General features: G+C 37.9%; 1 protein-coding gene across 3 annotated transcripts; it reads left to right on the top strand.

The window, feature by feature from the left end:
- Window positions 1-38,875: 38,875 nt before the first annotated feature.
- On the top strand, window positions 38,876-94,820 carry BMP5 (bone morphogenetic protein 5). Of its 3 annotated transcripts, XM_057414079.1 has the most exons (8): window positions 38,876-39,092; window positions 39,697-40,064; window positions 64,871-65,063; window positions 69,713-69,861; window positions 81,152-81,349; window positions 88,604-88,680; window positions 90,629-90,739; window positions 94,291-94,820. In XM_057414079.1, the coding sequence occupies exons 2-8, from the start codon at window positions 39,815-39,817 to the stop codon at window positions 94,438-94,440; spliced, it is 1,128 nt and encodes a 375-aa protein (XP_057270062.1). In that variant the 5' UTR covers window positions 38,876-39,092; window positions 39,697-39,814; the 3' UTR covers window positions 94,441-94,820. The 3 variants fall into 3 exon arrangements, with proteins under 3 accessions (XP_057270062.1, XP_057270061.1, XP_057270063.1); XM_057414078.1 differs by having other exon boundaries at window positions 38,876-40,064; XM_057414080.1 differs by lacking the exons at window positions 88,604-88,680; window positions 90,629-90,739 and having other exon boundaries at window positions 38,876-40,064; window positions 94,291-94,528.
- Window positions 94,821-103,873: the final 9,053 nt, after the last annotated feature.

Here is a 103,873-nt window from a genome sequence, read left to right as displayed (position 1 = left end):
AGGGTGCAATTAAAATGTAATTGTTGAAGGTGCTGCCTGATCTGCTGATTTATATGAATACAGAGATTACTTAAGTAAAATTAATATTTGAACAGATAAGCTCAGTGGGAGAAAACATAGTTTACAAAATCACCTCTGCTAATATTCTGGAATAGGTAGCTGGTACTTCAGTTTTTATCCAGCACGTGACTCAGGAATGTCAGTATTAAATTAATGGTGCTTATGATGAGATTACCTATTCTGATAATGTTACTTACTTAAACTTTATTCTGGCATTTGTTCTTTGTAGTTCAGAATTTCACTATCTTAAATGAATTATTTATTCCAAAAGAAAGAATTCTCTGCTTCCAAGACCATGCAGTGACTTCTGAATATGCACTAGATGCCTATGAAGACAACTGAATTGACCTATTCGTATTAATGAAAAGAACGAAAACGTTTTCCTTTATTTAGAGACATGTCTTATTTAAGAAACAGAATAATGTAAACCACATTTGTTTTTTGACTTAAATATTTTAATCTTACATTTCATAACATAAGCCCCTGGAAAATAATTAAGCTGCTATCCTTCAAACACTTATCAAAACAAAGCCTTCAACTTGCAGAATATGCAAGTAGTCACAGCCTTATTGCTTTTTACAAAGTCAGCAGAGTATAGCTGTTGCTGTTTCCTAATCAGAGAGCTGTTTGGGGAGAAGAGTTGTGGGAAACTGACAGGAAGCTCATCTGGAATCATAGGCAATCTGCTCTAGCATTACCTAGTCAGTTCAGTTGATATGTTTCATCCCCAGACATATTAAAGCAGTTGGAAAGACTCCAGTAGACTCCAGTGGGCTTACATCAGGCAATTATATGATTGCTGGAGAACTGGAAATTGATGGGCTTTTACTTTAAGTAGAAATTCTTTTGAAATCAATGTAAAATGATACGAGAGTATCTTAGCAGATATTCATCTTAGTGACATATTTGTGGTTTCCCCTAAGTACTGCTATTGCTGAATATTAAGGACTCGAGTCTTAATCAGACACTTCCTTCTGAGTTGGAGTGGTATGTAAGCTTTGTAGTGTAGAAGTGCAAGAAAATTGGCACTGGCATGAAACTGCAGCTGTCTGTCTTGTGCACATATAGTGACACACTCACTGAACCCTCCAGGCACTGGAATGGTTATATTCTTAATACGGTTTCAGTATTACATTTCCACTAAGAAAGCTTTCTTTGTATTGACAAATAGATTGTCTGACAGACAATTGTAGATGTAAATCTTATTATTTTGTTACAAAAAAAAAGTTTACTATCTCAAGTCTTGGCATTCTCTATTCCCTGAATGTCAGGTTAGCATCCAGAGTCCTTACCTCCTTTGTGTCTGAAGACATGAATTAGTGCCGACTTCAGTATGGCCAGTGGGGAATAGCTCACAGATTCAGAAATAAATGTACTGAAGTCAAAGTCAATCCAGAAAGTGATCCCATAGGCTTGGTAGTTTCCTGCCCAAATATTGTAGTCTTTCTATACTGATTCTTTGTTTTCAGGTTTAGAGTTTCCCCAACAGGCAATAACTTCTAACAAGGCAGATTTTTATTTCTATTGTTTATAGACTCTCCAGCTGTCTCGTGAATGGCATGAAGATGTTTTGCTAGATAAAAGGTGAAGTTGTGAACCAGCATTGACTTTTTCAAATGGTTTTGTCTGTAGTGGTCTGCCATGTATACTGTACAACACACAAAGAGTTAATACAATTTCACATCATATGTGCTGACTACAAGGAATCAGTGTTGACATTCATGCATGCTTATTTCTATAAGGATGTAATTCAGTTATTGCCTTTGTCTCCTATTAGTTTCCCTTCCTTTTTGCCAAGAAGCATGTTTTTTTACATGAATCACTTTTTTTTTTCCCCTCAACACTTATTATTTTGTTTAGCTAACTTTTGAGGCCCTCTTAATAATCTGGAAGGCAATCTTGGCAAGAAACAAAACAGATCTTGAATTGGTTGTCTGAGTCCACTTTTACACTCCTTTAAAAAGACGAAGGAAACATTTCAAAAGAGTTCAAAGAGAAGGAATAGAACATTTGGTGCAGATGTGACTTTATGGCATGTGACTGCAAATGAATGGTAATGCAAAATGTATATTTTGACTTTCAAATATAAACAGCTTCTTTCTTACTGTTTTAAAGAGTGTGTTTTCTCCTTTTTTTTCATGGTATATATTGATTGCACTTCAGCAGCTGGATTGACTCTGGGTTTTGGATTATTTAGGGTTTTTACGTGATCTTCAATCTGCATTGAGTGTTGAGTATTCATTATATGCTTCATTACTATTTTAATAGGTCATGCAGTATTTAAAAATTATAATTGCACATAGCTCGGTGAAGAGCCTCAATGCAGCTGGATCTCCTACATGTCTGTGTCTTGGGTAGATATTTAACAAAAGCTGAGCTGATGCTGCAGCTTTGAGGCATTTAAAAAATCTGTCTTCTGTTGATCTGCCTGTTTCTACCAACTCAGTGAGATCTTTGTCAAATTTGCTTAACTTTGGACACCTCCCAGTCAAAAGTCTCTGAGTAGGACTGATAGTACACTATATTAGATGGATTTTTTTTCCCTTCACAAATATCCAGACAAAAGAATAACACCAGTACTGAGCCTTATCTGGCTGTTATATGTCCCTTCCTCTCTCTTCAGCTTTTGGCAATCAATGGCTTAGGGATTTCCTGAGATAGAGGCAGCATCTGGACCATCGTATTTTAATAGCCACTGGTGGACCCTTTCTCTACGAATTTGTCTAATCTCTTCTTTAACTCCATTTATGCTTTTGGCCATAACAACATCCTGTGGCAATGAGTTCCAAAATGTAATTACGTGTTGTGTGAAAAAGTACTTCCTTTTATTGGTTCTTAAATACTTGTTATGGGCAAAACACGTTCTCTGCTGAGTGATAACACTAATTTCTTTACTGCCCTGGGAAGTGATCACACCCTGGACAATAGGTGTTCCCAGCAGTAGGCCTGTATGGTTATATGCGAACGCCAGTGAGAAGAGTGACAGGAGACAAGAGAAGTGTGTAGTGGCCCCTAGTTTATTTGACTTGTTCTGTCATGAGACTGTATGTTAGAACATTATACTCTTAAATAGGAACTGCACTGCTGGGTCATTTATTGATGATGTTCAACAAAGTGGACAAGTGTTTATTGTAGGCTCTTCCTCTTCCCTTACTTTGCAAATGAACTGCAAGTTTCCATTGCTCTGTGTTTAACAATGTATAGTTAATGTATTATGCACTAAACACTTGCATTTGCAGCATAGAAATGTTGTCTGACCCACGTGATGTACTTAATGTGACAGATTTCAGGATCACTTTTTCTGGCCTAAAGCTCAGAACTAACAGCTGTGTCACAGGGTGTCATTAGCAAACCATGCCCCTGAGCATCAGGATCAATACTTTTGTTACTTAGAATGTTTTATTTGGTAATAAAAGTTTTCCCAGGTAAGCTGACTTCAGTGGAATTGCTGATTGCTGAGAACTTCGGCTTTTTACTTATGCAGCACAATAAGGATATAGGGAACTGTAACCCCACATTAATAAAGAAATCAGTGCCTGATAGGTGGGAAAAATTTCGATGAGCTAGATCCTCTTATTCGTGTCAGGAATGTCCCAAAAGATTTGGACAAATACAGGTTTTTGATTCCCCCACCCCCTACCACCACAAGTTGATTTGAATTATATGAAGTCGTTTGTTGTTTGAACTTATATCTGCAGAGCAATCCTACACATTTTTTAGAGAAAGATTCAAGAACTAGTGTTATTGTAGCAGTAGACAAAGGTCATTCTTTTCACCTGGGTTTTGAAGACTAGAATGAAATTGGCTGCATTATAATGTGATACCCTCTTTCAATTTTCATTAAATTGAACACTTATTTAACAATCAATGTAAAAAAAAAGTGCCTAAAGAAACACCTTATTTTATTTGTAAAGAAAAATGAGATATTGTTTTACATGGTGGTGACAAAGACTGTTATAATATCGCTCAACAGTGAAAGTATCTTGACCTGAAGCCATGAAAATGCAATATAATCTATATTACTAGAATATCCTTTGAAAGGTGACATATGGCTCATTCTGTCAACTGCAGGCATATCCCTAAGTTAGAGTGCTGTCTCCCATACCTAGGAAACCGTAAGAGAAAAAAAAGTATTCAAAGAGAAGCTTAAATTTGACTCCTGTGCCAAAGAGAGACACAACTATAGGAGATTATCCATTGCTCCTATTCAGAATTGCCCTTTGGGGGTGCCTGTTTCTCTCTATTCGCTGTATACAGATGTTAGCAAAACAAAGCCATTTGCTTGAATTTTGGTGATGTGAATTTCCTCCCTGCAGGTCTCAGTTCAGGGAAGCATTATGAACTATTTTGCAGGTGCTAAGGGAGCTCAGAATAGTATAGAAATGACAAGAGGGGAAATTACAGCATTCACATGGACTGTGAGATTCAGTTAATAAGAAATTGCACTTCCTTCTAGAAGTTTTTCAAGCATTTGAATGTAAAGCCATGATTTACTGCGGACTTAGGAGGTGAGAGTGCAATAACTAGTCAGTACCATTTAACTTAAATTTCAGATATAAAATAATTTCCAGTTAATTTTTTTCTTCTTTTGCTTCAAAGAATACTAGCAAAGAAGACTACTCTTCTATAAAATCAGTTGTTTATAGAATAAACAGCTGTTTACAGCCTGGCATTCAGATCTTCTCAAAAACACAGTGGTCAGAGGAATCAGGATAGATGAACTACAATAAACAGTGTAGTACAGTATAGTCCTTAAATCATTTCCTAAAATCTACTGGGAAAGCAACAGGTTTTTTTAGTGTTAAATACATCACATCATCTCTCTTGAACATCTGCTTTCTGAAATAAAGAAAACCTTGTCCCTTAGTTAGGAAATGTTACATTGTTTTATTTAAATGGAAATTGCTGAATACCATATTCCAGAACTGCCATTGTGTGCTTGGATCTGTCTATTTACCTCATGATAAACAGTTTCACTACAGTATTAAAATAATGTATTTCAGTAGTACACAGTTTTCTCTTTCTACCAAATGCACCTGATCATCATAAGGTGAAGTAAATTACAGATGACGGTAATTTCTTTGTTACAGACTAATTACCATGTGCTATAAAATGAAAATATAGGCAGGTTATGAAGGTGCAGGTTCTACGTCTTCTACAGAGTCTCCATTTGGGAGGACCTGATACAAAAGGCCCACATCCTCAACAGTGAGTTATAATCTTTCATAAGCAATTTCAGACCCTTGAAAAGATGGACTTGCAATGGGAGGATTGGGTGACTGCATGAAATTTCTGAAAATAGGGTCACCTTATGATACTCCGCTTTAGTTATTCTGAATGGATGTTACCTGAGCCATGACCCACTTTAATAATGGCAGCACACAAGTTTCTTTGTCAGATTACTTTTCTTTTTCTGGCAAAGTCTGCTCACTGAGAAGAGTTACCCGGAGGAGGCCTGAGGGTAAAAAAATGAAATTCAAAAAGGAGAAATGCTATAACAAATATAAACCTGTCACTCTTAGCTTTCTGAATTTCATTCAGAAATTGCTTCAGTTATTCCCCAGTACTTTTCAAACAGATGATCAAACTATTAAAAATCCTCATGCAATTAAGATGTAACACTGCTTGTGCAGGCACAGCTGAGCTTGCTTAGACTAATTGGCTTGGGTCAATGGCCTTAGCCACAGTGAATGCAGTATTAATCAACTTCCAACAGTTTTAAACAGGTTCCCAGCTAGATTTTGCCATCTAAATTAAGTTCTCTTGTCATTATAGTTGGACTGTAATGAGTACCTGAGTGGATTAGATTAAGATTCAGGAATATCCTTCCTACAGCTGCACAGGTAGCTGTAATGAAAATACACTGTGTGTTATACAGTACTTTCATCTTAATAGACCTGTAGCATTGGTTATGCTTGTTAGGGCTTTATGAAGCAAGTTACGGGGTCAGAAATGTTTCAGAATAGGAGGAAAATACTGGTTTGGACTCTGGCCCTTTTATGTAAGTAGTCAGATTTTATTTGGGACTGCTACAAGTATATAAGGACAAAGTAGTAAGAGCTGGGTTAAAAATAGGCTCAGCTTTTATTTCTTTGACCTAGACTCTTTGTATGTCCTTCACAATCAGTGGAATTGCATTGAATTTGCACACAATGCTTACTGTGTACCTTGTTTTTTCAAATTTCTGTTAATAGATGTGTATTTCCCTATTTGAAAAATAACCTAGAAGATAAATACATCTTACAATGCATATTGTTCAGTTAAAATCAAATATATGAACAATTTAATTTGTTATTCTCTGAAAACAGAAGTTAAACTCCCTTTGAGGCTTGGTAGGTTTCTGAATGCACATCTAAAGACAAAAATATATCCAAAATCCCTTAAGATTATTGTAGCACAGAGGGAATGGTATGTATAACTGACACTTTAAAAATATTTAACTTTTAAATAAAAATCAAGAAATCCCAGTATTTGGGAGAGTAGAGAGGGTGAATAATATTGAGGATTTATTGAAAAATATTTGTAAGTGCCCAGGACAGGTTTAAAACTTCTAGCCATATGGTCAACATATGAATAAATTAGTTGAAAACAATATGTAGTTTCCACTATCAAGGCACATAAAATTTATTCTTTAAATGCATTTTTGGGCCAATAATTGTAAGACATAATTCCTCATACCAATGGAACCCAAAGTTATTTGTTTATTGACTGAAGTAAGCAGGAAGAATTAGCCTTTGTGTTAGCAAAACTGAGGTGGCATCCCATACAACTCACTTTGGGCCCAATTTTTAAATAAATGTGAGTGATATTCTGAGGGAGAAACAGGAAATAAAACCCAAAACATGTTTGTTAATATATGCTAAAAATGGAGGAAAATGTGCATGTTTTTGAAATCATAAGGTTTTATTTGGGTATGGATTTTTTTTGTTTGATTTCTTTTTTTTATAAAAGGATTATCTTTGTGTGTACCTGTGGCTCCTGCATGTGTGCCATGACTTGAGAGAGGTACATCATGAGCTTAACAATAGTTCCTGATATATGGCTCGTGGAATGCACTAGTTCTGAAAGGAAGATGAGTTTAAAGAGGCAATCACTCCTAACTTAGTCTCAGGATTATTACATTTGGAGAGTGCCTGACGTATTCTGAACGTTACATTGTCATTCTTAGCAGATTTATTTTACAATTATTTGCTGTAGTTTCACATGACCTGGAACTAGAATACACACAGAGAGAAAGAGCTGCTGAGATCCTACCCATGCAGTCTGTTGCAGCATCTCTAGAATGACTTTCACTCTGCCAAAAGGATCTGGAGGAGCAAGGGGGTCTGGTTGGTTATCACCTAAGGGCATGTCAGGAGCAAGATAACTTGTAAACTGTGTGGGCAACATGGAGAAAACCCCATAACAAAATGGGGAGTTAACCAAAACAGGTGGTGTACACATCTCTGTATGTATCGCTGTGGGGAAGCGCTCATCTGCTGAATCAAAACCAGTGGTTACTCATATAGTTTGTCTTTTATATGGCTAGACACTTTCAAACTAACTGTAAATAGCTGAGCACTTCAGTTGCTGGTGAGATTTTAATTTTCTAGACTTTTGCAGGAGGGAGTTGTTCACCATCTGATCTTTCAAGTGAGTGAAAGGTTCACAGTTCTTTGCCTGATTTATTTTTTCCCTTATAGCCATTACTATTTACTTTCAAATTATACATATTTCTCAGGAATTTTGGAAAAGAGGTAAGTATACACTCTTAGATTGTCCTGGCTTCTGCTGGGATAACGTTAATTTTCTTTCCAGTAGCTGATGCAGTGCTGTGTTTTGGCTTTAGTCTGAGAACAATGCTGATAACACACAGATGTTTTAGTTGTTGCTGAGTAGCACTTACCCTGATCAAGGACTTCGAGTCTCATGCTCTGCAGTGAGGAGGAGCACAAGAAACCAGGAGGAAGCAGAGACAGGACACCTGACCCAAACTATCCAAAGGGGTATTCCATACCACAGCACATCATGCCCGGTATATGAAGTGGGGGCAGTTACCTGGAAGGGACCAATCGGTGCTCAGGTCCAGCTGGGTATCAGTTGGTGGGTGGTGAGTAATTGTATTGTGTATCACTTGTTGTTGGTTTATTGGTTTACTTGTTTTATTCCTCTCTCTCTCGTTAAGGTTTTTACCATTGTTATTATATTTTACCTTATTTCAATTATTAAACTGCTCCTATCTCAACCCATGGGTTTTACCTTTTCTGTATTATTTTTTTTGACTCCTCCTCATCCCACCTGGGGCAGGGAGGCAGTGAGCAAGCAGCTGTGTGGTACTCAGGTGCTGACTGGGTTTAAACTGCAATACGTATAGAAGAGATGCTGATTACTAGTAAAGCAGTTTCAGAAGCAAATCACGTCACCTAAAATCCTTTGAGAGCCTCAGATGGCCTTTCCTGTCTTGTCCATAGTTAAGGTAAATGAGTGTAGCCTACAATTGTCCGTTACATTCCCAAGTGTATGAAGAATTTTTGGACATAGTGCCCTGCAAAGGCTTTCTTGTAGAAAAGATTTATTTTTATGTGAAGCTGAAATAACCAGAAAGCAATGCATCCCTGAAGAAGCAGAAGTAGCAATAAACCCCATGCTTGTTGTGTATAAGTTAGAAAGAAAATGAGACCTGCAGCTCCTCAATGAAAGAGTGGAATGTGCTGTGACTCAGGATAACACCAGGGAGACAAGACACTGAGCAATGATACCCTAAGGAAAAAGCAGGGATTCTGATTTCTCCTGGAATGAGACCCTGATATGTGTCAGGTTACAAATCTGTAGCAAGTGGGTCTATGGTCTAGCTGGGTGGAACTGATGAAAGGTGAAAAACAGGAATCCACACACTCAACAGAGCTGTTGTGATAAGCTGAATTAATACTGGCTTCCAGGAGGGTGACTAAGATGGGACCTTTAGAAGAGGCAGTCGGAAAGTTTCCCAGACACCACTGTAGAAAGCTCGTATCTGATCAAGGCCTTGGAAAAAAGCTTGGATTCATGCTGAATGTCTGATGACACATAAGTCCCTGCTACTGAGGGACAAAGATCATATGAACTGTAAGGGAATGTTTGTGCCTGGAGATGGTGAAATTTCAGTTGCTGGAACACATTTGTTTGGATTTCTCTCCATGGGGAATGGCATAGTTCTCATTAATATGTTTGAAGACTCATTTCAGTTTTCTTCCCCATTGAAGGAACAAAATTAAAAACAATTCACTGCATAGAGATGGAGAAAGGAATTTCTGTGAGAAACAGTTCTAGTCATTATGCTAGTATGTTAAATACTTGTATGAATTTAGGTTAAAGCCACTACTTCTAGGGTTATGGAACACAGTTACCATGCAAGTTTGTGCCAGTGTGGCTTAGCTGTTAGATATGTCACTGCTAAGAAGAAAAATCTAAGAAACACATGCAAGTTTTATTTTTCTTATTTTACATAGAAGGAGATTTTTAGGCTTTTACCTTCCTTTCATAAATTTTTAGAGATAACAGGGTTTAATACAAGGTTGAATGTTGTTAGATGAACCCCTGTAGACTTGCTGGCTTGCATCTGAACACTAATGCTGTTTTTGTTCTGAGCATCCTTTTTCATTGGACTGTTCTAAAAATTCTCAAAAAAAGTCCCTGCAATACAATGGCTCATATATATCCAAAATCTCACCCTAAGCAATTGGAGTATATAATACTAAAAATTGCCCTTTAGAAAAAGGAAGTTGAATTCTACCCTGTTGGAAAAAAAAAGGTCTCTGCTGAGAGTTTCAGGTGGAGAGTCTAATCTGTTCAACAATGCAGTTGGATCAATGTCTTCTTGGTTGATCTCTTTTCCCAGTGACAGGTTAGTACTGGAAAAAGGCAGCAATGATCTAATGATCTCCATGAAAAAGTTTATTCAGCCATTTTTAAGAATACATTGCCATCTGGTGTACAAAATTTTGATTTTATTTTTGTCTTTACTATTTAAAATCTAACGTCCTTAAGCAGAAAATCTTCCATCATTTGAAACTAACTTCTGGAATCAACTTAGTGATCTAAACAAACTAAAACCTATTGTACCTTTCAGTGCAGGTGTGTTGCAAAGGTTTTCTGAACATTTGTGAGTTCATGCAATGGAAATAATTTCTGTGTAAATAATTTTTTAAGTTATCCTAATGAAGTTTTTAAAAGATGCCATTTTTAACAGATACTTTCTAGTTTGGGTAAATTTTAAGTGAGCTAGTAGTGTGGCTTTCTGACAATGACAGTATACTTGTTGCTTTCTGGCTCTACAGTGTCTAGTATGATAGGGTCCAACGCTCGTTGATCATGAAGGACTGCCATGCTAATAAACATATTTAATACTAATCTTTCTTATCTTGGATTTCTGAGGACCTCTTTTTCTCTTCTCAGGGAATCTGAGGAACAAACACAGGGGGTTACTAGGTCAGGCTCTAGTCCTTCTAACAAAGAACTTTGATTTGTTTAATTCATCTGTCAGGATTTGTTTGGCTTTACATAATTACTTCCAGGCTTATCTGTGATAACTTAATGGCTTACTTTTGTTGTGACCTTTTTGGTAAAGTTGTATATATAAAAAAGTGCACTGATTGCCTAAGAGGATGTGGGCAGCATTATAAAGGACATTTGTTTGATTAAATGGTAATTAAAAAGGGAATATAATTAAAAGTACAGTTATGAACAGCTCTTGTTCAGTATGACTCTTGTGAAGCTTAAAGGTCAGTCTATGCCATTGCTTATAGTGGTTTATTACGTATGTATGCTAGAGTAAGCACTGCGCAAATAAAAACCCCTACAAAATGACTTTGCAGTCCTTTTACAAAAAATACTGTCTAAAGTAAACTTCTAATGAATTGCATTTAAAAACTCTTCGAGTTTTCATCCTGAAGTAGCTTGTTGCAGTCAGGTTAAAACTTGCAGAAGAAAACTGACCCTTACAAAGACAGTAATTTTCAACACAGGGAAATGTTTTGGCACATGCTGCAGAAAGCTAGAGGTGCTTTGATTTTTCTGCTTTCTGTTTTGGGATAATTAATACTTCAAGGCAAGCTGGTGTCTGCTGTGTTTAAAGATGTAGTTGCACAGGTGTGGGAAGACACTGAATGTTTGCACCTCCTAATGAAAAGAGTCCCTAGATCCCCACTTTATCTTATCCCTAATATACTATGCTTTGCATATGAGTCCTGGTGAGTAAGAAAAATAAGGAAAATACCATGCTGCAAATTACAGAGTTGTTAATTATAAATCTACATAGGAAAGAGCTAAAGCTGTCTGACTAGGTGAAAGAATCAAGAAAAAATGTCAGGTTTAAAATCAAATGTAAACCTTCATTTCTTCTTCTTCATCAGGATGATTTGCAATATTATCTCTAATTCAGTGATCACATTATAATTTTTAAATAAGACAGCAATCTGTGTTTTTCCAATATACCCACGTAATCAGAGAGAGTTAATCAAGGGATAAACTGATGCATTTTGTTTTCTCACTGAACTGCCTTTTCATCTGGGATAGAGGCTAAGACTGGAAGCCATGAAGTCTTGATTTCTGTTTGCACACGTCCATCTTGTTGCATACATTGAAAAAAATTCCAGATCTTGGAATAAACTGGGCTTTTTTTTTTGTTATTTTGTTATTATTTTGTTCCTACATAGAGTTTTTTTTTTTCTGGGAGAAATATATTTCTAATCTACTTGCTTTGTTATGTTATCTGTGAATAGCAGCTATTTGTGCTTCCCTGAAAAAGATTTTTGGCAAGATATTTCAGTTCATTTGTGTTTGGATTTTCAACCAAATAAAAGGCTTAATGAGTTCAATAATATTAAAAGGAATAGTAATTTTTCTGCAGGCTAAATGCTAAACATAGATTCCCTTTTGTGTTTTGCTAGTAGAGTTAGCTGCTGCGATTTCATCTTGGTCTGTGTTTTTAAAGAACTGTAACATTACAGTGCTGTTCCTAATCTGACGTGCTTGTGCCAGGTCTAGATCTCTCCTCTATATTTCTTCTGCTGGAGTTAAAAACCTAATTCGGGCCAGCTGCTTAGGTAGCTAATGTGTAGGGTTTCTTTCAGCCAGTGAAAAATAGCAAATAGTAGTAAACACTCACTGTGGATGGGGAAGATGGGCAGTTGAGTCTCTGCTCTAAATCAAGCATGAGCTGTACCAGCTGTAGCAGGTATTCACACGCCAGAAGAATCTCCCAAATATTTCTGTGCTGACCTTTGGCTGTAAGTATGCTCTGAACAAGTCTGTAGGTTTGAGCTCCTCTAAAAAATTGAGTGTTTTCTATAATGTTACATCTGTAAATGACAGTAACTGTAAATTGCCTGAGAAGCTCCATAGTGGAAAGTGTACCTTCCTGTGTGACTCAAGAGGACTGCAGCTTTGAGACCTAAGCTAATGCAACTTTGGCTGTCCCCTCCTTTCTCTTCTGCTCTCTTTCTGTTGTAAGAAATATATGATGTAAAGCTCAAATGTGAATATAGAACAGTTTGTTTCATCTCTTTTTTTTTTTTTCCATTTGGCATGCAGGGCAGTTGGCTAATCCTCATCTGAATGTTAACTGTAGTATTGATGCTAACCAAAGCCAAATTCAGTGAATCTGCTTGCCTTGCAGCCCTATTTGGCCACCTGAAACAGGATTGCTCCTGGAAGGAACAGCAGTAGCTTATACAGTGATGTAAAGAAAAAAGTTAGGAAATGGGAGTTTCAGGTGTTTTTCTTGTCTGTGTTTCAGGATTAGAGAGATTTCACAGCATGACCGCAGAGGAGAAGGCTGAATACTGCTTTTGTACCCAAAGCAGAGATACTTTATCACCCAGCAAGAATTAGTTCAGTGAGTGTATATGATTTTGTTGTTGTTTTCAAATTTGTTTGCTAGATTTAGTGCAAATGTTTAGACCATTGTGTCACTTGAGAAAAGGTGGGATTGAGCCAGAGGAACAGTAAATAAATATTTCCCTTGTGCTTTCAGTTACTAAGGACCCTTTGGAAGGAAAACAAATACTGCAACAAAGACACGCGTGGTTAACCTTAGAATCGTAGAATAGTTAGGGTTGGAAAGGACCTTATGATCGCCTAGTTCCAACCACCTGCCATGGGCAGGGACATCTCACACTAAACCATGCCACCCAAGGCTTCGTACAACCTGGCCTTGAACAGTGACAGGGATGGAGCATTCACAGCTTCCTTGGGCAAACCATTCCAGTGCCTCACCACCCTCACAGTAAAGAACTTCCTCCTTATATCCGATCTAAACTTCCCCTGTTTAAGTTTTAGCCCATTACCACTTGTCCTGTCACTACAGTCCCTAATGAAGAGTCCCTCCCCAGCATCCCTGTAGGCCCCCTTCAGATACTGGGAGGCTGCTATGAGGTCTCCACGCAGCCTTCTCTTCTCCAGGCTGAACAGCCCCAACTTCCTCAGCCTGTCTTCATACAGGAGGCGCTCCAGCCCCCTCATCATCCTCATGGCCCTCCTCTGGACTTGTTCCAACAGCTCCATGTCCTTTTTATGTTGAGGACACCAGAACTGCACACAATACTCTAAGTGAGGTCCCCCAAGAGCAGAGTAGAAGGGCAGGATCACCTCCTTTGACCTGCTGGTCACGCTCCTTTTGATGCAGCCCAGGGTATGGTTGGCTTTCTGGGCTGCAAGTACTCACTGAAGCCAACACACACTGAAGTTCATTTTCTCATCAACCAACACCCCTAAGTCCTTCTCCGCAGGGCTGCTCTGAATCTCTTCTCTGCCCAACCTGTAGCTGTGCCTGGGATTGCTCCGACCCAGGTGTAGGACCTTGCCCTTGTCATGGTTAAACTCCATAAGGTTGGCATCAGCCCACCTCACAAGCGTGTCGAGGTCCCTCTGGATGGCATTCCTTCCCTCCAATGTATCAACCGAACCACACAGCTTGGTGTCATTGGCAAACTTGCTGAGGGTGCACTCAATCCCACTGTCCATGTCGGTGACGAAGATGTTAAACAAGACCGGTCCCAACACCGATCCCTGAGGGACACCACTCATTACTGGTCTCCAGCTGGACATTGAGCCATTGACCACAACTCTTTGTGTGTGGCCATCCAGCCAGTTCTTTATCCACTGAGTGGTCCATCCATCAAATTGATGTCTCTCCAATTTAGAGACAAGGATGTCGTGAGGGACAGTGTCAAATGCTTTGCACAAGTCCAGGTAGATGACATCAAATGCATTAACATACTCTAGCATTAATTTTTTTTTATTGTAATAAATAACCTTCCAATGTCCGATGTATGATTTCTTCTAATTTCAGTATTCTAAAAAATAACTAATTAAAACCTAGGTTACTACTAATCAGCTCCTCTAGACCCCAAGATGTACTGGGAGTAGGTGTCCAGGTGCTGGCAGTGGTGGCTGCAGTGGTGGCTTCTGTGAGGAGAGGCTGATGCTATCCTAGATACTGTCTTGTGGTTCTAGTCAGATCAACCTACTGCAGGGCATATCTGAACCCTGCAGCCAAGGTGGTCATTTCTCTGGGGAATGTACTTAGGAAAGGGAAAAAACTTGCGTGTGATGGACACACAGGGGAAGAGAGAGAAGGGAGAGAGTTGGAGGAAACCAATAAAGGAAGAACAGAGGGAACAGGTCAGAGAAGCAGGATTTGCTCCATGGCAGAGCAGGCACACCCCCAGAGAGACTGCAGCCCATGGAGATCACAGGCTAGAGCATGGGTAAAGTGAGAGAAAGAAGGAGTGGCAGAGAGGAACCACTATGTATTGACCCCCTTCCCCTGTGCCTCACCAAAGGAACTGAGTGTGACCTGTGGCAAGAACAAGGAGGGAGGAGAAGTAACTGGAGGGAAAGGAGTAGAGACCAGATGTGAGGAGGAGAGGTGCCTGAAGTGAAGTTGAGCCTGGGAAAGGAGGAGGAGGTTTATTTCCTCCAAGTGCTTTGATGTTTGTCTTTTTTGTTTCCTAACACCTGGATCAGTAATTAAATGTTTATTTTAATTGTCAATAAATTAAGTTCCCCACATTCAGTTTTTTTTTGCTGATGACAGTATTCGGTAAGATCTCCCTGTCTTCATCTCAACCCACTCCTCTTCATGCTGTTTTCTCCCTGATCCCACTGGCAGGTTGAGGGTGTGTGAATGAATGAATGAGTGTCTGTGTGGGTGCTGGGGACAATCCACCACACAAACTCTTTCCTAATGGCTATTATTATGAGACTTTAAGGGTCTCTTGCACCTTGATCCTGAAGATGAAACCTCATGGCCAGAATTTGACCCAGTTCTTTTGTCAGTGAGATATTTCAGAGGAATAATGCCTACCTAGACAATGGCACATAGTGAAGATAAAATGTGCAATTTGGATAGGCCTGCACTGTGATTTTTTGTATTCAGATGTGGATCAGAATGACATCTTCCCTGCTGAATTCAGGGCTCCTGAATCAACAGTTGGCCTTTCTCTGTGCACAGTCTTTGTGGATTTTTACTGTAATTTTCCTGCTTGACTGTGGGAATGTGGAGGTATGTTGCAGGAGCTCTCTTGGATCCCTGTCACTTTCCTTCAGCAAAAGTCCCAGTACAACTTTCCCAGATACACTTCAAGGTGAGGATTGTGACTGTGTCTGTAAATACAGTACTATATTGCATTTTAGGACTGACAGTTCTGATTTGCTTATATTAGGTATTAAATTCCTTTGAAACCCCTAAGGGGAAAACTAATGATCAGCTATGGTCCTCTTATGATGTCTTCTGGTTTTATTTGCACTAAATATTGTAAAATTATCTTCTCATTATATACCGAAGTAAATACCCTTTAAGTGGGGCATGCTGAATGTAGTAGTCTACAAGTAACTGGGAGGATTTCCTGACATCACTGTATTATTATTTAGAAGAGGTTTTAGCCAGTATATAGGTGCACCATCTTTTAGTCCTTTGCCTTTTGACAGAAAACCGTCTCAGGTTTTCCTTGAAACTGAAACTACTGCTTCAGATTCCTCGTTCAGATTGCCTGATATAGCACTTCTGTCTTTGGTATGTACCTGATACACTTTGAGTATTTCAGCAGTAGTTCCAGAGATTAATGGTATTAAAAAAAACTGATGTTTAAATAGTTTATCCATAGAATCCAATATTAATGAAAACAATTTCTGGAGACATATATATATATTAACAAAGAATTTTAGAAGTGAACCTGCTTTGTTGCTAATTTCATAACAGCCACAATTGTTTTTCCAATCAGTGCAAGTATTTTTTACCTTCTGCTTCCCAGAGCAGCATGGAAGAGCCTTGCCTAAAGACAGTCTATGAGACATTTTGCCCACTAGATGGCAGAAGATACTTTGGACCAGAATATTCAGCAATTTATACTAAAATTACAATTACAGGATTTAAATCCTGGGGTTTGCCCACAGCTGCAGAGATTTTATTTATTAGAAGTATCTCTAGTCATGCATTATCCAGATTCCTCTGAGTACATAGGCCCGCTCCCTCTGCAGATAAATGTTAAAATTTAATTGCAAAGTTTTGATTACAAAATTCTCTTGTACTTATGTAGCATTGAAATCAGAAATGGGTTATAGAAATTTCTTTATGACATAAATACATAGAAAATTTACTTATCCAAAACAGCTGAAAGGGTGCAATGAAACTGATGCAAGTATTATCTTGATAATGTTTCCATTATGTGTATCATGTTTTGGGAGTGTACGCATAATATACTGTATGTATTTTAACTGCTTTATATTATGTAGCGTATTGAGTTGCTATACATCAAGCTTTTTACCCAGTAACAATTTTCACTAGCATTTTCACAGATGTTCAATTTAAGGTGGTTTTAGTACTTTAGCACTAGGACAAAGCAGTCATCCTGGTTTTGCCAGTCTTCCTAAAGCATTTGCAGTTGCAGCAGCTGGAATCTTCACTGAATAATGCAGCAAATATGCACTGCACATCTACACAGAAGTCCATTTCTCTCTAGTAGTCATATATGTATGTAAATATGTATTTATGCTTTGACTTATTTTTCCATAAGTGCTTCTCTGACCATCAGGCAAACATTGCAGTTGCTAATGCCATTGTTCATTGTGAATGTTTTCCATACAAGTTCGGCTTCAATAACATCTGCAGGCTGGAAATACTGAGAAAAAAACAGCTACCTGGGTTTTTTTTCAGTGGAAAGGGTGTCAAAGACCTTAACTCCAGCAAAATTTACCCTATTGTTTTATAACCACAGAACAGATGAACTGCTGAATATCAGTGAAAGTTTCCAAATAGAAAAACACTTGGACCTCAGTTTGCTTTAATTAGTTGATACTTAGTTAATTTGTCCTTGTGAATAAAAGCATTTCCTAGATATTATGTAAATTGTATATTATTGAGATTAATAGAATCACACATACATTTGATATTGCTAATTCAAACACCCATTTTTCAGCCTCTTACAATTTTCTGAACTGTAACACTTCTTCAGGGTAGTATTTTATATCCTGGCTGTGCCTCAGGCTGAACTTTAGGGAAAATTTTTGGCTAAGAAGCTTCAGCCATTTCCAAGAAAGCTTAGGGAAAATGAGTTATTTATTCCATGTTTAAAAAAATAATCTGGGATCTTTTCTTTGAATGACTCTTACTGTCTGGTGCTCTGAAGTTAGGATTTGAAGTTACACTGAGGAGAAATGGTAAGAGAAGGTGGTTTAGAGACAGAATATGACCTTTGTTACTCATGAGAAAATCTGTTACAGGCCTTTGGAAAATCGCTCCTTCTAAACACGTTGCATAATCTCCCTTGGTTTTCATGGTGAACGTCTGCAGTGCAGGTCTGTCAGAGAGGGCACTCATCATGCGTGAGAACGCTGCCCTTCATCACCACTTGTGAGTGTGTCAGGTTGGTCCATGTAATATGTCACAGGCAACCAGTCCACAGGACTGAGCCAGAGATGGGAAAGAAGCAGGGTGGATTCATCACTCCCCATTTCAGATATCTGGATCTGGGTCAGCCTCTGCATACTGCTCCCTGTATCTGCTTTCTTAGGCACAATCCACATGATCTCTTTCAAACGCTGCTGCCACTGGGTGGGATAGCCTATCTCAATACATATATTTCTAACCTGGATGAACCTGATCTGACGATTCCAGTGAGAGAATCAGGTATGCATTTCTGGAGAAGGAAACTGGGGCTGGCTGAGCATAAAGAGGGTGCTTATTTTCAGCATCAATTGGTTTCAGGTACTTTGTTTCGTATGACAAAGGAGATTTTTTAACAGTACCCAAAAGCATCTCTATACTTTTGGCATCAGTCCCAGCCCCCAGAATAGCTCCTGCAGTTTTGTGACAATCGTGTCCCCAGTTCCTGAAAAAGGCAGTTTGCTTAGAGAGTACTGGTCGTTCAATGAGAATTTGGTGTTCTTTAAGAACTCAAGCTACCACAAATGTTTGAGAATGGAAGAAATCTCTTTTATTCTGTTAAGGGTTAAGCATTCATTTGGATGAAAAAAAAAAACCTTACCAAAAGACAGGACAGTGATATGTTGCTGGAATTTAACTAAGCTGTTTTCCTCTCCAGCTTGTTGTGATACTTAAGAAGGAGAATGTGTTCTTGCAAGAATTGTCTCATGCAGAGTGAAGCCTGAGAAAACTATTCTAGCACTACCCCAAAACTTCTAAATTCTTACCTTGCTTAAGGAGGAACAAAACACAAATGTTTTTTTCAAAGGACACCTTTCCGTCTACTCTGTAGTTTGAAGAAGTCCATTGTATTACTCTAAACTACCAAAACAGTTTGCTGATACAGATTATTTCGGAACTTCTTAGAAGTCACCCTTTGTTTTGGATCTTTCTTTTACTTTTTATGCTCTCATTTCTTTATCCTTTTATAAGGCAGAAAATATAAACATTGTCAAACAGTTTCCCCCTTGTTTTAACTGATGTATTTTCTCTTGTGTAGAAGCAATATGCTGTCTGTTCTTAAGCGAGCTCAACCTTGCCTTCTCAGCTAGCATTTTCAGGTCTATTGTTTCACAAACCATGCATCTCAAGATATTATATCAATATCTTAATAGCACTGTAGAAATTGACTTGTCATCAGCATTTCATAGAGACAAATTAGGCTAAATAAACCTATTTTATTCCAAAGCTGGAAGAAGATTCTCTGGACAGTATTATACTGCTTTTCTCTAGACTGCTTTAGAGAAGTATTTCACAGGGGTCTGCCACACAGAATGATCTAGAAATAGCCTGTATGAGAAGCTGTTTTAAGACATATAAAGAGTTTTCTTGAAATTATTGCCTACATGATTTTTTTTCTATCGCTAAACATAAAGCAGAAGGGAAGTATTAAACAAAGGGACATCCTTCTGTGAAACGGATTCCTTTGATGTCATTTCCAACTGATCTGAAACCTGCTGGAGTTTTGGGCAGGTTAGGGCAGCTGGTAATGCTGCTTTGTGGTTGTGGTTCTAAGCAGGTTTTAAGGCTTTCACTGATACCATATAAATATTCCAAGAAGACTTACACTTGAAACCAGTTAGAAAATCAGCTGTGTCATTTGGGGGTATATTTGGGTCTATATTCCCTTTGTTGTTGCGGTAAAAGATAACACAGCACTCCTTTAAATATACGTTTCCTGTCTCCCATAAAAATCTTGGCTCTTAGATTGCTTTTATTTTAGCAGAAGAGATTAGTTCCAAATGACATTAAGAATCAAAGAAGCTCAACAAATTAAGGTGCCTTGAAAAATCTGTCAAATTCAATATAATGGATTGTTTGGTCTTGATAGTGAAGCAAAACAAATAAAAACAACATACTGTGTCTGCTAAAATTTCAGTACAGTGCTGGAATGGAGGTCAGAGCTTCCTCGATATGAAAAGGAATCCTGTTACGGGGATAAGTAATCAACCACCTGGGAGAATATAAAACTAAAATGAGAGGTGTCCACGGAGACGCAGCAGTGCTGCCAAGTTAAAGATTTAAATCCAAATAAAATATTACAGTAGTCTCAGGTGATAGCATCCATAGAAGTTTGGACCTCATTAGGGGAATTGAAAAGCTTAGAGCTGTTTCCAGTAATAACACTCAATTTAGTTGGTTAAATTAAAGCCAAACTAATCTCCTTTCCATGAAGTGTTTGAGCAAGTTGTAGAAAACTTCCCCCATCAGTTTTCTTGTAGGAGAGAGTAGTCTCATATAAATAGCAGTGGAAGACTAAACTCAAAGTCTTTGCACCAACCTGGCAATTCCCATTTACACTTTGGTGTGGTCATATCTCTGCACCTATTAAACAAATCTAGACCTCACTGTTTCATCCTTCATCAGATCTTATAAAATGAAACTTCTGGAGAGTGTTTGGGTTCATGAGTGTCAGCTTTACTCTCATAAAGAAAGTGGTGAGTTCATGATTTCAACACAAGCTGATGGAATTTGGTTTGAAAGAACTGAAGTAGAGTTTTCCTTTTCATGTGGCGTCCTCACTGTTTTTACATGTAGTCCTCAACCACTTATAAAGACTCTTAGGAAACATTTAACTAGCCAGAGTTAAAACGAAGAGATGACTTTAAAGGAACTGTTGAAGTAAGGAACAAAACATGTTCCATACATTAAAAATCATTATTAAACTGAAAATGAACCAAACTAAGCAAAAGCTATACTTATAAGTCAAGGAGCACCAAATACAGAAAATGACTTTGCAGTGTACGTGAATATCCTTCAGCAAAGATTTCTATGAACAATGATCGCAACATGTCAGTCAAATTCCAAAATTCAAGAATTTTGAAGTTTATTGGTGACTAAATTTAATCTGTGTCCATCTCAGTCTTGGTCTAGCTGGCCTTAAAAAGTACTATTTCCTCTCACGTTTTGTAGTTTTCCACGACACCTCTGAAACAAATGTCATTGGTACAGCAGATATGTTTTTCCAATTTTCCTTGGCATTTTTGAATATATATGTAGCCAGATTGTATAAATTGCCTATGTTTAGATTTACCAAGAATTTTACTCTGACTAAGAGAGCTACAGCAAATGTTTGATATTATAATAAATTCAAAGTTGTGGACACCATGAAGGCAAAAATACCTTCTTTTGTATACAGTTTTGGTAGATGTGTAGAAATAAATCTTGACAAATATGACATGCCTGTTGGTCTTTTTTGTTACTTACTGTATTCTACAACTTATCCTGGATCCAATAAAGTACTCTAAGAGGAATTGGCTTCAGTGAATTTCAGCATGTGTTTAAAGGTTAGCATATGCTGGAAGGCTTTGCTGAGCTAGACATCTTGCTTGTGTTTTGTGATTTATCATGCTTTTATTACACTAAGTTTCCCATGCTTGTCACCTTTGCTTTCACAGTTTAGATAATTCCTTACTTTAAAAATTCTCTTTCCTCTTGGTAAGTAGTAAAATTTCACTTTCAAAGCAAAAACGTTCCATGGAAGCTGTGTACATCAGGGTCAAGAAAAAAGGATGAGAAAAACAATCAGAACTATTGAGTCAACAGGACCAAAATAAAAAAAATACTTTCTTATCTTCTGAGGTAAGGGGACATTTTACAAGAAACTGTCTTCATCCTTCAGTAGGCTGCCACCATCATGTCAAAAACTCTCCAGTGTGGTCTATTTGAAGGTTATTTGATGATTTTGGAAATGTGCTAAATGTGCTCAGGGATGAGGATAGAGTCCCAAGGACATGCAGAAATGAAGACATTGCGCCATGAGAGATCCAGACCCTCACAGAACTCTTCTTGGGCAAGTTATGGCTGCTTTTCATAGGAGAAATAGAAGATTTCACAAACAGACGCTTCAGATTGATCTGTCTCTGCTGCTCTGCATGTCTACAGGATTCACAGGTTAGCTGGACTATGCTGTTAAGGGGGGCAATGCTGTTGAATTTAGGTTGCAAAACTTCAGCTTGACATGTCACTCTTGCAGGTGCGGTCGTGTAGTCACTGAAGACACTACAATGGCTTCTTAAAAAAAATGCCAAACCCCAAAAAACATTTTCTGTTTCAGCCATAGATGGTCAATTGAACTGTGGGATTGTGCTGTATGGGTGCAGCCTGAGGTGTGAAAGGAGCAGAAAGCTTATTCCTGTGCCATGGCTGTTTCCTTGCTGACCTGCACAGCCAGAACATGACCAAGACACTGCTAGTAGCATCAGAAGTCCCAAGAAATTTACATGCATCCAAAATATACGATTATAAATGCCTAGTAACTTGAAAAATTGTAGTGAATAAACAGCCTCATTCGAAAATAACATCAACAACAAAAAAATAAATCTAGAAAGTACAAAGGTTAAGCTGATGTTCCATGTCATATATGCCCTACTTTTTGCAGTAGTTAAGGCCATTTATGCTCTTCAAAGTATATTGTATTAAAGTAATCTATGTTACATAACAAAGCCTTGAAGATACAATACTTACCTCACAATATGTTGTTGATTTAGTGAGGTGTTTAGTCAGTACTCTCTTCCTTCCCACAACTTTTTCCTTCTCCTTTTTAAAGTCTCTTTTTGCCCTTTACGAAGTGTACTGGTCTACACAAATCAGTTTCTTCTTTTCTAAAAAGCAGTTGCTCCAAAGTCTTCTTCAACATTATTCTAGATAATACATATTACAATTAAGCTGTACTTATTTAAAAACTACCCTAGCAAGACCACTTCTTGTTGAGACAAAATCCAGTGGAAGCTATGCTGTTGAAAGGAGTGCATGCTTGGACCCCAAATAATCACAAAATTATAATGTGATTTCATTTTATTCAGTGCTCCTGAAATTGCTAGTTGAAGAAATTAGATTATAGGAATGAATCATACACTTACTGAATTCAGCACATTTGTGAAGCTAAGTTCTCATTTATGTTTTATTGCTATTGTACAGAAAGTCTTGAGAGTTTGTTTGGTTTCTTTTTTTTTTTTCTTAATAACTGTGTATAGCTCTCTCAAACTGTGACAGTCTCTTTGGAATATAACCCTGTTTATTTTATTGTGCTCTGTTTAGTTATTTAAAAAAAAAAGTTACAGACACATAATTGTAGCCATCTGTTGTGTTTTAAGTCCAATCTAGCCCAAAAGTCAAAAAAGTCATGGCAACAACTTATAAAAACAATGGCAATAATATGAACTCACTATGGTTACTGGTGAACCTTTATTTCTCCCCTCAAATGAAGTAAGTTTCCTCAGAGAATTATTTTAATGTTTGATTTATTTCTTTATTAAATTTGCCCACAGTATGACCAGTTTCTCTATCAAGATTGTCATATAGCTGTCTCCTTGATAGTAAATCTCTGGTTCTCCAAAAAGTTGAGTTCTGTTATTATACAAAACCAAGCTCTAAGGGAAACCCCAGTGCTTGCAATATATTACTCTAGCATAAACCAGCAAGCAGGATTAAGATTGTTTAAGAAAATTTATTAGTGGAACTGAATAATATTTATCATGTAATATATTTAACCTATACTCTGACAGATTTAAAATTCCTTATTTATAGATTTTAGATACTCAATGTATGTTTAATAATTCACTGAGATATTTAGTAAATAGTTTCCTCAATTAGTTTCATCAAAATGTCAGTGACTTTTATGAGAGATTGTTAATTTTCAGTATTATTCTGCCTTCTAGACATATCCAGTTTGTAAGTGTACCAGTTATTTTAACTAAGAGTGATGTATTGATACTTGTACTGTGAGCAATAAATGGCACATGTGTGTTGAAAATGACCTCTAGTTGTATTGGATAAAGTCAGACAGATAGATGATTTTTGTTACTGCAGATTGTTGGCATGGTATTTTTCTGTAGCTCCCTTTTATTTCTATTTATGGAAGAATTACATGGTAGAAATCCATGCACAATTGTCTTAAATGTAATCATACACACACCTACCTCCTGTTAAAAAAGCTGAAGAGTATTTGAGGGGCAGTGCTGATTTTTGCAAGAGAATTACAAAGCACAGAATTCTTGTGGCTTGTAATTTCTTGAGAAAGGTGAGGGTGCCCAAGGTATGAAATGTATCCTGGCTTGACCCGTTTTTCTCCTTTGAATATGAAGAGCTTAGCCTTGTGATGACCAGGATTTGGAGCCTTATGCAGTGCTTGCCATTAGGCAGGATGGATATGACCCCATGACCCCTTCAGAGAGGTGGTTGCCCAGTGAGAGGAATCACCCTTCCCCCAGGTGATCAAGCAGTGGGCATTGCTGTCTGTCCTACAAAGTTCCCAAAATAGTCACCAACAGGGAACTGGGCTGTTTCTGTCAAACCAAATTGGGAGCTGTAACAGCGAAGTTAAGGCAAAAAATAACAGAGATCAGTTTCCAGTTCTTTAGGCCACCTCCATGGGAAATAAGAGGAGATATAAGTAAAGGATGACATCTGTAGATTGTTTTGTTTAGCTAGTAAAAATCTAAATAAAATGGCAGGTAATTGTCATTGCTGTAACTGGGAGGTGAAATAAGAAAAATAAATGATGGTGTCTGTGCAAGCTTCATTCACAAGTACAAATGTCATGTAATAGTCAACTGCTACTTTTTCACTTCTCATTTGTTTTGTTAATTAGGATTGTGTGTGGACGTCTTTGCTTTTACTCTTGGTTCTTTTGATAAATACCTCTAGTGAGCATGGGAGTGAACACTCTCATTAGTCTCTGCCTCATACGATGATTAAAAGTGATGGGGACTTGCTTTTACAGGTTATTGCTACCTTTCTTTCAAGGGTGTAAAAAAAAGTCAGTTTGTAACCCAAAGATGACATATTTACAGAGTATTAGAAACTACAAAGTTTTGGACCAAAATATCAACTGTGATTATTTTTTTTAATTTTATTTTTTTCTGAGAAATTTACACTGAACAATTATTTACACAGACTTTCTGTGTATCTTCTTGAGTTACAATGAAAAACTTTCTATACAATATCATCTTCTTGTTAAGGTGTCCTTGGAGTCACCCTCCTTTTTTGCTTTCCTACTTTTGCATTTAACAGACTTCTGATTCTCTCCCATTTGATGTAATTTTCCAAGTAGTTATCATTATTTATTGTTTGTGTATGCATTTGTGCAACAGGAACTGTCTGTAGCCACTGCCTTTTAACTCTTAATGTCTGAAGCTATCTGGTTTGATACATTACTTTTATTACCTTTTATCAAACAACACAGTAACTAAAATCAACTTATTTTTTATCATCCATTCAAAGCACTCATTTCTTTGCTGCTTTATCATTCATATCTTTCTCAGCTTTCTTATATTGCTTCATTAGAAGCAGGCCAGTGGGTAAAAGCAGAGCAAGCCAGTGGTTCATAAGGCAATAGGTGCACGTGGCTGCAAAAAAGCAGCTTTGCCAGACTGGAGTTTGATCAGTACTGTTATTGGTAACCTCACTTGGTCATCAGGCCCAGACAGCTGTGACTGTGTTATGCAACCATGGGAGCTTCTGATTTTTTGGATGCTCTGTCATCTGCAGAAATATTTCTAAGAAAAGGAAAGACCTCAGGACATTCTCAGCTCAGGAGGCTGGAATACCCATGACACCAAATTAAAAACAAGTGGGATGGTTTAAGAATGACTCAAAAACAAGGTTATTTTTCTTTAAATTAGTACTCCTGAAGATCAGAGACTTAAGTTTCTAATCAGAGATCTCATCTGTTAAGCAGGTGGTTGTACCAGCCATTTGAAAAATATTTGCAGGATCAAAATATCACAGTTGTGTGTTGCAGCGCTTGGAATGTCAGTTCACTCTAAACCTCTTTCTCATTTCATCTTTTTCAGTCTCTGGTTAATATTAATCTGGGCTAATGGTGCAAATATTCTGGGTGTGATGCAGCAAGGCATAAAAGGATGTTCATAATTTGAAGTATTTGAGTCATCCTTTTAGCTGATAAGCACATGATTAAGTGCTTTGCTGGAATGGGTCCAGAGTACATTTTACTGCTAGCTAGAATGAGTTTGCTCACGCACTGTAACACACACCTTCAAATCTGACTCCATCCCTACATGGGATGGAGTTGGTACATGATGGACTGTTATTGTTATTGCATTAAACAGCCTGATAGAGTTTAAATCATCCTCCAGTGCCTCACAAAATAAATTAAAAAGTATAACAATCATGATCCTCAAATGAATAAAGGAACCAGGCCCATTTCCACAGTTTCCATGAAGGAAAAATCTCCCACTGACTTAATTAGGTGCACTGCCTGACTAAAGCCTGCATGATTTGGCCAACATTTCCTATCATTCCAGTGTTATGACAGAAGTTACCAGAACAATTCCAGCTGAGAAGCAGTCATGCTTCACACTTTGTTTGGAGAAAAAATGGAGGATGGCCACAGAACCTGCACATGAATTGACAATATCTAATAATAATACATAATCCTGTTGCTCAGCTCCTGTTGAGCTCACTGATCTAATGACCCTTCTGTTTATACAGTGACATGAGACAAAACAGGTTTCCTGTTAGGAAAAAAATGAAGGTTTTGCTCTTAGCTCTTGTACATTTTGTATAGGAAGTATAAAAGTTACAAATCCTGTAAAAATAGTGGTTTATTTCCAATAAAAGCCTGTAATCTTTATTCGACTTTTTTTTATATATATTATTGATAACTGGTGGCAAAGATTTAATTTCATTGGTTTCCTACTTGTGTATCATTGTGAGACTGATACCTAATTCTGGTTTCTAGAAATTACTCCCCATAGTTTTCTTGTTATCTCTCTTTTCTTACTCAATAGCCTAAATCTTGACCATAACTCAGATTCACATTACAAATGCTTCAAAGAAAAGCTGCTGGTTTTCAAGGACTTCTATGTCTGCAGCTGTCCTCCTTTTGACTATAGAAGGCAGAAATATCCCCATTAATTTGCTTTTGCTGTCACACCTTTTTCATAAATTTTATTTCTGTAATACATCTTCCTTTTCACATATTTTGCTGTTTTTAAAAGGCCTATTAATTTTCCTTCTATAGCACAAAATAACAAAGTACTGCAGTCAAATACATACTCCTAGGAGATGGACTCTACTGGTTTCTGCTTTCACCTTTGTAAGCATCCTTTTCTGGGAATTAGAAAATGGCCCAAAAAACCCATGTGGAATTGATAAACATGATGTCAAGGCAATCAGTCTAGTCAGTTTGGATAAAGGAGTCAGATAATGGGCTGGTGTTTTCTTTCTTTTTCATTGTCACACAGTCTGTTTGTTGGTCCCTCTCATTTCCTGTGGGATGAAATATTGCTTGAGCTGTATTTAGAGGATCAGATAAAGAGTTGTTTTAACAATAGCCAAGTGAAGAAAAAAATATGCAACAGAACCTAGAGTAGCGCTTACTGCAATAATTCTTCATTATAGGTCCTCAAAGCTACTGGCTTTTCTAAATCCCCATAGTCTCATCCCACCCTGCTTCCTTGCTCTCACCTCCGCAACCCTGCTCAGGTGGCACTGGGAGCCTCTCCCAGGACAATCCATCCAAAGATGTATAGATGGGAGTCACATAGCATAGCACCAGCTAATTGAAATGTGCTTGAAATCTCACCTTAAAAGCTTCCTTCTTTCTCATGATTGCAAGCAGAGTATAAGTCCATGGCCAGAAAATGATCCACCACTGTATCAGTTGGATTTCATCACTGTTCCCAGGGACCTCACTGGACCTTGGCTAGATGTGGGCATACTGTACTCAGACTCCAGTCTTTCCGGTCACCCTACAGATTATTGCTTATTCACCAGTTTTTCTGCCTGGGCATATTTTCCATCTTTTTTTTTCCATCACACAGTTGAAATCAATGCCACCTAATAAATAGTTGGTGAAGAGTGATATTCGAGACATTTGAAACCTCAAATATAGGTATCTGAGAAAGGCCTGTGACATAATTTCTGTGCATTTTCTATTGGTTTTCTTGATGTGTATTTCTCCCTTAAATTTCTTTTCACTTTGCATTTGTTCTCCAAGGACACAAAATATAAACAAATAATGTATTTCCATTTTGTTCAGCTGTTTGGCCATAATAATAACTCTTTGTTAATGTAATACCAGTAGCTGTTTCAGGACCCAAAAGAAAATTATGAGACAATGCCATAATTTTTTTGTTGTTGTTATGAGCTTTTTTTCCCAAACCATGTAATGGTATTTTATCTCCTATGCTCTTTTCCCTGTACTCCACTTGGAAGATCCAAAGGCATCACGGACTTGCTATAAGGTCCTCTGGGCAGGAGGAACTGGGGAGAGATCTGCTGGTAAGGCTGACTCCTTTATCTCTTTTCGTAGCCTGTGAGCGTGCTGGAGAAAAGAAAGGAAGTGACATAATTAACTGGTAATCTCTCTGGTTGGTAGATAGTCCTGGGGGAAAATGACTGAATAGTGTTTGTTAGAACAGCATCGTTCTGGGGCCAAACAGAGAGAAAGAAAGGGGCTGTGAAGAATGTTTTTAGTCAAATCTTTGCTATACCCAGTGCTAGTCAGACATAGAAAAAATAAAAATTAAAAAAATAATTGTAAAGCATATTTATTCCTGGAGTCCTGCAACTTTTTTTTTTGTTTTTCAGTTAAAAATGTTAACCATTTATATCAGTCTCGTTTGTATATGTGTCTGTGTGGTACTACTATTACAGCACATAAAATTACACATGTGCTGGTGTGGCCTACTTAATTTTGTGCATATCAATGTCCTTCTTTTTTGAATACCTCCTCAGTTTTCGTGTCAAAATTAGGCACCGAGAGCTTGTGGGCTGTACAGGCGATGCCATTTGTCACTGCTGGCTATGGGAGGACACACACTCCAGCAATATGAAGAAGAGCTGAAAAGAAACCAAGGAACAAAGGTAAATCCCGAAACCCGAAGGAGGATGCTTGCAGTAGCAGTAACTGCTGCTGCGGAGGAAAGGGCGAGGGCAAGGCGGTGCCGGGAGGTGGCAGCATCCCATGCGGCATCGCCCGCCTCTCGTCCGGTTCCCAGACCCGCCTGTGCTTCTAGGGCTGCTGCCTGCCCTGTTTGTCATTCCGACGGCATCTAACAAAAAGAGCTTGTATGCAAAATGTAAACACGGCTCGGTGTTCAGGAACTGAGATGTTCTGTAGCTGCTCAGCAGAGATGCCACGCGTTTCGAGCTGCGGGGATGCCCTTGGCAGGGCAGCATGGAGAAGGTCCAAGTGTTTCTGTGTCACTGTGTGAGAATCTCAAGTTCTTGCCAAGGGCATTAGGAGAGCATAGCCAAAGAACATGCTTTCTTATGGAAGGCCTGCATGGTACAGATTAAGGCAGATAACAGAGATGCTATGGTATCTTCCCACCCCTGGAAGTGCTCAAGGCCAGGTTAGACAGGGCTTTAAGCAACCTGGCCTAGTGGAATGTATCCTTGCCCATGGCAAGGAGGTTGGAACTAGGTGATCTTTAAGGCCCCTTCCAACCCAAACCATACTATGATTTTGTCATTCTATTACACTTCTGAAAGCCCTAAACTGTAAACCTTTTCTGGTCACTGATGAGAGGAGCAAAAATCTCCATTAAAAACTATAGAACGACTGAAGTCACCAAAAGACAGTTAATAATGACCTATAAAATGCATGCAATCTTCCAGTCAATAATATAACATGTATTTAAAATATTTAACAAAGAAAGACTACTAGAGGCAAGAGTCTCTTTTACAAGAGTGTCCTGGCAAAAGGGGCAGCATAACAGTCAATTATTACAAACAAAATCCAGGTTTCTTAATTAAAATACAAAATACTGGCTCTGCAGTGTAGCCTGCAATAAGTTATGTCTTGAGAGAACTGTAATTACACTGGCGCCTGCTAGTGCCGCCATAGTTAAGTCTGTCACCATTTCCATTATAAACTCCATTTTTAAGCAATTTATAATGTATCCATAAAAAATAATTTTAGACTGAAACTTGGCAAAGAAATTATTAGACAGAAAAGATTTGTTCTTTTTTTTTTTTTTTGGTACAAATAATCTGTTTGGTCATCTTTATATTTTTTAGGAAAGCACTAAACAAGCCAGAAGTTTTATGGTTTTGAAGCTTTCTGGCCATCCTTTAGTATAAACATAGTTCCTTTTTTCATCTGCATAAAAAGGATCCTTCACTGATTGGAAGCAGAGGATTTTAGTTCTTAGAAGGTCCACAAATACAGGAAAACAAACTTCACAATTCTTTACAGAAATAGTGAAGACTGATTAACTTTGAATTACAAGGAAGAAATAAGAACAAATTGAAATTAATTAACCCTGGGCCTCAGAATAGATCATTGCAAAATGTTTCTGCCATGAGACTGACCTCTCCTTTCCAGCCCCCTTCTCATGCCAGAGGAAGATGTGGTCGGAGCTGGAAGCAACAGCATCTCGAAGATGAGGCCGAAGCTTTCCCAGCAGCTCATTGTGTCTGCTTCTAGTGATGCTCACAGGAGCATGCAGAAAAAGTCTGCCAGAAAGTCATACAAAATTCTTATTAATTTGTCCCAGTGCACATTTTATTGCCAAAGTGTGATGAAGAGGAGAAAATTAGCACAGAAAATATTGGGCATCTCCTCTGAGAAATCACTGTGTGAAGATACACCTGTGTGCTTAGGCTGTGTGGAAGGAAGCCATACCTACTGACAACTACTGATATAACAACTGAGTAAACTAAAGAGGTTCCCCATATGTCATCCTAATCTAAGCTATGAATGAATAAAATCCAGTTTCTTTTTATCATTCAATGCTGAGTTTCTAGAGAGGAAGTGCTACTCATCAAAAAATTAACTGAAAAAGCACTTAACAACAAATAGTAACACTTATGAAAATATAATTGTGAATCCACTTCCCAGAGGAAATGACTGTTCTGCATTTGTAGCTGTTTTATAATTTTCATGGCTTAACTAGAATTCCTTCAGGAAATAACATTTGCTCCAGATTAAATGTCTGAATGCTAAGGAAGGAGCACTAAAGGCAGTAAAGCTAAAGAAGCAGAAATGAAGGACTGCTTATGTGTCTGTATCATGTTTAGATTACAGTGCAGTTTCAGATGCAAAGGTTGCAATATAAATCATGATTCTCTTGCCTAAGTCTCGTTCATGAGGGACATAGATTACTCAAATTAACATGATGCAGATCATGTTTTCAGACCTCTGGCTACAGAAAGTAAAGTTTAGCAGCTGATCTTTCAACTCTAATGTATAGATATTAGTGCAAAGTAGGTATATATCTTCTCCAGTATTTCAGTTTATCACAACCACTGTAATAAAGCTCTGAGGAAAACAAGTGGGTTTTCTAGGCCAGCAGCACAAACGGGTGTTCTGCTTTATTACTTTGCTTTGCCAGCTTAAAAAATTCTGGCTTAAACAGACTGTTGTAGTAAATTTTTGCAATGATTAGCCATTGTTGATTAAATAAATTCCATCAACTGTGGCCAATAGTAATCATTTTGCCAGGTAAAAGTGCTACTTGCTAGGAGGGAGTATGGTCTAATGAGAGAAATTCACGAAACAAATATTTCATTTTAAAGACTTTTCTGGACCTGTGTTATGGCCATTGCCACCACACTGCTACTGCACGTTGGCTAATGAAATAGACCCAACCTGGAGAATTTAAATAGTTTCTGCCTTGTGTTCAGACACTTGCCTGTCTCAGGGCAGCTTGGTTGCTACCATCTCTAGGGTTCTTACAATGATAATTTAGTATAAACACACAGGATACAAATAATGTCCTTTTTGACTGAGCTAGTATGGAAAAAGTGCCAGCAGAACACAATTTGTTAATATTACTGGACAATTCACAAAATCTCTGATATTGTACTGATGATTCTTACCTGACTCTGACAATGTCTGTTTTCATGAAAATGCCATTGTTATGAAAACCTTACAACATTTTGTAGCTGGGCTGTTGCCAGTCCCTTAGCTGGGTCTGGCCTGCCTCTCTGATGGATCCCCACACCTGAAAAAGCCTGTGTATGGAGGGGTCAGCAGAACTGCTACCTAGGACTTCCAGAGGGCAGACTTTAGTCTGTTTAGGGACCTGGCTGACAGAATCACTTAGGAGACAGTCTTGAAGGACAAAGGAGTCCAGGAAGGTTGGACATTCTTCAAGAAGGAAATCTTCAAAGAGCAGCAGCAGGCCATTCCCATGAGCTGAAAGATGACCCACCAGGAAAGAAGATTGGCCTGGCTGAATGAAAGTTTTGGCTGGCTGGAACTGAGGAAAAAAACCAAGAGAGTTTATGACCTTTGGAAAAAGGGGCAGGCAACTCAGGAGGAGTACAAGGAGGTTGTGAGGTTATGCAGGGAGAAAATTAGAAACGTCAAAGCCCAACTAGAACTTAATCTGCCAGACAAGACAATAAAAATGTTTTCTATAAATATGTTAGCAAAAAAAGGAGGGCTAAGGAGACTCTCCACCCTTTATTGGATGTGTGGGGAAACATAGTGACAAAGGATAATGAAAAGGCTGAGGTACTTAATGCCTTCTTGCCTCAGTTTTTAATAGTAAGACCGGTTGTTTTCTGTGTACCACCAGCCTGAACTGGAAGACAAGGATAGAGAGCAGAATGAAGCCCCCAAAATCCAAGGGGAGCAACCTGCTACACCACTTAGACACACTCAAAACTTTGGCTGGATGGGATCTATCCAAGAGTACTGAGGGAGCTGGCAGAAGTGCTCACTGAGCCAATTTCCATCATTTATCAGCAGTCCTGGTTAACTGGGGAGGGACTAGTTGACTGGAGTTTAACATATGTGATGCCCATCTACAGGAAGGGCCAGAAGGAGAATCTGGGGAACTACAGGCCTGTCAGCCTGACCTTGGTGCTCGGGAAACTCTCTCACTACAAGAAAGACATTGAGGTGCTGAAGCCTGTCCAAAGAAGGGCAACAAAGCTGGTGAAGGGTCTGGAGCTCAAGTCTGATGAGGAATGGCTGAGGGAATGGGGGTTGTTTAGCCTGGGGAAAAGGAGGCTAAGGGGGACCTTATCAGTCTCTACAGCTACCTGAAAGGAGGTTGTAGTGAGCTGGGAGTCAGTCTCTTTTCACAGGTAATAAGTGATAAGACAAGAGGAAATGGCCTCAAGTGGTGCCATGTTCAGATTAGATATTAAGAAAAATTTCTTTATGGAAAGGGTTTTCCAGCATTGGAACAGGCTGCACAGGGATGTGGTTGAATGACCATCTCTGGAAGTATTTAAAAGGTGTATTGATATGGTACTTAGATATGTGATTTAGTGGTGGCCTTGACAGCGTTAGGTTAACGGTTGGGTATCAATGATCTTCAAGGTCTTTTCCAGCCTAAACCGTTGTATGATTATACGTAAAAAGATCAGTCAGCACATATCAAACATTTTAGTGTGTGAGTAGTCTAGCAGTGGTCCCATGATGCACATCTTTTTCTTTCGCAATCCTCCTCCAACAGCAACAGATGACTGGTCTCTCAAGGACTTCATGATTAGTAAGTGCTCACTTAATTGAAAGTACTAGTGCAGCAGCAACTCTTCTACTGCTTGAAGAGGCCACCTAATCTCTCACAAAAGGGGAAACTGTTAAATAAGTGAAGTCATTTTAAAGAAGAAATTAACATCTGTCTACAGATACTTGGGGAGGGAAAGAAGAAATGTGAAAATAGAGACAGTAGGGGAAGAATGCTTTGAAGTTAAAAAAGCTGAAAATACATGTGGGCAGCATATCCAAGTGGTAACTTAAATGTAGAGAGACATAATGGGAAGTATAGGAAAGAGAAGGAGAGTAAATTTAAAACAAAGCACAAGAAAAAGACATAACCCCCTCTCAACTCATTTAAGAGATTGAGAGGCTGCTGCATCATCCAACTGCCAGTAGAGGAGCTAAAGTCATGGTTGTAGAGCTTGGTAACAAAATGCTCCAGGGAAGAAATAACTCTAGTATTTAGACAGGTAGAATACTTCATGATAGGAACAACAATGCAGTGTGGGTACCTAGAGAGCAGCCATTTAGGAATGGATTTCTATACATATCTGTAGTTGGAAACAAAAAGACCACCAGGAAGAGGCAGAAGAGGTTCCCTGAAAAGGTGGTGGGGCCAGCCTGGAAACACCACAAAATATTTATGGCTGTGCTGCAGCCAGAGAACAAGAAGACCAGCAGGTACCAGTCTGCAGCTGGGGCACAATAAAACCCTTCTACGAGCTGAGCCAAGAATAATTTTCTTAAAAAGTGCTATGCTTTGCTACTTCCAAATGTCGCTCTTGTCCAAGTGTTTTGTGTTTGCCTCAGTGCAGTTCCTTTTTTGCCCTAAAAAAAAAACAAAACACAAACTAATTAGAGGCTTATTGTAAACCAAAGGGGATTTCTGGGAGCTATTTGGGTTTGAAAATTATGCAAATGGCAGCACTCTGATGTTGGATCATAGTATTAATTATATATTTTGTGGTTCACATATTCTGAGGAGTGTTGTGTGTGAAACAAGTTTCTCTTTGTTTTTCCAGTCTTTGAACATAGTAAGTTTAAAAAAAAAAGTCTTCAGGCAGATTATGAAATAATTTTTCTCCATTTTCTTAATGTTGAAGAAAAGTATTTTTCAGTGCTCAGATTATTCTGTCCTGATAGCTTTACAACATTATACATGTACTATGAATGCAACAAACTTCACAGATGATTATACTTAAAGCTGGAAGTCTTTCTGTAAACGAAGTATTCTATTAAATGCCATCTATATAATGCTTGATGACTTACCTCCTAAGCTGATTTTTGATTTTGCCTGAGCTTTTGAAATCCTGAATGAAAAACTTTTGCTACAAGAAACTGTTTGATAACTGAATAAATAACACTATAATCTAAATATTGAACAATTCCACATAGCAAGACTTATTTTGAAATGCATTTTTCTGCCTACAGCATAAAATGGACGTACTTTATTTAATGCTTACGGATCCCAAGGAATATGTGTAAAGTGTACAGACTTTGGATAAAACCCCTGTGATTATCCTAAAATTCCCCGATGGTTGAGAAACACAGTTTTCTTTGTGGTTCAGGACAGCTATCTTTTCATCCTGATATGAAATTAAATAAATTAATAATATTGAACATATTTTCTGTTCCAAAAATGGTAGTGTTTCTGCATCTGACATGATTCCTGTCTGTCATTAGCAAATGCTGTGAGATTATTCAGAATAAAAAGGGTTCATATCATTATGCAACATTTACAAATATCATACTCCACTTATGTCTCAACTGCCAATTTCTGCAGCTTAATTTACCAATATTCATAGTGTCCATTACAAATGGAATATCCTTTGTATTAGGAGACATATCTTTCATTAATACAAAAACTACATGCGTCATTCTTTTTTTCTGTTTGCAGGATAAGAATAGAAGTGTCATACAAAATCCAACTTGATAAAAAAAACTGAGTGGGAGATGTCGATTGGATGTTTGGAACTTATGAATATATGCATACTTACATCCAAAGGCTTGAATGTAGGCCTCATGGAGACCATATCATTGTAAATTCAATTTAGATACAGGTAGTATAACAGGTACGGCCAACTGTGGTGACTGTAGAATGTTTCAGTCCTGGGAAGAGTCCAGATAACTTGTTTTCTTTTTGCTGGCGAATCAGTAGTTTAAACCTGTAATGATTTTCTTGCTTTTATGAAACCTTTCCCCCGTAACTTTTGCAACAATAGTCTTGCAAAGAAATAACAAGGATATACTTAAACAACTAAGCATTAAGCATTAATGTTGGCTTACCTATTTATGCACAATATTGGTCTGAATGCTGAATTAACTGGTCATTAATTCAGAGGGTAAAAGCCAGCAGAATAATTCAGCATGCATGCATAGGTTTTAGATTTAGACTGCAAATGTCCTGGAGAGGGTCTGCATTTTGGTCTATTTTATCAGTTACAGAGAACCATTGCAGTGCAAAAAGACTCTCAGTTAATATGATCTTGAGAGCACAGATTCTGCATTCGGTAGCAATCCACCGATTTTATATGGCTTTGAGTAGTGGGCATTGCCCATAAAAACAATTACACCCTCAATGATTGCAGTGACCTGCTGGGTAGTAATATTTTTTTTTCACTGTTGCAGTGTTAGAATTCATTGGAATATGAGATCTGTATTAATGGGTTTCGTTACATTCTTTATGATATTTGTTCTAACATTGCTTAGGTTAGTACAAATGTAATGAGCTCTGAATTAATTCATTATGTAAATATGTGCCACATTTTTTAACAAATTCATGGAACTGCTTCCTACCTTCACACCGCCAGGGGTGCCTGCACAGTGCTCTCTGCTGTTCTGCCTCTGAGACCTTGCTCTCCCGGTGCTCCACTGGTTACATGTGCTTCTGTCAGACATCTATCCCTAATGGGAGTTTACTTTTGGAGTAATTTTAGATTTCCTTTTATTTTTAAAGGACTGGATAAGGGTGGGTCAGGTGATTTCTTGTCTTGCTTGTCTTTCAGCATCTAGGGAAGAAAGAAGGGCTATCTGTGTGTAGGTTTTATATTTCAAAATTTCAGTTTTAGATATAGGGTAAAACTGGAATCTATGGGCACCTTGGTCAAACCTTGTTTTGAACTTTGATCAGTACTTTATACTGACCTCAACTGTTATTTATATTTGAGTGCATCTAAAAATGGTGTGAACATGACATTTCTCTTAAGTTTCAATATTATGCAACCAGCTCAGAATAATTTCTTGTTGTAAAACTTGAAACTCAGATCTCAGGTGACATTGAAACTGAACCCTAACCTAAACTACATCCAGATATCTGTGTATCTGTGTCAATCTATTTTTATATATTATCAAATAAAATATCTTGACTTTGAAATCTTATGTGGTTTGGGCTTTTTTTTTCAGAATTTGTACATATTGGAAATATGAAATGGGACCTATCAGCTATTACAGATCTCTTTCATTACTTTAGCAAAGGCTTTCATTTTTAGAGCTGTCGTGGAACACAGGTTTATTACAAAAGGACATTGTGCTTATTTTAACAAAAAATATTTTTATTTTTATTTTTGTGTTCTGGCCAAGGATGCTTGGTGCCTCAGTGTAGGGTAGGTTAACGTACAATAAATCCTTTGTATTTAGGTTACATGTTTGGCTGTGGCTCTATCTGAAAATAACAGGAGCTGTTTTTGTCAAACATATGATTCTAGTTCTGTCTAGAAAAATGTTTATTACATAAAAGCATCCTCAAACTTGAGGGCTTTTTTGTTTTTTAAATGGGAAAGGATTAACTAAATGTGGAACTCCAGACACTCTAGTGGGATAATACAGGAAGTTTCTATTGCTGGACATACTGGTGGGCTGAGGACTTAAATCCACCGAGCAATCAATCCAATGGCTTTTATGAATGCTTAGGGAAAAAAAGGAAATATATTGCTGGAAAAGAGAAATAAACCTTGTTGCAGGATACGAGATGGCCAAATTCAAAAGAAGATATATGTATGGTAAAGTCTAATGTATCATTGCAACTGTCTGAGCAGAACAAGTGAAAGCAAAACAAAACCAGGAAATAATATTTTTCTTATAACAAATGAATTTTGAGGGAAAATCTAAATGAGGAGAGAAAACATATTCTTATTCTGACTGTTCTTCTGCTAAAAATAGGAATTTTACTCAATACCTTCATAATTAATTTTAGTGTTAATTCAGTAGGTCTAGTATGAGATAAATCCTTCCTTGGGAGAAGCATTGTCCATTACGTGTGCTGATTTATGAGAGAGAATCAGCTACATTTTAATGATAGCTGGACTAGACTGTAAATATAGACTAGGACTCACAATATATGAGAAGAGCTTGTTTGTTCTTAATATCCTAGATAAATTATTCCTGGCTTTGTAGGTTGTGACTATGCTTGCTGTCACACTCCCAAGTTTACTCAAGAACTGCATGATTCTCTGAGTAGGTGCTAGTCATGCAGAGGAAAACCTGAGGGGATGAGTTTTATATACCTGGTTTATTCCTCAACATCATATTGACACAAAAAAAACCCAACCCTTTTTTGTCCTTTTATTCTCCCTTTCATCAAAAGAAAATGCCCTCTTAACCAAAGGCAACTCATAGCAGTGTGTAAAATGACTAGCAATAATCTGAGCAATATGAAATTTAACACTGTGATTTTTTTTTTTTTTAGTGAAAGAAAACACCAGTTGCTGGCTGTCAGAAATTCTAAACTGAACCTTAACTTCATGGGCAACAGCTTTAAAATCTATTTAATACTTCTTATTTCTTTAGTTAAGCAGCTTCTTTCTCCAGTTAATAATAGGCTGTGGGATTAAATCGTAGCTTTTGATATTCACTGGGAAACGTAGTATAGAGATTTATAAGTCAAAATGTACTTTGAATAAATTATCATTGCAAATTACAGTTTATGAAAGTTGCGACTGTAACCATAATTACACCATTGGCTATGCACAACTTGAAATCTCACTTGCTGAATAAATTTGTTTTCATTCGGACTGCATTCCCGACATTTTTAGAAATGAGACAAAATTTCCTGCAGAGTTTATTAAAAAGGTCAGCTTCAATTGCTAAACTTACCTAAAATATAAACATTTCTTGAGTTAGTGAGATGCTGTTTTAGTCTGTTATGAGTTTCCTATTCAAGTTTACTAAACCATGGACTCATAAGGGAACTCAAAAGGGCTTCCACATTATGCCATGCCTTCAGCTATCTACACATCCTAAAATTGTTAAAGTTAAAATTAATTCTGCAAGCTGTTAGGACAAAAAACAGACGATAGCCAAAATTAGGTATATTACTGTAAATTGAGGGGGGAGAGGTTTTTAAACCTCTGTCTGGCAAGAGAAGGGTTAAAGACTTTTTTGCTATACCCGTTTCAAATTACAATGAGAAGCCTCTTCTTTCCCAGCAGGGTTGTGCTTACATTAGTCTTTAGATCTCTCTTGAAGAGAGCTGTTATATTTGTGCCTGCTAGAGTTGGAAATAACAGTTCAGAAGCTGAAAAGGGTTGAATGGATTTACAGAAGGTTATTTTTTGCGAGTAAATTCATGGCAACACATTCATTTGATTGGTACATGCTTTAGAATTACTTTACACTCAAGCGATTCAAAAGATGTTAAAGTTATCACCAGGCTGCTGGACAAATATGTGTTACATCACCAAGGTACAGATCAAGACAAATCTGTGACTCAGGATTTTATCTTGGGAAGAGCGCAAGGTGTACGAAGAACTCAGAATAACAAGGGAAGATAACTCTGGGAACTACAATGTGTCAGAAGAACAGCTCTTGCTAACACAGCTCCCCATCAAAGACCTGGTTATCTAAGGTTTATATAGGAATGCCTAGGTCAGCTGACAAAATACTGGTCTTCTGCTCCATAAATGCAGAAAAAACGATAACAACAGTGGAAAATTGGAAGTCTGAATTTCAGCTTTCTTAGAAATAACTGCAACCTGACACATTCCATAATATTTAAACAGGGTGGGGGGAGAGAAATCACCAAAGATGTTACGTTTAGAGATGACATTGACATGAAGAATAGGTAAATTTTGTTTTTCAGCCACTGGAAAAGCAGACCTCATAGGAACTCAGAACAAGTAGGAGAAAAGATTTTTTATTTATTTTTTTTTTTTTCCTTTTCCTTTTCAAAGATGAACACAACTGTGCTCAAAGCTTTCGTGGGCTTGCTCTGGAATTGCTGGGTTCTGGTGGGTCACGCACAGGGAGGTTTAGGAGACAACCATGTCCATTCAAGCTTTATTTACAGGAGGCTGCGGAACCATGAAAGAAGGGAGATTCAGAGAGAGATTCTTTCTATCCTGGGTTTACCTCACAGACCCAGACCATTTTCACCAGGAAAGCAGGCTTCTTCTGCACCCCTCTTTATGCTGGACCTGTATAATGCTATGACAAATGAAGAGGATACTGAGGAGCTGGAGTATTCACTAAAGGGATCAATGGCAGGGGAAAGCAGAGGGATACGGAAAGGATACTCTGCCTCCCCAAATGGATATTCGCGGAGAATGCAATTATCTCGCATGACCCCCCTAACAACACAGAATCCTCCCTTAGCCAGCCTGCACGACACCAACTTTCTGAATGATGCTGACATGGTCATGAGCTTTGTCAATTTAGGTATGTGGAAATTTTTTTTGTTTCTGTTCTCTCTGACAGACTGTTAGCCTCGTCCTGCTAGGGGCAAACCTCTTGGCTGGACTGTAACCTGCTGTAAAATGTCAGGTCCTGGCTGCTGTGCCACCAGTAAAAGAAAAGTACTGATGGTAAAGTAGCTACATTGTAGGTGGCCATGGAAAAAGATTTTTCTCACTGTTTATATAAAGTCAGTTTCTATAACTCCCCTCTGCTGGCTTCTGTTTTCTTTCTTTCATTGATGTAATGAAAATTCTAGCCTTAGGCCAACTAACTCCTTTTTCTTTTTTTTTTTCTTTAAATCTCAAAAAATCAAACACTTATGTCTATTGCTTGGCTATTTCCCTCACTGTTTTGCTTAAAGCTCAGACACAAACAAAAGTCGGTTGTTAAAATTTTAAAGCTTAGAAACTTATGAAAAGTGAAAAGCTAAGACATTAAAAAAAAAAAAGAAAGAAAGAAAGAAATTTCTTAGGTTATTTAGTTGCTGTATTTTTTTCTGTTGGTAAGTGTCAGAATTTTATTTATCTTTTCAGCTGGATGGCTGGATTTTAAATAATCTGTTGCTGTTTCTTTGTTATTTCTATTTAATAACCACAGACTTGTGTTTTATTATACTGCTGTGGTGCTTAGAGTCTGCAATGTTTCTTATTTTCTGTGTCATAAATAAATTAAATAACAAGTAGAGTATTAAACACCAGAAACATGCAAGAAAAGAATGCTTTTGAAAATGATATCAATTCAGACACTGATAAAACTAGATTATATTAGCTTCTGAGTATAATAAACATGCTTACCAGTTACGTTGTGGTTAAAAAAAGCAGTAACAGATTTCTTTAATAGAAGGCAACTTAAATCTCATTACGAAAGCTGCAAACAATTTATGAAATGTATTCATTATTTTTATAAGTATTTAAATTCTACAGGACTCATAAAGTCATCTAACCCCCCCCCCCCCCCCCCCCCCCCCCCCCCCCCCCCCCGTTTTTGTGTGACCTGAAAAGCAAGAGATTTAATTGAAAACTTGGAGTTTCTCAATAAGCTGGTACAAAATCTGATGAACTCTCATTTTCAAGGATAATACTTTCTGTAGAAACTTTTTAAACAGTGGCACATCTTCTGAAATACTTTCAGATTATCACGCATTTTGTACCTTTTATGTCAAACAGGTCTTTAATCTTTTGCTGCAGGATTAAAAAAGTTTCCAAACACTAAAATCCTTAACAACTAGAATTTCTAGGAAAATGATACCCTCATGTTTCTACAGTTTATTTTTTGCAATGATATAATTACTTTTCATTAATTATTTGGCAGATAAGTAGGTGTCCAATTCTGAGATCTTTTTCCGCAAGAGTAGCATATGTCCACAACTCTGAATATATTTTCTTGTTGCTCTTGCTCCTGAAATAGCAGACTAGAGAAAAATTAAATCTTTGGTTTTTGAGTCCTTAAGAAAAAGTTACATATTATCCACGTATTACTTTTAAATTATCATTGTATGCCTCAATTTACCCAGCATACTTGGAGTCTGCTGAATTTGAAATGGTAATAAAGGAAAATAAGAAACGGTCTGATCTCCTCAGCTTTAGTCAAGGCTCTGATCCCACAAAGATTTTGCTCATGTGTCCTGAGAAATACCTTCAATAAATATGCTGCAGACCATTTCATCAGTGACCCTGAAGACTATTTACATGGGATCTAGGTTTTGATTTCATGAAATGTCTTTGATTTCAGGAGGACTTATAGTGTATAAGTAGAAGTCTTTGAGGGTTCAGTCTCAGATATATCGTAGCCTGATCTTGCCACACTTCCCCCGACAAAAACCCTGTATTAGAAGAACACAAGTTTCCACTGAGTGTCTTACCTTGACTTGGAAGTTTCTAATATTTGTCTCATTTTGTTGAGAAGCCAGTGTTTCCTTAAGAAAGTAACTCTGAGCATATATTATATTTCTAAACTGTGAAAACTGGAGGATAAATGTTTTATTTTTCTAGTGATTATGATTAATAGGCACCATTAACTTATATAAAAAAAATAATACTGTGTAAATGCCAGGTTTTGTTTGGCCTTTGTAAAATTAAAATGTGTCTCAGCTCTAAGTGAGTCTAAACCCTAAATACCCTTGTCACTTTAAATGCCCTTCCATACGTGTTGGATACTGTGGTTTATCACACATTCCACCACGTAATGTGTGTAAGAAATATTGATGACCAGTATAGATTAGCTTCAACATTTTTATTAAACAATCCTATGTTTCAGTATAATTAACATAAAAATGAAATAAATCATGGAAACGGGTAACCATTCTGTGTGATTTATGCAATATAATATCGTGACAGATGAGGGCAAGCTCTTTTAATGTACAATGGGGAAAAATATGCAGTGATAAGTGAATGCTAACGCTGTACCTTAAAATCAATAAATGCTGATGCAGCACAGTAATAACTCAACTGGGTTTAGATTTGAAGCCTCAGTCAACTTGTATCAAGTTAATCTGCTCTGGAAATAGTATTCACCTTGTTCATACTTGCACACCATTAATTACATAAGATGCAATTATAAAGCTTTATTAATCATCATGATATTTTAAATTGGAACTTTTTTATATAGTTGTAGCCAGATATAATAATTTAAAATATGTATATTAAAACAAGAAATATGTAGCTACAATGGTAGGTTAGAATTATTAAGTCTAAAATTGAAAAGGCTGAATAGGATTAAAAAAATAAAGTAAAATATAGACAAGGACAAATTATTTTATATTAAAGAATTAAAAATGAAAATTATATGCTTATTTTAATAAAAATCACCCTGTCAGAGCTGCAAATGCTTCACTTTCAGTAACAAATTTACAAAATAATCATCAAGGGAAACACAATTATAATTCTGTCAAGCAAGTAGGGAGGAAAACAAGACAAACAGCATTTTCTTCTGCTGAAGTTAAAATTGTAAACACCTGCTCTTTATATTGGAATTTATACCAGAATTTCTATCTTTTTTCTTTCTTGAAAGATACGACACAACAGAGTCTATGTCTTGTCCTGTATTTTGTATAAGACTGTGTGTGTTGGCAGCTCTCCATAAATATTGATGAGTGTAACAGAAGAATTAACTGGGGTTGGTCCAGCAGTTAAAGAATAAATCCTCCACTAAATACACTGGGGTTTTCAGAGATCTGATTATATCACCTACAAGTTCAGTACTTTGTTTTCCTCACTGGGTGTTTTTTTATCCTGTTGTTATATTTTGCTATATTGTTGCAAAGCCCTGACTGTTTTGAGTTTTGGCATCTTCTTTTTGGCCTGTCTCCCAAAATGACATATATATAGGATACCCTGCTCCTCAGAGAACAGACAAATAATACTCATGTAGTCCTACTCACTTTTCTGCTCACTCAAAATTTAGTTAGGGAAGGACTTTTTAAGATAAATGTTAGTGTTCTCACTCTTCACCTCTCACCAAAAGAGGAAGATTGAATAAAAAAATATGTATGTGACTGAGGCTTGGAGAAACAGCAGCACTCTTTATAAACTACATGTAAACATCTCAAGGGCTGAATTTTCCATCAACATTAAAATGATCATTAAATTCACTGTACTTAAGCATTCCTCATCATGGAATTCAAATCATTTCTACTTTCATGTGTTTACAACGTATCTGTAATTTTTTCTCTAAACAGAGAGCTGCATTTCCTAAGAAACTCTGTTCTCTTTCTCTGTGTTTCTGTGGATTGATATAAACTTTTTGTAACACAGTCAATAAATATATGTTAATTCTGTGGTTTTATGCTATGTTTTCTTTCTCAGCATACAAAATTAGTTTCAAAAACTTAAATGTGAAGATCACTATAAAATTTATTACCGGGACCTATACACATGGTTATTTAAAGAAGAAAAAATATTATGGAGATTTTTAAAGTAACTGAGACACCCCAGAAAGACTTTTCTTTTTTTCTTTTTTTACTTCATAAACAATGTGATTCCACAATCTGAATTACCATAATCCTTAAACCACATGTGCTGTGATCAGTTCTTAAATCAGATGCTGAAAGATGTTGAAATCAAAGGAAATGTTGCCTGTTTGAGACAGAGGACTGTTCATATTTCTCCAGCATCTTTACTCAGAGTTTGTACACAGACTTGAAGATTATGGTCTTCTTTAAAACCAAGCAAATACATACATTTATGAGATTTACAGCCCATCGTATTCATCAGAAAATGTTAACATGGCTGGCACTTTTAAACAATTACTTTGAGAAACCTAGAGTACTTCAGTCCACATCAAATAACTTTCACAGAATCACAGAATCCCAAGGGTTGGAAGGGACCTCAAAAGATCATCTAGTCCAATCCCCCTGCAAGAGCAGGGTAAAATTTACAAATTTTCATTACACAAAAATGAAAGGATTCATAACTGCAATCAGATCTCGAGCATATATAGTAGCTATTTTCTTAATTTAAGCTAATTCAGCTCCTACAACCTTCCACTCACAGCTAACATATCATCAGCAAGGGATATGGAGTACTAAGCTTTAAAATGCCAGGATCTGTGGAAGGGCAGCTGGGTTTGAAGGATACACTCAAAAAAGCTTCAGGATCATTAACTTCTCTCTAATCCTAGGAATGAACACACTTTCTTTCTTTCCACTGGATTTCAGATGTTGCTGTCTTAATTTTAACCTTACGTGAATTTCTTTGGCTGTGGTTCAGTTCTAGTGCGTAAAATGCATGCTTCTAGTGAAAATATTGACACAGCCTTAACTGAGGTGACAGAAATCATGCTATTATCTTGCCTTGAACGGGGGGATGCTATTACAGAAATAAAACTTGTTAAATAACAAATAGACCCCATGTCTTTAAATTGTGGAAGTGGATCAATACTGAGAGAAAATGAGAAAGCATTTGTGAAGTTTTTTCAAATGGCAACCCAAAGTCAGTAAGATGATATTTTTCACTCTTTTACATAAAGTTTAAAGCAAATTAGATCAAGGGGTCTCATTTTATCTTCATCCACAGTAGACCACACTTGGTATGTTGAAATCCTAAGAATTTTTTTCCCTCATAAGATTTTGTTAGCTAATCAGTGAGTTGAACTAATATTTTGTGACCTAAGTATGCATCAGAAATAACTATTAATTATAAAATAAAATTATATGATCAAATTAAACATTAAGACAGCTTTTTGCAAAATAGGTTTATTTATTTCTAGAACAATAGAACTTTGCCCGTGATATGACATTCCCTAAAAATCCTCACCCTAACATTACAATTCATTAGGTAGTTTAAAACAATTTTTGTGTGATGACAGAGATGGTTGTTAGGGATTGGTTTTGATTTTGAGCAAGAAATATTCTCTGTATTCATTTTTGTAATTACACTACGTTTGTTGTTTTATAGTGAAATATTTTATGTCTTTTGAAATCTCTTATGTTACATGAACCTTATGAACTACACAGCTCTACTTCAAAATAGGTTTGTGTGTGATCCATAAATATCATCTAACAAAATAATGTTTTTATAACTGTCAATTATTTTTTTTGCCAAAGTTAACACTTTGAATCCACGTAAATTATTGTATCTACCCAGCCAAAAAAATGTCAAGCTCTCCATTAACTGGGGTATAAAACTGTCTGACTTTCCTTGCCGACAGATTTGAAAGAAATTGCAGATAACTGAAGAGAAACTGATTTAGCATATGGTTAGACGTGCATGGTGAAAAGCTATATATGTGTATGGATATATATAAATATATATTATTATTAATATTTTTCCCATTGGGAAGAACGGCTGACCCAGTTCCGCTTCTTCTTCAGAAAGTGCTCCTTTCCAGACTAAACACAGACTTTGGGTGGGGTTGTGGGGATTGTATGTATTGTACAGTACATATTTTCCCAGGAAAACACAATCTTGGAGTGACTTTGGCTAGCCATGAAAGAGAAAGAGGGAGGCTTGTGGAGATGCCTCTGTGTGGAGTGTATTAAGGGAGGAATCAGCCTGCCTTGGAATTAATGGAGAACCTCGCTTAGATAACAGGGGACAACTTCAGCACATATGGGATCTCCCACACTTACTGCTGCTGTTACTATTTTCTCTGAATGTTAAATTATGCAAATAATTTTACCATGGCTACTTGCCTACTTACTGCCTGAGTTATGGAGGTAATTATGACTTGGGCAGTTCCTTTTTCTTCTCTTTTTAGCCACAGCAGTTCCTTTCAGCTTGCTTTCATAGGCCTGCAAACTAATAGAGTTTTGCAGAAAATTGATTGATTACAGTCTGATCATTCTAGGTGTTGTCTGGTGTTTCCACATAGCTGAGAATGAACAGTTTATGAAGTGCCAATTGCAGCCTCCAGCTAAAGAAAGGCTCCCCAGGGCTTCAGGAGAGCTCTGGCTGCTACCAGACTATAATTATTTCCCACACTTTTCTCCATCCTCTCCTTTTTGTCCTTTCCCTTGTCTCTAACCCCTGCCATCCAGGCAGGGTTCCTGAACTTTAGTTTTATGTCAGTGGCATTTGGCTGCAGAAGTGATTAAAGGCCGAGAAGCGGTGAGACTAGGTGACAGAGCAGGACATGGATAGGGAAGGAATGAGAGCAGGCATAAGAGAAAAATGGCAAAACACAGGCCAAGCTTTACAGGGAGAACAGCCCTCTTCTTAGTAGGCAACAGCTAATGTGCAGGTGTGGACACAGACCTGCTGGGCATGGGAACGGTTCACAACAGAGAAACAGCCTTTGCAGGAACTGGTATTACTGGGAGAGCTAGTCCTGCTCCTCTGTGCCTCACATGGGGTGTGATGTTGTAGCACTGAGAGCATTTCCCTTGCCAGTGGAGTTAGAAAAGTGGAGGGAGGTTTGCCATGAAGGTGAAGAAGGTGCATGAAGGCAGAGAAAGGGGAAAGAACATGATAAAGATAGATGATGTGCAAAGGAAAGAGAAAATGAACCCGGGCATAGGTTTATTCTCCTAGTAAGCTTTGCAGATGAAGGGAGCAGTTTTCTTAATTGTTCGTGGCAGAGGAGCTACCTCAACCTCTCCAGGTACTGGCTCCCTGGGCAAAACTTTTTGTCTTTGCAAAATAAAATGCAGCTATCCCACCCTTCAGTATATGTGTGCAAGGAGCACACAGACAGGCTACTAACATTTGCAGCCATAAATAACGTAGAAGCTAGCTTTTAAAAACCGCAGGTTAAAGGATGAGGGCTGCCATGACGCACACAGAGAGGCTGAGATCAGAGAAGCAGCTAAAAGGGTCAGGAGAAACAATGAATCCCCTTGTTCTGAGTCATATTTATGAGTGCTCCATTGCACCTAAAGTTCATATTTATTGGCTAGGCCATGGGGTTTCCCCATTTGCTCATCTCTTAAAATAACACCCTTGGTTAAAATTTCCTATAAAACACAGAAATGCTACAGCAGGCAGAATTTGTCAACCCTGACAACTACATTATTTAAGTTTGTGGGTGGGGTACATGAAGCAGGAGGTGATTTATGCTTTGTATTGAATTCCAAATTTGTTTCTATATGAAAATTACTGAAAAACAAGCAGAAAAGGAGAGGGTTTACAGCCCAGCCCTCCACTCAGAAACTTCATGCTATTACTGAGAGATGCTCCAAAAGGTGAATCTAAATTAGTTCACAGCTTTTTTTGAGCAAGTGCAACAGATTGAGAACTTGGCTTCATCGACCACTATTATGCAACTCAACAGCACGTATGGTACCTTGCCAGAAAGTGGCTTTGCTTTGTTTTTCCCCACTGTAATTCAGGGCAAACTGAAACAACAATTAATAATTAGTCAGAGCCTAGAAAACCAAGGACAGCTAGTGCTGCTACATTATATATACTCATAACTGACAACCAGTGGCTTTGCAGAAGCAAAATTCCATCTAATTCTCTTTTTGGAGAAAGTCTGGAGGAGGTAGGAATTTGAATAGCTGAAATTTCTGCTCGGATTATCTTTATCTGACTTAGCAATATTACCCATTCAGATCCCAGGACAACCTAAGGGTTTTTTCCAACCTCCATGATTCTGTAATTTTATACCTTTGTAGACTGTGTCAATTAAATTATTGTTCTAATTCTCATGTATTTGACTGTAGTCAAATTAATGAAAATATATATATTCATATTATCTGGAAAAGCTGTATCCCTAATACAGACTAATCATTATAAATTAAGAACAATTTGCTAGGCATATCCATTTAAAACGTCCCTTTTTTTAAAGTGAAGGGGAAATATAAGTGGGGTATTCCAACAATAACATACTGCAAAATAATTTCAAAGAGAAACTTTTACAAGTTTTGAAAGTCCAATACAACTTTTATGCTATGGATGGCATCAGCTTTGGAGGCAGATGTTGAGTTCTCTCCTGACAAACAGAGACTGCAGAAGAGGAAAAAGTAGGGACAACAAATAATTTGTGAGCCGGACTTTGGAGCAGTGGGCAGATAGCACCTGATGGCACCTGATGCCTGAGCCATGGGATTCTAGTGGTATGGTTTGTAAAAACATTAGATGAGAAATCAAGATTGGGAAAACAGTAGTGTGGATGATAAAGCCAAGGGAGCAAGCCCAGCATACAACCCCATGACAGTTATATTCTTTCTGGTGATTTATGATGGCTGAGATCCAGTAGGAGCATAGCTCTGGGAAGATTGTTCCCAAGGTTACCTCTGCTGGAGTATCTGTTGATAACTACAAGTTATAACATGCTAGTGATCCCAAAGGTTAATTTGCTACTCCTGACCAGGTTACCTTGCTGCCTCATATATGAAATACGTGAAAATATTTTGCAGTGCATCCATCCTGGCCCCAGCCTAGCCTAACCTGAAAGTCACAGAGAGAAATGTCTGAGAAGACAAATAGGAAAATCCTGAATAACCTCAGATAGAGAATGAAAACATCATGCCTCAGTTTTCCAGTCCATAAAATGAGGATGGACAAATAATCCTGTGTTAATTTTCACTTCTGTGCACTCTTGTTCTTTGACCTTCCAGAGTACTGAAATAGCTTTCTTCTTATGAAGCATCTTTTTACTCTGGTTATGTGCACTTTAAAAGACTTCACTCCTAACAGCTTTGTAACACCTTGCGTGTCCTCATGGTGATCTCAAGAATTATTTCAGAAAGGGCTAAAAAAAGCTCTTCTGTAAGGGTAACAAGTCCATTTATTGTTCTTAAACCAGACAGTCTTACAAAATAATGAAAAAGAAAAAGAAACACTGGAAACTAAAGCACCAAAACTGAGATTTATGATCTGGTGTAATGGAAAAAGGATGTGTGGCTAGTTTAGCTCTTGTTCTCAGAATATAGATTTGTGCCTTTCTGAGGCATGTGTGCATGCACTATCAGTCTGTGTGCATGGCTTTGTATATGTAATATAGAAAGCATGTAAATCTCTTCAGTTTTAGTCATTGGGATTTTTTCTGCCTTAAATCATAATATTCTTTCCCATCAATACTATGTGGCTTTAGCAGCCCTGACCTTTCAAGCTGCCTGTTTGTGCCAGTGTTTATCAGATGACCATTTGACCTCCTTGTTAATTGTACTTAATTACATCCTGTTGTAACATTCTGAAATGAGGAGAGTTTATGGATCTGCTCCAAAGAGCTGAAGACTAAAACGGCAGCAGAATTCAGTAGTATGAGGTGCCAAGTAATCCCACAGTTAGGTCAATAAGAGCTGTGCTTTATCCAGCTGATTGCAAAACTGGATTCTTAAACCATTCCTTTTCCATTCAGGAATAAAATCACACAGTTTTCTTTGTTCTGAGGAGGGCTTTGCTCTGATTTTCAGCTTGGAGCTTTTTCCAAAGAGATCAAGGAAGGAGTGAGAGGCCTATCAACAGTACTGCAAAGGCTGAAGTTCACATACGCTGATACAAAGAGACAAGCATCTGTCGCCACAAGTGATGTCTCTGTGGTTTTCCAAAACTTCAGAGTTACTTCTGCTTTCCTATATCACATATCCTAAAAGTATACATATACTTTTCCAGAGTTCCTTTCCCAATTCCCATGAACTTTTTGAGATTTCTATAATGTTTGCTACAAGATTGTCTGTACATTGATGATTTATGGGCACATGTAAGGTTTCACTAAAGAGACAATTATCCTCTGTAGTTGCAGAAAAATAAAAATGAAAACAAATCAATATCCAGACACAGATGCAGTTCTTGAAAATGGGCACTCTAAAGACTCAGAAAACAACTTCAAACACTTCTTATTTTATAATGCTTTTCATAGAGCGGATGGCTTTTGAAACACATGGGGTTAACCATATTTCTTCTCTTATCACTAAAGACAAGATATATATTTAATACGTACATGTATATCCTTCCTCTGCTGTTGTTGTTCCATAGCTCACCTTCCAAAAACTTGATTTATAAGATTATAGTAAACTGGAGTTCCTCAAATGAATGAAGACAAAAAGAAATAGAAGCTATAAAATGATTAATATCAAGTGAAAATCTACTTCCAGGTCCTTAAGGATTATAAGGCAAAAGAATAAACCTTCAATTTTATTTTATTAAAACACTGATAATTACACTTATTGGAGAATGAAGTCAATGAAGTCCCCAAAATAATGAATTGTATGTAGTAGTAAACTACACATAATTATGGTGTTACTCTAAAAGGTTTATCACCCATCATGGGTCATATTCTAGATTAAAAAGATGAGTTACTTAGTGCTGTGCTGTGAGACTGGGCTGGCACACTGCTGCCCTTGATTATCACCATGATCTGAACAGTACTGCTGTGAAAGCTAAGTCTGTCCAAAGTCTGTCAGGTAGCAAGGATTAAATCTACAGTTCAACTACACACAGTTGCATTTAGACAGTTAAAAGTTTTTTGAAAGTTGATTTAATTTACAAGCTTATATGATTAAATACAAAACTTGCTGAAAATCATAGTAAGCTATTCAGAAGATCACAGTATTTAAATTCTCTTTGGTGTTTAACAATAGTAAGCATAAGTGAAATCATACATTTAAACATGCTTACTTTGAGGGAGGGCTGGTTAATTTTTCAGAATATTGAGAGGAGCATATACTATGACACTAAATAACGCTGTTTATCAAAGTAGTTTAAAATTAGGTATTATTTCAGAATAAAGTTGTTTCTTTTTTCTGATTCCTCTGTGTGCTCCTTTATCAATGTCATCTTGTAGCTGTCAACTGCGTCTTCAAAAAGTAATATTTTTTTCCTCACTTCTTAAACTATTGAATCAATAATCATATTTTCTGGGGCTGTATATCCCAATGAGATCACATTTAAAGGAGCTGAATTTTTATATATAATTTTTTTATTTAAGTAAATATATTTTAAATAACTTATAAAATGCATGTACCTATTTCATATATATATGCTTATATAGAGAGAGTAATGGAAAATTATTATTCCTTAGAAATGGAAAAATGCAAAGGATGTGTTAACTAGTATATGTGTGTGTACAGAAGAGGCCTAACATAAAAGGGGATCATCACAGGACTGGAAGCAATGAAACAAGCACATGCATGAGCTTAAAACTGGCTCCATGGGCACAGCTCCTGAATAAGTTATGACCTGTTCATCCTGTATTTACTTTAGCATCTACTGTTATATAGGAATTAAGCCTCATTCATTAATACTATATCACCTTGGGTCAATGAGATCTACAATGGACTCCATTTAACCATGCTGCTTCAGCTTGTCTACTGGTAGGGAGTGTGCTGTCATCAAAATGGGAATGAAAGCAAGTGCCTAAAAGAAGACTGTGATGCTTCCAGTTTTGGAGATGGGCAATGGATGGTTCTAAATTACTTGAAAAAGAAAACCAAGTCTATGACCAAAGATTAGAGCAGTAGTCACTTCTAGCTGTAGTAGAAACAAGGTTTAGCGCATGCATCTATGAAGGCAAAGGCTGATCAGATGGTGTAAAATGCTTGCCAAATATTCTTAATGGCATTGTACAAAAAGTATTGCTTTTGAAATAAAAGCACTATGTTAGTGGTCAGTTTCCCACTACTTGCTCATTTGTTTATGCTCTGCTCAGAAAGATACACATGTTTTGCCTGAGGTACATCAGCTCAACTACTAAGAGTTAAATCAGTGTTATATTACCTAATATGAGCTATAGGAGATCGTCTCTGCTGTTCCAGAGATGTGTAACACCTATAGATACCTCTACAAATCAGGCTGGGTATTGAGTTTGTAGGTAACTTGGCATAGAACATAAGAAATGCAGTCCCAGGTGGAATAACGGTGAAAATGCAGAAATGATATAAGCACGTCTATGGTCCTGGGCAACAAGCTCTAGGTGTCCTTGCCTGAGGAGGATATTGGAGCAGGTGACCTGCTGAGGTCCCTTCCAGCCTCAGCTGTTCTGTAACTCTGTGATAGTGGCTACAGAGAAAGGGGATCTTACTTTTGTCTTACGCATGGACATCAATCATTCGTACTTTTTTTTGAGTGGACTTATGCTCTTGCTCAGGTAACTGTTGGATGAGCAGGTCTGTGTGCTCAAAGTGTCATGCTTTTTCTTTCTACTTCAGAAATTATTTTCTTGCTTTTTATGTCATTTTTGAGACTCCTGTGTCTCTCTTCCCAGTCTGACCAAAGCTATGCTAGGGATCTCCACCTATTGTCATGTTACCTGGAGTTAATCTGAGCTGTTTCATGGTACAAATATTTTTTTGTGAAGATTGGTTTTCCTTGCCTCTGGCAGTGCAGGTAGTGCAATGCTGGATGGCCAATGCAGAGATCTTTTAATTCACTAAGAGTCAGTGAGTTTCTGCCCTGAAACAGGGTTGAAATGTTTATTAACTTCGGTAAGATTCAAGTTTCTTTCAGGAAAAAAAAAAAGTCCAGGTGGCTTTTCCTTCTTGTTGATGGGACTTATTCCATATGAGGGGCTATGTGTGGGTGAAATTACCTCTTTGCAAGAATAAATCATGATCAGATTAGATTACCAGAGCTGCAGAGGAGAAGGTGTAGTTTGAATCAGTATAAAAAACTGTTAAAATCACAGCCAGCTCCCAAGCTGGCTGTTAAAACCTGCTGTCTGAAAATGCCACTCCTCACCACTGCTGCCCAGTCTCCTGAGTGCTCTTCCTCCTCATCTTCCTCCTATTTGCCCCTGGGTGTAATTCCTGGTGGCTGCTGTACTTCTGGCCCCATAACACTTTCTTGGCAGGACTGCTTCAGTTCTAGGTGGGGCCTTGGTGTTGGTCAGTAGCAAGCATGCATGGGACACACCTTCAAAATGAGGTCTAGTAATTTATTAAAGATGAAATTCAAGTCTTTACATATTTAAGGTGATGACTAAGTACAGCAATTACCCCACTATACATTTGCACACACAAATCTGAGGAACTCTGAATTCATTTGAGCCATGCTGGCATTCTATCTAAGCAAATAGCCTGTGATCAGCTATTTTTTTTTCTGATGTGTTTAATATCTTATCTATAATATTGCATATAAAATAATGTTTAAATTTACACTCTTCTATTCTCTGAATGAGATGTCCTTGGTGGTTTCCTTCCCCATTGATGTTCCAGCTGGATTCTTTGGTCAGTGTTAATGGATCTGGATAATATTAAAATACTCAGATGTGTGCACAGGGTAAGCAGAAAATAGTGCCTATCCAGTTTGGCATGCAGACACAGCTCCCATGGAAGCTTTTCCAACAAATTCCAAAGTGTGAAATGGGAGTTTATTAGATGACATGTGTGAACGGTAAATAGTGGAGTGAGTTGCCACCTCTGGGTGGAAGTGAGCAGAGGGTTAACATGAGCAGGAACTAAGGAGATGTGAGAAGACAGAGTGGGCTTTAATGTTTGGCTTTTACTCCCCTGCCAGTTGTCCTGTGATGATATATGCCCTTTCACCCTCCTTAGAAGTTATGTTCCATCTGTATACTTTTACAGTGTCAAAACAGTTATAACTTACACCTATTTTCTGACCATTGGATCCCAGAGGTATAACTTTTGTTCTTATTCAGTTGCAGCTGAACCCAAGAGAGATCTTTTTTTCTGTCATTTGTTAACCTTGAGGTTGTGTTGATCTGACATCCTGACTTTCACACACAGTCAGAAACCTGGGAATAATTGTTAGTTTTCTTTGTGACAACCTGTGACTAGAGAAAAAACAAAATTAAATATGAGAAAAAATGGAAGTCTATTGACAGATGCTACCAAAATATACTGGCTCTGCCAAAGCCCAGGGAAAATAGACACCATTGAATTAACAATGTCAGGTATCGTGGTGTGAGGACTGGCTAATTTGTCTATGCATTAGCTCAGAACTAAGTAACAGAGTGACCTTTTCTCTGGTCTGCTTGATTCTTTCAAGTAAAGATTCATCAGAGATGAAAATAAACACAATCAAAATACAGTAGGTATGTATTTTTAACATAAGTATTTGTGATTGGAGTGCCTTTTCAATACAGTGTGACTTAAACCAATTGAGAAATCACAGGGTTCTTATTTATTACATCTAAAATAGCAAACTGCATGTGAATTTTCTCTTCACTGCCTCCTGCCAGAGGCATCCTGGTTGTGATGTTTACCTCTTTTGGCACATGTTACTACTGACAACACAAAATAGGTTCAAATATGACCTGTTGCTGTTAATCCCAGAAGCTGTGACAAGTGGGGCTTTCAGCTTTAAAATTTATGAAAGAACATTCCTCTGAGATTCATTTTACCACTGTTAACAGAATTAAAAAATTCCACATATATGCAGTGTATCTTCTGTTGTGCTTCATGCTACAGCCAAAGAACTGGAGTGAAAGTTTTACATTTGGGAGGTTAAAGGATATAGTGCATTATACTGTTCAAAGCAGAAGCAAAACCAGATTTTGAGGAGTCACTTTGTCAACTATCTTTTATATTAGGATCTTGATAATACCCAGACTTAAACTATCGTAATTCTTTTCACTTCCAAAACTCAGTCTCTTTATTCTGGTTACTTACTCCTAGTCTTGCATTAGCCAGGATCAAACCAACATAAGAAAAGCAGGGTGTTGCTTTTCCACTTACTCTGTATCAAAAACTGAAAGCCTTCCAGCATGTAATTATTATTACTGGAGCAGCTGCAGTGTAACACTTGTTTTGACTTGTTGAGCAAGTGCATTTGACTTAGAAGAAGAGTAAACTGAATTAATAACACATGTTTACATATGAATTTTTCAACACAACACTGGCTATTGAATGAAGACCAGCAATTTCATTAAAACATTTATTTTATCCCATATTTTAGTGTGAAGTAGTAAGAAAGCATCATAGGTAATCTCACACTGTACAGAACACCTGGGAGATTATTCATGAAAAACCAAGCACAATATGCCTCTTTGGTTGAGGCATTTCTTTAGGTCTGTTTGTCTAAAAGTTGCTGGCAGGCACTGTTATACAGTTCCTGGGAACTCTTTCCTGCTCAGGGTGAAGGCTGAAAGCTTTTAATTATTATCTGAGCTGTGATTGTTAAAATAATTCATGAAAAAAACAATTATCCTTTTACATATTCACTTATATTCTACCATGTTTTTGTAATTTCCATTATTTGCCTAGTTGCTGCCTACCACTTAGTAAAGTTAAATACATTGCCTGTACATTCTGAGGGGATTAGAAAGCAGAAATCACATGTTTTCAAAGTCCACCTTAATAATTGTTTTAAACTATTTTGACTTTTTCAAATGTTTGCTTTGTTAATTGGTAAGAATCTACCAGATCTTACTGACAACAAAAATATTAAGAATTTAAAATTTTAGTGATAGAACAGTGCTTTCCCGGTCATTCTCAGAAGAAATAATTCTAAAAGAGTTGGCAAGATATATGAATATTTTAACTTTTTTTCATATAAGGATGGGATATTGAAATACATTTCTGCTGTGGGACATAAAGAAAGGAAACCAATATGTGCTTGCAAAAATAATTTAACAATGGTTTTCCTTTTCATTCTTGTTTGAGATTCCATTAGAGTTGCTTAAGGTTTTCTTCATTAACTTTATCTGGACTTGAATTACTACGGAATTCATACATTTCAGTAATTCTGTGCAGTTATCGAGAGGATGTTCGGCCATTAAAAGTCTGCATTCAATAAACAATAGATGATTTTTCTTTTATTGAAACTGCCACTACCTGCACAGTCTTTAAATATTCAAACTGTTCCTAATTTAGTTAAGCAAAATAGCCAAACATTGCTCATTGATGTCGGTAGCTGACCTGACAATAGAGAATTTAGTGAAATAGCTCTAAATTCACAGCTGTGTAACTTGCTTCAGAATATGACCTATCAAGCTTTCTGCTTTGTGTTTTAATAAGAAAGTATATTTTAAGTAAAAGAAATTTATACCATTTTTTCAAACCCACATCTATAAATCTATAATTACTTTAAATACAACCAGTTTAATAATAATAAATACAGAGAAACTCAAATACACAGTACTGCAATAAAGCAGTTCTTAAGAAAGAGAATTGTTGCAATGAAAATAGTAAAGTTTCTGTGGACTCACCCTTCCTAATTAAGCAACATTCTCAGTGATTAAGGAAATAGTTTTGCCCCAGTGGGAAGGGGATCAGAATTTTGATTAAACTTCTGACAAGGTCTTTTGTGTTTAGCTAGGATATGTGTGGAATGTAATTTTGGGGACACCTATTTTCAATCCCTGCCTACATTTTTTCTTAAGGGATCGTAGAATCTTAGAATTGTTTAGGATGGAAAAGACCTTGAAGAGCATGGAGTTCAATCATTAACCTAGAACTGCCAAGTCCACCACTAAACCATGTCCCTAAGTGCCACATCTACATATCTTTTAAATACCTCGAGGGATGGTGTCTCAACCACAGCCCTGGGCAGCCTGTTCCAATGTTTGACAAACCTTTCAGTGAAGAAATTTTTCCTAATATCAAATATAAACCTCTCCTGGTGCAACTTGAGGCCATTTCCTCTCTTCCTATCGCTTGTAGGAGAACAGACCAAGACCCACCTCACTACAACCTCTTTTCAGGTAATTGTAGAGAGCAATAAAATCTCCCCTAAAACTTCTCTTTTCCAGACTAAATAGCCCCAGTTCTCTCAGCTGTTTCTCATAAGACTTGTTTTCCAGACCATTCACCAGCTTCATTGCCCTTCTCTAGACCCACTCCAGCAACTCAGTATCTCTCTTGTAGTGAAGGGCCCAGAACTGAACACAGTATTCAAGGTGCAGCCTCACCAGTGCCAAGCACATGATGATGATGATTTCCCTAGTTCTGCTGGCCGCACTATTTCTGATGCAGGCCTGGAAGCTCTTGGCCTTATTGTCTACCTGGGCACAAGCTGGCTCATGTTCAGCCTGCTGTTCACCAACATCCCCAGATCCTTTTCCACCAGGCAGCTTTCCAGCCACTCTTCCTTCTGTTCTTGTGACTCAAATGCAGGACTTAGTACTTTGCCTTGTTAAACCTCATACAATTGGCTTTGGCCCATCAATCCAGCCTGTGTAGATCCCTCTGCAGAGCCTTCCTACCCTCCAGCAGATCAACACTCCCACCCATCTTGGTGTTGTCGGCAAACTGACTGACGGTGCACTCCATCCCCTCATCCAGAGCATTGGTAAAGATACTAAATAAAACTGGCCCCAGTACTGAGTCCTGGGGAACACTACTTGTGACCAGTAGCCTACTGGATTTAACTCCATTCACCACCACAGTTTGGGCTTGGCCATCCAGACAGTTTTTTAGCCCGCAAAGAGTGTGCCTGTCCAAACTATGAGTAGCCAGTTTCTCCAGGAGAATGCTGTGGGAAATGGTGTTAAAGCTTTACTGAAGTCTAGCTAGACAACATCCACAACCTTTCTCTCATCCACTAAGCAAGCCACCTTATCACAGAAGGAGATCAGGTTAGTCAAGCCTTGTTGGCCTTCCCCCTGATTCTTACCTATAAGTACTCAACCCTATTGTCACCATCATCAAGCTCTAGACAATCAAAATACTCCCTAACATACAGGGATGCTCCACCACCTCTCCTTCCTTGTCTATCCCTTCTGAAGAGTTTGTAGCTATCCATTGCAGCACTCCAGTTGTGCATGTCATCTCGTCACGTCTCTGTGATAGCAAACATGTCATGGCTTTCCTGCTGCACAATGGTTTCCAGCTTATCTTGTTTGCTGCTTTCTGCGTACATTGGTGTAGATGTACTTCAGTTGGTCTATTGATTATGCCACCTTTTGGGGGGTGGGGGAGAGGACACAAGCCCCAATTCCTTCATGACCATTCTCAGGTGCTTCACTGTTTCTAACACATGAACACTAGTGCACCCTTTCTCAAACACTGGCATGCTGTTCCAGGCTTATCTTCAGCAAGCCTGGTTTTATCCCTTTCCCCCCTTCAAGTCTAGTTTAAAGCTCTTCCAATGAGCCCTGTGGACTCCTGTGCAAAGATCCTTTTCCCTCTTTGTGTCAGGTGAACCGCACCTTCCCCATCTGTCTCCAGCAGACTTGGTGTCATGTAGACCAACCCATGCTTTGCCACCAAGCAGAGGTGGTCCTCAACCTGGACACACCTCCAACAGGTCTGCTTACTGTTGCCATGTAATACCAGTGTAAGAGTGGGGCACAGCTGGCATCTGGCTTCTGGGTGGCAGCATGTTCTCACTGGAGCTCTACCTGGGCAGCTCCATCCATCATGGTGGGTGCAGAGCTTAGAAAAGCCAGGGTTTTCTGTTGGATCCTTATATGTCTGCTCTTGGGCTTTGATTACAGGCTGATCCACTTTGATCAGAGATGAGTTCACAAAAGATCTCAGTTCAGAAGGTAAATTCTGAATATCCCCAAGACACGTGGGCAGACATGACTGAAGCTTGCGCTATGTAAGCTTGTGCAACCCCACACCTCAACCTGGGGAGAGAAACGAGTAGGGAAGGGGAGGGTTACTAAATCACATACATCCCCTTACTACTGGCTACAGAATATGCATGGGGGCACCAGCCCCCCTCATGCTAATGATGAAAATGGGTAAAAAGAAATGCAGAAGACTTGGTACTAAAAGGAGAACAAGCAAGTGAGTGTATGACTCTGAAGCTTTGTAATTAAAATACTCAGGTGAATTGTTATCTAGTAAGTGCCTAATGTTAAATGAATTAAAAAAAAAAAAAAAAAGAGATATGGGAACAGAAGCTCATTTAATTTAATTTTGACCCCCAACCCCTGCATTTCTTCTGTTCAGTGGCCCAAGATGTCACACTGCTGGGCTATTCAGGATCTTGGCATTTAAGATATGGTCACTGAGAGCAGATGGTAAGGTTTGAAATGTCCTTTGACCAAGCAAGAGCTATCTCTTAGTCCTGTTCTCTGCAGCTGCAGATGAGTAAAGGGGAAACGTAGATAAACTCTTCTGTTTTTCTTACTGTATGTGCAAGACAGTTGACCTTTAACAAACAGAAGTGTCTCTCCACTGACTGTATCAGGCAATCACCTCTGGTGTCTGAAACAATCCTTTAAGGACAGGCAACTATTTTTATCAATTTCAATGCCTAACTCAAAATAGACTTCCTGAGTCCAGATCAGGATTCTTACCATTCTGTGAACCAGATTAAACCTATAAAAGCAGTAGAGCTTACCCAAGTATTTATATTTTCTGCTTTTTTTTTATAAATAATGACTTTGGCAAAGTATTTTTCATCACACCTGGAGTTTAAAAATACACTTGATTTAAAAGCTTTTTAAGAAGATTGCAGTTCTCATTCAAAGGCCAGTGGGCAGAATGAAAAGGCTGTCATTTACTTCAAAAAATCTTTGAATTAGATTTTGTGTTTTGAGGACTTCTAGGGTAAAAAGATGAAAGAGATACTTGCTAAGCTTAGGCTAAGTAGCTAATATTCATTTTCTATACTGTAAAAGCCTAAACAAAGTTACAAAGTTTTAAAACACATTTTTAAAAGTCTGTTATCTGGTCTCCTCAACTGAGAATGATGTTCTGATGAATGTGCTTCTTAACTTCTCTCTGTTGTACTTCATTAAAATATTCATACCTCAAACAGCTGTAAAAAAACATAAATCCTTAATTCTGCTCTAGGATCACATATTTTCTACTATCCACATGCCCTACAAAACCTTTGCTGCCTTATTTGTAAAAAATGAACTATTTTCAGTCGTTTAATAGTGGAAGAGAGCTTGTTTCTAGAATTTGAATGCTGGAGAGAAGAGCAAGAATGAGGTAAACAGCTATTCGGTGTCTGTCTTTTCACAGTAGCACAATAGCTAATTCCTAGGGCCTCTGACCTTTTAGTGTCCTGTAACATAGTACTTGCATTAATCTGTTGCTTATCTGTCACCTACCACATCTGATATTTCCAGCCTCTGCTTTCAATTATCAGTCATTAGGGGCAGCACTGAGTAATTTCAGAAGAAAACGCCTGGAACCTTTGACCTGTTTTTGTCAGATAACCACAAGTGTTCACTGTAGATAAACTATCATTTCATTATATTCAAGATGTAAATGACTGTCGTTTGTAGTGTATCAGCTTACTGTAACCTTTATCACCTTGAAGTGTTTAAAACTGACTAGTTTACTTAGTGCTCATACAAAGAATTCAAACAGTGAAATTCAGTGAGATTAGTGTAAATGGTCCCTGATAGTTATGTGTGGTCTGTTAAGACCCTCTGTTTTGCCTTGGCAAACCGTTTAGTAGTTAAACTATGACATTAAGTTGATTACTGAGGCTTCACTATTTGTGAATCCATTTGGATCCTGGGATCTTGCGCTGTAAAATCAGCTTATTACGGCATATCTTTAGTTTGTTCCCTGGTTTGCCAAAGAAGCTTTCACTTTCTCTATGTGTCACCACATACCAACCTCTTCAGGAAAAGCAAAGCACACGTCAGTGGGGAGCTAATCACTAATGAAAGAGCATGACTGATAGTACTTCATGCACTATGACCTAAACATATTGCCAGCACTTTTTTTTGTGCATTGTATTTTTCTCCAGAAGACAAGCACTTTCATCAATAAAAAATAGTGCATGAAATTTTTTCTTGATTTAAAACAGCTCCTTTTCCAAAGCATGTTTTTGAGGTAGACTTGTCTTCATTCTTAGAGTTGGGCTTAGTGTTACTACAACATGAATATTTCATCAGTTTGCCACATTGGTGGAAAATATAATTCTTTCCCATTTTACACACTGGTGCTTGTTATATTCCCTTGAGCCACGATTTGTCTGATGTAACCACAGTGCTGCATATATTAGTTTCAGGTGGTATAAAGAACAACATTTTAGAAAGATGATGCTGAGAATCCTGATCAACGAGAACAAATGAAGAGTATTCTTTTTTTACCTAAAAAAAATTATATTCCTCCAATGACTGAAGAAGGATTTCCAGATTTTTCTGGTCTACCAGTTTTTAGATGCTGTGATCAGTCCTATAGAGATGAATTTTGGCAGATGAACTGGGCAAAGCTGGAATGACATGAGAACACTCTGGAAGAACTGAATCCTTAAAAATCTTATCCTGTATTTTTTTGGCTGCTAGTGTTAAAAAGTTCTTGTAGGGGAAATAAAAATATTTGAGGCATGGTGCCCCTTATACTTCATACCCTTTCAGCAGGACAAAGGACCTGAGACATATCCTGCTGAGCATTCACAGTTTTCCCTGACAAGGCATTTATTAGATGCAGAAGTGATCAAGACTTGTGTAGTATTTGTGTATCAAAATACTCAAAATCATGAAATAACATTTCTCTTTTATAACTTGGCTATCATTCTAGCCATTAGTCATTACTGTAACATCACCATCACTGCTTTTTTTTAACAGTCTACTTTATAATGTAAGATCTTAACTTGTCTGCATTTATAAGAATTGATTTTATGTTTTTTACATTGGCAGACAGGAATTTGCAGTTAAAGATTCTGGCTTCACTGTAGAGAGTGGGACTTCCCTGTTCAGTTTATTGTGGTGATTAGTGCCTGTTTCCTACAACCCTTCATTTCTGCAGGCTGTTGCCACTCCCAAGTCCTAGCCTGCCTGTAAATTCTGTCTTGCCCAAGGGAATTTTGAACTATTGTCCCTTTCAAATGGCAGTGCTGTCTCTTCCTTGGGGATACACAGAAACACAGATAAGTACTATCTGTTTGAGCTGTAATAATTAATTTTGGGCCCATCAGGAAGCAACTATTAGTATTCTTTCAGCAGTTGTGAGTAGTCCTGAGAGAACCCCACCAATGCTATCACAAAGCATGGTAGAGATTTCTATCCAAACTATAACAGACATGGAGAAAACTGCTGGTTCCAAACTAATGTTACTAATTAGAATGTACTTGTAAGAAACTAGACAAAAGAATACCTCAAACCCAAATAAAAATTAAACAGGCTGAGAGTACTGGCATTTAAACCTTTTATTCAGCATCTAATTCTCCAAAGCTTACTCATAGTGAATAATGCTTAGTTACCCATGAATGTTGGTAAATAGTTGTTGAATAAATACTAGCCAAAGCTGTCAGAAGGGGTTGCTTTTAAAGGTCTGCTTTTAATAGATTTTTTTCATTTGAAGATTATTGACCTATCTGCTCCATGTTAGCTTTAAAATGCTCAGTTACAACCTTAGAAACTTGCAGCAGACTCTTTGTACCAGAAAAAATCCTCCCTGGTTCAGTGCATTTGCATATGCTAATCTCTGCCAAGTTCTCTCCAAAATGAAAGGTTTTACATGGGCATTAAAAAAAAAAAAAGAAAAAGAAAAAGAAAAAGAAAACAACCCCCAAACCTCAAGACAGATCTCCATATATATGTCACAGTTTAGAACTGAGCAGGGGAGCTGCTAAATAGACTGTATCCTGTTTCTCTTCAGTAGCAGCCCATTCATCTTCAGGTACAGAGCAGCCAGTTTACATGCTTCTGCCTCTTTTCTGCTATACTTTTTCTACATAGTGTAGGATGGCAAACCCATGTAAGCTAAATACACACTTGAGCCAAATAAACCTCACAGTTAGCAGACAATTTTCCTTTTGTCAGCCAGGAGAAAATTCATTTTCGCTGAAGATAAAGTGGTCTTATATATTTCTTTTTTTTGGTTCTTAAAGGCAGCATAGATTTGTAATTTTTTTTAAAATGTATGATAGTGAAAGCAAGGATAGTTCACATTTTTGAAAGGGTGAAAGGGAATTACACTGTAACTGACTAGCTACATGGCCACAGGTGACTGAAATAGTAAGTACTGCTCTGAAAATAATGTAAATACTCTTCCTTCAATAGCTTTCACTTTATTATGTCTGTAACTGTACAAGCTCAACTGGCAAGCTCAAAATGTATTTTTTTTCTTTTAATGCATTTTTAGTTTGTAAGACCGCATACACATTATAATACACGTGTGCAAATACATGTATATAGTCATACGCACAAGCACATACACACTGTGTATGTAGACAAAATTGCTTGTACACATATACATGAACATATAAGTATAAATATACACATATACTGTAATAGCATACATGTTTTCTTATTTATACATGTAATATTTAGTAATTTAAATATGTGCTTTCTCAGAACTGGCATTGTTCTCTCAGATTTGCAGACTGTTTATGGAATAAAATGAGCAGGGCTTATAGGAGGGAGCATGTAGGGGAGCTGGGTGCAGTCATACACATTTAGCTGGTCACCCAAAATGAACCCCAGCTTGGAGTGTTCTGCGCTTTGTCCACCATTAATAAAATAAAACAGCTATTGGACAAGGCAGGAGGAACTTCTCCAGAATTGAGAATTTCTTCTCACAGAGCACAGCTTCTTCATCGGTCAGTGATATGTTACACTGTGGCAGTGGAAACCATTGATCATTTTCCTTTCTACATCCGTAAAATCTGAAGTAGTAATCCTGTAAAATGGGGTTACTAATCAACCAGTACTGTGGCATCTAGTTTCCCTTGCCACATCAAAACACATATTCACTTGCACAAGTCCCCCAGTGAAGGGCCAGAACTGCAGCAGGCGGTGGAATTAGCCCCAGATCAGCTGTAAACTTAAATAATTAATTTATGGAAGTTTAATAAACAAAATAAACTAAAATCCCCTGTTTATTTCTCCTTAAAATTCTGTGCAATTGTGAACTAAGCAATGACTAGGTTAACTTTTCTATTTTAAACAGTGGCAGTGGCAGAAGCAGTGGGAGCTACATCTGCCCATCCACAGCAGGTTTGAGGGGACTTCTCAAGGCAGGAGTGTGCTCCCTTTGCTGCTGGGGTGCTGCAACCCCTCAGCCCTGACTCATGGCTCCTTCTGACCACTGGCAAGATGACGCTTATGCCATTAGAGTACAACATGTGTTAATTTATATGATGTAACTGCTTCTTATATATGTGATTATCCTAGTACAATATAGTACCACCTCAGAATTTATTACATTAAGTGGAGATGAGCAGCATTCCTCTCATCTGCCTGGTTATTAGCAGCAATTAGTGTTTTCCAGTCATTCATGGCTCTGACATTACTACTGCTGTGCTTATGACTACACTGAAGTCCTTAACCATTTCACAGCTTTTAGCTTGTCCATATTTCTAGTTATTTTACAACATGCCCCCTTTCTCCTTTTTTTGATATTCTTTCCACTCCAGCTTCTGGAATTTATATAAAAGCCACTGAGGGTTTTTTTTTCTTTTGAACTGAAGAAAATGGGCTTGTGGAATTTCCTTTAACTGGAAGTATGTCTGGGCTTGGGGTTTTATTATTTGCACAGTTTTTATGTTGTCCTGTTTGTTTACTCTGAAGCACAGGGAATGCTCCATTAATCATGGGAAATGGGCATTTGCTTCACCTCTTTAATTTACGTTCAACTCTTTTTCTCACAGTTGAAAGTGACAAGGACTTCTCCCACCAGCGAAGGCACTACAAAGAATTTCGCTTTGACCTTACTCAGATCCCGCACGGAGAGGCAGTGACAGCAGCCGAATTCCGGATATATAAAGATCGAAGCAACAGCCGCTTTGAGAATGAAACCATTCAGATTAGTATATATCAGATCATCAAAGAGTATCCAAACAGGTAAACCTCTTGGCATGAACATATCACATGTTGAATAGCATCTCATGTTTCTATCTTAACTAGGGAGATGATAACTGATCATAAGTGTACCCTCAACAAAGCATCATTGCTATCAATGTGGCTTGTGCAGCATTAATTCCTAAGCAACGACAACAAATACTGAGCAAGAATAAAACTTATCTTCAATGTAATTTATTCCAGGTTTATGGAGAGTTACAGTCCAATCTCACCAAATAATCTACCCATGAACAGGGGGGTTGAGGGTTCACGTTCTCAGTGGTAGAGTCATATGCACAATTTAAGCTTTTGGATTTGGGAAATGCACTATTTGCTGGCACTGAGCAAATAATGTATTTGTATTTTAAGGTACTATTAGCCAAGATTCACTTAGCTCCTTAAATGCATACAGATTATTCAATTTTGTTTACTTTTGGAGGAGTATGGCTTTTTTGCATGTGCTTTAATATTTTGAAGAATGTAATTAAAAGATAAAAGCCATGACTAACTTTAAGATGACATATGCATACTTCACACATGCTGCTCACCATCACTGAGAATTGAAATAAATCATAGAATTGTTTAGATTGGAAAAGATGTTTAACATCGTTGAGTCCAACCATAAACTTAACACTGCGAAGTCCACCACTAAACCATGACCCTAAGAGCCACATATGATATTACAGATGAGGAAATCTCTGAATCTGAGTTTGCAGAACTCTGTGTGTGATGTATTTCCACTACTCTACAAGACCTGAGTGAACGCCTAGATTTTGCTAGGCAAAATAACAAAATACCTGGAAATTTCCATTGAAAACTAGTAGCAATTCCAAGATACTTCTTAAAAAAGCTACATGCACCCAAAATTTGTGTTTTGAAATTAGATTAGCTTATGTTTTTTCTCAGAAAAGTGTGGGGGGAAGGTTTTGTTTTGAAATAAACAAAAACTCTCCCTCATGTTGGAACAGATAAAACATTTCTATCCTAGGCATGTTTAACAAAAGCAAAGCAAATGGCAGTCTAAACTTTCAGAGTATTCTGGAGAAAAAAAAGAAAAGCCCATCACCAGTTAGCTTGAAGGCTGTGCCAGAGTTCAAATATCTTTTCTTCCCACAGAAAGGTGAGCTTGTATCTTCAGGTGAGACCTCTGAACATCAAGTATTAAAATATTTATGGCAATAAACAGGGAGTCATTTTATATCAGTGGAGTGGAACCAATAGGAGGGAAAGCACTCTCCTTCCAGAATACTTTCTGTGCTCTTGGTAAATTTAGGGATGAAGATAACTGTGGGATATTTTAATCTCTGTCTTCAGCTTGCAAAAATTCTTTTGATATAAGTTCTAAAAGAAACTTCTTGGAGGAAGGAACTAAGCAAGAAGGAATAAACCATATCTTTTTAAAGAACACAGAGCAAGGCCGGGGTGATGAAAGCTCTTCACCTGAAAATTTAGACTTTTTTAAAGCACTAATGGGATAAGTTCATTTTTCTAACACATTTGATGTATTTTTCCCCCCCTTTTTTTTTTTAATGTTTCACACTAGGTGGTTTCTATTATCTGTCAGAGAAAGCATACCCGTTTACTACTCTGAAGCAAGATCACAATTTAATATTATCTCACTTGTTAAAATGACAGCTGTCCCTGAGAAACCATTAAAATGCTCTTGATTTCTTTCAGTACATAAACATAAATTTAAAAATGTTTTATATTTTCATTTATAAACATAAAAGACCCATGTCTTCTAGTGGAAGCATGATGCTAGATAGGGGGACATGCCATTCATTTGATTTCACCAGTAGAACTACAGAAGCGTCAGATATAAACAAACTGTTTCCCTCCTGTTGTTGAGTTTGAGAGTCTCTCTCGTATATGGAGTATATAGAGGCAAATGTCTTAGTGGAACAGGATGGGAGACCATAAGCTCTTCACAGTTCAAATTAGAAACAAATTATGTGTTGTAATGTGTTCACTGTTGCATTTCAGGCTATTTAAGGCATAATGCCTTACTTTTTTATTATGTGTTGTAGGCTATTTTTTAAATAGAAATATTTTTTAAAATTAGAGCCAAAATTTGCAGCTGTTTTTTATTTTAAGTGTGATCATTTCATTTTCACAGAATAAAGGAGAATTTTAAAATGAAAAACATCACAAAATATGAATATGAATATGAATAACACCAGCTAATCAGGGAAACCTGACCTCAGGGATCAGGTTTTCACCCCATGTTTGTATCAATTATGAATTTAATATTTTTTCCCTGACAAATAGTTTGAATTTCTTTAGCAAATTGCAGTTCTGTGGGCTAAAGCATGAACATTGGAGAAATTTTCTTTATTCTACTATGTGTTCTCAAGAATCGGTTCTAGTTTTTTTTTAGGTACTCACAACTAATTTTTGTTTCATTTGCTGAGTCAATAGGCAAGAACCATCTGCCTCTTTTAGTCTGTTGCCTTAGCTAGGTCACTATGTTTCTAGGAAGGTAGACAACAAGCTTGACATATCAATGACAAAGACACTGCAGTGTGAGTTTCTGCTACAGTACAAAGTAATAAAGTCACATTAAGAAGAGATCCACAGAGGAAACTTGTCCTTTATAGAGGTTTCTGGACTGCATCATTAGTAGTGTGTCGTCCTGATTTGGCATATGAGACACTGTGCATCCTGACTTTTGAGAACATTTTGTATCCATCCCAGCAAAAGCTAGACCTGAAAGGATCTATATGGGAAAACAATTCTGTATCCTAGGAAGAAATAAGACAAATGTGAAATTATAACACTGTGATACTATACTATCTTATATTCCAAACAATTTTGCAGTTTTTTATTAAATCTACTAATAGATACACAAAATATTTATAAATAAGCATTTTAAAAACTGTCACATTCAGAATTAAACTTTTCAGCTTTAAAGTTCTGATAAAACTGCTTATTAGAGAAAAAAGTTGGCATTTAAGACTCCAGAGAGTACTATTTATGAGCTTGCGGTACGTTGTTAATTTGTTCAGTGCTAGCATAGCAGGTCAGGCTCCTTTGAATTGTAAGACTGTTTTCATGTTAGCTCCAGAGGGAGAACATATGTTTTCTTCTCGTGTGGTCATTAGCACAGTTCTACTAGAATGGAAGTGGTAAGAGCCCACCAAAAGATTATCCTTTAACAGAAGGAAAAAGGCAACTTGAAAGAAAGCCCTTTCAATTTTCTTAAAAGTCAAACCAAAAAAAACCCAACTCTGTTATATTTTCTGAGCTCCGTAACCCAATTCTACAGCTACTTCTCACATGTAAGTAAACATGGGCTTGTCGTAGCTCATTTGGTTTTATGTACCTGAGTGTTGAACAACCACAGTTTTAAGAGCTACATGAGAAGTTTCTTTCAGTGTCAGACCTTCTAGGTGCATTTACAGTGTTTAGTCTAGCTAAGACAGTAACTTCCTACAATTGTTGTGATTAAGCAGCATAAAAATACAGTGACAGGACCATCGTAAATTAAAACACACTTTTTAGATGCAAAACTTATTATTCCTGTCTTACCTCTTTAAGCATACATTCATTCTCTCTGTAAGGTAATAATACTATTCTGAGGTCTGTATAGTCCAAGTCTGTCTTTAGTTGACATGGACAATCAAAATTTTGAATATAATATTTTTTCTTGTATATTATTGTTTTGATTATTATTTATGGCAGAAAAGAAATAGGTTTCTATAACTCTAGATTTAGGTTTAAAAAGCTAAATGTTGAAAACAGTTTTTAATAATTCATGCTGCTTTGTAGAAACATGTAAACTGAAACTGATGAGAGTTAAATACCTTGGGTTTAGTGCCGTCATTGTAGTAAATTATTTGTACTACAGATGTGGTTCTGGAACCAATTGTGTCAGGAGATATGTGAAAACAGAACAAATAAATGATCCATGCTAAACATTTAGTAACACGATTATACTCACTCCCCTGAGCAGTCCTTCTGAATTAGTGGAATATTTCATGCGAATAAATTTCAGAATATACTGGGGAACTGAGGGTTAAAATGTAATAATTGCATTATTGAATAGGTATAAAATTTCTACTTTGTTACAGAGACTTATTTTCTAAACATCTGTACTAACATGAAACTGTCTGAACTGTAATCTATTCAAGTTTTGTCATAGCTGCTGTCATATGTTATTAATAACAGATTTCTGTTTTAGCAATGCTATGACTTTGAATTTTAGCTGAAAATGGAACATGACTTTGACATCTTTTACACTGAATGGCTTATAGAAGTTAATCATCCTGAGACATTCTAATGCTGAAAGATCAATGCTTTGTACACAGCCTCAATTAATACTTTTTGTATTTATATCAGGAAGCTGGGTTTTTCATATTTTCCAGAGCTGTAGTTTTTACATGCTGAGACTCATTTCAGAAAGGCCTCTCATGGGAAATACCTGTATTTTATTAACAATTACATGTTAGCCACAGCACATGCTGTACTGTGTAGTGAGGGTATGTCATAGAATCTTAGAACCAGAGAATATTTTAGGTTGAAAAAGACCTTTAAGCTTACTGAGCATGTCAAAGGATTATTCGTTTGGACTCCAGGAAGTTATTGTCAGCAAGGAAATTAAGGACAAAAAATAATAATATTTGAAAACCTTAACTCTATTTTCTTTAACTTAGGGATGCAGACTTGTTCCTGTTAGATACAAGAAAGGCTCAAGCTTCTGATGTGGGCTGGTTTGTGTTTGACATTACTGTGACCAGCAATCACTGGGTGATTAATCCACAGAACAATCTGGGCTTGCAACTCTGCGCTGAAACTGGGGACGGTAAGATCGTAACTGTAGATCGTAAAGCTGTATGTGCTCTTGTCATCTCTTCCTAGAAATCTCTTATGGATGGGTGTTTTTTCTAACCTGTCTGAGTGACAATTTACTGAGAATTTATAAGCAAAGAACACAAGTCTTATCCTGCCGTAGCTATAGTCTGCAAACTTTCTATTACTCTTAATTCTGTACAGTGTGGCAATTCTAAAGCTAACTGAATCAAATTAAATTAAATGAAATTTTGGATAATATCTCCTACATAAAAAAATGAAGTTCTATTTTAATGTTCTTCCGCTGGTGATTCAGGAAATTCAGGAGATTTGCAGAATTTTTGTTTTAGAAAGTTTCAAATAACTTTCTGGGCTGAATCACAGACAAAGCTGTAAAAAAACCTCGGGACAGTTCAGGAGGGATCTCACGGCCAGTGGTACTGTTGTTGGAGAAAGATTAACAATGGAGTAATGGGAGAATTGGTTAGCTATAATTTGGGAGAAAAAAAAATTCTAATTTTCTTATCTTGAAATGGGTTAAAAGTTTGAAATCTTGAAGATTTTAATTGGCTGAAAATTAGAAAGAACACTGTCAGAACTGAAGTCAGCTGTGTGTTTTTTAGTACAAATTTACTGAGCTACTACATTATTTACAGTTATGCTCTCCAGTAAAAAGTGAAAATGCATCTCAATGCAAAATAATATTTTTAGAAGAAATGTTCTTTACTTAGACTTCTTTAGAAAGTAATAAAAAGAGACTTATATACTGTTTTTTATGTGATGGTTTACTTAATCCATACTACTTTACAAGCAAACTTTCAGATTTAGCTCTTTCTTGTCAAAAAGCTTTTTATGTCAAAGGTCAAGGGATCTATGATGCTAGTTAATTTAAACCTTAGCTGACATAATGTTAATGAGTAGCAGAAGAAACCCTGGTGTAAGGATTAATATTTTTTTCTTCTTTCTTTGTTCTGGCTACATTTTCTCATTGTTTTTGATCTGAATTCTCCCTCAGGCTCAGCTGGGCTGTGAACAAAGCCTCTCATACTTTTCCAGCAAGTGCCCTGGCTGCTGGAGAATTATGCAAAAACTACCCTCCTTTAGGCATGATGCTTAAAAAGGGAGTTGTCGGGCTTGAACCAGAGCAGATGACCATTTCATCTAATACTGCCTAGATTCTCAGACTGCAGTCAGTGAGAAAGGGAGGCAGCAATGCAAAGTAGATCACGTTGCTGCTGCATTCAAGCAGCCTTCAAAAGCACCACACCTGAGCTTAGGCTGTATGCAGAGCAGCTCTGTTAGCGTGGTTTTGTGAGGCCATTTTTAAGCTCTTCAAATTCTGGAGAGGTGACACCTCCATCAGGCATCCAAATTAGGTGGACTGGCTTCTCGCCAGATTTCCTGCTCCAGAATAAACTTCATCCTTGACTTTTTTTCCAGGAGACTCAAATACAGAAATTCTTGAAAATTAAATATCCATGAAAGGCATTCATTAAGAAACCTTGGAACCAGCAATTTGATGGTTCTAGCCTCAAAATTATATTCATTCAGTAAACAGCAGAAAAGTTTGTATGGGTAAAAGGAAACCTTTAGGTTAATACACTGAAGAAATTGTAAAAGAATAGTTTATGTAAATATTTCCCATGTCCTACTCCCAAGATCAGAAAGGTGATAGTTAATTTTCTATTTTAAATTCCAAAGCCACAAGCAGCTTTACCTTCTGCACCTCACTGAATTTTTCAACACAGCTGCTCCAGTGAGGAGGGAATTCCCCTCTTCCCTCACTTCCTTTTCAGTTTATTCATGCAAGAAGAGTGCTCTTCTATGGACTAATGCTTTCAAAACTATAGGGAAGACCTGTGCTGTACCACTTCAGCTTAGCATAAGGGAAGTCATCCTTTCATGCTCTTACAATTTTGCTCTTAAGGCTTTAATTATTTTATTGGGTTGCTGTTACTTCTGAAAGCTATTAGAAACACCAGCCTTTGAATGACACATTTGTGTACAGACAGAACATGAATTTTTATACATGACTCAGTACGTAGTGGATTCAGTCTGTAACCCAGAGAACCCCACTCACCTTCCCTCCAACCAGTTTTCAGTGTAAGCTCAGAGACTGACTCAGATCAGTCAAAAATCCTTCCCTTGGCTTAAATGAATTTTAGGCCATACAGGACTGAAGAACATTTCTTCATGCTTCCAGCTCTCCACTGAGATTATGGGAGGTAGAGGAGTTATGCCCTCATAACTGGAGAGACATTTATGATGAGACCTGATCTGTTAACCTTTCAATTGCAACAGATCATTAAACTAAACGGGATTCTGTTAAGTCAGAGGATCCCTGTTTTAGGTATTCAGGTGCTGTAAACACATACTAATTTTTATATTTATTCATACAAAACCTTTGAAAGGGATTGCCAATAATTACTGAGACTCCAGGGTTCTACTATATTGTTATCATCACCATTAACAATAATCTTTCTTAAACTTATCTTTCAGTGACTTTTTGCATGCAATTACTTGTGTAGAGAGATTTGTTTGGTCATCCCTGAATATGGTGTATAAACAATAATAATAATAATGTCTACATGAGGAATAGAAGAATTTGTAACTATTTAATACAGCTGTGATAAAAACGACTCTGGAAGAACGTCTAGTTGTTGTAATTCATATTCCCCCGCCCTTTGAAAATGCTGCAAAGTACAAAAAGCCACATGACATTGGAATGTGTTTTTTCTTTAAGACAGTATTTGATATCATACGTCTCATTTTAGCATGAAATGTAGACTTTTTCTCTTAATGGGACATTTTATTTTGAACAGTAAGAATAAAGGTTTGCATGACACATATGGAAGCTGTCAACATATAATGCACTGTTTCCCTAGGGCTGTGGTAAATTAAGGATCAGGTTTTTTTGATTCTCTTTTTTAATGTCTCCTCAACATTCTGCAGCATCCCCTATTGGTTGATTCCCTCCTTTTGACACCAAAACTCTCCTTAGTGTTTCAAATGGGAGGTGATCATTTTCACACTGATGGAAGTGCTGGTGTTAGATGAATTGTAGCATAAAATCAATGCAGATGCAGAAACAATTTGAAAAGCTCCACACAATACGTTTCCTGTATATATAACATATGTCTCCTAAGACTTAAAACATGTTCCAGTGAATCAGCACCTTTGTATTAACATTAAATATTTTTATAATTGGGAGTTAGCAACAGTTTAAACATCGCTTTACTGAAAGAGTATGAATAACTGCGAAAGTATTCCTTTTGCTGTTTATATCATTGCTGAAGAGACCCTAGTATTGTCTACCGAAAATTGGAGAGGCAGATAATGTGTAACGGTGGCTACTGATCTATAGAATAAAAGATATTCCAAATACACAGCTCTTGATACAACATCTTGGGTAGCCCCTGTATCCATGCAGTTTTGTGCCTTTTCTTATATTACTGCAGCTTTCAATTATTTTCCATCCAGCTGCACATCAGATGGGAAGAAACTGGTGGCAACTTTGAGAAGTCCAAGCTTGCTAAGGTGATTTCTGTTACCAAACAGTCCTATGTAAGGTTTCTTTGGGCTTTCCTGCTCTTTGAGACTCTTACTTCAGGTATTTCTTTTTTTCCTCAGAGCAAAGGGAAACGAAAGAAGTAGGTTCCTTGATAACGTGTGAAGCCTGGGGAAGGCAAATTCTCTCTCCAGCACATATTCATATGGGTGCACTTGGGCATGTATCACCTGGAAGGATGTTTGGCTCCTAATCCTACATGCTGCAGGAAGGACTGGTGAGGTCCTTCTCCAGTGATAATGGGGAAGGCATGAAGAGGCACTCTCTTTTTTTTAGCCTCTCCTTCTTTCAACCTTGGCCTTGCAAGGTCACTTGGTCCTTCTCCTTTCAGAGAAGCAGCGTGTCCACATTCTCTACACTGCAGAGGGAGGCTGGCTTGTTTTCAACTCATAGCAACCTGTGGAAGCACCCTTGCTTCGTCAGGTAGTTGGCTGCACGCTTTACATTGGCTGTGGCCTCGCCTTTATGACACTAAATGTTATCAATCTCATCTGAATGTTGCCCCCAGTCAATCTTGGCATCTAATGGCCTCCAGAGCCATCAGTGTTCTGGAAGGTGCTGCTGGGTTGTTATACCGAAGTCTCTTGGTGCATCTGGTATTTACAAGACAAAGTATCAAAAGTGAGTTCACCTTCATTAGTATCCTTAGAGTAGGGGAATATAGGATTTATAATGATATATATATGGACCTTGGCAGGCAATATGTCTGCCTTAATTCTGAGCCATCTGGAAGCTGTATAGCCATGTTAACACAGCGCTGAACCCGAGCTAATATATCCTGCCCCTCAGCAGGTTTTATTAGCTTGGGCTCAAGCACTGCCTAAGTACAGCTACATGAGTTCTGGTTCAGAGCTGACTTTGGCCAATGTTGCACTAGTAAATTGACCAGGAATACTGTGGTGTGAAACAAGCTGGAGGGATGACTCTTTCAGTCCCCAAAACAGGATGACCCCATGGTATTCTCCCCCTGGGAGAGGTCCCTGCAGACACTGCCTTGGGGTGCTGGGGACTCTGCAGTGCAGTTGGCATAGGACTTAAGTGCACCAGGAGCACCCTCCCACCCTGAGCAGAGCAGATGACTCAGCTCCAGCACCCGGGTGTGATCTCGGGCACTCTTTAATTTACTCAGATAGGTGTAACTCCTGTTTCCAGCTGGGTCAGGAACGCAGCCAGCATTTTCTTGTGTCTGCTTGTAGCAAGAGATGTGAATGCACCCTTTGTCAATAAGGGCACACTTGAACCAGGAGTTTCAGGGAGGTGAGATGGGCTCCTGCCACTTCTCCTGCCACCACTGCATGCTGGTGTGTAGTGGTCTTGATTACGTAGCTGTGCACATCTCCCTCCATCCTGCTCCCCAGACAGATGAAAGATACATCTACTTGTCAGCACCAGTATTTTAGAGATACTGGCGTTTGTGTTTCATTTCATTCTGAAGACTTTTATCCTTTTTATTCTTTGGTGGATGACCAATTAATGTAATCTCTCTCTGTTTTATTGCCTTCCTGAACACATTTTTAACTGTGCAGAAAAGCCCTGGGACACCCACAAACCATTCACAATTTAAATACATTAAATTGGCAGGATAAATCAAGCACTTAGGAAGTGTATTTGTGCATGATTACATCTGAATTTTTATGTAAACATACATGGTATTGCCACATCATACAGCAGACCATGGTTCCTAACGTTTCAAAATGCTTTCTTCGAGAGCTTTATGAATACCAAAATCAACACAACAACAGCCCTACAACTGAATTAAATAAAACCAATATAACCAAACAAACGTTGAACCTTTCTTTTTTTGACTAAAGCTGTGAAGCCTAAGAAATGCAGAGCAAACCATACAACACCACTCATTTTTCAGAATTCCTTAAAGCCTTCAGGAAGAAGAAGAGTTAATAAAACACATGAAGCTGGTTTCAAAAGCATATTTTATGTTGATACAGATAAATGGGCCCACCAAAGGAAAAGTTCACATAGCAGTTTATGTAGATGATACAATAGAAACAGTATAAAATACTGTTTGGAGTGTTGATGGTGTCTTATATGTGGACCATCACATTTGTGTTGTTAAGCTTTCTCTCATTCTTTTTTTAATAAGCCTTCATGTAAGCTTTAGTAGCCAAACCCTACCTCAATTTGTTTGTTTATGTGAAGTCCCATTGCTCTCAAGAGTGCTGTTCAGGCATGAGAAACCACACAAGTTTCTTTCTAATTTTAAAAAACTACATTGGGAGCTTTCAGACTCATGGCCTCAGGATAGTTTTTGCTCAATAATTAGATGTTATTGGACATTGTATACTCAGGGTTTTTCTCCAAAAGGCCTTTCCCAATATTCATTTCAGATACCACTCCCCACAAGGAGGAAACCATAGGTGTGGCATCAGATTTTATTTTTTTTCGCAGCAAACCAGGAATATTTTAATTCTCAGCATCACTAAAGTTTTCATTTCTATTTACAAACATATAACATTATTACCAAAATAACTACTGTGACCTAGCAGCAGTGGTTAATCTGTAAAACATGTTTTGTGGCTTGTTGAGTACTTTTGAAAGCAAAAAAGAGCTTGTTTTTCATAACAAAATGAGTGGTTTGCTGCAGTTCGATGACTCAGGACAAAATAATGGATCTTGGAATCATTCATTGTCATGTGTTGCCAGTGTAAATCTGGCCAAGATGCATAACGGCTGAAAGCTCTTGCAAAATTAGTGCCTGCTCAAAGCCTTGTAAAATATATATTGCTTGAAGAGAGGCAGCCAAGTCACAAATCTTACCACTGTCGTTGGCATCCATGCTGGCAATCTCAGTAAAAGTTGACTTTCTGAATACCATGAAAAACAAGGCGATGTCTCCAGGTCAGGACTTTAAGACAGATCGTTATTGAAACCTTGAAGCACTCTTGCATTTCCATTTGGAGCAGCTGCAGGAGAAAACAAACTTTTAAGATGGAACTTTATCAGTTCATTAAAAGAGTTTTATGATATGACTGCATGTGACATCAGAAAAGCAGATGTAGTGGCACCACAAATAGTTCTGCAGTTATCCTGAGTGCTAGTCCTATTTTGTGGGTGAAACAAACAAAGAACAAATTCATCAGGATTATTGGGGTAGGACCTTTTTATAAGCTGAACTTCACAGTTGTTTTTGCAGCAGCAATTCCTTTATTAATAGGGCACAGAATGTGAAAAGGCAAATAATATTCATTCAGTTCAGTCAGTCAAATCAGCACTTCCTTACAAGCTTTTATGAAAACTGCTAAGGGCTCTTTCCTATCAAAGAGAATAAAAGCCAAAAAAAAATTTAAATGCCAAGTTAAACAAATACATCTTGCCAAAGACTCAAAATTGCATGAATAAGGACTAAGGAGTTCAGCAGATTTGGAACATAATGCTTTGAATAAGCCTTTGTCTCCAAATATACCTGTTAATATGGAGAAGAGATACTAAATTATCATAGCAGGATTGAAAAGCACATGCGAGAATGTGACAAATGCAAAGGTTTTGCACTGTCTTTGCACAGAGGGAGTCCATCTGTTGTTTATTTGTTTTTTTTCTAGGTGTAGGGACAATTGCAGTGGCTAGGTTCAGTGGAGCAGGCACTAGCTGACTGCTAGTTTCTTGCAATTTCTTCTCCTGAAGTCTGAAGAAAAGTCTTTGAAATCCTTAGAATTAAAGATACAATGGAAGGATAAAACCAAACCCATTTTTTAGAAGCTTGACCAGGTTCAATGCTTGTTCAGTGATACTCAGGGGAAGCAGACAGACACACAGCTGTTGCTTTGGTTTTAACAGTTTCATGCGGCTGAAGCTCCAAGGAAAGGTGTAATTAAGCAAGTCACCCTGAGTCATTCAGCTGATTTTAGAAAACATGCTTCTAATACCATGGTAATTGGTATGTATTGAGTATGTATTGAGTGCATCCTCAGCGAGTCTGCCAGCATCAAGCTGCGTGGTGTGGTCGACATGCTGGAGGGAAGGATGCCATCGCAGAGAAACCTTGACAAGCTTGAGGGGTGGGCCTATTCAGACTTCATGAAGTTCAAGAAGGCCAAGTACAAGGTCTTGCACTTGGGTCAGGGTCAATACCAAACACAACTACAGGTTGGGCAGAGAATGCATTGGGAGCAGCCCTTAGGAGAAGAACTTGCAGGTGTTTTTGATGAGAAGCTCAATGTGAGCTGGCAGTGTGCCCAGAAAGCCAACCACGTGCTGGGCTGCACCAAAAGGAGCATGACCAATAGGTTGAGGGAGAGGGTTTTCCCTCTCTACTCTGCTCTTCTGAGACCCACCTGAAGTACTTTGTGCAGTTCTGGGGGTCCAGCACAAGATGGATGTCAGCCTGTTGGAGCAAGTCCAGAGGAGGGCCACAGAAATGATCAGAGGGTGGAAGCACCTCTCCTATGGAGACAGGATGGAGAGAGCTGGGCTTATTCAGCCTGAAGAAGAGAAGGCTCAGGGGACACCTTAGAGTAGCCTTCCAGTACCTGAAAGGGGTCCACAGAAAATGCTGAAGAGGGACTTTTTACAAGGGCATGTGGTGACATGACAAGAGGTAACCACTTTAAACTGAGAGAGGGTAGATTTGGATTAGATATTAGGAAGAAGTTCTGTACTGTGAGAGTAGTGAGGCACTGGCACAGGTTGCCCAGAGAAGCTGTGGCTGCCCCATCCCTGGCAGTGTTCAAGGCCAGGTTGGATGGGGATTTGAGCAACATGGTCTAGTGGAAGGTGTCCCTGCCCATGACAGAGGGTTGGAACTAGATGAGCTTTAATTTCCCTTCCAACCCAAACCATTCTATAATCCTTTGGAAAAACTGCTTGCTGGAGAGACCTGGATTTTCAATTGTGATTGAAGCTAAGAGTTTTCAAAATGCCTACAAGAAATTGTAGACTAAAACCATTTACTGAAACTGGAGCCCATGAATACTTCTTGATACAAAAGCCAGTTCAGGTTAGGGTAAGATTTTTTCTTATTGTATTCTTAAATCCACATTATGGACAAAGGTGAAGTTACCTAACTAGACCAGCACACATAGATGTGGCAGAAAGCTTATAATGTATGTAGGCAGGATACTTTGAAATATCTCCTGCTCAGGAAGGAGCAAGGCTTTGTGTTCTTAGATTGAAGTAAATCTCCCACATGCACACTTTCTTCTTCTTCTTTTTTTTTTTTTCCTAGAAATAAAAGGATAATAGAAGTTCTGTAAATGCAAAACTTCTTTTGCACAGAAGCAACACAAAATGGAGACAACATATGTGGTTTGAATTTCCAAACCAAACAGTTTAGAGATCCTCCTCAGAAGAAATATAATGTCTCAAGGGCAGTGTATATTTTGATTTCTTTGTTTTCTGAAAGTTCCATTTAAGCTAAGGTATGTGATAAACTGAGAGAGAAATGTTTAATGGTAAACCCACAGAACTCAATGAAAGTTTTCTTGTTGACTGCACTAGAAGCAGATCTCGTGGATATACCATTGATGAATTGAACAAATGAACCCTAAAAACTCTGGCTGGCAGCTTAAAAGTCAAGCAAATAAAGGAATAAAGTCACGTAAGCTGTTTCTGTGTATAAAAAGGCTGTGGGTTTCAGGATTAATTTTTTTATAGTATATCTCTGTACCCTGAATAATCAAGTAAGCCTTAACTTGTGGAATCTTAATAGCCATCTCATTGCTGAAGTCTAAAGGAAACCCAGAGGAAACTTAATAATATTAAAAGTTATTTTAAAGGGAGTTCACATTGGTTTGAAGGATATTTTGCTTCGCACACAATATCCACCATTGTAAATTCAGAGAACATAGATTTAAATTCAGAAATCCTCCACACATCTTTACAGCCCTCAGTATATAAATCTAACAGTATTCTTAAAATGTCCACCAGTAAGGTATTAATCTTTCACAGATAAAATTAAAATTCTGAAAGTCATTGGAACAAAAAATAAAGAAAAATAGTAGAAATATTCCCTCTAGAAATGACGGGAAACTTGGAACTTTGTGGTAAGAGGCTAGCTTGTCCATGTTGCGATGAATAGAGAATAGTCTGTACAGTTTTTCATATCTGACTTGCAACAGAAGATTGGAACATATAGAAATTAATGCTACTGAATTATTTAATAGTAACTTAAACACATGAATAGAAAAATTAAAGAAACACAAGACTAAGAAGGCATTTAAAATGAAATCAGAAGCTTCAACAAATGCATTTTTCCCTTGCAGTCAAAAAAGTAATTATCAAAATTGTTCAGAATATGTTGCCAATTACCCTGCTCCATAACTGCTAACTTTCTCAGTTCTTCTCTTGCCTTTGCTGGGCTCCCTGTCACTGGAAACATCTTAAACCAATTTAAAGTGGTACACCTGAATAAACATGTTGTAAAAGTGTTTATGTATTGAAGTGGGTCAGTTCAAGGTATGGTATTTGGCTGGAACTTCTAATTTCTCTTTTTACTGCAAAAGGGCTGCCAGAAGGAGGAAGTCTGAGCTGAATTAATACATTTGTTACAGTGGAAGTAGAATGGAAACTACTTTAACCACAAATCAAACTGCCTCTTTCATTTACGCCAGTGATAGAGTTTTTCTAAGAAATATAGACTCTGGCGTACAGCCACTGTAAGTTTGTATTTGAAAAGGAAACCTCTATGCTTATTTCTGTAAGGTTTACTCCTATGTGTATTTACGAGTTCTTTTTCAGGGTGATCGAGTTAACGGTATTATACTTTTGTGAGGCAGATGCTCCTTCATCACCCGCATAGCCAACTTTTCCAGTCAGTTTAGAAGAATCCCCAGGCGCCCCACTGCCGCATAGCTCACACAGTGCCTGTGCCCGTACCTTCCGATTTAAAGGACCTCTGTGTCCCCCACCCAGCACAGCTGCACAGCCTCACATGACACTGTCTCATTTTCTGACGGTTGAGGGGCTCTGCATAATACACATACACACAAAAGTGTTTATGCTGCCAAAGTAAATTCTGTTAAGAGCAAGGGTTTATTTGCTAAAATGTCACTGATGCTGTTTCAGTGACTTGTTTTGCTTTCTTTTCTTTTAGTGAGGTTTAGATCCTATAATAGAGTGAGGTTACCACACAGTCCTGACTGACCAAATATTTTAAAGAAATATGCACACCCCCTGGGAACAGAACCAGAGTCAATAATGCCCATATTTCAAACTCTGTTCTCTTGAATGACCGAACGCCTTCCTACTCTTACTTGTGAATTAACATCAGTTTGAGTGGCACTGCACAATATTTATTTTTAAAGCAGAAGTAAATTTATTATCTACACTCGTATTTGCTACCAATTTGCTTTGGGGATATAAGGTTCCACATTTCACATTCAAGAGATGCAAAAATTAAATGACCGTATTACATTATCCTTTCTATAGGCTATAGACTTTAATGGGGCTCAGTTACTTTTCATTTCCGTAAATGTGTACACAAGGCTGAACTAAAATCTCTATGTAATGAAGAAGACATATAGGGCACATGATTTTATGCAGTGAGAAACTACCTGTAAAGTTGCTGAAACTTTTGTAAATTGTTGATGCTTTTTGTCTTTTCGACAAAAGTTCCATTTGACAAAAGTTCTATTCAACAAAATGTGGTTAGGATTCTTGATCATGTAAATTTGGAATTATGGACAAAATCCTTGCCATCTGTCAGTCAGCAGCTGAGCTACCACTGTGGCTTCAGGAGGGGCACAAACCCATCTTTTAACTTACAATTTCCATTGCTTTATAGGTCGAAGTATCAATGTTAAATCTGCTGGCCTGATTGGAAGACATGGGCCTCAGTCAAAGCAGCCATTCATGGTTGCATTCTTCAAGGCAAGTGAAGTGCTTTTCCGTTCTGTTCGAGCAGCCAACAGTAAAAGGAAAAATCAGAACCGCAACAAATCCAGTAGTCATCAGGAGTCTTCTAGGATGTCAAATGTTGGGGGTAAGATGAAGCTATGATTTTCTAGCCTCTTTATAGGAGTTACAGGCACCAAATGCAGTGGAGTCACAGCTGCTCAACAAGCTCAACACAGCAGCTCAACTGCTCTCTGGCTGAACTGTCAGAAACTCCATTTCTATCTGTCCCTCTAGCTTTGTTTAAAACTTCTTGTGAGTAAGGTCACTTACATGTACCATGGGCTCTTGGAAGATGAAATGACCAAGTAGTTTTGGAAAGATTATCTGAGCTTGAAACTAGTCCTATGTAGTAGGCAACTGGATGAAAACTTTGCTATGCATAACGGAAAAGTAGAGAGACTGTAGAGAGAAGGGCTGCACCCCAACTGCTTGTCTAGGAAGCCTCAGTGAAAGATAGAATTTGGGCTCTTTTTTTAACTGCATCTCAGCTTCAGTAGTGGGTTTAATTTTGTGTATATTGTACAGGTAGAAAAAAAAATTATGTTATTTTCCTAGTTTCCAGTGAGGACCTGGAGAATACCTCTTTCTGAGCTAGGTGACTTAGGAATGCATGTGTTCCCTCTAGGGACACTAGCTTTTGAAAAGCCCCTGATATTAAGTCACCAGGGATCTCTATTTATAACTGTTTATTGATTGGGGGTGTTTTAGGTCTTGTAAAATTTTCTGATATTCTGTATGACTGTATAACAAAAGCTCATCTACACAATTAACGTCTAATCCCTTATGAGTCAATTTTGCAGGGGAGCAGTTTCAAATAAATAATGAAAGAAGTCCAAAACTGGGCAATCTTAGCTTTTTAGTAGCAAAAAAAAAAAAAAAAGAAAAAAAAGGAGATTACATATCTATAATAGAAAGGCATTTTAAGATTATTCATTATTTATAGAGCCATATTGACTAAACATTCTCTTTTCATTAACTGCCTAAAGTTCTTCAGATTTTTTTGAAACAATGCAAGTTAAAAATTGATTTAGCATCTTGCTTTTTAGATGTGGTTTAAGCATGTACTTCAGTTTAATTTGCTAGCTTGTGCTTTTTTCTAAATTCATTTACTTCAGTGCAAGAATTGAGTCTGCATTTTGTCATTTTGTGTAATTCTAGTATGATCAGCTTTTTTTTTTGCAGAAACTGTTCCTTCTGTTTTACTGGTACCATATGATGCACTTCCCCGTTTTCATAAAAGGGCTTTGGACTGAATGATACAACATGAACATTTTTGAGTGCTTTTTGGAGCTTTTTTTGTTTGTTTGTTCCACCTACTTTTTTTTTTTTTTAGTACAGTAAACCTTGATCTGTGCAACTGCATTAACTCCAAAATGCAGTATCTTATCTTAAGGGTAAGTAATATTCTCTCTGCACAAAAAAAAACCCCAAAACAAACAAACAAAAAAACACGAAAAAAAACCCCAACACCTACCCCCCCACCAAAAAAAAAAAAAAAATCATGTTTCCTGAACAATGTCTACTAATTTTGAGAATCACATTGTTTTGGTGGAAGGGAAAATCATCTAAGTACATGGTACACACAACATAGCTGAATATAAATATCATACTTTCAGGTTGAATCCTATGTTTCTAGTCCATGAGGAAATGAGAACTGAACAATTTTTTAAGCCTCCTTGATTATAGCAGGAAAACTGAACGCAAGCTCCCTGATGGTTTAACCTGGGAAAAACTTAACCTTTACAAACGCCAGCAAGTTGCATCGTCATGAGCTGTCTACATGTCTCAAAACACTGATCAGCCTCATCTGTGAATCCAGTCATGCTCCAGAGCTGCTGTAAAAGAAGAAAATCAGAACATCTCTAGTGAAATGTACATTATGAGACGTATTTTCTCCTAAACTCTTTAAGCCTCTATCTGCATAAGCATAGAGGTACAACACTATATATGTTGATGAATGCCAGATCTCTTTCAAAAAAGACTGCAGTTCAAGAAAATTGTACTGTACTGCAGGCTTGTGGGAGAAGGCTGATTCTCCTAGCTCTCTGCAGCTTCCAGTAATAATTAATTTCTCCATACTTAAACTACAGAAAAACCCAAAGAATTCTGCTCATCATCTTTCTCATGGCAGTCAATAGACTGTATTCAATACCCATTCACTCCTGACGCAAGGCACTGTTGACATAAATGACAAAGTAATGAGCAGTTGTCATTGTGTGATGTAGGTCCTTGCTTTATAAGATTTTCCACAATCTTTTATCTACAGCATCTAAGTCAGACATTGACAGTGAAAAATCTCATTTACATAGCCAGAGATTATGTAGCCAGACACAGACAGGTATACTGTCATCTATATGGGAAGTGTGCCTGTCCATGGCAGGGGGTGGAACTAGACCATCTTAAGGTCCCTTCCAACCCAAACCATCCTATGATTCCATATGTCACAGGCTCTGGTTATACTTCTCCTTGTACATCAATCCCAATTTTATTGTAGTCATGCCTTCCTATTCTCCTTGCTTTTTTCTTTTTCTGTTTCTTTTTTCCTCTTTCTTTTCCATATTTTTTCCCCTCTTTCTCCTTCCCTTTGCCCTTGCCTTTTGTCATTTTCTTTTTGCCTTTTCCCCTTTGTCTTTTGTCTTTTGCCTTTTACCTTTTGCCACCTTCTTCTCTAAGTTCTTGGACAATGATAAGAAACCTCGACTGGGCAATTCAGTTCTTCCTTTTCAATAAGCAAGGCATTTTTCAATTATTCATGAATATAGACAGACAGAAACAGCCTCACGCTCACAGGCCCTTGTTCTCATGAGGGACTTCAACCATACTGATACCTGTTGGAGGGACGGTACACCCCAGCACAAGCAACACAGGAGGTTCCTCAATAGTGTGGAAGACAACTTCCTTCTGCAAGTAATAGAGGAGCCAACAAGGAGGCCATGCTTGACCTCGTGCTCACCAACAGGGACGGGCTCGTTGGAAATGTGACACTCCAGGGCAGCCTTGGATGCAGTGAACATAAGATGATTGAGTTCGAGATCCTCAGGACAGTGAGAAGAGTGTGCAGCAAGCTCACTGCCCTGGACTTCAAAAGAGCAGACTTTGGCCTCTTCAGGAACCTGTTTAGTAAGGTTCCATGGGATAAGCCCTAGAGGGCAGGGAAGCACAAGGCTGTTTGGGATTCAAGGATCACGTGCTACAAGCTCAGGAGTGTTGTGTCCTGACTAGGCGTACGTGCAGCAGGAGGGCCAGGAGACCTCCTTGGATGGATATGGAGCTGCTGAGGAAGCTTCGAGGGAAAAAAAAGAGGCTTATAAAAGGTGGAAGCAAGAACAGGTGGCCTGGGGAAAACAGAGGTGTTGTCTGGGAAGCTAGGGACCAGGTTAGGAAAGCTAAGGCCCAGTTAGAATTAAACTTGACTAGGAATGTGAAACATAACAGGAAGAGATTCTATATCTATAGGTACATTGCAAATAAAAGACAGACTAGGGACAATGCAGGCCCTTTTTGGGCACTATCAGGAGAACTGGCTACACAGGATTTGGAGAAGGCTGAGGTTCTGAATGACTTCTTTGCCTCAGTCTTCACTGGCAAATGCTCTGACCACACCACCCAAGTCATGGAAGGCAGACACAGGGACTGTGAGAATGAAAACCTTAGGCCCACTGTAGAAGAGGATCTGTTTTGAGAACATCTTAAGGACCTGAACATACACAAGTCCATGGGACCTGATGAAATCCATCCGTGGGTCCTGAAGGAGCTGGCGAATGAAGTTGCTAAGTCGCTGGCCATCATATTTGAAAAATTGTGGCAGTCAGGTGAAGTTCCCGATGACTGGAAAAGGGAAATATAACCCCCATTTTCAAGAAGGGGAAAATGGATGACCAGGGGAACTACAGACCAGTCGGTCTCACCTCTGTGCCTGGCAAAATCTTGGAGCAGATTCTCCTGGAAGGCATGCTAAGGCACATGAAAATCAACAAGGTGCTTGGTGACAGCCAGCATGGCTTCACTAAGGGGAAATCCTGCCTGACCAATTTGGTGGCCTTCTATGATGGGGCTACAGAACTGATGGACAGGGGTAGAGCAGTTGATGTCATCTACCTGGACTTGTGTACAGCGTTTGACACTGTCCCACACGACATCCTTGTCTCTAAATTGGAGAGACATCAATTTGATGGATGGACCACTCGGTGGATAAAGAACTGGCTGGGTGGCCGCACACAAAGAGCTGCGGTCAATGGCTCAATGTCCAGCTGGAGACCAGTAACGAGTGGTGTCCCTCAGGGATTGCTGTTGGGACCGGTCTTGTTCAACATCTTTGTCACTGACGTGGACAGTGGGATTGAGTGCGCCCTCAGCAAGTTTGCCGATGACACCAAGCTGTGTGGTTCGGTTGATATGCTGGAGGGAAGGAATGCCATCCAGAGGGACCTCAACACACTTGTGAGGTGGGCTGATGCCGACCTCATGACGTTTAACCATGACAAGTGCAAGGTCCTACACCTGGGTCAGAGCAATCCCAGGCACAGCTACAGGTTGGGCAGAGAAGAGATTCAGAGCAGCCCTGTGAAGAAGGACTTGGGGGTGTTGGTTGATGAGAAAATGAACATGAGCCGGCTTCAGTGTGCGCTCGCAGCCCAGAAAGCCAACCGTATCCCGGGCTGCATCAAAAGGAGCGTGACCAGCAGGTCGAAGGAGGTGATCCTGCCCCTCTGCTCTGCTCTTGTGAGACCTCACTTGGAGTTTTGTGTGCAGTTCTGGTGTCCTCAACGTAAAAAGGTAATGGAACTGTTGGAACAAGCCCAGAGGAGGGCCACGAGGATGATCAGGGAACTGGAGCACCTCCCGTATGAAGATAGGCTGAGAAACTTGGGGCTGTTCAGCCTGGAGAAGAGAAGGCTGTGTGGAGACCTCATAGCAGCCTTCCAGTATCTGAAGAGGGCCTATAGGGATGCTGGTGAAGGACTCTTAATTAGGGACTGTAGTGATAGGACAAGGGGTAATGGGCTCAAACTTAAACAGGAGAGGTTTGGATTGGATATAAGGGGGAAGTGTTTTACTGTGAGGGTTGTGAGGCACTGGAATGGGTTGCCTGGGAAGATGTGAATGCTCCATCCCTGGTGGTGTTGAAGGCCAGGTTGGACAGAGCCTTGGGTGACATGGTTTAGTGTGAGGTGTTCCTGCCCATCACAAGGGGCTTGGAACTAGATGATCTTAAGGTCCTTTCCAACCCTAACCATTCTATGATTCTATGGTTCTATGAAGATTCATGCAAGGGCAACATGAAGAAAATAAAATCTATATTTGTCACTTATTACAACAGATGGGCAATTGTTGACAGATTTGCATCTCAGCATCCCTCTGAGCTTTGGCTTTCCTATCATCCACCCCTGCATGTTCAGGTGATGCATTTATATTATTTCTGTGTAGTTCATCCCAATTCAACATTACTTTTACTTCCTATTTGAATCTGAGCTCAGGCAAGAGTTTCCTGTTCAGCCACAGTGGCTTAGTTGCATACTTGCTTGACCTGCACGAGTATGAACTTGTGCTTCTCTCAGGGGTTGTTCTGGGTGATCAACCAGCTCTCCTGGTTCTTCTTCATGTAAAGAAGATCTCTGAAAAAGTTGAAAACTGATCTCATGAAGTCCAGGGTTGCAATGCTCTTGTTGATCTTGGTCATCTCTCAGACCCTTTTAATTCTGTTGTATCATGGATGCTACAGCCCCATCATGCTGCAGTTCTCATTAACATGCTCACCAGCAATCTGTTCTTTATTCATGGATTTGCATAAATACAACATAATCCTAAAGTGACTAGGCAGGGATCTGAAGCTGATCATTTAACAGTGTAGTTTTGCTCCAGAACTCGTATTCTGGGATATACTGCTAGAAAACCATCCTGAAATCATAAGAAATAATTATTTTACTTTATTTGGCACTGTGCTCAGTTTTGGTTATCACATCTTCAGAAAGACACAAAGAAACTGAAGAGAACTCAGAGAAGCAACAATAGCACTGATCAGGACAGAGGACAAGGAGGACTTGATAAATGTGCAGGAAAGCTCCTGTAGGCTGGCTATTTGGAAGAGTTTCCTGCAAGAACAGTGAAGCAACACGATGGATTATATCACAGACTGTAGAACTCTGTAGAATGTAGATCTCCTTTCCATTCATTTTATGCGAAAAAGACCTCTCTTAATTTTGCAGGAATTTTTCAAGAGAGACCCTCCCATGCCAGCCTCAATTCTTTGTCTTTTAATGTTAAAAGACTGTTACTAAAAAAAAGAGATCTGTTCCTGAAAATGGAGGTTTTGTTTATTTTTCAGTCTCTTCTGTGGGTTGTTTTTTTTATTTTTTGTTTGCTTGTTGGTTGGTTGGTTGTAGGTTTTTTTTTTGTTGTTGTTGTGTTTGTTTGTTTGCTTTTTTGTTTTGTTTTGTTATTTTGATCCTAAAAAGCCGCTTTAAGCATTCTTGAATTGAAACTAGGGGAGACAGCGTGTCCTCCCTGCTCCATTGAGTGCCTCATTGATGGCATCACTTGAATAGCACTATAAACCAGCTCTGGGGTGCTAGTGTGGTGAGGGCATGACCCTATTCCCTTCCTTTCCTGTTACTCAGGGGCAGTAAGGAAAGAGAACTAGATATTCTTCAGAACTCAATATTCTCCACATTGTCCTGGAGAAGTATGTGTGGAAGGTTGTCTCTTTCCTCTTATCCTGACATGTCTCTGACAATGCAGAAACATTCAGGCCTTCAAACAGCATTTGTTAGTCTATTTGTTTACTTTAATATTACCAACTAAAGAGATTCCATTCTAGAAATATTCAAGTGGTGAATATTTATAGAAAATATGGCCAAAAAAAATAGTACAAAATGTGCTAATGTTTAAATAAAAGACTTTTGGAAATTCTATTGTTTCAGGACATTTTTAATCATTAATTTATCTTTTGAATTGGGCTACTTACTTTATCTGGCTATTAAACCCGTGCCAGTATATAGATGACTTTCCCAAATGTTGGATTGGGAACTTGTTTGTTCTCTTTTGATTGTCTATGTGCATGTTATCAGGGTTATTACCTAGCTAAACAGCGAAAAGACATAAATCTCTTTCCCCTAATGTTATATGCACCATTTTGTCTGTGTATGCGAATTGTCTCAGGATGATACTGCTGATTCTGCATTTCCAAGTATGCACTCCCTTTCTGACCAACCCTAGGAATGTAAATGACAATATGTTTGTTCTTTTCCTTCATACAGTTTGGTCAGGAGCTCAAAAATAGCTAAACCTTGTTGATTCTAGCAATGCTTCTAAACAACTTATTATTATTTTCTTGCTGTAGATTATAACACGAGTGAGCAAAAGCAGGCATGTAAGAAACATGAACTTTACGTGAGTTTCCGAGACTTAGGATGGCAGGTATGCTTATAAATATTGTTTCCTATTAATTCAAATTGGGACAATCTATTTTACAGTCCCCTGCTATTTACAGTCTGGGGTCTTTTACGATAACTGGGATTTCTGTGATGAAAGACAAATTCTTTAAATGCATTTTGCAGTGAATTCCTATCACTATCTCTTTGCCCTTTTTAGCTGCTCTTCTTTCAAAGATTTTGCATACATTAATGGCTTTATGATCTGGATTCATTCACATAAAGATACTCTGAACTATTACTTAAGATATTAATAGATCTGCAGTAAATAAAAGCAAAATCCGTACACTGAACAATGGAACTTTTGAAATTTGCACTTGAATTTTCCTTGGTTCAGTTCTGTCTACTGCAGGTTAGAGAAATTTCAGTGGGCTAGAGTCTGTAGGGAACTAGAAATTGATTACTGTTCAGTGGTCTTTATAACACCATAGGGAAGTTTAAATAATTTCTGGGAAAAACTCATTCTGCCATACAGTAACAAAAAAAAAAAAAAAAGGTAGCTGTAGTAAAAGGTCCTAAAGACGGAGGCAGGGCATTATGAGAAAAGAAAATAGAGATCAATCTAGGGTTTTTTTCCAGAAAGCAAGGATATCTCTATAAAGAAAGAACAGGAAGGCCATCAGCAACTTATAACCTAGACATATTGCATATGCAGGTAAGAACTCAGAGATGGCTGTCTGTGCATTTCATATTTCTCTGAATACTTTAAAACAATTCTCCATGAACAGAACAAGTGCACTGTCTCCTTAGTGACAGCTCATCTTTTCCATATCCAGCTCAGATTCTCATATGGTCTTGTTACTTTTCCTGATATTTTGCAGTATATTTACCCTCACAGCAGCCTGAAGAAGTAGGCAGAGACTGTTTTCCCAAGACTGCAGAGCATAATCACCCTGTTCACACCCACAGAGCAGGCTTGTGCTATTGACTTGAACTTGGGCTACTGAACAAGTGAGGCATTCTCCCTCTGTAGATCACAGATTTTTCCAGGTATCATGTTTGTTAATTTTCTGAAACAGTAAATTTTGATATGCCCCAAGATATGCAAAGCTCTCAGATCAGTCATTCAAGGTGGCCATAGAAAAAGAAAAACTTGCCCCTACCCCAAAAGAAAAAAGACAACTTGAAGATTTCAAAGTTTCTGGTAGTTTTCAAAGTTTTTGGTAAGTCAAAGCTACACTGTACAATAGTTGATCAGTGAAACTCAGGGTGAAATGAGATAAAAATTAAAAGAAACAAAACCCATGAAGTAGGTACTTGATCCTCTCTGTCCTTCCCACAGCACCTATGTTACCTTTTCCTAGTAAAGGAGGAATTCACCAAACTGAACACATAGCTTTCATCAACATTTTAAAATATTTTCCCATGCTGTGTTGCTAGAGATACTCAAAATGCATGATTTAGTGACATTCCAATAAATAATCTCTAACAACCCTCAGTCTCATGCAATAGAATAGTTAATGGCATTGAGTATGCTGAAGAAAAAAGATGCATTGTAATTACTTTTGTTGCATCGAGAAGTGCTTAGGATTTTTAGTCTGGGAAGAAAAATATTCTAACAAACATATTTGGACCTTTAATTTCCCTTGTAGCCTCATTACAGGTACTCAATACAGGTTTCTAACTTCAATTTAACTTTCATCTGATTTTTGCATGAACAAAGCAAATACTTCTTTCCCCTTTTTTAAAAATCTAAGTTCACATGCCACAGTCTGAAGTTCATTTTATCCTTGGGTAAGTCTTAGCTAGTTTGATATGGAGTCTTGGGTGATATGGTTTAGTGTGCGGTGCCCCTGACCATGGCAGGGGGGTTGGAACTTGATGATCTTCAGATCCTTTCCAACCCTAACTATTCTATGATTCTATTATTCTATATAGTTTTAAATCTCCGAGTGAGAGAAAAAAAAGAGTGTGTTTATTTGTTTTTATTTTAGGATTGGATTATTGCACCAGAGGGTTATGCTGCATTTTACTGTGATGGAGAGTGCTCCTTCCCCCTCAATGCTCACATGAATGCAACAAACCACGCCATTGTTCAGACTCTGGTATGCCTCTGTCTATGTTTTAGTTGCCTGTTTTGCAGTTTTAAGTGTCTTGGCACAGGGACTGTCACTTGCTTTCTCTTTACCACTATTGGATTTTGATTATTTCTCGGTAAATGCTAACCCATTTCAGAGATGTGCTATGATGATTATGCTGGAGAGAAGACAAACGCTGTGAGAGTGGCCTGTGTGGTAGGTTTCCCTTTCATTTCAAATGTAATAACGCATGAGAAGAATGTGTCATATTACTGGAGAATTGTGTAGACATGAATCAAAGAGGCCCCTAGTCCAACTTCCAAGAGTTTATTGTAGTTTATTGAAGCTCCATATTAACATCTACATGTTATACCTTCCAGAAATGTTGACACTTGGCCACTATGTGGACCTCTGTTGTCAGCTGTTGGCAGAGATACTCATACTGTAACTTAATGTGAAGCTTTGTAAGCAGATGCATTTTCATGTAAAAAATTGTGTTCAGCCATGCCTGGATAACAAATGCAGTTTATAAATAAGTGTGTCTGGATCTGTTGCTCTGCCTGGTACATGTAAAAGGGGATTTGGAGCCAGCTTTCTGCTGGTTCTTAGGTTAGTCCTGTGCATCAACTGGAACAGCCAAAAATATGATCTTAGTTGAAGCAGCCCTTTAGGCCTCCTCTACCTCAGCAGCATTCAGGTACAGAAACCAAGACCTTTAGGCTATGGCTGAATGTAATTTTGTGAGTCTGATGTCTGGTCATGATTTTTCAGCTGTGCCAGCTGAAGAACTGACCCTGAACAGCATCAGTATTAGCAGAATGATTAAGAAGCAGAGGAATGAGAGATACTACACAAAGAGGGAGTGGGAGTACAAAATCAGAACAGGAAAGGGTTGCCATCCTTAATTAGTTTTTGGAAAGGTCAAGACACTCGACTGTAATTAGAGAAACATGGGTTTAAGGCTCCCTCTGTTTTAAAATGATGATAGGAAATTATTTTGACCATCAGACTGTGCTGGTGATTCTGTCCCTGGATGTTGATCTTTTTCTTTTGATTTTGACATAAAAAATGTGGTCTGAAAAACCTCTCCTCCTTCAGAAATGGGTGCAGCTACTACCCTCCACCCCCTAAAAAGAACTCCACACCAAAAAAAAACAACAAACCAACCCAGAAACAAAGTTCAATCTCTTTCTGATAGAAAAAAGAAAAATTATCTGCTTGTGAAAATTGCCAGTTGTGTCTTCATGAGAGGGACATTTTTAAAATTTAAGCTGAGACCTTTTTCCTTTCCATTCACCTTTTCATTTATGCACCTTCTCCAAGTCCAGCCACCAATGCAACATTATTCCTGTATAACAGAATTTGAGTCAGCAAGATTTACAAAAAGAAGGGAAAATGTCAGGGGCTGGAAATAAATAGAAGTGTGGAAAGGGGTTCAGGTGAAAGGGAACAGTAAATTCCAGTTGGCAAGGCATATAACAATGAGCCTAGGAGACAAGAACAGCATATATACAGTTCTGAACTGAAATGAAATAAGGCAGTAAAGCAATAGTTTAGAATAATGCAAAAAATTGTCCAGAAAAGTTGCCAATATTAGTGAGATCCCCACGTTAGAGTTCTCTCCTGCAGTTATGGGCTGTTGAGTAAGAAGTGGCCCAGTGCTACTTTTTCTTGTGTCTATGCTTTCCAAAAATGGGTAATTTCCAATTTTTAAGAAATTTGTGCAGTTTGTCCTATTTTTTAAATTGGATACTTAAATTTTCCCCCTTTTTATGGCTTTTTGGAATTGTGTCTCCCTCTGCATGTACTGTACATGCATTCAGCTTTGCAGCCAAAAAAATCATGAGGCTAATTAAATTTTAGCTGCACATAAATTAGATGAGATAACAGTAGTTGAATGCTTTCTGGTTTAAATTATACAAAATTCAGATTTACACAAGGTGTGCACATGGGGATGGCTTGGGAAACAATTATTCACACACCCCACCCTAATCCAAATGTAATCATCTCCCAGCCATACTGATTACACCATTCTAAAAAAGCCCACTCTTTGGTTTGGGAAGTGATTGTTCCTTGGTACCTTTCCAAACTTTACTATATTTTTTCTTTTATAAAAAGTATAAGACAAATGTTGGGCCAGTACCTCTCTCTCTCTCTCTCCTTTTTCTGAGACTGAATTTAAGCAGAGAGACTATACAGATACATATAAATACAAGGGAGACTGAATTTAATTGCATTAGTGTTGACCTCCTAGTCATGTGAGCCAGTGGATCAGCAGGTTGACTTGCACTGACTTCCAGGCTCACTCTTGAAAAGGCTGTGATCACTGCTGTTATGTGGGGCTAGCAGAGCCACGGGGCTTCCAGCTGGGGAGGCAGTGGCTGGTGGGTCATGGCAGGGCAAGCATCTGCCTAGGCAAGGCATAATCATTCTCTTCTCTAGTGCTTTGCTATTCATTTAGTAAACTGTTTTTAAATGTATGTCTAAACCGTTACTGAACTGCTACTTCAGGATTTATTATTGCTCATTTCAAAAGACCTTCTCATGGTAACAGTTATGTAAAAATTGTTTCCTGATAGACTATTCTCTGTTGTCTGGCAAGGGCTCCGGGCTTATATCACTGCAAGACAGATGGCTCTAACAGACTTACAGAGACTTAACATACAAATGAAACCTATTACTGCTGAAGTCTTCATCCAGGCCTTAATAATCTCTTGCTCTCTCTATTACAACCCCCTTTTTTCTGGCCTCCCCAGTTTCCAAGTCTTCAGCATATGTAGAATATTACATACTACTTTCTTTCAAGTACGAAGAGCTTGTATTTCCCCCTTTTTCAGATATTTCCACTAGATCTCGTTTGTTCTGGGATGCTTTTCAAAATTGTTTTGCTTCTCTTTAACCTTTCATTGATATATTTTAGCCTAGTGAACATAAGCTTCTCTGCTTCAGCCCTTTCCTTAAACCTTCTGTCCAGGTGGCATCCACTTTAAGGATTGAAACTGACTTCAGTTGAAGTAGAATTGGATCTACCAATATCTAGATAAGACCTTAAAATGCACTCATACTCCCTGAAAAGCCACATTTTACCATTTCATAGGCTGAAAACAGTTTAATTATGAGCCCTTGCCTGCAGAGTCTTTGCTGTCTGCAACAGACTTTCCTCCAGGCTGAGACCCTCACACAGGAAAGCATTTTAGCATGTGCTGGGGTCCTGGTGAGACCTGGGACTTGAGCCTGTGCTTCATGTTAGGCACTGTCCTCAGCAGAGATGGTACTGACGGTATGTTTAAATGTTTTCCTGAGCAGCCGTCTAACTCCAACTCTTTCCTAAATTTCATCTGAAAACCAGCTTTCTGTCTTGGCCACTCTTCCACATTTATCTTTCCATCTGCTATTATTGTATAACTTTGCCCATGCAATTGAAATCAGCAATGTTCTGGAGGTAAGCTGCCTTAAAGTTGCTAACGAAGGAAAATCTGTGACCACAACACACTCTGAAATGCAGACATGTTTTGCACTGATGTTGTCCTTGTACCTCTCTGTTTGATATATGAACTATGTGTTTATCTGTCTTTCAGGTTCACTTGATGTTCCCTGATCATGTACCAAAGCCATGCTGTGCACCAACAAAACTGAATGCAATCTCCGTGCTCTACTTTGATGACAGTTCCAACGTTATTTTAAAAAAATACAGGAATATGGTGGTGCGTTCATGCGGCTGCCACTAGAATAAGAAATAATCTAAAGCAGAGGGTTTTATTCAGAATTGTAATAAAGTCAAGATATGAGTCTTGTGGATGAAAAGGCAGCCCTAAATTTATTCCATTTCATGTCATCTCTCATTTAAATGTACAGTATAATGTATATAGTAGCTTTTATTTATTTAAAAGTATATAGTTTCTTTTGTATGAGCAAAATTTCTGAACCATTTATTTTATGGGTCACCTCACTATGCATTAGAACTTCACAAACTAATTTTTCAGTTGACCATACTGGAATCTGTTGCATTCCGTTTCAGTATTTTAAAGTAAAAACCTTGTATAGACTTTTTTTTTTTTTTTAAAGCTAGAAACTCCAAACTTCTGTAACTGCTTCATAGTGTTAAAGGAACTAAGATATATTTGGTCGTATTTTGCCAGTGAAAACTGTGGTGGGGTATTTATTAGGAAAAAGGCACATGAAGAAACCCCAAACTAAACAAAACTGCTTGGCTAAACATATTTTTTTCTTTTAGGAGTTCCGCTCCATTAGAAAAAGTAAAATATTGAACAGTGCTTAAGTAATTAAATAGATAGAAAATAGAAGTGAAAAGATTACACATAATTGTTATAACTGTTTTCTTTAACAAGATGACTGTAACTGGAGGAGTATGTTACTTCTTGGCTTGTGAACTGCAGAGTTTGCAAACTGCTCAAAGCTTCAGGAATTCTGTGGAGACAGAGTCTCAACTCCATCTATGACTTTCCAAGTTAACACTAAAAATTGAACTACAACATTTTTACCTCAAATCATATCAGTCTATTATATACTACACTGTTCTGGCAAATACATTTATAATAACAGCACAAGGTAAAAACAAACAAAAAAAACCACATAAGCCTTCCCATTATATACACAAGTTACTATATATACAAAATATACAGAAGACAAGGCATGGAAGGGCTTTACTTCATTTCAATCCACTTTTGGACGTGTTTTCTGAGTATGCAAGAGAAGGTACAGGGGATTCAGCAGTTGTCACCTCTTTAATAAAAAATCTTGTCCCTGATGGTGGCCATTTTCAGGCAAAGATGAAAAACTGTTCAAAATGAGCTACTGGGTAATTTGCAGCCTTCTTTCTGACTCATCTGCTTTTCTTTCAGGTAGAGATTGGCTTAAATCATGATATCTTGGTTTTTTTTTTTATCATTAACTATTATAATTTTGATAATTCTTAAATCCATATAAATAATTTTTAAACTCCCTAAATTTTTGGCTCCATATGAAATCCTGTGGTTGTGAATTGCACAACTAATTAAAAATTATCATTTCCATCACCAGTACCCATATGCTTATTTTTAATTAACCACATTTAATATCTTTGGACACAGCTTTGTTTTAGTGTTATGAAAATGAGAAAACAGAAACTCTGCTTTCTCTTATTACATGACTAATTATGTTTTTGTTATACATTTCCTTGATTAAAAATGCTGCATTTAAAGAGTTCCCAGAGAGTGGTTAAAAATTAATAGGACATATAAATTTATTCTTAGACAGTTTATTCATATAAACTCTGACTTCTCTGGTTATTTAAAGCATATTTCAGAAAACTCGTATTATTACAGACTGATAATATCAGCATGTGCGTGTGACTGTGTGTATGCATGTAAATGTGCAACTGCCTTTATTTGCAGAAACTAATTTATTTTATCTTGCTATTGAAGTAATACATGAATATCTTTTATGCATACACTCAGTTTTGAAAAAAATAACAGTTGTGATTTTAAGTCTTCAGAACTCTTCTCCCTCAACACAACAGTTTCACTTTACACTTCCATTTCTATTTTATACTGACATTACCTAGATATCTACATTTAGTTGCAGTTAATGCACAAGGGTGTATAACAAAATACAGTGTCTTCAGCTGAATTACCATTTTGGAACCATTAAATTACTGGGTTGTCTTCAAAAAATTTCTTGGTTTCTGTACAAATGGGGTAGGTGGATATGCTTTTTGAACTCAATTTATTCTAGATGGAATTTGATGGAGACTACATTTTGGGTACATTAAGTAATATATATTTTAAATAATGGTGTACCATTTTGAGAATAAGAAACGGAAGATTATTGTTTTATTATTCTTTAAAATATGCTGTTGGAATATATTTCTATATTTTGAGACCTAATAAACCTGTAATACTATTTTGTTCTGCTGTGATTTTGCCTCTGAAACATAACAAAATGACACTGACATCATACATTCTTTTAAAAGTAGAAGAAAGAGACGACCAATAGCTGTGGATGGATTTTGTTACAGTTCACTTTTTAGTACAGCAATTTTGCAAACTTTTGTTACTTCTTAAACTGCAGGTGGTGAATCATCTACATTATTAATAAAAATCTTGTCTTCAAATGATACCTCCAAATGTTAATACTCTACTCCAAATACACTAGAAAGAAGAAATAATTTTTAAAAGTCTCCATAAATTCCTAACTGGTCATTTCTCTGTTTGAAAGGAAGGATAGTGGCACCACACTTTCTGCATGCTCTGGGTAAGTGTATATATATGTGTTTTCATATATACTTTTTCAGGTAAGCTCTTCTCTAGTAGTACCTAACACAGTACTTCTTATTCTTTTACTTGCTTTTATTGAATACCTGTTATTTTATATACATATTTATGCATACTATATACACACAAATACATAATAAAATGTGTATGTAATTATATTAAAGATATACCCGTATCTTTAGCTATATATTACAGATATGAAGACCATTCCATTGTCATTTAGGACACAACAGTTTTCATTTTTTTTAAGTTGCTTAAGCTTTCTGCATCTTTAACAACTGGAAAGAGTCTAAAGGGCTGAAAACCAGAAAAATAGAAGCAGCTGTATAAGGAATTAATGTTACTCTATGTGTCAGAGATTCTCAAGCTTTAACTTATTCATAACTTTAACATCATTGTTGCACCTTCTGGGACCAAAATCACGTGTTTACAGGATTTTCCTAGTGGCCACTTCTATGGCTTAGGAGTATTCACTCAGTGTAAGTCAGAGCTGAGAGATTAATAGTATAGCAGCAGTGATTTCATTTCCCTTTAGAAGTGCATTGTTCTCTGATTGTGATTTTGATGTCCAAGACAAGATGAGCTCTGACTGACTGAAGCGTGAAGCATTTATAAATTAAGTTCTCTGATGTGCTAAGCTGTGACATACATAACAGTCTTCCTTCAGTTAGATCACTTCATGGGCATCTCTCCTTTATCTGGATGCCCATTTCCACAAAGTTTTTATAGGGCCAAGTTTTTCAAGTTTTGGCCAAAGATATCAAATTAATTAATTAAGAAGCAGGGTTGCGAGATGCTTGCTGATAGTCAAAACCATACTTATTTGGATTGCACTAGCCCTTTTTTTGATATAAGATTGAGCTAAAAATTGAATTCATATAAAGCTGTCTGGTAGCTGACAAGATAGTGATTCATGTGATCACGACAAAACTCAACTAGAGATATCTTGGCAGACATTGATGTGGATGTCTTCAAGCAAAAAAAGGATGATCATTCCTTGACTGGCTGTGTATCTGTCTTGAAGGGCTGTCCTGACTGACATATCCTTACAACTCCAGGACTTTTCCTTCTGCAGTGACCTGTTTAGGCTTTTAAGCAAATGTGCATTTGTGTTGAGTGAATAGGTAGGTAATATAAATGGAGCCATATGAGAAGCTCACGTATTTTCAGAATAGGAAATCAGAAGAAACCAGTCCTTTATAGCTGCACAGGAGAAAGAATATGTTTGTTTTGCATACTGACACCTGTAGGACTATAGAACAGCATTTAGTCATTGTATTATGAGTCAATTGTTAGACAATTTAGTCCCTCATTTTAATAAATGGTATATACATGAGTGCTATGACTTACATCTATACTGTAGTCTCCCAAACAGATTTTTTTAGCAATAACACAGAAATTGCTCTTTTGAATTGAAACTCATCTGTTTCTCTCCAAAGGCTACAAAGTATATTTAGGACAATGGATGCGCTATAGATGTCTGGTCCACTTGTCTGGTCTGTAGTCAGCGACAATCCCTGACGCCTTTAAAATGTTACGTTGTTGAAAACGTTTTACTGGGATGTTTAATTGGGATGTGAAGCTTTGAGAAATCTTTTGTTATCATGATGGGATGTCAGACACTCAGGTTGCTGACTGTGTATTTCTTCTGGTTTCTTTTTTTTAATATTTTGATTTGTTTTTTTATATTTTGTGAACACTTCTGAAACAGTTTCATGGTTAAATTGACTTCGCTCTAAGATGTTTAAAACAATGGTTTAGGCATGAGATTCTGGATTGCTCCAATAATAACCAAAGGATTCTAATAACCAGGATTTTAAAATTATATGCTTTACAATCTCCACCACTTTTTTTTCTCACACATTCAGCTGCACAGAAGGGGAATCTGACATGTGGTGCCTGAATGACAAAACAGCCACATGTGCATTATACAGTATTATCTTTTACTATCTCATCTGCAGTCACAGAACTTGCTAACTGTGATTTACAATGTGTTACTGAGTTCTTACTCACATGGCTTGAGCAAGAGCTTGATTAAAAACAAAACTAAACTAAAAATCCAACTAAAAGCAGTGAGAGGAGGTTTTCTTGCTGTCTTAATTCAAATAAATCAACACCAAAGATGGAACATGGGGGATCAGGAATCTCCTGTGAATTAAATGGGCCTTTTGTATTCTGTTTTCCATATTTACAGCACATGACACAGACTTTTCTCCTGCCTGCTATGTTTCCAGCTAAATACTTTTTGCTCTGTTCCTGCACATTTTGCTTTCTGATAGGTGCAATCTAATACTATCATTATTGTTTTTGCTGTTGTTGCAGTCATTGTTGCAATTGTTGCCGTTCTTGGTGTTGTTAAGGTTCTTTTATTATTACAGATATTTTCATTACTTTGGAACATTTTAATGTTTTAAAAAAAAATGTGTTATTCATGTTGCTATTTTGCAGAAAAGTGGAGAGACTTGACTAAGAGAAGAGCAGGTGAGAGGTAGGATAAATCTCCAGTGTCCTAGTACTCTAATCCCTATTCCTCACTGTGGTGCAATGCAAACACTTGATACTCCTATCCCTGCAGCTCATACCTTTAATGGATGATATGCAATCTCAGGGGTTATCTGGACCTATAGTTTGGATTTATCAAGTACTTTTCTAGTTTCATGATTTTTTTTGTGGAAATCTGGGCAGTGACTGATAAAACTGAGGCATGTTCACGGTTCAGGCTGCACCTTTCCTATGTGGGGGAGGTTATATTTTAAAGCTACTTCTAGGGCAACAGCCAAGATCTTCTTGAAGCAAATCTTTGACCACCTTTTCAACAGCATTGTAAATCTGTATCCTGCTCTCTTCTTCCTTACATTTTCCTCCAGCTCCCTGAGAAGTTCAGCAAAGCATTAAGACTGAGACTGTGTTAATTTTTGTGTAGCAGGGGATCTCAAAGCAGATGTTGGCTGGAGATAAGGAACAGCTCTCTCAGACAATAATAGTGAAGCAGAGATATGGGAGCAGGCTCTTCTATGTATAAATTCTCTTGGTCTCCTCTAGGTTTCCAACTGACTTGTGGGCAGAAACATCAGTAAAAATGAGAAAGCTCTTTAATTAAATTGTGAGGAGAAAATTTGGAAAGGGCTCTTTCTGATATATCTACCCCTCAAAAGTCTTCCCACAAAGGAGAAATCCAGGCTTGTACCCAGAGCTACCCAACTGCACAGAGACCAGAAGCTGGACAAGACATGGTAGAAACGAAATACGGCACATATATCAAACTCCTTAAACTGATCTAATTGGAAAACAAAGATTTTCGTACCTGACTATCTTCTTTGTTGCTGCATTAACTTGCCACAAGAAAGGGCATGCCCTTTTTTTCAGGCCAATTATATATCCACCATTGGGAGTCCTTTTCAAAATAAGTGTTTCTCCCTTAACTTCTGCAACTGCTCTTTTCAGCCTTCTCTGCATGTTATCTGTTTTATTATTCAAGACCAACAACTCCCACAGGGAATGCTGTTTCCTAGACTGTGCCGCAGGTATGGAACAAAGACAAGACCTGCCAAGTCAGTTATTTGTTTAATTGGGATGTGAATCTCTGGGAAATGTTTTTGCTCACTTTTTCTTTCTTTTTCACATGCATTTGGGGCTTTTATTTTTTTGTTGTCTTGCTATGAATTCTTGTAGGTAAAGATATGTGGGTAGGGTTTCACAAAACCTTCCTGTGGAAAGTATCAGTCTATTAATCTATTAATTTAGCCCAAATTAAGGTTGCTGATTAGCAGGACCTATATTGCCTACCTCAGGACATATATGCAAGGACAAGATTTTTATCCCCTGATACATTGGTGCAAATATAAAATCTATCAGAATTAACAGTGCCATTGAAATACTCTTAAACATTGTTTCCGATTCTTTCTGTGTATCTGTATTGGTCAGTGAGGTAAGGAGAATGTTATTCATGCCAGGATACAATTAACTGCTTTTATTCTTTACTCTCACCCATCTACAAAAAGAAAAAAATGGCTGAAGGTCATGACTTCAGATTCTGGGGAAAGAATTTCATGCTTTAGAATTGAACTGAGTGTGGAATTCCCCAAACTTCAATTAGAAGTTTGAAAAATACCATGCAAACAGATTTTAAGATGTTTTAAGAAGATCATCGCTGATCTGCAGAGCCTGCACCAGGGCTGTGGAAGTGGACACGGGGGCAGGGGAGCCCAGGCTGTGCCCACTCCTCCCAGAAGCTCTGCCAGCCTTACAGGGCTGTGGCCACAGGACACTGACATACCCTGTTGAGGATCCAGCACGCCGGGGACTGCAAGTTCCCACGTTTGTGGCAAGGAGCCTTGAAGCTGCAGGGTTCCCTTCTCTGATGCAGTTCAGATACGAGGGCTTTTTGGCATCTCTGCATCCTTGTATCTAAGGCAAGGAGAAAGGAAACGTGTCTCATGGAATGGTGCATGGTAGGGAGCACTGATAATGCCTGCATTTAATCAGAAAAAAGCTTAAAGGTGTGGCCCCATTTCAACAACAGAAAAGTATTCATTGTGAAATTCCCACACTAGCTAAAACTTCTCCTGACATTTCTGAGTGAAGCTTCACTGACATTTTCACAGAGGTTTGCTCATTTTTGGCAGGAAAGAATTTGACCCCTCTCTTCAATCATGTTACACCCCATTTCCACTGACTGTCTCTAAGTTTTTTACCATTCTCTTAGTTTTTCCCATGATGTAAATACACACTGCAGTAGAAGCAGTAGCATGCCTCTGGATTTCCTCTAGAATAACTAAGCAGCATTGCAAAATGCTTCGAGTATTTCCCTTTCACTCCTCTGAATCTATCCTCTCAAAAGACCTCTGCTGTTGAAAAAGCTGTAAGAAATGTGTCAAATAATAATTTTAAGGGCAGGAATGAGGTGACATGCATATATTTTCATTTTATTTTAAATTAGATAGCAAGGTAATACAGCTACTATATCCCTCTCCTTACAGTCATTAGTTACAAGGCACTGCCCTGACTCCAAGCACTATGACCCATCAGACTTCCAGGAGAGCTATCTGCTTGAGCATCTAAGCAATTTCAGGCTAATCAAGCTGTTTCATCTCAAGAATATGATTTTTGCAACTTTTCAGACTGATTGTTCCACTAGAAGTTTGCTCCATACAGTAATGTCCTTCAGAAAGCTACTGAAGTGTAGCCAGGAATGGCAACCTCTTCCATTAACATACCCAGCTCATGACAAGGACACTGTTACCCAGTTGGATTTTCATGATGTAGACATAATTCTTTAAATTCTAAATATTAGAAATGACACTATGTTTTTTCTAGCAAGGAACAGAACTCTGTCAGACAGTAAAACCCATCTGTGGTGTTTTCTGTTTAATGATTCCTCCTTTGTCTCTATAACCTAGTTCCTGCTATTGCCCAAAGCCAGCAGAATCCATCTCACTCATCATATCTATTACTGCAATTAGCTTTCCTGTGGACTACTCTAATGTCATGCATCTCTAATCACCCATTTGCTATGTGGGTAATTACCATGATTATTTACATGCAACCAGATGTTTTTGTAGAATCATAGAATCACAGAATGCTTTAGGATGGAAGGGACCTTAAAGACCATCTAGTTCCAGCCCCCTGCCATGGGAACGGGCACCTGCCACTAGAGGAGGTTGCCCAAAGCCCTGTCCAATCTGGTAATTATATTCTTGTTTGCTCAAGATCAGGTTTTTCTCCTTCACAGTCATACTTTAATGTTTTTGCATTGCAGAAAATTGAGTATTGTGTTTATGAAAAGGTGGGCAACCTCTTTTTTTTTCTTTTTTCCCTTGGAAAGAAAAATGGAAGTGCTTCTAAGACTCCTTCTATGTGACACAGAACAGTAGTTCTATGTAGATATTTGAGCTAGTGTGCTCCAGAGGCAGTGCAATTGTATTACCATGTATTTCCACGTCATCTTCAATAGCATTGGCAATTAGTCAGAACCTGTATCTTGACATGGAAGTACACTATATGGTGTAGAAATATGTGAAAATGACGCTGATCGTTAAAGGGTCTTACCAGTGAGCTGGAAAGATCCAAGCAACTTTGCAATGCCTCCTGAATGGCAATTTAAAGTGCATGCTTTTCTTTGCATTTCTTCTTTGATGTGAACAGTGCGAGCAAGCCAAGTTGTAGAATCAAACAGTGTTTCAGTGAGTACATTTCTGTAAGGTGTATTCAGTGAAATGCTGAGCATCAACTTGTGTTGAAATTAACCTGCAATTTACACTTGGGGTTTACTTTCTCTTGAGCCTGACTTCTATGCTTCGGTTTCCTGTACAGCTGCTTTAGAAGTTCCGTTATAATAGCACCATCTTCTGACTAATGTTCTGTCAGGAGTATTTCTGAGTATCTTTATCTTTGGTTCATTACATCTCTGAGGTTCCTATGTGACTGTTCTCCTGCTTCATGCAGTGTTCCAAAGACACAGTGAAGTGGTTAACCACACCAGATACTGAGCAGTACAATCAGCTATGTAGAGTTTAGAATTCCTTAACTGTGGCAGCCTGATATTGAAATATAGGTACATTTCCAATGAAAAAGCTGAGAGAATTAAATGAAAATAGAAAATGTTCTGCTAACATTTTTGGTGCTGGCTCAGCTTTGTGTAGGAAACACTAACAGCAGTCATGTTCTTAACCACTTCCAAGATCAAGATTGTACGCCAGATATTTTGAAGAGTATACCACAGTGTAAATATAGTCCAGCTAGTAAAGTTTTAACCTTAACTTTTTTTTTACGCGCAACAGTGTGGATATTCAGTGTTCAAGACCAGGTTTGTTGGAGTCTTGGGTGACATGGTTTAGTGCGAGATGTCCCTGCCCATGGCAGGGGGGCTGGTGCTCAATGACCTTAATAT

The sequence above is a fragment of the Pezoporus wallicus genome, unplaced genomic scaffold (genome assembly GCF_028554395.1).
Source record: "Pezoporus wallicus isolate ANWC-B61680 ecotype Strahan unplaced genomic scaffold, APGP_CSIRO_Pwel_v1 contig_6428, whole genome shotgun sequence".
In the NCBI taxonomy this organism is placed as follows: Eukaryota; Metazoa; Chordata; class Aves; order Psittaciformes; family Psittacidae; genus Pezoporus; species Pezoporus wallicus.
Note: the sequence above shows the minus strand (reverse complement) of the source record. Positions and strands in the feature narration are given on the sequence as shown.

What these genes read in the sequence shown, in the direction of transcription:
- BMP5 (XM_057414078.1), top strand. Translation starts at nt 39,581, where the DNA reads ATGAACACAACTGTGCTCAAAGCTTTCGTGGGCTTGCTCTGGAATTGC. An exon ending in TCCGAGACTTAGGATGGCAG is followed by an intron (nt 88,681 to 90,628) that starts GTATGCTTATAA and finishes TTTTTATTTTAG; the next exon opens with GATTGGATTATTGCACCAGA. An exon ending in ACGCCATTGTTCAGACTCTG is followed by an intron (nt 90,740 to 94,290) that starts GTATGCCTCTGT and finishes TCTGTCTTTCAG; the next exon opens with GTTCACTTGATGTTCCCTGA.